The sequence below is a fragment of the Bufo gargarizans genome, chromosome 3, assembly GCF_014858855.1.
Source record: "Bufo gargarizans isolate SCDJY-AF-19 chromosome 3, ASM1485885v1, whole genome shotgun sequence".
NCBI classification, from domain to species: domain Eukaryota; kingdom Metazoa; phylum Chordata; class Amphibia; order Anura; family Bufonidae; genus Bufo; species Bufo gargarizans.
The window spans coordinates 294,345,548-294,489,726 of NC_058082.1; the positions used below are offsets into that span (position 1 = coordinate 294,345,548).

General features: G+C 44.0%; 3 protein-coding genes across 6 annotated transcripts; 1 reads left to right on the top strand and 2 right to left on the bottom strand.

Annotated features, from left to right (window-relative positions):
* Positions 1–15,330: 15,330 nt before the first annotated feature.
* ZBTB8OS (zinc finger and BTB domain containing 8 opposite strand) lies at positions 15,331–31,848 on the top strand. Its single transcript, XM_044286677.1, has 7 exons — positions 15,331–15,470; positions 15,558–15,582; positions 17,149–17,270; positions 18,280–18,362; positions 18,439–18,491; positions 20,334–20,370; positions 31,287–31,848. The coding sequence occupies exons 1-7, from the start codon at positions 15,389–15,391 to the stop codon at positions 31,371–31,373; spliced, it is 489 nt and encodes a 162-aa protein (XP_044142612.1). The 5' UTR covers positions 15,331–15,388; the 3' UTR covers positions 31,374–31,848.
* Positions 31,849–33,485: 1,637 nt separating this feature from the next.
* ZBTB8A (zinc finger and BTB domain containing 8A) lies at positions 33,486–67,470 on the bottom strand. Of its 4 annotated transcripts, none has more exons than XM_044286672.1 (5): positions 67,294–67,470; positions 57,646–57,767; positions 53,436–54,370; positions 41,398–41,567; positions 33,486–34,397 (listed from the first exon to the last, which is right to left on the bottom strand). In XM_044286672.1, exons 2-5 carry the CDS (start codon positions 57,705–57,707, stop codon positions 34,080–34,082), a joined length of 1,485 nt encoding a protein of 494 aa, XP_044142607.1. In that variant the 5' UTR covers positions 57,708–57,767; positions 67,294–67,470; the 3' UTR covers positions 33,486–34,079. The 4 variants fall into 4 exon arrangements, with proteins under 4 accessions (XP_044142607.1, XP_044142608.1, XP_044142609.1 ...); XM_044286673.1 differs by lacking the exon at positions 67,294–67,470 and adding an exon at positions 67,235–67,263; XM_044286674.1 differs by lacking the exon at positions 57,646–57,767.
* Positions 67,471–95,172: 27,702 nt separating this feature from the next.
* On the bottom strand, positions 95,173–122,073 carry ZBTB8B (zinc finger and BTB domain containing 8B). The gene is made up of 5 exons (XM_044287006.1): positions 122,043–122,073; positions 111,783–111,919; positions 100,478–101,413; positions 98,825–99,003; positions 95,173–96,498 (listed from the first exon to the last, which is right to left on the bottom strand). Exons 3-5 carry the CDS (start codon positions 101,379–101,381, stop codon positions 96,208–96,210), a joined length of 1,374 nt encoding a protein of 457 aa, XP_044142941.1. The 5' UTR covers positions 101,382–101,413; positions 111,783–111,919; positions 122,043–122,073; the 3' UTR covers positions 95,173–96,207.
* Positions 122,074–144,179: the final 22,106 nt, after the last annotated feature.

The window sequence follows — 144,179 nt, forward strand, 5'->3', positions numbered from 1 at the left end:
AACTGGGCTTCAGAAATATGTGTCAAGGGTAGGACATGCATGTATGTAATATGTATGTCACTATAGTACTATTGCAACAATGTCCCCAATCTCGGACAACTCCTTTAATAGACGATAGAAACCCAGTTCCTCCCTCTCCGTTGCCTGGAGTGTCTTTATACAACTTAGCTTAATATTCCCCCAGGATTTTGTTTATTATCTTGAGGTTTGTTTAGGTGACTCCTTAGTCATCCTTTAATGACGCAATGTTGTGGGGGTCAATCTACCTTTAGCTAAATTTGCTAGCATGCGGCCAGATTTGTTTCCATAACGGAAAAGGTCCTCCTGGAATGCCGTTCTGTACATAGCTTCCCTCCTATCCGCCGACCACTCGTAATCACTCCTAGCCTTAAGCCAGGCTTCTCTATGAGGTTGCGTCAGGGTCTACCATTTCGGGGATGGAGTTTAGCACTTCTTCTTCCGTCCCGGGTGTACAAATGTAGAGGTGTCCCGATTAGCATGATAAACCTTGAGAAGGGCCGGATAAAGAAGCCGGAAACTAATATTTTTGCTATACAGCTTAGTGCAAATAGGGCTGAATTCTTTGCACTTCCTTGCTATGTTGCCAGAGTAGTCCTTGTAGATCATGACCTTATAGCCCCTAATGGAGATCGGGCGTTGTTTTCTACAAAAGTTGCGTAGCATGGCTACTTTGTCATTAAAGTCCAGTAGCTTAAATATTATATGGCGAGGCCTCCCTCTGCAGGTGGGGGAGGATACAGTGGTATTGGGATTGCGCTGAAGTGAGGGATCTGGGCCTATTTTGTGAGCCCATTCTACTTGACAATAAAAATTTAGGCCCAGTGCTTCCGGTAGTTCCCGCTCGCAGAGGTCTAGATGGTCTGATGGTTTCCATTAGGCCTACCACCCGTAAGTTATTGCGGCGGGACCTGTTCTCCAGGTCTTCGACCTTGTTGTGCAGTTGTTCAAGGGCTCGCTGTTGGGCCTGTATGGTAGCTTCCATTGTCCTTTAGTGGGACTGGAGGGAGTTCACCTCTTGTTCCAACTTGCCCACTTTTAAACTGGTTTGGCCTACCTCCTCCTGTAGCGTATTGAGAGAAGACTGTATAGTTGTCTCAGGGTTCTCTGCATGTCCAGAGTGATGCGTAGCGCCACTTCAATGGCAAGTCTCTTTTAGTCGATTTAGTCCAGCCCCCCCACCGAGGGTGGGAGTTCCTGGGAGTTGTCTTCATGAAGCGGCAGCAGTGAGTGGTGGCTAGCCTGGAAGAGGGGGATGTGGCAGAGCCCTGAGATCTCGTAGATTTATGTCCACTCCATAGCAGGTAGCGGTCCATGTAACGAGGGGGTAGTCTCCAAGTGTTTTTTCCCCATAGCAAAGGAGGAATTAGCTGTTTATTCGCTCTTTAATGGCGCTAGTGATGTCGGTGCTGCAGGGGAGCTCTGCTTGCTGCGTCCTCACATGTATCTTTTGACTGGCAAGTTATTGTTTCCGTTTAAACAGGATCTGCTGACGAACGATCGCTCGGAGATGATTGTTACATGGAAATGCCTCAGTTGACCATAAGGCAATGATTGGGAATGTTTGGCTTGTTCCGTATAATTGCCCGAAGAAGTGTTCTTTGTAAAAAGACCCTTAACCTAGGGCAGTGATGGCGAAACTTTTAGAGACCAGTGCCCAAACTGCAACCCAAAACCCACTTATTTATCGCGAAGTGCCAACATGGCAATTTAACCTGAATACCAATATAGTATATCTTCCATGTACTTTATCATTTAGCTATAATAGCCTGCCTACATTCATTGGGCTGCCGGTGCCGTTCATAGTGTGCCCTACGCTGATGAAGGGCAGGGAAAGTCTAAGACATACTGGTACACCATAGACTTTTTCCAGGGCGCGGGTGCCCGAGTCAGCACACAGAGCCCTCTCTGTGGGCCCCTGCGCCCTGGAAAAAGTCTATGGTGTACCAATATGCCTTAGACTTTCCCTGCCCTTCATCAGCGTAGGCAACACTATGAACGGCATAGGTTCACCACCATAGAAACATAGAATGTGTCGGCAGATAAGAACCATTTGGCCCATCTAGTCTGCCCAATATACTGAATACTATGAATAGCCCTTGGCCCTATCTTATATGAAGGATGGCCTTATGCCTATCCCATGCATGCTTAAACTCCTTCACTGTATTTGCACCTACCACTTCTGCAGGAAGGCTATTCCATGCATCCACTACTCTCTCAGTAAAGTAATACTTCCTGATATTACTTTTAAACCTTTGCCCCTCTAATTTAAAACTCCTCTTGTAGCAGTTTTTCTTCTTTTAAATATTCTCTCCTCTTTTACCTTGTTGATTCCCTTTATGTATTTAAAAGTTTCTATCATATCCCCTCTGTCTCGTCTTTCTTTAAAGCTATACATGTTAAGGTCCTTTAATCTTTCCTGGTAAGTTTTATCCTGCAATCCATGTACTAGTTTAGTAGCTCTTCTCTGTACTCTCTCCAAAGTATCAATATCCTTCTGGAGATATGGTCTCCAGTACTGAGCACAATACTCCAAATGAGGTCTCACTAGTGCTCTGTAGAGCGGCATGAGCACCTCCCTCTTTCTACTGGTTATGCCTCTCCCTATACACCCAAGCATTCTGCTAGCATTTCCTGCTGCTCTATGACATTGTCTGCCTACCATTAAGTCTTCTAAAATAATGACCCCTAAATCCCTTTCCTAAGATACTGAGGTTAGGACTGTATCACTGATTTTATATTCTGTACTTGGGTTTTTACGCCCCAGGTGCATTATCTTGCACTTATCAACATAAAATTTTAGTTGCCAGATTTTTGACCATTCCTCTAGTTTTCCTAAATCCTTTTCCATTTGGTGTATCCCTCCAGGAACATCAACCCTGTTGCAAATCTTTGTGTCATCAGCAAAAAGACACACCTTACCATCGAGGCCTTCTGCAATTTCGCTGATAAAGATATTAAACAATATGGGTCCCAAAACAGATCCCTGAGGTACCCCACTGGTAACAAGACCATGGTCTGAATATACTCCATTGACTACAACCCTCTTTTGTCTGTCCATCAGCCACTGCCTAAGCCATTCAACAATATGGGAGTCCAAGCCCAAAGACTCTAATTTATTGATTAGCCTTCTATGTGGGACAGTATCAAAAGCCTTACTAAATGCCACCACTGACCTAGGGCCACGCAACATTAAAAGGATCGTCTAAGATTTTGATATGGATGGCCTATTTCTCATGATGGGTCATCAATATCAGATCGGTGGGAGGCTGACTCCTGGGACCTCCACTGGTCAGCTGTTTGAAAAGGCTGCGGCCTCTTCCTAGGCCAGTAACATCACGTTCATTGGTCATCAATATCAGATCGGTGGGAGGCTGACTCCTGGGACCTCCACTGGTCAGCTGTTTGAAAAGGCTGCGGCCTCTTCCTAGGCCAGTAACATCACGTTCATTGGTCACATGGCCTGTGTGCAATTCAGTCACTTCCAGGATGGGCAAGCATAATTTTTCTTTTTTCTGGACATCCTCTCCCAAAATCATGGACAACCAGCATTATTTTACGGACAAATTGGAAAACCATAATGAATGATAAAGATAATAAATAATACATGTCTATAGCTCAGTATACTGATAAGAACTCATTACTATCATTTACTGTGAGCTGTATGATAATTACCAACATATAATCTAGTCAAGCACCACCAGCCTCAAAAAAATCACCAACACATCTATGTTTTTTTAACGGACACAGGGGAGAAGTCACCTATTTTAACAGGGGTGCTGGCTGTCGGACCCTCACCGATCAGATACTGATGACCTATTTTGGAAAACCCCTCTATGATCCCAATGTCGCACCACTTATATCACAACTATAGATAATGAATATGGTCTTGTTAAAATCCAGTCTGTGAGGTTTGCATTTCTGATGCCTTAACACAAATGCATTAACCAACTTTTAGGATGTTCAAACAGGGACACTTAAAGCTAATTTTGTAAAAGTTCCAAACACTGGCTGAGGGAAGTTATTGCTGCAGCCAGTGAGGTACAGTGAGGACCTGGCGCAGTCAGAACTGCAGTAGATGGGAATTAGCTAGGTCGGTATAAGTTCTTTTATTTATTTACAGCATGTGCAGGCCCGAAAACATATATTTTTCTTACACATCAATATCCCTTTAAATATTAGCATATAAATCATCTTAATAGAGACTTTTAGGTCCAAATTGCACCAAATAATGAAGTTATGGTCTAATACAGGTACAGGTGGTTTAGTAAGGAGCAATTTAGTAATTTTATTAATGCACATTTATTTCCATGGTCAAAAAGGGGGACTGTCCCTCCAAAATGGGGACACTTGTGAGTAGGGTTGCCACCCAACAAGGCCAGTATTTTAGTGGCCCTGCCAGTGCCGGTAATTTTTTTTCTACCGGCAAAAATAATAAACAGTATTTTTCTACAAGGCCTGTGTTGTGGCAGACCAAGGGTCATTCACATGATGATCAAGCCACGTGTTCCAGGTGAATGACGTTGACGGAGGAAAATGACAGAAGCCAGCACACAAGTTAAAACTCTGCCATTGGGAGTGTCCTAGGCCCTTTATTTATACCCATTCCAAGGGTCTAACCTCTTAAAGTATTGACATGATTGGTACACAAAATAATACTTCTAATTGGTGAGAACTAAATCCATCTATTGATTGGTTAGTATTCTATAAGCTTTCTATATTCTACTAACGGGTTAATTGCTGAAACCAGCAAGAAATGCATATTGGCTACTTAGCACATACAAACCTTATCTCAACACACGTGGCTAAATTTTACAGTTTTTAGCTTACACATAATTTTCATCTTCTTATGGTGCACACAGAAATTTAAACACAAATGTCTCTCAAAAGCCCCTCTGTAAAATGGAATCTCAGAAAAGCTGGGTATCTCCCCAATATTTCCCTCCTCTTGTTTCAATTTCTGAGGGCGCTGAAGAGTCTCTTCACATGGTAGATGTTGTCTCTGAAGGCTTCTGTCACCGCCAGACATCTGAGAAGCTCTGACAGACGTTCTTCAGAACCTCCTGCTTCAGGTTCTTTTGTTTTGCTTTTGTTTTGTCATCTCGTTTCCCTCTCTCAGCTGTCATCTAGTTGCACTGATTGCATCCCTTTAAATCCCCTCCCATACTGCATCACTTTGCGGTTTATACAACTTCCTGGTGTGTGTACGTGCAGGATGCTACAACTGATGCTTCTACAGATAAGTCTGTTCATTGATTTGTGTTTTCCTGTTTGCTTGATCCTAGGTGACCCTGACTCCCTCCGTATTAAGTGTAGGGAGCCGGTTGTCGTGTCCCCTCACTATTATAGGGTGTTCAGGTGTCATACAGTCGGTCGAGGCACGAGGGCATGCAATTTTTTATCATAGAGATCTTTGCATGGGCTGAGAAGACAGGGAGAGTTTCAGGGCTTAAATAGGGGTCACCCTTTTGTTCCTTAGTTTCGGATCAAGCCAGTCGAATCCTTATTTGTAACTTCTTGTTTTCTGTTACACCATCCGTGACAGCTTCATTGTATCATTTGTGTATCTAACTACTAACCTACCTAAGCAAACAAATGACACCTTTGACAGCCCGTATATCACAGAGTATACAGGTAAGCTGCATAGACCATGTGATGCAAGCATCGATTTCGGTCTGTCTAGTAGTTGTCCTTAGTTTCCTAAGCAATCATACATTTTATTTAAATCACACAAGGAACACAAGCATACACTATCTAAATGGATGATACCAGCATTGTTGTCCCATGCATCATTGTCCATAGTTCTGGATAGAACGAAAAAGAGTCCTGCTTCGGCGCTTTAACCCCACTTCAGCCAGTCTTTTCAATAAAAGTGCTTCTTTATTTCATAGTTCTAGATACACCTTCTTCTGCTCCTATGTTGGAATCTCTAGGAGCCGGTAGGTCAGCTATACCGCTAGGACCATCAGCAGTAAGCCAAAAAGAATCTGCGTAGCTGTGGTCCTCGGTTGTAGAACGTTGCTGTCCCTTGGTTGGAAAGTGCTGTCAATCATGGCATATACCAATATGGTGCTGCCTGGAAGTGTAGCTACTTGAAATAGGCCTGGAATTGCCCGGAAGGTCCACCTCTGGCCACCACTACGAACACTTCGGTAATGGGAGGCCTGGCACGAATACTGCCTTCCTGCCAAAGATGCGCCTCCATCCGAAATTCTACTTAGGCCCAGGAGCTACTTAATACAGAACAGAAAGTGATAAACACAGTAACAGTGCCACCTGGGTGATTCCATCTGGGACCACCATTATAGTGTCTCCATACTGTTAACAGTCAGTAGCATTCAGCTGCTTGGCAGTCTGCTGATGTAGTTGCCAGATGGAATTCGTACGCTTCCCTCCTTTCATCTGTGCACAAAAACATAAAATACAAAGAAACAGGCAAAGCGGTACATGCATTGTGGTAGTCTGCTAATCCAAGTTACTCTCACAACTGGTTGGATTTGTAACAGTAGGACTGCTTTTCTGTTCGTGACTGTCTGTCTTCAGAACCTTTTTGCAGTGGCTTGCATGGACCCAGACTGATCTCCCGTTCAGCTTGACGGCGGTGGGTGTGGTCAGTTGCACCTGATATGGACCATCAAACCTTGGCTACAAGGTCTTTCTCACATGCCTCTTCAGAACTACCCAATCTTCAGGAACCAGAGCGTGTGTACCTTCGAGAGAATTAGGATCTGGTATAGAAAAGAAAACCCGTGAATGCACCTTTGACAGATGTTCATGCAACTGTACCAAGTATGAAGTCAGGGTAGAGTAGTCTACTTGTAACTGTTGGGGAAAATATAACCCTATCCTTGCCGCAGAACCAAATAAAATTTCAAAAGGACTATGTTTTTTTTGTCCAGTAGGAGTAGTGTGGATGGCATATAACACCACCGGCAAAGCTTCTATCCAGTTCATAGAACCGTGTGAATCTAAATACTTTTGCAATTTTAATTTGATTGTCCTGTTAAGTCTTTCCACTTTTCCGCTGCTTTCCAGGTGATGGATAGTGTGCAGGGCTTGTGTGATCCCTAGGGTCTTCAGTATGTGACCCATTATCTCCCCAGTGAAGCGAGTACGTCTGTCTGACTATATCACCTCTGGAATCCCATATCTGCAGACTACTTCTGACAATATTTTCTGAGCATTGTTTTTGGCCGTAGCTGTAGTTACTGGCCAGGCTTCTGGCCAACCTGAGAATACATCAATGGCTACAAGGACATACTCCTATGTGCCCACCTCAGGTAGCTATATGTAATCCGCCTGCACTCTTTCAAATGGGTACAAAGGTTTGGGAGTGTGTTTCTTTACAAACCTCCCAGTATTATGTCTGGCACATGTAAGACAACCCTGAACAAACTTTTCAAAGAGGGTATGAATTCCAGGGACAAACTAATGTTCTAACACTAGTGCGCTCATAGCTCCTTTTGACAAATGAGTAGGGCCATGTGCAAAATTGGCCATCATTGGATACAAATTCCGAGGCAAACATGTTCTGCCATTTACCTGCCAGAGCTCTACTGCCTTTGTGGCCCCTGCCTCCATCCATACCTTTTTGTCTCGAGGCGTTATCTGAGCCTATAGTTCTTGCAAGAGTGATAAGTCTGGCGTAGTTGGCAAAGACATTTTCAGGAGTGGCAGACTGGCTGCTTAAGCGTTTCCCACGGCTAGCGGATCATCTTTCTTCACGTAGGCTGGTACTTTAATAATGGCTACCTCTATGAGGCTCTGTAGTGCTTCTGAATTCTTAATTGGTTTGCCCGATGAAGTCAGAAACCCACTAGTTTCACAGATAACACCAAAGTCATGTGCTACCCCGAAAGCATACCTGGAATCTGTGTAACAATTTATTATCAGTCCCTTACCCAATGTACATGCATCAGTGAGTGCCTTCAATTCCTCCTCCTGTGCAGAAGCACAGGATGGGAGTTGTTTTTGTATAAAAACCTTAACATCTTGGATTACCGCATACCCGGTGACAAAGTGTTCATCATTCCACCATCTGGAGCCATCTACAAAATACTCAGCATCAGGGTTAGTTAATGGTGTTTCAGTAACATTTGGTAACCCTTTTGTTTCTGCAATCATCAATTGATGACAGTTATGATTTGCAATTGGATCAGACATTTCTACTACTCCCACTTCCCCCTCCTCTTCTAAATCCATTGGCAACAAAATAGTTGGATTTAGATTGCTGTAAGGTAATGTGGGGACTGAGTAGTGTCATCTCATATTTTGTGATGTAGCATCTATAGGTATTTGGTTTAACAGCGTGTGTGGATTGGGCACTTGTGGTGTATTTATGACAGTTACAGCATTTACTGCCCTTAAATAGAGATGGCCTTGCTGTTCGCCCGGCGGTCGATTCGCGGCGCCATATTCTTTTGCATTGCGCCGAACTTTGACCCATGACACATCCATCAGGTGGGACAGGACAGCCAATTGAGACGTTTCAGCACATGGACACACCCCCACCCTATCACTGAAACCGATCTGGCAGCCATTTTACAGTCTGTGTTTCTCCAGTGTAGGGAGAGGTTGCTTTGTGTTGCAGGGACAGGCTGTTAGGGACACCAAACGCTAGCTAATAGGGCCACAAAAGTCCTTTTAAGGACTGGTATAGGTGTGCTATCGATAGGTGTGATATACTGAGGTGTGTAATATACTTATAATATACTTTCTAACATAGAAAAAATATTATAGTGCATTTGTATTGTGCAGCAGTTGTGTGCGGTTCTGCTGCGATATCGCAGCTATACAGAGGGACAAACGCTTTTGGAACAACTAATTGCAATGGGTGTGATATACCTGTTGCCCCCCAAAAAACTGATTGAGGGTTGTGATATACCTATAATATATGGAAAATTTCAGCCCGCACAACCCCTAGCAGGTGCAGATTGCTATGGCGAAATAGAGATACATATGTAAAAACACAAAATGCAATCGCACACTGCAACCAGCACTCTGCCCTGCCTTTATGCTGGATGTTGAATAAGGCATTGGTGTACATTTTGGCCAAAGCGTAATAAGCCACTCACCGCGTCAAGGTTGCCTTCATGAGTGGTCCCTAACACTAGTTCCTACCTTTTATGGGCCATGACAGCCACATAAAGTCCAGGGAGCGCAGGTACAGCATGCATGCCAAGCACACTCTGCTTTTAACCCCGTCCGGTGCCATTACAGCTTTCATCGGATCCAGGGATGCAAGTACTCACATGCATGCTGAGCCCACTTTATACTTCTCCTGGAGCCTAATGGCCTGGTAGGTGCTATATAAGCAGACTCAGTTTTATACTGACTTTAAAACCAGCCTCCAGGGGGCAGATTAACTGGACAGGTGTGCTTGACTGCTTGGAGATCGCCACGCCTCCAATACGTACTACAAAGAGAAAAATATGGAAAATTTCAGCCCGCACAACCCCTAGCAGGTGCAGATTGCTATTGGAGGCGTGGCGATCTCCAAGCAGTCAAGCACACCTGTCCAGTTAATCTGCCCCCTGGAGGCTGGTTTTAAAGTCAGTATAAAACTGAGTCTGCTTATATAGCACCTACCAGGCCATTAGGCTCCAGGAGAAGTATAAAGTGGGCTCAGCATGCATGTGAGTACTTGCATCCCTGGATCCGATGAAAGCTGTAATGGCACCGGACGGGGTTAAAAGCAGAGTGTGCTTGGCATGCATGCTGTACCTGCGCTCCCTGGACTTTATGTGGCTGTCATGGCCCATAAAAGGTAGGAACTAGTGTTAGGGACCACTCATGAAGGCAACCTTGACGCGGTGAGTGGCTTATTACGCTTTGGCCAAAATGTACACCAATGCCTTATTCAACATCCAGCATAAAGGCAGGGCAGAGTGCTGGTTGCAGTGTGCGATTGCATTTTGTGTTTTTACATACCTATAATATACTTTCTAACATAGAAAGTATATAGTGCATTTGTATTGTGCAGCAGTTGTGTGCGGTTCTGTAATTGCAACGGGTGTGATATACCTGTTGCCCCCCAAAAAACGTATTGAGGGGTGTGATATACCTATAATATACTTTGAAACATAGAAAGTATATACTGTAGTGCATTTGTATTGTGCGCAGTTGTGTGCAGTTCTGCTGCGATACCGCAGCTATATAGAGGGACAAGAGCTATTGGAACAACTATTTGCAACGTGTTTGATATACCTGTTGCCCCCCAAAAAACTGATTGAGGTGTGTGATATATATTCTTCCACAAAATACTGATTAAATGCTGAGATATACCTGTTGCCCCAAATAAACAGGGTGGTGTGATATAACAGGTATCGCAAAAAAAAAATAATTGAGGGGTGTGATATACCTGCTTCCACATAATACTGATTAAGGGGATTGATATGCCTGCTTCCACAAAATACTGATTAAGGGGACTGATATACCTGCTTCCACAAAATACTGATTAAGGGGATTGATATACCTGCTTCCATCAAATGTTGATTGAGGCCTGCAAGATACTTGCTTTCACAAAATACTGATTAAGGGGTTTGATATACCTGCTTCCACAAAATATTGATTGAGGCCTGCGATATACCTGCTTCCACAAAATACTGATTTAGTGGATTGATATACCTGCTTCCACAAAATACTGATTAAGGGGATTGATATACCTGCTTCCACCAAATATTGATTAAGGCCTGCGAGATACCTGCTTCCACAAAATACTAAATAAGGATTTTGATATACCTGCTTCCACAAAATATCGATTGAGGCCTTGCGATAACCCTGCTTCCACAAAATACTGATTAAGGGGATTGATATAGCTGCTTCCACAAAATACTGATTGAGGGCTGCGATATACCTGCTTCCACCAAATACTGATTAAGGGAATTGATATACCTGCTTCCATCAAATATTAATTGAGGCCTGCGAGATACCTGCTTCCACAAAATACTGATTGAGTGCTGCGATATATAGCTGCTTCCACAAAATGCTGATTAAGGGGTTCCATATACCTGTTTCCACAAAATATTGATTGAGGCCTGTGATATACCTGCTTTCACAAAATACTGATTTAAGGGGATTGATACACCTGTTTCTACCAAATATTGATTGAGGCCTGCGATATACCTGCTTCCACAAAATACTGATTATGGGGATTGATATGCAGTGGGGAAAAAAAGTATTTAGTCAGCCACCAATTGTGCAAGTTCTCCCACTTAAAAATATGAGAGAGGCCTGTAATTCTCATCATAGGTATACCTCAACTATGAGAGACATAATGAGAAAAAAAATGTAAGAATTTATTTGCAAATTATGGTGGAAATTAAGTATCTGGTCAATAACAAAAATTAATCTCAATACTTTGTTATATACCCTTTGTTGGCAATGACATAGGTCAAACGTTTTCTGTAAGTCTTCACAAGGTTTTCACACACTGTTTCTGGTATTTTGGCCCATTCCTCCATGCAGATCTCCTCTAGAGCAATGATGTTTTGGGGCTGTCGCAGGGGAAAACTGATTTTTAACTCCCTCCAAAGGTTTTCTATGGTGTTGAGATCTGGAGACTGGCTAGGCCACTGCAGGACCTTAAAATGCTTCTTACGAAGCCACTCCTTTGTTGTCCGGGCGGTGTGTTTGGGATTATTGTCATGCTAAAGGACCCAGCCATGTTTCATCTTCAATGCCCTTGCTGATGGAAGGAGGTTTTCACTCAAAATCTCACGATACATGGACCCATTCATTCTTTCCTTTACACGGATCAGTCGACCTGGTCCCATTGCAGAAAAACAGCCCCAAAGCATGATGTTTCCACCCCCATGGTGTTCTTTGAATGCAACTCAGCATTCTTTCTCCTCCAAACACAACGAGTTGAGTTTTGCATGCAGGCCTGCTTCTTCTTCTCCTCCTCCTACTACATCTCCTCCTCGGCTAACTCCTCCTTTTTCACTGCTACCACCTCTTCCGCTGCGCCCCCCAAAACCTATTCGACGTGCCAGGTGAGACTTTGCCATGCTGTGCTGCTGCTGTTGTGCCTGAAAGCCAAGAGCTTCATTGGTCCTGCACTGCTTTCAGCTCTGTGGTCACAGGCCGATCAGTGGCTAACCCCGCTTAATTTGACTGTTGGTAAAGTGGTGTGCAACCCCGGGGTCCAGGATCTCTTGCAGCAGGCCAGGAAAATCTCTGGCCATTTTAGAAAATCTTTCACGGCCATGGCTCGCCTTGCTGATGTTCGTCGGCGACACCACCTGCCCGTCAGACGTCTGATTTGTGACAGCCCGACTCACTGGAACACCAACTTGTATATGCTTGATAGGCTGCTTCAGCAGCAACGTGCTGTTAACGACTACCTGTACGAACTCTGCAGCAGGACAGGTTCTGGGGAGCTTGGTTTCTTTTCACTGCGCCAGTGGCTGCTCATGTACGACGCATGCAGACTTCTGCGGCCATTTGATGAGATCACCAAACTGGTCAGTCGCAGCCAGGGCACCATCAGTGACATCGTACCTTACGCCTTCTTTCTGGAGCGTGCATTGCGTCGTGTCATTGATCAAGCCGTTGAGAAGCAGGAGCAGGAAAATGAGGAAGTTGCAATGCTGAATGAGTTCCCAAGGGGGCTACTCCATCTGAGAATAGTCAGCAGGGAAGGAGGAGGAGGAACAAGAAGAGCAGGCTTTGAGGGGGACTTTAAACTTTTCATGGATCCCTGGTGTTGTCCGTGGCTGGGGGGAGGAGACCAAGGATGACATTCTCCTTGGCGATGAACAGGAGCCAGGGCGCTCCACCTTTTCCAATTTAGTGCAAATGGGGGCCTTTATGCGCCAGCGTTTGAAGAGGGAACTCAGTATAAAAAGCATAAAGGGCAAGGGCCAATACTGGGTGTCAACGTACTTAGACCCCCGGTACAAACACAAAATGGCAGACATGTTAAGAGCATCACAGAGGGCTGGCAGAATGCAGCATTTCCAGGCCTTGCTGCTGAGAGATGCTGCATTCTCCTGTTGCGGGCGCTGGCAGAGGAATTTCCAACCACAGCAAAACAGGTGTGGGTACCAATCCTACCGAGCCTGCAAGAAGAGGGCGGTTTGAAGATGTGTTGGTCACTTCGGATATGAGATCATTCTTTTAGCCAACCCATCGACAGCCGCCCTCCGAATCCAACCTCAGTGAACGCCTAGACTGACAGGTGCCCAACTACATCGGTTTAACGGCTGATGTGGATGTCTGAGAAGCGAGTGTCACATACACAGGGGGTGGGGTAGTGACCACTGAACTCACCCTCAGCCCTGTCCCTGCCTACTTGCCTCACAAGTCTTAGCGACAAGGGACAACTGGTAGACAAACCCTTAGCTAGGATAGTGCCGCGTCAAAACCAAGAGAGCATGCGCAGAAGCTGAAAGCGAGTCCGATACCCATAGCTTTCTATTGGGCATGCGCCGGATCTCGGAAGGTCAGGGACAGCAGAAGCCGCCCAGCGAAGTGAATATTGATGAGCTGGGCGGCGCTTCAAAACGGCGGTTGGGCTTATGCTGGCTGGGCGCAAGTGGAGCCGAAACCCCGCCACTTGGGTAGAAAGAAAAGCGTTTACTTCAGGTTATAAGCCATGAGTTTACTGTATTCATAATGTGGACAGGGGTTATACTTATATGTTTTTAATGCACATTAGAAGACCTGTGCATGCATATGTACAGCTAATTATGGTAATTGGGCCTGTCAGTGTCCCTTAATGTACCTCCAGCCACATCATCACAAATTCTTTTCTGTCAGGTGAATGCCTAATTTTTGGGGCCTGTACTGACCTACAGTAAAATTTGTATCCAGTGACCGCCTAATGTACCTCCAGCCACATCATCACAAGTTATTTTCTGTCAGGTGAATGCCAAATTTTTGGGGCCTGTACTCCCAGTGGCCTATGGGCTGTTTAACACTTTACATGCCGCGGGCAATGGCGCCCACCGCATGTAAAGTGCTGACAGAGGGACTCCATCTGTCTCCATCGGCACCCTGCAAATGCGATCACGGGGTGTCAATGTGTGTGAAGGCTGGCTGGGGTCTGATGTAGGCCCCAGACCAGCCTTGAGTAATTTTCAGCAGGCTGCTCCTCTCTGGTGCAGCCTGCTGGTCAATGTCAGAATAGCATTGCCATTAAATGCAATGAACTATAGGGATAGTACATTGCATTTTAAAAGCAATCAAAAAGATGTCTGTTATAGTCCCCTTGTGGGACTATTAAGTGGTAAAAAAAAAATAATCATTACTTTTTTTTCCATTTAAAATACGCTTTTCCCCATATGTTTGGTATTGCCACGTCCGTAATGACTCGGACAAAATAAATATAATGTAAATTATCCCTTACGGTGAACGTTGTAAAAATAAAATAAAAAAAATACAGAATTGCTCATTTATTCTTAGTTGCCACAGAAAAAATGTAATAAACAAGCGATCAAAAACCGCTATTTGCTCCAAAATGATACCAATGAAAAATACAAGTTGTTCCCTAAAAATCAGGCCCTGACACAACTCCATATAAAGAAAAATAAAAAAGTTATGGGTCTTGGGAAGTGGCAATGCAAAAAAAAGGGGGGTTTTATTGCAAAAAAGTAGTAAAACGTAAAAAAAAACCTATGTATTTGGTATCATTGTAATCGTACTGACCCAGAGAATAAAGATATTGTGCTATTTATACCGAAAAATTAACGCCGTAAAATTTATAACGTAAAAACCCAGTGGCAGTATTGCTGTTTTTCCCATCTCCCTCCCAGAAAGAGTTAATAAAGGTTAATCAGAAAGTTATGTGTACTCCAAAATGGCGCCATTAAAAACTACAACTTGACCCGCAAAAAACAAGCACTCATAAAGCTATATAGACGGAAAAATAAAAAAGTTATAGCTCTTGTAACGAGACGATGAAAAAAGGAAGAAATACTCTTGGTAAGTAAGGCCCAAAGCAGGCTGGTCACTAAGGGGTTAACATTGCTAGCAAAAAATAAAAAATCACCTGCATCAGCAGGGCCACTAAATTCTAAATTACCGGCCTTGCTGGCGAGATACTGGCTGGGTGGCAACCCTATTTGTGGTGTGGCTTAACTTGGCCAGTATTTTTTGTTGGGAAAGGTGGCAACCCTACTTGGGAGGCATGCATTCACTTGAACAAACACTTGTTGGCATTTGGTCGGTTATAATTAGATGTGTGTAGCCATAAGCTTCCCTCCTCACTTTTGCCTGTATGACTGGTCTATTATTATTATTATTACCTATCATTCTAGAGAACTGAGCATGTGACCCACTGAACCAATCAGGGGCTGACACGGTCACGTGACGGGAAATGACAACACAACCCGGAAAACTGTGAGAGGTGCTCAACTGTTAATAAGATATGGATGAGCGTTACTACACGGTGACGAAGGAGCAGACTGCCGTGAAAGCCAAGTACCCGGCTGTGGTGAAGAAGCATGAATGTAAGTGGACGTACCGCGGGCGTCTTCTGAGCGTGTGTGAACGTTGCCATGCAGTTCTATGCTAATCTACAACTTCGTGTCTTTCAGATTTGGACCACACTGCTGACGTACAGTATGTTTCCATTTACGGCCAGTAGAAATGCTGGTGTTTGGTGACGGTATTCGATTTCTTTGGTCTGATAAGTGTAATGTAAGCTCTTTCCATAGTCTGGAGGACAGCAGTTATACTCACACCTGATGACTAAGGGCAAGATATACAGAGGGGGCCAGCCATTACTACAAACAATGAATTTGTATGGGCAGGAATGATCATGGTAGGGATCGTTCATCCACATACAGAGGGGATTATTGCTGCATGTCAGTGCAGACCTAGTGCATCTGATCAGGAGTGAACAGTTCATTCCACATCATAAACTTGTGCATCAGCCCAGTAGTAAGGATCCAGTTACACGGGCCAGTGACAAGATGTACAAGGCAGTCAGTCTCTGCTTACACAGGCTGAATCGGGGGTGAATATTGCAATTATCAGTTTTCATACCCCCGTTTACAAAGGGTGATGTTTGGCTGACAAGTGATGTCATGCGATCTCCCAACAAATTGGCTAGTTGTTCCTTTGTACGGTGGTCTGCGGCACCTTTTCACAGGGCAATTATTCGGAATAGGCATTTATAGGAGCATTTGGTCCCAATAATTGTCCTAATCCTATGCCCACATATAGGTCAAACATCTACAAAAGGGCTTGTTCACACGACCGCGTGAAGCCCGTGCTGTGGACCGCAAATTGCGGTCCGCAATGCACGGGTACCGTCCTCGATCCGTCCGAGGCACGGAAGACCAGGAAGCACTCTGTGTAGTGTTCCGTTCCGCTTATCCGGTTTTGCAGACCCATTGAAATGAATGGGTCTGCATCCGTGATGCAGAATGCACACGGAACGGTGCTCGTGTATTGCGGGTCCGCAAATGCGGTCTGCAATACGGCAATGGGCAGCACACATTCGTGTGTACGAGCCCTAAGGCTCTATTCCACCAACACAGGCCAAAATTCAGTCTTTTTGGTCTGTCAGTCCCTGTTGGACCTGGCTGCATCTTATTTCTATGTGTTATTTATTCCTTCACTAGTGAGGAGCAGCAGACTACGATCACTATATGGTACCAGCCACATGTCATCCACTAGGTGCCCAAAGTTAACGATTGACAACAGCTGGACACAGGACCAAGGAAATTAGCTTCTATCACCCAGTGCACCTCTAGGTGGTTGCTGTGGTATGACATTGGCACATTCTGGATTCTATTTCATCGACCAGATATTCCCTTTAATTGGCAGTGTAGCTAGTTTCCAATTCTAATCTTTCAGATTACCTTTTTCATAATTCTTCAGCTTTCCAGGCAGTGACTGAATACCTGGCAACACACTTCATTCTCATAGGTATAGGTGTCATTTTTAGAGATCAGATGGCGCATTAGGAGAAAATACCCACCCCAGTGCTTTGTTTAGATGGATCTATGGATGGTACAGAGCCGTGTGCACAGTACCTGCAAGGTGCAGCCATGTTCTCCCTTGGATACGCAGAGCAGGGGGTATCATGCCATTAAAAATTTCAGTGAGACCTAGCTCTATGCTTATTTGTCTTATTGTGAAAGACTTGATTAATGGGCGTGCATTGTGCTTTTTCTGCAGACTACATGCTTGGGGGGAAACATTGGAGGAAGCATTTGAACAATGTGCCATGGCTATGTTCGGCTACATGACTGATATAGAGACTGTGTCGCCTATAGATACAGTAGAAGTGGAGGCTGAAGGTGAGCATTGTGTTTTATATGCACAATAATAAAGTATTCCTTTATTCCAGTAGGCTTTAATAGAAGGAATAATGTTCTTAAAGGGAACCTGTCACCGGGATTTTGTGTATAGAGCTGAGGACATGGGTTGCTAGATGGTCGCTAGCACATCCGCAATACCCAGTCCCCATAGCTCTGTGTGCTTTTATTGTGTAAAAAAACTGATTTGATACATATGCAAATTAACCTGAGATGAGTCAGGGACAGGACTCATCTCAGGTTAATTTGCATATGTATCAAATAGTTTTTTTTTTACACAATAAAAGCACACAGAGCTATGAGGACTGGGTATTGCGGATGTGCTAGCGGCCATCTAGCAGCCCGTGTCCTCAGCTCTATACACAAAATCCCGGTGACAGGTTCCCTTTAAAGGGGACATTTATGGCATGTCGACTGGGGGTCCAATAGATCCCCCCCTCCGGGTCCTTTATTCACCTCTACGACAGTTCTGATAACAGTTGAATAAACATGCTCTGCTATTTTCAGAGCTCCCACAGAAGTGTATGGAGAGAGCTGTGCATGTTCGACCACCTCTCCATCCCCATGCATATATTGTGGTAGTGCGAATTGCACACCGTGGCAGAAATCTGAGGGTCAGCCTCAGGTTCCACAGCAAAAATGCAAGTTAGATTTTTGAGCATGAAAATGCAAATATGATTTTTTTTTAATTTTTGTAACTGATCCCGACTCCTAATGGATCCTCAGGTTTCCATTATTTTATACGTAAAAGTTCAGATCCTAAGCTCCACTGCAGCCATGCGAGTAATGACTATTATTACTGTCTCAGCTATTCTTTACACATATTTACAGTTTGCTCTCTCCATATGTACTCGCACTGTAAGTAATGGTAGACAGGCAAAGACAAAACAAAAAAAACTAATGGATGCATGGTATATTGTAAGATAATATATTTGTTTAAAAAAAACAACAACAAAAACCCAACCCTGGTTTTCTTTGTGGTTTTCCTCAGGGGGTGATTTGCTCTCTTTACTGTATAACTTCCTAGACGAGTGGCTCTATAAGTTCAGTGCTGATCAGTACTTCATACCTCGGGTAGGTATCTCATGATAATGTAACTTAGCAGCTGCTGTGTAGGTTGTACTAGAGAGTAATCACTTCTCTTATTTAGGAGGTGAAAGTGCTACACATAGACAGAATGAATTTCAAGATCCGTTCGATTGGGTAAGTTGCTTTCTAACCTTCGGGAGACCGATTTTCTAACACGTTTTTGCAGTGAGTTTAAAGGGCTTCTGTCACCCCATTAAACCCGTTTTTTTTTCTTTCTTTACTAATAATCCCTACACTGCGATCTCATCATACATAAGCTAATTAATGATTTTCGTTCAGTAGAATTTGTTAAAAATCGATTTTTGAAATATGTAAATTACCTTGCTACCAGCAAGTAGGGCGGCTACTTGCTGGTAGCAGCCGCATCCTCCGATGGTAATGACGCCCCCTCTGCTTGTTGATTGACAGATCCCGTCCGCTGGCCCTTTCTCTGCTGGCCCTGCCTGTTTTGATTCAATATCTGGCGCCTGCGCCGCGGCCGTACCTCTCTTCAATCTGCGCAGGCGCACTGAGAGGCGGCCACTCGCTCGGCCGCTCCATCCTCAATGCGCCGATGACGTCACATCTACACCCGGCGCAGGCGCATTGAGGAGCGAGCGTCCGAGCGAGCGGCCTGAGGGTGTGCTGCATGACAAAGGGATACAGAAATGCTTAATAAGTCACGTACATTTTCTAACTAGGCATAACACACTGTTTCAGGAATCGTAATCCTTTTGAAGAAATTGTCCAAGACGTAAAAGATTAGGGCGTGGTCTCTAAATAAAAAAGTGACGTGCCACCTATATGCACTACCATTTCACAATCAAATACCTCAGCCCACAGAATAGTGACAAGTGTCTGCTTGGGGAGGGGGGTGGATGGTCTGAATACTGGGAGATAGCCAGTGGTGGTATCTACGGCAGTGCCATACAGTTGAAAGGAGCATGGGCCTCAGCAGTTGGACCCCCACTATTCAGACACTATTCTGTGGATAGAGGATAAGTGTTTGTAACGGAACCAGCCCAGAATTACAATGTAAAACCAAGGCATCCTCATACACTTCTGGTCTTAGGGCTGTATTACACTGTCCAGTTTTTCGGCCAATAACGTCTAACGGGCTCCCTCATGAATGCTCCTTAGCAATCATCTTGCAGTATAATACTGCCACTGATTGCCCAATGAACGGGCAATTCTGATTTAAGCATGCTTAAAAATCAACGGTTACCGGCGGCAGATCATACTGTTTAATAGCAATCTGCCGCTGGCAAACCACTAGACATGGCATAACGATCACTCCTCCCTATGCTGCGATTGCTGGGAGGGAATGATTCTCTCCCTACAATTGCTTTCTCTCTCGGCCACTGAAAATCCTGCCTAGGTGCATTTCGCAAGCACACATTCCTAATGCCGACTTATCTCTGGCGTCATGTTTTTACTGCGCATGTTCCTTACTTACATCAGCACAAGCGCAGAGGCTGTTGGGCACAGCACACAGGTGGAGGATTTCTGTGCTATGAACCCAAAGGAGAACATTCATCAAAGTCAGGAGGTGGAGTTCTGGTGGGAGCAGGAGCGTGGTGACCTCCTAATTTGCATGAATGGCAAGAATAATATACATTCTGATTACTGAGATATATGAAGACATTTGGGGGAAAAAGAGCATCACTAGTTTACACATAACAGAGGCTATTAACAAGGCAAATATCTTAAAGGGGTGTTCCGGTTGTTACAAGTTATCCCCGGCCACTCTTCTTTTTAGAGGGGCTGCATGGGGTATGGGACCCCTGTTGTCGTGATGAGTGAGGGTCCCGGCGGTAAGAAACCCACTGATCCAGTAGTTAACCCCTATCCTGTGGATAGGGGATAATGTGTAACCCCTTTAAGGTGACATATCATTTAACAGTACTAAAATGTTGTTCATTTGAACCTTTTAATTATATTATTTTTTATTATTTTTTGTTTTCTTTTTATATTCAGGTGGGGAGAAGAATTTAGTTTATCTAAGCACCCACAGGTAAGTTCTTATTTAGTCCATGAGAGGGCACATTAGACAATTTTTAATGTGAACTACTTAGCATGTGAACATGGATGTTTGTAAAGCCTCATTTACACGTCCGTGTCCATACTCCAATCCGTGAAAAGGTGGTCAGTGATGACTCCGTGAAGATGTCCGTAACGGATCCGTGTGGCTTTTTTTTCTTTTTTTTTTTTTTTTTGCTGTCCGTGTTTCACTGACACTGTACAGCTGAATATTTTTTTTTTTTTTTTAAGCATCTCTTCCTAATGATCCGTGAAACACGGATGGCATCTGTGTTGAATTTGAGTTTTTTTACGGACCCATAGACTATAATGGTTGAGACTGATCCATGGACAAAACAGAGCGTGCATCCGTGCTAAAAACATGGACCCATGGACCATGGTAAAAAACTGGTGTGTGAATACACACACTAAAATTAATGGGTACGTATGCTGTCCATGGAGACCAAGTCCGTGGAACACTGACGTGTGAATGAGGCTTAATAGTGAACTAAGGAACGCTTTGTTAGGCCCTGTGCACACAGCATTCCAGCTTTCTGTTGGAGCTACACATGCCTAACTTTTACCTCAGAAGACTCGGATGAAAGCTGCTATATAGTCATACAGTGGCTTATGGCACTCAAAGAGTCTCTTTTTAAAAATAAAGTATACCGCATGATATATGGCATATATTTTTGGGGGGCTTTCCTCTGCATAGCAATGTTCAATCTGCTGAACTGTACTATACAGTGGGAAAAAAAAGCTATGCTGACACATACTTACTGAATGGAGGCCAAAGAGACACTCTTGGCCTCTGTCGGGTGAATGGAGCCCTATAGGTACAGTTAATGGTTCTTTTCTCTACGAATGCATGAAATGTAGCTCTCAGACACAATGTGCACTAAGCCTCGAGCAATTTCCAGGCCTTCTGCTTGTTGGTTAAGTATTTTGTATATTTTAAGTTCTTAGCTTTTCAATTACATCAGCTATTACTACTTCAGTTTATGGTCTGATACATGTGATTAAAGGGAACCTGTCACTGGGATTTTTGTGTATAGAGATGAGGGCATGGGTTGCTAGATGGCCGCTAGCACATCCGCAATACCCAGTCCCCATAGCTCTGTGTGCTTTTATTGTGTAAAAAACGATTTGCATATCTATCAAATCGTTTTTTTTACACAATAAAAGCACACAGAGCTATGGGGACTGGGTATTGCGGTTGTGCTAGCGGCCAACCAGCAACCCATGTCCTCAGCTCTATACACAAAATCCCGGTGACAGGTTCCCTTTAAGTAAAAAGCAGCTGAATTACCAGTTAGTATGGCCCTTAGGGAGCTAAACTGCAGTGTAAAGTAGGACAAATAATGTGTCTCTACATCAGTGCATGAAGCTGACAGAGACTCTTATGGCGGTTTTACACTGTCGGTGAATGAGAGGGTGAAGAATCAGGTTCATCCGCAGAGCTGAGAGAGTCGAACTCTGCATCTGACCTGGGGGTTCAGCACTGGAAATAAGGGTTTCGCTTCACACCCAAAACACATATTACTGACAGCACAGTCACTTCTCACGTAAAGCCATAGTTTCCGCAGGAGCCACTCTCATCATCCTCTACACTGTCACTTGCAAGTTGCTTGCAGAGGAATAAAATCCCAACTCCCGTGGCACAGGACAATTAGTTTATCTGCTGGGCACTAGGCAAGCCAGTCAGCAGCAGGCTCTGCAAGCACTGCTAATGCTGATTGGCCAGCCCAGCGCCTATCAGTGAGACAACATAAAGCGCTATTTGGGACTCCAGTGGAGGTACACCACTGACTGTACCTCTTAAGTTGTTGTTGTTATTATTATTGTATTCATTTTATTTTTTTTGTAGAATTTATATAAGGCCTCATGCACACAAACCTATCCGTTTTGCGGTCTACAAATCGGATCTGCAGAAAATATGGATGTGGTCCATGTTACATCCACATTTTTTTTACAGACCTGTTGACTTCAATGGGTATGTGGTCCGGAGATAGTCTCTGTCAATACAAAACTTTCCCCCATCCACAGAATATCTGGGACTACCACTGATCACGAGAATTGGATCCTGTGTCTCCTTATGAATGAAGTGGCAGTTCGAGCGTGCACATAGCTACTCTCTTCACTCTCTATGGGATCGCTGGAGATAGCTGAGCATTGTATTTGGCTATTTCCAGAAGTCCCATAGATATCGAATGAAGCAGAAGGGAACATGGTTGACCTACCATTCCATTTCTTTGGGGACACAGGATCCCTGTGATCATGGGGGACCCAGCAGTTCCCGCCGATCAGATTCTTATCCTGTAAGTAGGGTATGAAAAAATAAGCTGAGCTGTAAAACCAAGAAAAGCCATCGCTATCTGATCAGCAGGGGTGCGACACCCTGCACCACCATCAAGTTGACTATGAAGATTCATAAAGAGGCTCAGACACACCACTCCTTAATAAGAACCAACATGTGCCACAGATATAACAATATGAAATAATGGGGGGGGGGGCTAGACATATAATTTACAACTCCTATCCTGACCACCCCAATAGCCCCCATAAATAATGCAAGAATGTTCACATATAATATGTAGCAAATCTTTATTGATAATAAAAATACATTATATAAACAAGGTGAAGACAAAAAGGAGGAGGAGGTCAAAAGGAGCCCTCACCCCAAATAACCTCTGATAGAGGGGATCACACAATAGCAACACGGGTAGTCAGCTCAATATAGTATTGGTATATATATGATTTGGTGACTGGATACCATTCCGACATGTCACTGATTTCCGCACACCATATGTATACAGTTCTACCTTTGGTGCATGTACAATAATGGTTTCATTATGGGTTGAATGCTCATTATGTATCATTGATCAGTGTTACTTGTAGCCTTAGCATACATACCTTGGCATGCGGACCCATTGACACATCTCTGTGTGTTAATTCCTGACTGGACACCGGTCTGGCTTTTTATTGGTCCCCATTCATTGTCTGTATGCAGCTCTATTTGGACCTCCTTGCACAATGATAGTTGATAATTTATTGTGTATTTTTCTGGTTACATGTACATTTTTACCCATGGGTGTATATACCAATACTATATTGAGCTGACTACCTGTGTTGCTATTGTGTGATCCCCTCTAACAGGGGTTATTTGGGGTGAGGGGTCCTTTTGACCTCCTCCTCCTTTTTGTCTTCACCTTGTTTATATAATTTATTTTTATTATCAATAAAGATTTGCTACATATTATATGTGAACATTCTTGCATTATTTATGGGGGCTATTGGGGTGGTCAGGATAGGAGTTGTACACCACTACTTAACCCCTTAAGGACTCGGCCCTCTTTCACCTTCTGGACTTGGCCATTTTTTGCAAATCTGACCAGTGTCACTTTAAGTGCTGATAACTTTAAAACGCTTTGACTTATCCAGGCCATTCTGAGATTGTTTTTTCGTCACATATTGTACTTCATGACACAGGTAAAATGAAGTAAAAAAACAAAACAAAAGCGCATTTAGCCGAGGTGCCTGCTCAATAATTTGAGCAGACACCTTGTTCCGATCACCGGGCGGCGGTGAACGGAACAACACATGGGTCATGTGGCCTTAAGGACTCGGGAACCATGCCATACCGATACGTCATGGGTACCTAAGGGGTTAATATACACTGACTTCATTATTAACTGCAAGGTATCAAATGTACAGTAGATGTTCTCATTAGAAGTCAGGACACTGGTCTTAAAGGGATTCTGTCGCCAGGATTAACGATATGTAGATATTTATATGTGCCCATTAGTCTCCATGCAGTGTTTACAATGATCCCTCTGTTTATGCTCTGTGTGCCTTATATTCTTATAAAAAGCGATCTTATTGATATGTAAATCACCTCTGTCAGGAGCCCAAGGGGTCGTCCCACGATATGTTGGAGCCAAGCCGCGCCCATCGATCCGGAGCCCAGCACCAGCTACTACTTAATTTACTCACTGCACTATCCAGACGTCAGTTTATCTCTGCTCCGTAGTCTCACGCAGGTGCAGTGGACACTGTAGTCTGCGCCTGTGCGGACTACTGGCACCGGCTTCCACTTGTCCACTGCACATGCGCCGGCTCCCTGCGCACCCCGATCGGACCGGAAAAGACTTTTTCTCTGCGCAAGTCGGTCAAAATTGTCAAAGGAGCGCTTGCTGCCAGAAGATTCCTCCGCCTAGGACCGACTTGCACAGAGAGAGTCTTTTCCGGTCCGATCGGGGTATGTGCAGGGGACAAGTGGAAGCCGGTGCCAGTAGTCCACACAGGCGAAGACTACAGTGTCCACTGCGCCTGCGCGAGACTACGGAGCAGAGATGAACTGACGTCAGGATAGTGCAGTGAATAAATAAAGTAGTAGGCGCGGCTGGGCTCCAACATATCGTGGGACGACCCCTTGGGCTCTTGACAGAGGTGATTTACATATCAATAAGATCGCCTTTTTATAAGAATATAAGGCACACAGAGCATAAACAGAGGGATCATTGTAAACACTGCATGGAGACTAATGGGCACATATGTAGATATTTATATCGTTTAATCCTGGTGACAGAATCCCTTTAAATGTGGACCTGTTGATGCTGGGCCTTTGACTCATGAAGAGTCGGGCCTTCAGCACTCGGGAGAGGAAAAAACCCCAGTGGAGGAAACCTCTAGGGAACCATGGCTGAAGGACTGCCCTTCCCCTAGGCTGTGGAGGAAAACAATGGCACAGTAGTTTTTCCTTGAATAAATGGTGAATGTCAAGGGCGTTGACTTCTGCAGAGACCAAGCCTGGAATCTGCCTTTTGATGCAGCAGGAAACTAATTTCTTCGGTGAATACATCTGACTGCGGAAAGTCCGGTGAATGACCAGGGAGAAGGTTGTTTTTTTGTTTCTCCCGGACTGTGATGCTCTACGCTGCGATTGGGCAGCGCTACAGCCCTCTCCTACCGGGAGAAGGAACGCCCAGGAAGAAAAACTGATGTCTCCTCCCTGGTGTTCCAATTCTAATGATTAGCATAGAGAGTGGGTCCACAGCAGCGCAAAGGAGCGCCGGACAGAAATAGTAAGTCCCGGGACAACCCTGCATTAACCCCTACATGTTCTGCTACTTAGTTTATTATGTTTGGACCCATGAAAGGTCCTTTCATTGGTGGCGCAGTGCGCCCGCCCCTCCTCCTCCCGTCTCTCCTCATTGGCAACGTGGCACAGGGGGAGGGAGAGAGTGACTCCTTCTCCCCTGTGCTGCTGAGGGAACATGAGTGTGCTGACAGCAGTGCACTCACTCATGTTCTGTGATAGCGCGCTGGATGCATTATCGGCAAGGTTAGATGCCAATACCGATAACTTTGACAATCCTGAATATTTGCCAATAATATCGGTAACTCTGATAATCGGTCGATCCCTAGCAAATGCTATGGCAAACACCCCACAGTCATGGGTGTTTTTCTGCTGATCCACGTTGAGAATTTTTAGATGTTTCAGGGGCTCATTGACCACTACACTGTAGATGTTCTTAATCTGCTTGCAAACAGAGGCAAATTGCTGGTCTTGATGCTGTTGGCCACTAGGATGTCGCAATTTTTGAAGCAGGTGGTCAGCCAGTGCACCCTGTCCTGGTTGTAGTGGATTTGTAAGGCCTTCTTTAGCACACTGTACCCTGGAGAGAGCAGCGGCGGACTGTAGGCCATCAAAGTCCCCAAACTAATTCTGCAGGAGATCCTGGGCCTTGTTAATGATGTCATCGTCCAGCATGCCGTCCTGGCTGCTGCTCTTCAGGATGGTGGCGCAGTGCGCCCACCCCTCCTCCTCCTGTCTCTCCTCATTGGCAACGTGGCACAGGGTGAGGGAGAGAGTGACTGGATACAAGTTGGCCTATACCTGGAGAGCACAGAACATCTCCACTTGTGGTGTTCCCAGCTCCGGGCTTCCTTCATCTTTGGTTGATGGAGCAGATGTGTTATCTGCCGCAGCTCTTTTAGCTGGTGGAAATGTACCGGACTGACTGTCATTGGAGGTTGGTGCTTTTCCTTTTTAAAACTGGCTTTGGAAGCTTCATGAGATGCCTTCAAAAGGTCTTCAGCAGACTAAGGGCTCTTTCACATCTGCGTTCTTTTCTTCCGGCATAGAGTTCCGTCGTCGGGGCTCTATGCCGGAAGAATACTGATCAGGATTATCCGAATGCATTCTGAATGGACAGTCCGTCCTTCAGGATGTCTTCCGTTCCGGAACGGAACGTTTTTTGGCCGCAGCAAATAGCGCAGCATGCTGCGCTTTTTGCTCCGGCCAAAAATCCGGAACACTTGCCGCAAGGCCGGATCCGGAATGAATGCCCATTGAAAGGCATTGATCCGTATCCGGCCTTAAGCTAAACGTCGTTTCGGCGCATTGCCGGATGCGACGTTTAGCTTTTTCTCAATGGTTACCATGGCTGCTGGGACGCTAAAGTCCTGGCAGCCATGGTAAAGTGTAGTGGGGAGCGGGGGAGCAGCATACTTACCGTCCGTGCGGCTCCCGGGGCGCTCCAGAGTGACGTCAGGGCGCCCCAAGCGCATGGATGACGTGATCGCATGGATCACATGATCCATGCGCATGGGGCGCTCTGACGTCATTCTGGAGCGCCCCGGGAGCCGCACGGACTGTAAGTATACCGCTCCCCACTACTATTATGGCAACCAGGACTTTAATAGCGTCCTGGGTGCCATAGTAACACTGAAAGCATTTTGAAGACTGATCCATCTTCAAATGCTTTTAGTACACTTGCGTTTTTCCGGATCCGGCGTGTAATTCCGGCAAGTGGAGTACACGCCGGATCCGGACAACGCAAGTGTGAAAGAGGCCTTAGCCATTTTCTTGTCCAATGTTTTAAGGGTCTCAAGATTTAAAGAGACATTATTCGTCACTGCTATGTCTTCTTTTTGACAAGTCTTTCTATTACATCGTCGCTTATAGCTCTTTGGTGTTCTTTTAGCAGGTGGTGCTTTGTGGACAAGGAATGGCTCCACAGCATCAGCATCCCGGGGTCTTTTTTGTGGGGGTTCCCCACTTTCTGGTTTTTCTACCAGGTACATATCTTGTGGTATTAGGAGCCCCTCATGTGTAACTTTTGGATCAGCAATAAAATTGTTGGCGTCTTCTCAGCTGTATCATGGTGGATGATGTGTTTTTTACGTCTTAAGGCAACTGACCTGAAGAAGCTCCTGGCCTGTATCATGATGGTTGATTTCTTGGCCAGGAAGCTGGAGTTCCTCATCAGAGTTCTCCATTTTTTATTCAATTGTCTGAATCTGGTCAGAAGGAATGAGCCTATCGACATGCAGGATGAGAGAGTTGACCAGCAGCCGCTGATCAACCTAGAGCCGATGCCTATGAATCCTCATGATGGCGTTCAAGCTTCTTTCTGAAGTTGTGTGCATCCAACATGGAGTCACACCTTCAAATTCATCGTTGTGATGTCATCCAGTGACCTCACAGCTATAGGCCCAGTTGTAGAACATTCTATGCAAATGTGGTGACATCACAATACTCTGCCAGGATGAAGGCCTCAGGAGGAAGAGTCAAGAGTTTACTAATCAAGGGCTGATGAAAGCACCTCCCCAGGCCCTTCCCCCCCCCTTATTAATGCCCCTCCATCTACATGCAGCAGCTTCCTGATAGTCCTCTTCTCTTTGAGGGTTTGGATCCCTGTAGTTTATTATCTTCTGTTCTTACTGTAACTTTATCATCTCTCCAAGTGCTGACCTCCCACTTACACACCGCAGATAAATTGAACAGGCAGTGTAAAGCATGAGGGAGCAAACTAAGTTTATATGGAGACAAGACCTCCTATACACAGTGCAGCTAAGCTGCAGTCACTGATCATAGTCCGGCTCGGACTGGCCCACAGGGGTGCAGGCGAATCTCCATGTGGGCCCCTGAGCAAGGTGTGCCCCTATTCTCCCATTCTCTGCACAAGTGGCACATAACACAGTAGACTTACTGCATTACATGCATACTCACCTAAAGAATTATTAGGAACACCATACTAATACGGTGCCTTCAGAACTGCCTTAATTCTACGTGGCATTGATTCAACAAGGTGCTGATGGCATTCTTTAGAAATGTTGGCCCATATTGATAGGATAGCATCTTGCAGTTGATGGAGATTTGAGGGATGCACATCCAGGGCACGAAGCTCCTGTTCCACCACATCCCAAAGATGCTCTATTGGGTTGAGATCTGGTGACTGTGGGGGGCATTTTAGTACAGTGAACTCATTGTCATGTTCTGGAAACCATTTTTCCAGTCTTCAACAGTCCAATTTTGGTGAGCTCGTGCAAATTGTAGCCTCTTTTTCCTATTTGTAGTGGAGATGAGTGGTACCCGGTGGGGTCTTCTGCTGTTGTAGCCCATCCGCCTCAAGGTTGTGCGTGTTGTGGCTTCACAAATGCTTTGCTGCATACCTCGGTTGTAACGAGTGGTTATTTCCGTCAACGTTGTTCTTCTAGCAGCTTGAATCAGTCGGACCATTCTCCTCTGACCTCTAGCATCAACTAGGCATTTTCGCCCACAGGACTGCCGCATACTGGATGTTTTTCCCTTTTCACACCATTCTTTGTAAACCCTCGAAATGGTTGTGTGTGAAAATCCCAGTAACTGAGCAGATTGTGAAATACTCAGACCGGTCCGTCTGGCACCAACAACCATGCCACGCTCAAAATTGCTTAAATCACCTTTCTTTCCCATTCTGACATTCAGTTTGGAGTTCAGGAGATTGTCTTGACCAGGACCACAACCCTACATGCATTGAAGCAACTGCCATGTGATTTGGTTGACTAGATAATCGCATTAATGGGAAATAGAACAGGTGTTCCTAATAATTCTTTAGGTGAGTGTATATTCAATGTATCAAAATGTAGTATAGTCCGAGCACTCACATACGGGCATAAGGAACGAATATCATTAGTATGAATAAAAACATTTAGTAAACATCACAATACAATACAATATAAAAACTGAAAACAAAAAACTTTTTATTTTTGTTTTTCGTTTTTATATTGTATTCTGATGTTTTATTAAATGTTTTTATTCATACTAATGATATTCGTTCCTTATGCCCGTATGTGAGTGCTCGGACTATACCACATTTTGATATTTTTTCCTTGTCTAAAAAAACGTGATAGATTATTAAAGAAACTCCCCAGTTTATTATTATAGACCTGATCAAAGCTGAGATGACTTCTAGGTATAGAGGAAAGCTAGCCAGGAGGTAATCCATACCTCTGTCACTGCTTTTAATCCAAGCGGTGATGGAAAAACAAAATTTGATTACTATAGGTGGGCCTGCAGACGGCAGTGCTTCTGGCTCAGTGTATGAGCAGTTCCAGAACTGTTTTCTAAAGCAAACAGGAAAAACTGCCTGAACTAGAACATGCATCAGATAAAAATATGCAGTATGATTTTTAAAGTGAACCTGTCTCATGGGAAATTTAGTCCAATCTGCAGGCAGCAGGTTATAGAGCAGCAGGAGGAGGTAAAAGCAGACTGATACATAGTTTTGTGGCAATAGATACAGTAAACCTTGTATTTAATTCATCTAAATCTTTGCTCTGCTATGCTTTGGGAGGTTTTAAAGATGGTATAGAACTGAATAGCAGTTATATAAAGCTATGACAGCTCCCCCTAGTGGTGGCCGCAGGCAGCCGGAACGCTGTGCTGTAGCAGTGTTTTACCATTAACCAGTGGCATATTGCTAGGGTGTAACATAACTCCAGTATAGGATTTGATAAAGAATAAAATGAAAGGACAACTGTGACTAGCCCCCTCGCTATTGGTTGATACACGAGAGGCCTCCTTTTCTTCCATAGTAGCCTTTTGATATATACATACTTAGCTTCTTAAAGAAACCCAGGAAAGCATAGAGGAGGAGGTTGGGGTGGTCTGCCTAAAAGTGACTGCTTACTGCTAGGAAGATGTTTGTAGGTAAGATGCTGAACTAGCACCCATTTTGCAAGACACTTTAGGGATTGTTAATAAAGCACCAGAAGGCAGAACAGTTGAAGATTAGGCCTCATGCACATGACCATATCCATTTTGTGATCCAAAAAAGAAAAAAAAAAAATACAGATCTGGTCCATGTGGTGTTTACATAGTTTTTTTTTTTTTTTTGCCGACTTATTGACTTCAATGAGTCTGTTATCTGCATTTGGTGGACATATTCTATCTTTTATTGTGGAACAGACATACGGATGCTTAAAGGACATGGAAAATCGTTGTGCTTTCCGCATCCGTACGTCTATTCCGCATAAAGATAGAACATGCCTTATACTTGGCTGCAAAATGTAAATCACTGAACCATTTAAGTCAGGCATCCTCAAACTGTGGCCCTCCAGCTGTTGTAAAACTACAACTCCCACAATGCCCTGCTGTAGGCTGTTTGGGCATGCTGGGAGTTGTAGTTTTGCGACAGCTGGAGGGCCGCAGCTTGAGGATGCCTGATTTTAAGTCAATGGGGTCGATTTATGAAAATTTGTGTAAGGGGAAAACAGGCTTAGTTGTCCATAGAAACAAATCAGATTCCACCTTTCATTTTTCACAGCTCCTTTGGAAAATGAAAGGTGGAATCTGGTTGGTTGCAATGGGCAACTTAACCAGTTCTACGATACACCAGTTCCGATGCATCTCCCTCAACAGGTCTGCAGAAAATGTGGATGCAACATGGACAGTATCCGTATTTTGCAGATCACCAAACACGCATATGGTCATGAGGCCTTATCCAGATACTTGTATTTATATTTTTTTTTCAGATGCAGCAATATCCCTGCTTTCAAGTTTGATAAGATGTGGCACAGAGGTGCCTGTTTGGAGATGAATATGAATTAACTTTGTATCAAGCTGTCTTTTCTTTTTGGCAGGGCACAGAAGTGAAAGCCATTACATATTCAGCCATGCAGATCTGTGAAGAAGAGAAGCCTGAGGTTTTCGTCATTATAGATATTTGAAGTTTACTAGAATTCTCCTCGATCATTAGAGACAGCAGAGATTCCTCGGAACAACCATGGAGATGGATGCCTTACCTTCTGCACTGGACACTTTTATACCATGATTTAGGAAACTATATGGTGTTTGCATGGTGGTGGAAATTAATCTGTACTAGTAAGGGCAGGTTCTCACCAGCACTAGGAATTCTGTTTTGCTCCGTCCTAATACATGTCTACGGGCACAAATAATGGTTCCATTATATATATATATTTTCCTCTTCCTCCCCCCCCATCATCATGTATAACGTAACTGTTATTTGTGCCTGTAGACCTGTATTAGGATGGAGCAAAACGGAATTCCTCTTAAAGGGTTCCGTTATAATGGAATTTCTAGCGCTGGTGCGAATCTGTCCTAAGAGGACTATATTTGAGGCAGGTGTCCACGTTCAGGTTTTCTGATGCAGCTACGAGTGAATAAATGATTTAGGCTTTCTTTTACAGACGTGGACAAAATTGTTGGTACCCTTTGGTCAATGAAAGAAAAAGTCACAATGGTCACAGAAATAACTTTAATCTGACAAAAGTAATAATAAATTAAAATTCTATAAATGTTAACCAATGAAAGTCAGACATTGTTTTTCAACCATGCTTCAACAGAATTATGTAAAAAAATAAACTCATGAAACAGGCATGGACAAAAATGATGGTACCCCTAACTTAATATTTTGTTGCGCAACCTTTTGAGGCAATCACTGCAATCAAACGCTTCCTGTAACTGTCAATGAGACATCTGCACCTCTCAGCAGGTATTTTGGCCCACTCCTCATGAGCAAACTGCTCCAGTTGTGTCCGGTTTGAAGGGTGCCTTTTCCAGACTGCATGTTTCAGCTCCTTCCAAAGATGCTCAATAGGATTGAGGTCAGGGCTCATAGAAGGCCACTTTAGAATAGTCCAATTTTTTCCTCTTAGCCATTCTTGGGTGTTTTTAGCGGTGTGTTTTGGGTCATTGTCCTGTTGCAAGACCCATGACCTGCGACTGAGACCAAGCTTTCTGACACTGGCTAGTACATTTCTCTCTAGAATTCCTTGATAGTCTTGAGATTTCATTGTACCCTGCACAGATTCAAGACACCCTGTGCCAGACGCAGCAAAGCAGCCCCAGAACATAACAGAGCCTCCTCCATGTTTCACAGTAGGGACAGTGTTCTTTTCTTGATATGCTTCATTTTTTCGTCTGTGAACATACAGCTGATGTGCCTTGGCAAAAACTTCGATTTTTGTCTCATCTGTCCACAGGACATTCTCCCAGAAGCTTTGTGGCTTGTCAACATGTAGTTTGGCATATTCCAGTCTTGCTTTTTTATGATTCGTTTTCAACAATGGTGTCCTCCTTGGTCGTCTCCCATGTAGTCCACTTTGGCTCAAACAACGACGGATGGTGCGATCTGACACTGATGTTCCTTGAGCATGAAGTTCACCTTGAATCTCTTTAGAAGTCTTTCTAGGCTCTTTTGTTACCATTCGGATTATCCGTCTCTTAGATTTGTCATCAATTTTCCTCCTGCGGCCACGTCCAGGGAGGTTGGCTACAGTCCCATGGATCTTAAACTTATGAATAATATGTGCAACTGTACTCACAGGAACATCTAGTTGCTTGGAGATGGTCTTATAGCCTTTACCTTTAACATGCTTGTCTATAATTTTCTTTCTGATCTCTTGAGACAGCTCTTTCCTTTGCTTCCTCTGGTCCATGTCGAGTGTGGTACACACCATATCACCAAACAACACAGTGATTACCTGGAGCCATATATATAGGCCCAATGGCTGATTACAAGGTTGTAGACACCTGTGATGCTAATTAGTGGACACACCTTGAATTAACATGTCCCTTTGGTCACATTATGTTCTGTGTTTTCTAGGGGTACCATCATTTTTGTCCATGCCTGTTTCATGAGTTTATTTTTTTACATAATTCTGTTGAAGCATGGTTGAAAAACAATGTCTGACTTTCATTGGTTAACATTTATAGAATTTTAATTTATTATTACTTTTGTCAGATTAAAGTTATTTCTGTGACCATTGTGACTTTTTCTTTCATTGACCAAAGGGTACCAACAATTTTGTCCACGTCTGTATGTGTCCTTTTCGAAGAGATCCCATCCTGGTTTTACCACTGAAACTGCATGAAAAAACCTGAATGTGGAAATCCAGCCTTATAGCAAGGCGTTAAAGCCACTTGCTGTTTGCACTGAAGACTGGAAATAAATCTATTTTTAATAAATACTGTAGGCAGCTATTATTTTTGTGGCAGTGTTCATATTACTATACTTGGGTGTGGAACGGTTGTGTTGTAGCGAGGAAGCAATACTAGTAACATTTGTAAAAATAATAGTTCATTACAGTGAAACTTTCAGGAACACTCATAACATACAGAGCAATATTTAACAGGGGGAGGGGGGTGTTACAGCCGGATATTTACACGAAAGGAAATGTTTAATGGCAGTTACCACCAAACTGTAACATCCATGAGGGAAAACTGGCATTCAGTCACAGTGATGGGGTAATATGATACAGTTGCCACTAAAAATTGTGCACAATGACTAATAAAAACAACCATGGACACATATTAAATTACAGCACGAAATAGGTGTTACCATCAGAACATCCCAGTTTCATGAGAGGAGAACACTAAAGTCCTTTGGAGATAATTTTTACTCCTGTGAAAATTTACTTTATTCGGGACTTTGAATCTTCCTCCTCACTGTCCTCTACCTCTTGAATAACAAGTTCTGATTCTGGGCGATCCCGACTGTTCTCTTCTTTAGCATCGTCCTTGAAGTTCCATCTCTGCTCCCGCTCATTTTCAGGTGGTAGCACCAGGGGCTGGTCATCCCCAAAATCAAAGTTGACATTATCCAAACCAGCTTCTGATAGACATGGATGACACAGACGGTATCTTCTTGTCCCATCTTGAATTACTCGACCTGTGACCTCTGTGACTGATAATTTGCACCGTCTGCAGATGAGCTTGCCAGCTTCATGGATCTAGGTTTAGGGCATAGGAAAATGCTGATTTACTGAGTCCTGCATACATATAATTTATACATAGCATAGACAGGTTCTGGCAAAGGCTTCAATCGCACCTATTTGAATGGTTTGTAGGAGAATCCTTATATTTTGTGTGCCAAAAATGGGATAAAAACATTTCAAAGAATAAAAACCACCCAAAAAACCTTTTCTCTGTCAGAACTTAAAGAGGACATTTCATCAGTTTTGACATGGGCTAATTATGGTATTACCTTGTAGGGCGGCCCCCACTGATGCCATGTGGCCCTCCTGATGATTTTGCACGCTGTATTATAATTGCAATGGGGAGGAGACGCAATCATCTTCTGTGGGCGTCTTCTCCCTGGCTGCGGTCTGCTCTGATTGGATCGCGCTCACAGCCAGGGAAAAGGAGACTCCCACAGTCGAAGACTGCGTCTCCTCCCCATTGCATTATACTGCTCATTATAATACAGCGCGCCAAATCATCGGGAGGAGGGCTTTTTTAAAAAAAACAAACAAAAAAAAACACCATGACATCAGTGGGGGCCGCCCTACAAGGTAATACCATAATTAGCATATGTCAAAACTGATGAAAGGTCCTCTTTAACCGCCTAACGCAGATGTGCGGTCCAGAGGCGGCAGCGCTGCGCACAGTCACGCATATACGCGAGATGACGCGCATGCGCAGTTCGGGCCGGCATTTCGTCGAGGAGTATTTCGTCATCAGCTTGCCAGCCAATGATCGCGGCTGGCAAGCTGATGATTTTTAAAAATCCAATCAGAGTGCCAGATAGCAGATCATATTAGTAAATATGATCTGTTATATGGCTGCCTGCTCCTCTGCTGGTTCTTTTCGTCGGTTTGATCCAGCAGAGGAGCAGGCTTCACAGTGAGTACACCAAACACTACACTTTAGCCCCAGATCACCCCCCCTGAACCCCAATTAACCCTTTGATCACCCCTGTCAATCACTAGTGAAAGGAAAAAAAGTGATCAGTGTAAACTGTCACTTTTTTTCCCCACTGGTATTGACCGTTAGGTTTTAGGGATAGTTTAGGCCCCTTGGTTAGGTAGTTTAGGGATCAGTTAGCGCCCAGCCCCACCGCAGTCACTGATTCGCTGATTAGCGTTTCGCTAATCAGCATTTGTACTTTTATAGTATCTGGAAGTGATCAAAACCGATCACGGTCAGATCTATAATTGTATTAGTGTCACTTTAGTTCGCCCTCCACCCAAAACGCAGCTCGTTCAGGCCTGATCGGTCGCCCACACCCGCCCCACCGCAGTGACAACCCTCATCTGATGAATCTAGCGGGTCAGAATACAAACCTGTAGAAAGCAGTGGCTCTCTGACCCAAAGTTCGAACGAGGAGGCTGAGGTCCATGATAGCAGCAGGCGTACCCGGCCCCGTGTCGCTAGACCGCAGGATTCGCTTCAAGAGCGGCAGAGTGGGGCTGCTGCTGTCGGATTACGTGGTGAGGCATACACCAGCAGCGCAGCCCTCCCTGGACCTAGTACCAGCACTGCCGTAGAACATGGTGAAGTAGCGAGCACCAGAAGGGCAGTTGAAGCTGGTACGGTGGCACGAGCAGTAGTGACCCCGTCGCAGCCACCGCAAAGACGTGCCCGTAGAGCCCCTAGAATCCCTGAGGTGCTGGCAAACCCTGATTGGCAGTCCCCAACTTCAGCCGCACCTGTAGTTTTCCCTTTCACTGCCCAGTCTGGAGTTCGGGTTGAGACAGCTCAGATCGGTTCGGCCCTGGGATTTTTTGAGCTGTTCTTGACTGCGGAGCTCTTAGACATAGTTGTGGCCGAAACAAACCGGTATGCCACACAACTTATAACCGCTAACCCGGGAAGCTTTTATGCCCAGCCTTTCCGGTGGAAACCAGTCCAAGTTTCCGAAATTAAAACTTTTCTGGGCCTTCTCCTCAATATGGGTCTAACTAAAAAGCATGAATTGTGGTCATATTGCTCCACGAACCCAATTCATCACATGCCCATGTTCTCTGCTGCTATGTCCAGGGCACGTTTTGAGGCCATCCTGCGTTTCCTGCACTTTAGCGACAACACCGCCTCCCGTCCCAGAGGCCACCCTGCTTTTGACCGGCTCCACAAAATTCGGCCCCTCAGACCATTTCAACCTGAAATTTGCAGATTTGTATACCCCAGAGCAAAACATCTGCGTAGACGAGTCCCTGATACATTTTACCGGGCGCCTTGGCTTCAAACAATACATCCCAAGCAAGCGCGCCCGGTATGGGGGTCAAATTGTATAAGCTCTGTGAAAGGGCCACAGGCTATACCCACAAATTTCGGATCTATGAGGGAAAAGATCAGACCCTGGAGCCGGTCGGTTGCCCTGACTACCTGGGGAGCAGTGGGATCACAGTTTGGGACTTGGTGTCACCCTTATTCGGCAAGGGGTACCATCTTTATGTGGACAATTTTTACACAAGTGTGGCCCTCTTTAGGCATTTGTTTCTAGAACGGATTGGCGCCTGTGGCACCGCGCGAACTTCCCCCAACAGCTCGTTACCACCCGTCTTGCAAGGGGGCAGAGGGCCGCACTGTGTAACGAAGAACTGCTCGCGGTGAAATGGAGAGACAAGCGTGACGTTTACATGCTCTCCTCCATTCACGCAGACACGACAATACAAATTGAGCGAGCAACCCGTGTCATTGAAAAGCCCCTCTCAGTCCACGACTATAATTTGCTCATGCGAGGGGTGGACTTCAATGACCAGATGTTGTCTCCGTATTTAGTTTCCCGCAGAACCAGACGCTGGTATAAGAAGGTGTCTGTATATTTAATTCAATTGGCTCTGTATAATAGTTTTGTTCTCTACAGTAAGGCTGGGAGAACTGGATCCTTCCTCAAAATTTCAGGAAAAGATCATCGAGAACCTCCTGTACCCAGGAGGTTCCGTGGCCCCATCCACCAGTGTAGTTAGCTGTCTACACGAGCGACATTTCCCCAATGTCGTTGCCGGTACCTCAACCCACCCGTCACCCCGAAAAAGATGTCGTGTCTGTAGCAGGAGTGGAATAAGGCGTGACACCCGCCATTTCTGTCCTGACCACCCTGCCCTATGCTTAGGGGAGTGTTTCCGGAAGTACCACACACAGGTACACCTAGCATAGGGATCACATCTCACCAGGACAGGCACACAGGGCTATTAGGGCCCATTCACTCACACAGCTGCTGCAAACCTCTCCTTTCACCTGGGACAAAGTGCATAACGCACTTCGCCACATCTTTGGGCGATTTGCGCTTTGCACATTGACCCATGGGGAAGGAGAGGTTTGTTCTATAAAGGTAAAAAACAAAACAAAAAAAAACACCAGTAAGCAAAAAGGTTAATGTTTAGTTCAAAAAGTTAAAGTTTATATATTCTGTTCCAAAGTTAATAAAATTATTGCGTTACGGCCTGTTACGATACGAGCTAAGTGGGTATGGATGTTGGGCGGAGCTCCTATGTCCTGGCAGACGCCTTTCCCCTCCTTTTTTTTTTTTTTTTGGCAGAGATTTTTTCATCCACATTGATCGATGTGAATGAAAAAATCTGTGCCGTTCATTTTTTTCTTTCAGCCCAGAGGCTGAACGGGAAAAAAAATCTCATTACCTGTATGCTCAATATAAGGAGAATAGCAGAAACTCCTAATGCTGGCCATACATGTAATGATTGCGGAGACCCTCAAATGCCAGGGCAGTACAAACACCCCACAACTGACCCCATTTTGGAAAGAAGACACCCCAAGGTATTTGCTGAGGGGCATATTGAGTCCATGAAAGATTTAAATTTTTGTCCTAAGTTAGCGGAAAGTGAGACTTTGTGAGAAAAAAAAAAAAAAGAAAAAAAAAAAAATCAATTTCCTGCTAACTTATGCCAAAAAAAAAAAATTCTATGAACTTGCCAGGCCCCTCATTGGATACCTTGGGGTGTCTTCTTTCCAAAGTGGGGTCACATGTGGGGTATTTATACTGCCCTGGCTTTTTAGGTGCCCTAAAGCGTGAGAAGAAGTCTGGGATCCAAATGTCTAAAAATGCCCTCCTAAAAGGAATTTGGGCACCTTTGCGCATCTAGGCTTCAAAAAAGTGTCACACATCTGGTATCGCCGTACTCAGGAGAAGTTGGGGAATGTGTTTTGGGGTGTCATTTTAAATATCTTGGTCAAATGCCAACTTTGTATAAAAAAAAAAAAATGGGAAAAGTTGTCTTTTGCCAAGATATTTCTCTCACCCAGCATGGGTATATGTAAAATGACACCCCAAAACACATTCCCCAACTTCTCCTGAGTACGGCGATACCAGATGTGTGACACTTTTTTGCAGCCAAGGTGGGCAAAGGGGCACATATTCCAAAGTGCACCTTTCGGATTTCGCAGGCCATTTTTTACACATTTTGATTGCAAAGTACTTCTCACACATTTGGGCCCCTAAATTGCCAGGGCAGTATAACTACGCCACAACTGACCCCATTTTGGAAAGAAGACACTCCAAGGTATTCTGTGAGGGGCATGGCGAGTTCCTAGAATTTTTTATTTTTTGTCGCAAGTTAGTGGAATATGAGACTTTGTAAGAAACAAAAAAAAGAAAAAAAAAAATCATCATTTTCCGCTAACTTGTGACAAAAAATAAAAAGTTCTATGAACTCACTATGCCCATCAGCGAATACCTTAGGGTGTCTACTTTCCGAAATGGGGTCATTTGTGGGGTTTTTCTACTGTTTGGGCATTGTAGAACCTCAGGAATCATGACACGTGCTCAGAAAGTCAGCTGTTTCAAAAAGCGGAAATTCACATTTTTGTACCATAGTGTGTAAACGCTATAACTTTTACCCAAACCATTTATTTTTTTTGCCCAAACATATTTTTTTTTATCAAAGACATGTAGAACAATAAATTTGGCAAAAAATGTATATATGGATGTCATTTTTTTTGCAAAATTTTACAGCTGAAAGTGAAAAATTTCATTTTTTTGCAAAAAATCGTTACATTTTGATTAATAACAAAAAAAGTAAAAATGTCAGCAGCAATGAAATACCACCAAATGAAAGCTCTATTAGTGAGAAGAAAAGGAGGTAAAATTCATTTGGGTGGTAAGTTGCATGACCGAGCGATAAACGGTGAAAGTAGTGTAGTGCAGAAGTGTAAAAAGTGGCCTGGTCATGAAGGGGGTTTCAGCTAGCGGGGTTGAAGTGGTTAAAGGGGTTGTCCAAGAGAGGAAATGTGAAAGTACATTACTTACCGGTTTATTGACTCACTGTTCCATTGCTGCAGCTCTGGTCCTCCATGCTATGTTTATTTAATTGGTTGCACCAACGACATGGACGTATGCTCAAATGACCACTGTAACCAGTCACTGAACTTAGTGGGCTTCTGCCATATACTGCAGAGGTCAGTAACTGGCTGCAGTGGTTACAGATGTGTATGGGCTCCTTACAGACCATATTTTATTTAATGCTTTTATTATTTTATCACATTTCCCATATTGGACATTTTTAGCAGAAAATATAGTTGTTAAAGCACAGGTGTGAATGAAGCTTAACTTTTTCTCTAAACTAAATAGAATGGTTCACCGAACAAAAGTAATTTTGTCAGTATAATTTAGTTTCTATGTAATAATACTTCATGCCCTGCACTTTAGAAGGCCACTGTACAGCAGAGCTAGAGATAATAGTAAAAGTGTTTAGACCGCGCTCACACATCACTGATTTGTTTCACATTCCTATTCGGAACTGGCTCTCCCACCCACACAGATTATACCTAAAAATATTATAGCTTCCTTTGCACTTTGCTCAGATTGTGCTACGGATTCATAGCACATTTCACCCAGTACATTCAAAGGGTAAAATCCCCAGTGAGTTAAAAAAAAAAACTGCAGCATGCTCATATCACAGTCTGGAATTTTTCTGCTCGATGTAACTGGGATTTTGAAAACCTTTAGGCTACATGCACTCGACCATATTTGTTTTGCGGATCCGCCAAAAATAAAAAATAAAAAAAAAAAAAAAAAATGTAATTTGTTTTTTTGGGGGGGGGAAGGGGGGGGGGGTCTATTGTAACAATGCAAAAAATGGACAAGAATAAGACATGTTCTATTTTTTTTGCGGGGCTACGGAACGGACATACTGATGCATTTTTTGTGGACCCGTTGAAATGAATGTGTCCGCATCCTATCTGCAAAAAAAACGGAACTGACATGGAAACAAAAAACGTTTGTGTGCATAAAGCCTCATTCACACGTATTGCACTGTACATTGCCGCAGATTTGTACTGCAGATGGGTACCACAAATCTGCCCCCTCTAAACATAGCCCATGAATTAAAGTATTATCATCTGCACATTTTTGGTATATCTACAGGATATGTCAAAAAATGTCAAGTAGGCCCAGGTCCCCAGTGGTGGAATCTGCACCTCTCTTGAAAATGGGATTCCCTGCACCACTACTTCTGTGAATGGAGAGGTGGACGCTTATACAGGAATTAAAAAAATATCTGAGCATGCTTATGTGGCTATTTTAGGAACTCCCATACAAGTGACAGAAGAGCACCTTCTCATACATGGCCACATCTCCATTCACAGGAATCGTGAGACAGGGGTCAAGGCAGCAAAAGGGTTAAAGTGGGTGTCCAAATAAATAATATTGAAAGTCCTTCCATAGGATAGGCCATTTGTATTTGATTGGAAGGGGCTATGGCACTCCTGCAAGTACCAAATCCCCCTCATTGTTTACACAGGAACAGATCTACCTACCTTTGTGACCGTTCCTTGTATGGCAGCTCAGTCCTATTCACTACAGTGGGAGCGATCTTAAGTGCCAACTGATCATCTGGATGAGCTGTTGTGCCAGTGTGAACAATGAAGAGGCTGGCAGAGGTGCCAGTGATCAGACCCCAACGATCACATATTGATGGCCTATACTAACAAGACTATTGTAGACCGTGTATTGCAGGAGCATGTAGTATAATTGCAGCAATTTTCATTACATACTGTTTGAAAATGGTTCCTGAGATGCTCCAAACGTGTGAACCTCTTCCCACAAGCCTCACAGGGATATGGCCGCTCTCCAGTGTGACATCGCAGATGACGCTTCAGATCAGCTTTGCGCTTGACAGTGTGGGTACAAAACGGACATTTAAATCTCACGGGACTCAGGTCATCTAGAAACAGAGAAGTCAAATAATGAGAATACAAGGAAAATAACATCCTACTGTGTCCATTAGAGCAACTCAAGAAACATTTAGTACTTAAGACTAGGGATCGACCAATATGGATTTTTTTAGAGCGATACTAATAACCTGTGAACTTTCAAGCCAATAGCCGATAAGTTATACTGATATTCTGTGCATTTTCATTTTATGTAAAATTGGGAAAGGGGATGATTTATACTTTACTTAATATTTTGGTGTTTTGTTTTTTTTTACTTTTTATTTAATAACTAACCATTTCCCCCCTTAGGGGCTAGAACCTGGGATCTTTTAATCTTGATAGAGCTCTATTAGGGTGAATAGGACCTCACACTGTCCCTGCTTCCCTGTGCAGAGTACACACAGCAGCAGGGAGCTCACCATGGCAGCCAGGGCTTCAGTAGCATCCTGGCTGCCATGGTAACTGATCGGAGCCCAGGATTACACTGCCTGGGCTCCGATCAGATGCTGCAACTGCACCACCAATGAAGAGGATGGGAGGGGACCCTTTGGCCACTGCCACTAATGACTTTAATACTGGGGGGGCACTGCGCCACCAATGATTTTAATACTGGGGGGGGGGGGGGGGCGCAGTGCACCACCAATGATAATTAACATTTAATAAAGGAGGCGGGTGTGTCAGCGCAGAATCACATAGCCAGCACCCTGCATCTGACAGGGAGCTGCAATCAGCGGCAGCAGTTAACCTCTCAGGTGCGGCACCTGAGGGGTTAACTGCCGCTGATCACAGCTTCCTGTCATGTAGGCTGGGCACCACCTCCTGTATTTGTATTAGACGTTAATTATCATTGGTGGCGCAGTGCGCCTGCCCCTCCTCCTCCCGTCTCTCCGCATTGGCAGCGAGGCACAGGGGGGAGGGAGAGAGTGACTCCTTCTCCCCTGTGCTGCTGAGGGAACATAGAGCGCTGACAACAGCGCGCTCATGTTCTGTGATAGCGCGCTGGACGCATTATCGGCAAGGTTAGATGCCGATAACTTAAAAGATCCTGAATATCGGCCGATAATATCGGTAACTCCGATAATCAGTCGATCCCTATTCCCTACTTAGGATATAGTAAAGATTTAATATATAGTCTAATGCATTACATTTAAAAGAAAAAAAAATTGCTCCTGCTGCTGAAAATGATTATTATGTACAAACCGAAGCCTATATACAAATTTATCTTTGCCCAGAATGTATGTATTCCCCAAAAGCCCCTACACTTTACTCACGTGCCCACTGTTTTCTCAAACCATGGTGCCAGGCTGTGTAACTGTGTGCTGCTCTCCATAGCACTCAGGATGGCTGACTTACCATCTTTCTGCCACTAGGAGGAGCCCTTTACATAAATGAATTTCTGAGAAGAGCAGGAACATTTGCTCCTTCCTTCCACCCCTTAGGCTCCATTCACACGTCCGCGGAAAGGGTGCGGACCCATTCATTCTCTATGGGGACGGAATGTGCTGTCCGCATCCACATTTGCGGATCCGCACTTCCGCATCCGTGCTTCCGTTTCCGCAAAAAAATAGAACATGTCCTATTCTTGTCCGCAATTGCGGACAAGAACAGGCATATTCTATTATGTCAGCAATGTGCGGTCCGCAAAATGCGGAACGCACATTGCCGCTTTCCGTGTTTTGCGGATCCGTGTCTCCGCAAAACACATTGCGGACGTGTGAATGGAGCCTTAGGGTCCATTCACACATCGGCAATAAACAGCAGCAATGTGCATTCCGCATTTTGCAGACCGCACATTGCCAGCACTAATAGAATATGCCCATTCTTGTCCGCAATTGCGGACAAGAATAGGATATGTTCTATTTTTTTCGGGAACGGAATTGTGGACCCGAAAGTGCGGGTACGCAATTCCGTATCCGGGCAGCACATCGTGCTGCCCCATAGAAATGAATAGGTCCGCAATTTCGTTCCCCAAAATGCGGAACAAAATTGCGGACGTGTGAATGGGGCCTTAGGCTACTTTCACATCTGCGCTTTTTCTTTCTGGTATTGTGATCCATCATAGGATCTCAATACCGGGAGGAAAAAGGTTCAGTTTTGTCCCCATTCATTGGCAATTGTGCGTCATAGGATGCGGACACAAAAGAAAGCGGATCTAGCACTCATTGGCTTACAATGGTTTTAGTGCCGGATCCGTCATGGCTATTATATGTATTATCCTGACGGAAGTGTTTTTGCTGATCTATGACGGATCTAGCAAAAATGCAGACATGAAAGCCTTTAGGCTAGACAACACGAGCAATTTCGTAAGGTCCTGTTCTGACCTCTGCTCCTCTGACAGGATCGCACCGCATTGTAATGATTTATAATATTTTTTGACCCTGAGAGTCCTGGAATCTATTGTAATACACTGACAGCAATCATAATGCTGTGCGATCCTGTCAAAGGAGAAGAGGTCAGAATGGGACCTTACACTGACACACACGAGTTCCTTGCATTGAACCCCTAGGGTTGTGTAGTGGCTTCATCTTTGCATCATTGGGCCTTTCTGAGTTATCTGGATAGGAGCATTAAACTGAATCATGTTACACAGCCCAACATGTTGCTTGGAGAAAATGGTAGCTGTAAGAACAGTGAACATGAACCTTGGATGAAGTGCATACATTCAGGGCATTCATATGTACCAACAACCTGAAAGGGAACCTGTCACCGGGATTTTGTGTATAGAGCTGAGGACATGGGCTGCTAGATGGCCGCTAGCACATCCGCAATACCCAGTCCCCATAGCTCTGTGTGCTTTTATTGTGTAAAAAACGATTTGATACATATGCAAATTAACCTGAGATGAGTCCTGTATGTGAGATGAGTCAGACAGGACTCATCTCAGATTAATTTGCATATCTATCAAATAGGTTTTTTTACCCAATAAAAGCACACAGAGCTATAGGGACTGGGTATTGCGGATGTGCTAGCGGCCATCTAGCAACCCATGTCCTCAGCTCTATACACAAAATCCCGGTGACAGGTTCCCTTTAATGACTTCCATCAGCTTTCCTGATCAGTCAAGGAAGATAAAGGGGACCAATCATGTTTCACGCTGCCTGAACCATGGGCATATACACTCACCTAAAGAATTATTAGGAACACCTGTTCTATTTCTCATTAATGCGATTATCTAGTCAACCAATCACATGGCAGTTGCTTCAATGCATGTAGGGTTGTGGTCCTGGTCAAGACAATCTCCTGAACTCCAAACTGAATGTCAGAATGGGAAAGAAAGGTGGGCTACAACAGCAGTAGACCCCACCGGGTACCACTCATCTCCCCTACAAATAGGAAAAAGAGGCTACAATTTGCACAAGCTCACCAAAATTGGACTGTTGAAGACTGGAAAAATGTTGCCTGGTCTGATGAGTCTCGATTTCTGTTGAGACATTCAAATGGTAGAGTCCGAATTTGGCGTAAACAGAATGAGAACATGTATCCATCATGCCTTGTTACCACTGTGCAGGCTGGTGGTGGTGGTGTAATGGTGTGGGGGATGTTTTCTGGGCACACTTTAGGCCCCTTAGTGCCAACTGGCCATCGTTTAAATGCCACGGGCTACCTGAGCATTGTTTCTGACCATGTCTATCCCTTCATGACCACCATGTACCCATCCTCTGATGGCTACTTCCAGCAGGATAATGGACCATGCCACAAAGCTCGAATCATTTCAAATTGGTTTCTTGAACATGACAATGAGTTCACTGTACTAAAATGGCCCCCACAGTCACCAGATCTCAACCCAATAGAGCATCTTTGGGATGTGGTGGAACGGGAGCTTCGTGCCCTGGATGTGCATCCCTCAAATCTCCATCAACTGCAAGATGCTATCCTATCAATATGGGCCAACATTTCTAAAGAATGCTATCAGCACCTTGTTGAATCAATGCCACGTAGCATTAAGGCAGTTCTGCAGGCAAAAGGGGGTCCAACACCGTATTAGTATGGTGTTCCTAATAATTCTTTAGGTGAGTGTATATCGTGACATGACAGGCTCCCTCATTACTGAGAGCTATGTTTTATTCTGAAACGCTTTGATATTTACAAGAATACATAGAGGGATCTGCATAGAGAACTCTCTACTAAAAATTGAGACTGGCACAAACTTCTATGAAGCCCGTCTCATGCAGCAAGGGGAGAGAACATGCTATGCGTGTCATTCTCTCCCCTCATTCTGGGGTTGAGTGGGAGTCTCAGTGCTCAGATTCCCACCGATTTAAACGTTTGATATGCCTCTATGACCTATAGAAAGTTTTTTGAAAAGTTAGTGACCCTGTAAATACTTATATAATTAATTAAAAAGGCTTACTGTGTGCAGTGCCCGTTATATCTCTCTCCAGGATATGGCACTAATATCCTATGTTTGGGAGGAAGGCTGGGTTCACATGTCTTACGTTTAAAGTATATGTTACACGGATGCAGGGCCGTCTTTAATATTGATTGGACCCTGGGCAAGTGCCGCTGCCACATTCATGGGTCCATACTTTATTAACTAAGTAGCAGGACATGTAGTGCATACATGGGCGATCTCCCTGCACTTACTATTGTTTCTGGGCGCCGCTGTGGCCCCCTTTACATTCTCCCGTGCTGTATGCTAAGTAACAGCATCGGAACACCAGGGAGGAGACATCAGCTTTTCTCCCTGGGCGTTGCTTCTCCCTGTCCAATCGCAGCGCAGAACGTCACAGCCAGGGAGGAAAAAAAAACCTCACCTGGCGCTACAGCCAGGGAGAAGGAATGCCCAGGGAGAAAAGCTGGTGTTCCAATGCTGTTACTTAGCATACAGCGCGGGAGAATGTAACAGGGGCCACAGCGGCGCCCAGAAATAATGGTAAGTGCAGGGACATTCCCCATGTATGCCTGTGGGGCTCAAGAGGCAGCTGCCTTGGGCCCACCAGGAGCAACTGGGCCCGGGGCAGCTGCCCCTTTTGCCCTGCATTAAAGACTGCTCTGCACAGATGCCATACAGTGGTATCGGTCACCATTGAGATCCATTGTAAAAAAAAATATATATATATATATATATATATATATATATATATATATATATATATATATATATATATATATATATATATATATATACACAAAGGAAAAATGGCGGCACTGGTACGCAGTCTAGTAGAAGTAGGGTGCACGTCTCCAGGGGAATAGGCTTCTTACCCCAATGTATAGTCCAGAAAAATGGGCGGCACTCCAAGGAAAAGTACAAGTGAACTTTATTCACCCAGGTGGTGCAACGTTTCGGTTCTGCACTAGAACCTTTTTCAAGCAAAGTTACAACTCAAATCACAGCATTATATACAGGTGAAACAATTAGCTAGCTCAACATGTGATCACACTCCCCCCAGTGGGTGTGTTACAAGTCTAGATCATCCAATAAAAACAGTGTATACATCAAAGAATAAACACAATATAGATGCAATGAGGCATACATGTGACAAAATATACAAGTGACATATATATGTTTACACATAGTGTATCAATGACCACATACTGTATCGATCATTTATAAAATCGATCTGCCCGATCGGTGCACTGTGATGTGATATGTTTTATAAAAACGAGAATAGCAGAGAGGGGGGAGGGCGATCAGAGAAGCATACCAGAGGGACGAGAAGGAACCTGTCATGCCGTTGCTCAGCGTTGTTTGTCGTTCACTGCGCAGACGCAGCGCCGCACCACTCTGGGATGTGCCGGCCGAAGACCTCTGATGTCATCAAATCGGGCTGCAGCGTCATCTTCCCGAGTCTCACCCCATGCGCATGCTCAGTAGATAGAGACTATTCCCAGCGCCATCTTGCTTAGTGGAAAACAGATCGCTACGCCAATACACTAAGTGTAATACATCCAAGCCACTTATTCAAGGGTATCGGCACCTCAGAAAGAAAGGGACAATCTAGAAACCAGAATGTCTCCCCTCATATCCACGTGAAGCCATGCTGCGGCCACGGAATCCGCGGTCCCTGCAAAGGCGACCCTATGGTTACTGAGTGCCCTCATACCCGGGAGGGATCTCCTCTTCTGGGCATAAAGATGTCACAGAGTGTAGACAATAGCTGGGTGTCTTATCGCTCAGGTTTCCCATGGTGCTTATCAAAATAGGCATACGGCACTTTAAAAATTATAATACAGGTATCTGAAAAACAATAAAATCAATCATGTGGGGCAAAAAATGTCCCACATAACCCTCTTGTATATGGTATGTCGTGATCAGCCCAACCGCCTCTGCCAATCTTCCAGTAGTGAAGTGTGAATGATCTGTGTAAAGAAAAAGAAAAATAAACTAATGGGGCAAGAAAAATATTAATTGAGTTAATTAACTCCCTTAGTGTACACATGAGGGGCCTAATAGCACCCGACCTGACATAAGCGGCAAACCACCCTACAAAACGTCCCCAAAGTTATAGTCTACATTTAAGCCATGAGGCTTCAGGCTGCCTAACCTGTGAATCCAGCTAAGCTCTCTGTGTCTCAATACCCTAGATCTATCCCCACCTCGCCTAGGTTGGGGAATCTGATCCACTATCCAACATCTCAGGTCGCCTTCCCTATGCTTGGCTTCTGTGAAATGTTTGGATACCGGTAAGTCTATCCTCTTTTTTCTAATACTCAAGCGATGGTTATTGAGGCGAGTCTTAAGCTCTGTGGTCGTCTCCCCTACATATAGTAAATTGCATGGACAAGATAGTATATAGATAACGTAGCTGGAGTCACAGGTTAGGTGAAATAAAATTTTGAAAGATTCACCAGTCCCAGGATGTATAAAACTCTTCCCCTTGCGAATATACTTACAGTTGACGCAGTTAAGGCAGGGATAACAACCCAAACCCAACTGCGCCAACGTGGTCTGTTTCAAGGATCCCTTTGAGCCTATATCCGCCTTTACCAACTGATCCTTCAAATTCCTGGATCTACGGTAGGAGAGAAGAGGAGGACGCTGGAATTCAGAGATCTCACTAAAACATGTGCCTAATAGGCCCCAATGCTTTTTCAGGATCTTATTGACGGAAGGACTATGTTCACCATACACCGAGATGAATGGAATCCTGGCCGTCTTACGGATAGCCTTCCGTGGTGTTAATAGGTCAGCCCTATCCAAATTCTGTACTTTACTAATATGTTCATTTAGCAATCGTTTGGGATAACCCCTATCCTGAAATTTCAGGGACATCGAGCTCAAGGTCTCATTAGACACTATACGCTTGGCTCTGAGAAACTGGGAGAAGGGCAATGACTGTATCATTTTCCTCGGATGGGAACTGTTAAAACAAGCGGGGTGTGGCAATGGGGTCCCACGTGGCCCCCACCTACGCAAATATTTTTATGAGGTGCTATGAGGAGGATGTCATCTATTTATCCCACCACTTCAGACATGTGCTGAGGTGGTGGAGATACATTGACGACATCTTCCTCATATGGACAGGTTCTGAGGCAGAATTGGTCGACTTTCATGGCTTCCTCAACGATCCGGATTTGCAATTTACTCTCATTCACTCCATGACTGAGATCCAGTTTTTAGACACCAAAGTGGTGCTTAATGAGGGAGTGATATATACCGAATTGTACACGAAACCTACTGATGTGAATACGTTGCTTTGTTTTAACAGTTCCCATCCGAGGAAAATGATACAGTCATTGCCCTTCTCCCAGTTTCTCAGAGCCAAGCGTATAGTGTCTAATGAGACCAAATTAGAAGAGACCTTAAGCTCGATGTCCCTGAAATTTCAGGATAGGGGTTATCCCAAACGATTGCTAAATGAACATATTAGTAAAGTACAGAATTTGGATAGGGCTGACCTATTAACACCACGGAAGGCTATCCGTAAGACGGCCAGGATTCCATTCATCTCGGTGTATGGTGAACATAGTCCTTCCGTCAATAAGATCCTGAAAAAGCATTGGGGCCTATTAGGCACATGTTTTAGTGAGATCTCTGAATTCCAGCGTCCTCCTCTTCTCTCCTACCGTAGATCCAGGAATTTGAAGGATCAGTTGGTAAAGGCGGATATAGGCTCAAAGGGATCCTTGAAACAGACCACGTTGGCGCAGTTGGGTTTGGGTTGTTATCCCTGCCTTAACTGCGTCAACTGTAAGTATATTCGCAAGGGGAAGAGTTTTATACACCCTGGGACTGGTGAATCTTTAAAAATTTTATTTCACCTAACCTGTGACTCCAGCTACGTTATCTATATACTATCTTGTCCATGCAATTTACTATATGTAGGGGAGACGACCACAGAGCTTAAGACTCGCCTCAATAACCATCGCTTGAGTATTAGAAAAAAGAGGATAGACTTACCGGTATCCAAACATTTCACGGAAGCCAAGCATAGGGAAGGCGACCTGAGATGTTGGATAGTGGATCAGATTCCCCAACCTAGGCGAGGTGGGGATAGATCTAGGGTATTGAGACACAGAGAGCTTAGCTGGATTCACAGGTTAGGCAGCCTGAAGCCTCATGGCTTAAATGTAGACTATAACTTTGGGGACGTTTTGTAGGGTGGTTTGCCGCTTATGTCAGGTCGGGTGCTATTAGGCCCCTCATGTGTACACTAAGGGAGTTAATTAACTCAATTAATATTTTTCTTGCCCCATTAATTTATTTTTCTTTTTCTTTACACAGATCATTCACACTTCACTACTGGAAGATTGGCAGAGGCGGTTGGGCTGATCACGACATACCATATACAAGAGGGTTATGTGGGACGTTTTTTGCCCCACATGATTGATTTTATTGTTTTTCAGATACCTGTATTATAATTTTTAAAGTGCCGTATGCCTATTTTGATAAGCACCATGGGAAACCTGAGCGATAAGACACCCAGCTATTGTCTACACTCTGTGACATCTTTATGCCCAGAAGAGGAGATCCCTCCCGGGTATGAGGGCACTCAGTAACCATAGGGTCGCCTTTGCAGGGACCGCGGATTCCGTGGCCGCAGCATGGCTCCACGTGGATATGAGGGGAGACATTCTGGTTTCTAGATTGTCCCTTTCTTTCTGAGGTGCCGATACCCTTGAATAAGTGGCTTGGATGTATTACACTTAGTGTATTGGCGTAGCGATCTGTTTTCCACTAAGCAAGATGGCGCTGGGAATAGTCTCTATCTACTGAGCATGCGCATGGGGTGAGACTCGGGAAGATGACGCTGCAGCCCGATTTGATGACATCAGAGGTCTTCGGCCGGCACATCCCAGAGTGGTGCGGCGCTGCGTCTGCGCAGTGAACGACAAACAACGCTGAGCAACGGCATGACAGGTTCCTTCTCGTCCCTCTGGTATGCTTCTCTGATCGCCCTCCCCCCTCTCTGCTATTCTCGTTTTTATAAAACATATCACATCACAGTGCACCGATAGGGCAGATCGATTTTATAAATGATCGATACAGTATGTGGTCATTGATACACTATGTGTAAACATATATATGTCACTTGTATATTTTGTCACATGTATGCCTCATTGCATCTATATTGTGTTTATTCTTTGATGTATACACTGTTTTTATTGGATGATCTAGACTTGTAACACACCCACTGGGGGGAGTGTGATCACATGTTGAGCTAGCTAATTGTTTCACCTGTATATAATGCTGTGATTTGAGTTGTAACTTTGCTTGAAAAAGGTTCTAGTGCAGAACCGAAACGTTGCACCACCTGGGTGAATAAAGTTCACTTGTACTTTTCCTTGGAGTGCCGCCCATTTTTCTGGACTATATATATATATATATATATATATATAATTAATGTATACATTTTTCTGTACTCTGCAGGATGGAAAAGCGTAGTGCAAACACATCATGTGCACCCAGCCTAAGGGCTCACACACAAGCCAAACTGCAGATCCGCAAAACACAGATAATATCGGCCGTGTGCATTCTGCATTTTGCAGAACAGAATGTCCTGGCCTCTATAAAACAGTCCTATCCTTGTCTGTAAAACAGACAAGAATAGGACATGTAATGTTTTTTGCGGGACCGGGGAATGGACATACGCATAAGCATCTTTTGTGTCCCCATTAAAGTGAATGGCTCGGCAGCCAACCTGCCAAAAATGTATCGGATGCGGATAAAAAACACGGTCGTGTGCATGAGCCCTAACTCTGGCAACGGAACTAGGTGCAGGAACTTGACAATCATCCTTTTCTACATGAATGGGAACTGAGCTACAGTAATCCAGCATGACCACTACACAATGCATAGAGCCTTCTGCTTCCAGTTCCAGCCATTGATTCTGGCTCCGCCAGCTGCTACAAACAGCTTATTGTTGGGGGTGCCGGCTTTCGGACCCCAACTGATGTGATATTGATGACTAAATATGAAAACTGACACCAAAATAAATGATTAAAATGTGCTCATTTTTTGTCGGTTGTTTTGGTATATAATATACAGTATGTATAGTTTTGCATGAAGGGTCGACTATAGTGATGTTTCGGCTAGCATATTTTTTTTTTTTTTATATAGTTTAGGCAGATAATATGGCTCTGAAGTGGTCAATGAAAAACTTTGGAGGTCATTTATTAACCATAAATACGCCTATATATTAGGCACATTTCTGGTGCAATCTGTGACTTCACCCTGCTCATGCCAGGTCTAAAAAAAAGTGGGCAGGAAAGGACTGGTAGGCCCATCTCAATCATCATTTTCTAGGCCTTTTTTTTTTTTTTTTGGGCGTAGAACATGGTCTGAGGGGTCATGCACATGAACGTGTGGCGGCCGTGCCCATATTGTGGCCCCCAAACAGAGGGTCCACAATACACGAGTACCGGCGGTGTCCACCCCGCATCACAGATGCGGACCCATTCACTTGAATGGGTCCGCAATCCGGAAGGTCGGTGCGGAACGGATGGAGTGCTTCCATGGGGTTTCTGTCCGTGCCTCCGCACCGCAAAAAAGTAGTACATGCACTACTTTCTTGCGGTGTGGACCGTCAGATGCGAATCGCAGACCCCATTCGGGCCCGTCTGGCACACGTTTGTGTGCATGACCTCTTAATGTAAGGCAGCTAGCTTATATTTAAAAGGGGCAGTGGATACACCGACGTTATGTAGAGGTCGGCGCCTCTTCATAACGTCAGCGGATCCACCACCACCACAGGGCCTTATTAAGACCGGCGTCTAAAACACCAATCTTAATAAATGTGTGTTTTATTTGCACTTTTCCATGGAAGTCCAAAAAGCCACAGTTTAAAGGGGAAAACAGCCTCCTGTGGGGCATTGTACACATGCAGAGCTGCAACTCTGCTCGGCCTCTGAAGACCCGGTGATCATTTGATCATCGCTTCCTCTATTCATTGCATAGTGCTATACACCAAGGAAAGGAGAAAGCAGAAGCCATAATAAAGCGTTTATGTCTTATCCTCGGGGGCCTTGGCCTGATGCTGCTGAAGTGCAGGTGTAGGGCCTTACTCCCGTGCCATAGATGTACAGCGTCCTGGATATAAGGTGCTGTTTTTTTTTATAGTACACCAAGCACATTGTATAGTGGTTGTGCTTGGTATTGCAGCTCAATCCCATTAACCTGAAGCTGCAGAAAGTCCATGTGAGCGATGTACTTCCCATCACAGGCTGAGGTAGAGGCCGCAGTGCTCAGCTGAGTGCAGTGGCCCCTTCTAACAGCTGATTGTTGGGGGTGCCGGAAGTCAGCCCCCAAATGATCTGATATTGATGACCCATAATAAAGATAGCAAAGAAAACCCTGCACGTTCCTAGTTCACGTTTCTGACATACCAGTTATGTTTGCATTGGTATAATACTGTAACCAGGAATGGTCACTAGTTAATAAAATATAGACTTCTACTCATGACCAGCAATAATGTATTAAGATATATAACGCTCACCTTCGCTCCAACCAGACATAACACCTAAGATGGTAGGCATCGCTTTGTACAGCTCATCAGCCTTGGAGACACGTGTAGCCATATCCTGGTCCCCAGAATCTACAAGTTGTGGTGACTCTGGCCAGCTTTGAGCAGTGTCACCTTCTTCGTCCTCTTCAAGCTTTGGGCACACCAATTCTTCATGCGATTGTGGTTCTTCATCCTGCATTGTATTCTCTTCATCATGGACTATACATTCTGCAGAACCACCGACAAGGTCACCTAAGGGTACTGAGGTAACGCGTGAAGAGTTCAGAGGCTCGTGCATTAACCGCCTACGGTGCTTACGGACATGCTCTGGTTTACGGGAATGTTTGGAGAAAGGGCGCTGCAACCGTGATGTCATAGGAGGGGGGTAATTGTATCCGGCGATGAAACCGCTGTGCTCTGCTGCTTCATGGGTGTGTGTTGGGCTATTTTCAGTCCTCCACCCAGCTGCATACAGTCCAGTGCCGTTGGTGCCATTGTCTTTGTCAGATAAGCTAAAGAAGCCATCCCTATCCTTTTCATTGATATCCAGGGAGGATTTGATGAACATTTTGCATACACTGATGACATCAGTCATTTGCAAATAACTAGCTGCCGACATAACTTCAATGACATTCTGCCCAGACAGGGGTAATTTACCGGAATACACAAAATCTAGGATGGCAGTGAACGTGTCAGCGGAGAAAACATCAAAGGTGGCCGTTGTGGGCTTGCTCATGTCCTTGCAACTTTGGGACAACAGCATTTTGAAGTACCCGCTGCTCGCAAACAGGACATTTCTATGAGCCTTGAACATCTGGCCTTCTACCATGATGTGACAGTCACAAAACAGGTCTTTCCTTCTCTGCTCATCCAACTGCTGCAGGAGTCGAATATGATGAGAGGAGAAATCCATCCTTCCCAGTACACTGTGTAGCAGAGTAAAAGTCTGGTGAGCTCAAAATAACGGATGGAGGAAATGAAGACTTTAGGCTACATTCACACGACTGTATCCGTTTTGTGGTCCACAAAATGTGGATACTGGCCATATGCATCCCGCGTTTTTCATGGGCGCCATTGTAAAAATGCAGATCGGGCACAAACCAAAAACACGTACATGTCGTATGAATGAGGCCTTATGAATTAATAAGACCACCTAAGAAAGAAAGCCATTCCTCTCAACCCCACCATAAACATGCACACTCTGTTGAGCACCCATATTTTGTTTGCAGTGGGGAGAGGAGAAAAGGCCAAAGCCAGAATGGGGCATGATGAAAGAGTAAGTTGGGGGGAGCCTCATATGCATTTTCTAATTCAATATTTACCATCTATCCTGTGGATAAGGCTACTTTCACACTAGCGTTCATCAGTCCGCTCGTGAGCTCCGTTTGAAGGAGCTCACGAGCAGAGCAGAACGCTTCCGTCCAGCCCTGATGCAGTCTGAATGGAGCGGATCCGCTCAGACTGCATCAGTCTGGCGGCGTTCAGCCTCCGCTCGCCTCCGCACGGCCAGGCGGACAGCTGAACGCTGCTTGCAGCGTTCAGCTGTCCGCCTGGCCGTGCGGAGGCGAGCAGATCCGTTCAGACTTACAATGTAAGTCAATGGGAACGGATCCGCTTGAAGATTACACCATATGGCTCAATCTTCAAGCGGATCCGTCCCCCATTGACTTTACATTGAAAGTTTGAACGGATCCGTTCAGGCTACTTTCGCACTTAGAAATTTTTCTAAGTTATTAATGCAGACGGATCCGTACTGAACGGAGCCTCCGTCTGCATTAATATGATCGGATCCGTTCAGAACGGATCCGATCAAACGCAAGTGTGAAAGTAGCCTTAGTAATACATTATTTTTGTGGGATTTAATTATTAATAAATTCTAACTATTACAAAAAAACACAACTCATGATCACCCTTTAAGCAGCGGCCCTGGTTTATCACAGTGACTTAAAAATAGAGGAAACTGATTTTTTTCCTTTTCCCGGTGCATTGCTTATATCGTGTCATTGCCGACTAGTAAGTCAGTTTATGCAGTCCAGCTGTTTCGCAGGCATGGCATCAGAAGTGATTTTCCACCTTATCAAATGCGCCATTTATAAAGCAAATTTCAGACGAGTGTGTCCACCGCAGGAAACACGATCCCCAAGACCATATGGTATAAGGCTACTTTCACCCGAGCGTTTTTTTCTGGATCCAGCAGGGCTCAGCAAAAACTCTTCCGTTACTGATAATACAACCGCCTGCATCCATTATGAATGGATCCGGTTGTATTATCTTTAACATAGCCAATTTAACCTATTGTGTCAGAGAAAACAGATCCGTGCCCATTGACTTGCATTGTGGGTCATGCCATCATGCTGTTTTGCTCCGCATCCCATGACAGAAAGAAAATCGCAAGTTGCTGTGGTTCGCTCTCTGGTATGAGCAAAGCAACCAAACGGAATGCATTTTGGAGCATTCCATTCTGTTCAGTTACGTTTTGTCCCCAATGACACAGAATAGGGACAAAACGGAAGCGTTTTTCTCCGGTATTGAGATCCTATGACGGCTCTCAATACCGGAAAAGCGAAACGCTAGTGTGAAAATAGCCTTATACTGACATAATGCCAATAGTACAATGCATTAGATCCAAGGTCAGGCAAGGACACACAGCATTATAAATAATTGTAAGGGCTCATGCACGCGAACATATTTTTGGTACACATCTGATCCACATTCTTTGTGGGTCTGATGTGGACCCATTCACTTCAACGGGCCGCATTTACTTCCATTCTGTTCCAGCCGCAAAATTATAGAACAGGTTATATTCCTGTCCGCATTACGGAGAAGGATAGGCCTGTTGTACTAGGAGCTGGTCGTTATTGTGCGCATGAGCCCTAATTGCTGTGTGTGGTCCTGTCACAGAGCGAGTTTCCTGCAGGGGACATGCTCATCTGAAATTAGCCTAAAAGTTGCAAAAGTTTTGCATCAGGTGACTGAACGCCTGGCCTGATGTAGCTGTGGTGAGGGGGTGGAAGGGGGACTACGTCAGAATGCAATTGTGCATCGGCATTTCCTAATTGCCAAATACCACTAACCTAATTAAAGGGGTTGGCTGGCTTCCTATGCTGACCTATCCAATATCAGATCGGTGGGGGTCTGATGCCCGCCACCCCCGCCGATCAGCTGTTTGAAGAGAACACAGCACTCCTGTGAGAGCTGCATTCTCTTTGCCGTCGACATTGTAGCAGCAAGCAGGTGTAATTACAGCTCCTCTATCCCATTCACTTCAGTGGGAAGGAGCACTGGAGTAAGGCAAGGGCTACACGACAACACATAAGGCACAACTACACTGCAACATGTGTCGTGTGACATTGATGTTGCGCAACAATTTTATAATAATAGTCTATGGTGTCGCACTGCAACATGCTGCGGCTGCGACAGTCGCAGAAAAATCCATCTTGGATAGATTTTTTTGCTACTGTCGTGTCGCAGTCACAGCATGTCACAGTGCGACACCGTAGAATATCATTTTATAAAAATTGTCGTGCAACATTGGTGCGACACATGTCGTCGTGTAGCACTAGCCTAGGTGGGATGGAGGAGCTGTAATTACACCTGCTCCCTTCTGTGATAGCGAGCAGGTAAACAGTGAGAAGAACACAGTGCTCACTCAAGCACTGTGTTCTCTACAAATAGCTGATTGGCGGGGGCGCACAGAGTCGGACCCTTGTCAATCTGATTTTGATGGCCTAGTCTGAGGATGTCGCCAATAGGAAACTTTCCAACCCTTTTAAGGATCCGGTTGTATTTTGTCTTCTATAGACAGATCCACCATGAACACCATTGAAAGTCAATGGGGGACGGATCAGTTTTCTATTGTGTCTTGTTCCACAGCACATCGCGGACAGAAAAACACTGCTTGCAGCATTTTTCTGTCCGCTATGGGGACGCAACCAAACGGAACGAAATGCATTTTAGTGCATTCAGTTTCGTTCAGTTCAGTTTTGTCCCCATTGACAATGAATGGGGACAAAACTGAAGTGTTTTCTTCCGCTATTGAGATCCGTCGCGGAATTGAAAACGCTAATGTGAAATAGCCTAAGCTCCATTCTACACTTTTATAAATTACTTTCCACAAGTGCACTAATTTTAACACACACTTTTAAGGGCCAGGTCACAGGGCCAATTTTTTTCTGTGTAATTTTGACGCAGACAGCCGTACCGAAATTCTGCCGGCGGCCACTTGCTTTCTCCGTGTGCTGTCCGCATGCATTCCTGCCCCATAGAGAATGAATTCCGCAATTTGCAGAATGCGGACCCATTCTACGGACGTGTGAATGGAGCCTGAGAAGAGGAAAATATGTATTAGGCCTCTTTCACACAAACGTATCTTTTTCTGTTTCTGTTCCGTTTTTGCGGAACCATTCATTTCAATGGTTCCGGAAAAAAACGGAATGTACTCCGTGTGCTTTCCGTATTTCCGTTCCGCTAAAGTATAGAACTTGTCCTATTATTGTCTGCAAATAACGTTCCGTCGCTCCATTCAAGTCAATGGGGCTGCAAAAAAATATGGAATGCATATTGAACACATCCGTATGTCATCCGTATTTTGCGGATCCATGCCCACTTTGCCCATGTGTTTACCGTTTACAAACATTACAGTAATGATTACAAATTTTATGTCTCCGTTTGCGATCCGCAAACAGCGGATCGCATACGGAAACCATACGGAGATGTTTTTGCGGAAATAGGGAACGGAAACACAACGGAAACAAAAAAAGGAACAACGGATCTGTGAAAAACAGACCGCAAAATACAGAAAAATACATACAGTCGTGTGCAAGAGGCCTTAAAGGGATTTTCTGAATAAAAAAAAAGGTAAAGGGCGAGGAAAGTACTATAATAATCATCAAGTAATCATCACATCACTCTGCTCCAGAGGTACTATGACTGCCGTGGTGACATACCAATAGCTGGCCTCACAGGCCTTGTACTGTATATCGCCAGGACTGGCGGCAAGGACGTCATCACTGCCGCCAAGAACATTACATCATGAGATCGGAGCTGCTGCTCTGGAGTGAAGGGGGTTCAAAATGGTGGGTATAACTTATTTCCATCTTTTTATTTTTTTTAACAGTGCTCCTTCTTTTTTTCGGACAACCTCTTTAACATACGTCCACCACAGAAATTCAGCAGTGGGCTTCGGTAAAGTCTGCTGCCGCAAAAAAAGACCTGAAATAGGTTTTTGCATTGCAAAGGTTGACAGCTATGGGTAAAATCTGCGGGATAAACTGACATGCTACAGAATAAGGCCTCCTGCACACGACCGTTTTTTTCCCCCCCGTTTACGGGACCTTTTTTTTGCGTTACGTATACGATACCATTCATTTCAATGGTTCCGCCAAAAAATGGAATGTACTCCGTAGGCATTCCGTATTTCCGTTCTGTTGAAAGATAGAACATGTCCTATTATTGCCCGCAAACACGTTCCGTGGCTCCATTCAAGTCAATGGGCCGCAAAAAAAGAAACGGAACACATACCGTACTCCGTATGTCTTCCGTATCTGTTCCGTTTTTGCGGAACCATCTATTGAATGTTATAATGTTATGCCCAGCCCAATTTTTTCAATGTAATTACTGTATACTGTATATGCCATACGGAAAAATGGAACGGAAACACAGCCGAAACAAAAAAACGGAACAACCGATCCGTGAAAAACGGACCGCAAAACACTAAAGAAGCCATACGGTCGTGTGCACTGTGCAGGAGGCCTAAGTGCCTGCAGAACAAGTCCGTTCCGGGTTTTCTCTGTAGCATGTGGATGAGATTTCTGAAAGTCTTATCCACCTTCATTCATGTCTGCACCTGTTTTTAGGTGTAAAAAATGCCGTTTTAGAATGTCTTATTTTTTTTGTTGCATTTACTACTGAAAATGCGCCTGTTTTGGAGGCATTTGCACTCTGTTTGTCTATTTTGATATTATTTATTTTTTTACCGATTCAGAAGTTTTCTAACTTTTGCACCTATTTTCCAACCTATTTATGTAGGTGTGCCTTTTTTTGCGCCTGATTTAGTCACAAAAACTTAAAAAGTTGCATTTTCATGGGGAAGTGCACCTGTTTTCAGCTCACTGGCACATTTTCTAGCGCAAACTAGAACCCTGCTTAGGAGTATAAATATAGGAGACAATGCCTTTTATATTATATTATATATACAGTCAGGTCCATAAATATTGGGACATGGACACAATTCTATTATTTTTGGCTCTATACACCACCACAATGGATTTGAAATGAAACAAACAAGATGTGCTTTACCTGCAGACTGTCAGCTTTAATTTGAGGGTATTTACATCCAAATCAGGTGAACGGTGTAGGAATTACAACAGTTTGCATATGTGCCTCCCACTTGTGAAGGGACCAAAAGTAATGGGACAGAATAATAATCATAAATCAAACTTTCACTTTTTAATACTTGGTTGCAAATCCTTTGCAGTCAATTACAGCCTGAAGTCTGGAACGCATAGACATCACCAGACGTTGGGTTTTATCCCTGGTGATGCTCTGCCAGGCCTCTACTGCAACGGTCTTCAGTTCCTGCTTGTTCTTGGGGCATTTTCTCTTCAGTTTTGTCTTCAGCAAGTGAAATGCATGCTCAATTGGATTCAGGTCAGGGGATTGACTTGGCCATTGCATAACATTCCACTTCTTTCCCTTAAAAAACTCTTTGGTTGCTTTTGCAGTATGCTTTGGGTCATTGTCCATCTGCACTGTGATGTGCCGTCCAATGAGTTCTGAAGCATTTGGCTGAATATGAGCAGATAATATTGCCCGAAACACTTCAGAATTCATCCTGCTGCTTTTGTCAGCAGTCACATCATCAATAAAACAAGAGAACCAGTTCTATTGGCAGCCATACATGCCCACGCCATGACACTACCACCACCATGCTTCACTGATGAGGTGGTATGCTTGGGACCATGAGCAGTTCCTTTCCTTCTCCATACTCTTCTCTTCCCATCACTCTGGTACAAGTTGATCTTGGTCTCATCTGTCCATAGGATGTTGTTCCAGAACTGTGAAGGCTTTTTTAGATGTCGTTTGGCAAACTCTAATCTGGCCTTCCTGTTTTTGAGGCTCACCAATGGCCATCTTGTGGTGAACCCTCTGTATTCACTCACTCTGGTGAAGACTTCTCTTGATTGTTGACTTTGACACACATACACCTACCTCCTGGAGAGTGTTCTTGATCTGGCCAACTGTTGTGAAGGGTGTTTTCTTCACCAGGGAAAGAATTCTTCGGTCAGCCACCACAGTTGTTTTCCGTGCTCTTCCGGGTCTTTTGATGTTGCTGAGATCACCGGTGCGTCAAGTTTGCCATGCAAATGATAGGAAAAAAAACAGACGCGGATGACAATCTTGTGTGCCTCCGCGTTTTTTCACGGTCCCATTGACTTGAATAAGTCTGTGAACCATTTTCCGTGAAAAAAATAGGACAGGTTATATTTTTTTGACGTACTGGAACCACGGATCATGGACAAGGATGACAAACGGTGCATTAGACGAGTTTTCAACTGACCCATTGAAAGTCAATGGGTCCACAGAAAATCACGAAAAACGGAACAACGAACACGGAATGAAACAACGGTCGTGTGCATGAGGCCAAATGATGGCTTGCTTCACTGATAGTGACAGCTCTTTAGATCTCATCTTGAGAGTTGACAGCAACATATTCCAAATGCAAATAGCACACTTGAAATGAACTCTGGACCTTTTGGCCTCTTTCACACGGGCGTCAGTTTTTTTTGCCCGGGTGCGTTGCGGGAAAATGCGCGATTTTCCCGCGCGAGTGCAAAACATTGTCATGCGTTGCACTCGCGTGAGAAAAATCGCGCATGTTTGGTACCCAAACCCGAACTTCTTCACAGAAGTTCGGGCTTGGGATTGATGTTCTGAAGATTGTATTATTTTCCCTTATAACATGGTTATAAGGGAAAATAATAGCATTCTGAATACAGAATGCATAGTAAACCAGCGCTAGAGGGGTTAAAAAATAAAAATAAAAAATTTAACTCACCTTGATCCACTTGATCGCGAAGCTGGCATCTCCTTGTGTCTCCTCTGCGCTGAGCGGCTGAAAAGGACCTGGGATGAGCTGCTCCATTAAATACAGGTTAAGGACCTTCGATGACGTCACTCCGGTCATCACATGGTACGTCACATGATCTTTTACCATGGTGATTCACCATGGTAAAAGACCATGTGATGACCGGAGTGACGTCATCGAAGGTCCTTAACCGATATTTAATGGAGCAGCTCACCCCAGGTCCTGTTCATCAGCAGAGGAGACACAAGGAGATGCCGGGCTTCGCGATCAAGTGGACTAAGGTGAGTTAAATTATTTTTTATTTTTTTTTAACCCCTCTAGCGCTGGTTTACTATGCATTCTGTATTCAGAATGCTATTATTTTCCCTTATAACCATGTTATAAGGGAAAATAATAATGATCGGGTCCCCATCCCGATCGTCTCCTAGCAACCGTGCGTGCAAATCGCACGGCATCCGTACTTGCTTGCGGATGCCATCCGATTTTCACACACCCCATTCATTTCTATGGGGCCTGCGTCACGTCGAAATCGGACAATATAGAGCATGCTGCGATTTCAACTGAACGCACAAGTGATGCGTTAAAAACAACGCTCATGTGCACAGCCCCATAGAAATGAATGGGTCAGGATTTAGTGCGGGTGCCATACGTTCGCCGCACGGATCGCACCCGCACGGAAAACTCGCCCGTGTGAAAGGGGCCTTTATCTGCTCATTGTAATTGGGATAATGAGGGAATAACACACACCTGGCCATGGAACAGCTGAGAAGCCAATTGTCCCATTACTTTTGGTCCCGTAACAAGTGGGAGGCACATATGCAAACTGTTCTAATCCCTACACCGTTCACCTGATTTAGATGTAAATACCCTCAAATTAAAGCTGACGGTCTGCAGGTAAAGCACACCTTGTTCGTTTCATTTCAAATCCATTGTGGTGGTGTATAGAGTCTTTTTATATAGTGTATGTAAACTTCTGGTTTCAACTGTATATAACCTATATACTCGATTTATAACCAGATTAGACATTGGGGTTATCTCTGTCAGCCCCTTGGACTATTCCATTTTCTCATATCCCATTTTTCCCACTTGTATCTCACCATTTAAGGGCTTCTGTCACCCCCCAAACAGCAATTTTCAGTTTTGGACTTAATATATTTGCCAATGTACGTAGATTCTATATATACCCCTCTTACCTCTGGCTGTGCTGTAATTTCAGTAAAAATCATACTTTTGTGATATGCAAATTTCTTCACTACCAGCAAGTTGGGTGGACTTGCTGGTAGCTGCCGCATCCTCGGTCTGAAAAAACGCCCCCTCCTCCACTTGATTGACCAGGTCAGCGAGCGCTCTCATCCTCCAGCTGGCCCTGCCTGCAGCTCAAATCCCGCGCCTGCGCCGTAATGGTCCTCATTCGGCACAGGCACTCTGAGATAAGGACACTCGCTTGGCTGCTCCTTCCTCAGGGCGCCTGTGCTGATAACGTCAGCCCTACACCTGGAGGATGAGAGCGCTCGCTGGCCCTGTCAATCAAGTGGAGGAGGGGGCGTTTTTTCAGACCGAGGATGCGGCGGCTACCAGCAAGTCCACCCAACTTGCTGGTAGTGAAGAAATTTGCATATCACAAAAGTACGATTTTTACTGAAATTACAGCACAGCCAGAGGTAAGAGGGGTATATATGGAATCTGCGTACATTAGCAAATATATTAAGTCCAAAACTGAAAATTGCTGTTTGGGGGGTGACAGAAGCCCTTTAACCACTTCAGCCCCCCTAGCTTAAACCCCCTTAATGACCAGACCACTTTTTACACTTCTGCACTACACTACTTTCACCGTTTATTGCTCGGTCATGCAACTTACCACCCAAATGAATGTTGCCTCCTTTTCTCCTCACTAATAGAGCTTTCATTTGGTGGTATCTCATTGCTGCTGACATTTTTACTTTTTTTTTTATATTAATCGAAATTTTTTGCAAAAAAAAAAGACATTTTTCACTTTCTGTTGTAAAATTTTTCAATTAAAATTACATTTCTATATACATTTTACTCTAAATTTATTGTTCTACATGTCTTTGATAAAAAAAATGCAATAAGTGTATATTTATTGGTGTTTCCTGAGGTTCTACAATGCCCAGACAGTGGAAACACCCCACAAATGACCCCATTTCAGAAAGTAGACACCCTAAGGTATTCGCTGATGGGCATAGTGAGTTCATGGAGGTTTTATTTCTGTCACAAGTTAGCGGAAAATGTTTTTTTGTTATTTTTTTCTTACAAAGACTCATATTCCACTAACTTGTGACAAAAAATAAAAAGTTACATGAACTTACCATACCCCTCACGGAATACCTTGGGGGTGTCTTCTTTCCAAAATGGGGTCACTTGTGGGGTATTTATACTGCCCGGGCATTTTAGGGGACCTAAAGCGTGAGAAGTAGTTTGGAATCCAAATGCGTAAAAAATGCCCTGTGAAATCCTAAAGGTGCTCTTTAGAATTTGGGCCCCTTTGTGCACCTAGGCTGCAAAAAAGTGTCACACATGTGGTATCGCCGTACTCAGAAGAAGTAGGGCAATGTGTTTTGGGGTGTATTTTTACATATACCCATGCTGGGTGAGATAAATATTTCTGTAAAATGACAACTTTGTATAAAAAAAATGGGAAAAGTTGTCTTTTACAGAGATATTTATCTCGCCCAGCATGGGTATATGTAAAAATACAACCCAAAACACATTGCCCTACTTCTCCTGAGTACGGCGATACCACATGTGTGACACTTTTTTGCAGCCTAGGTGCGCAAAGGGGCCCAAATTCCAATGAGTATCTGTTAGGGGGGCATTTTTAGGCATTTGGATTCTCACACTTTAGGGCCCCTAAAATGCCAGGGCAGTATAAATACCCCACATGTGACCCCATTTTGGAAAGAAAACACCCCAAGGTATTCCATGAGGGGTATGGCGAGTTCCTAGAATATATATTTTTTTGGCACAAGTTAGTGGAAAATGATTTTGTAAGAGAAAAAAAAAAAACATTTTCCGCTAACTTGTGCCCAAAAATAAAAATATTCTAGGAACTCGCCATGCCCCTCACGGAATACCTTGGGGTGTCTTCTTTCCAAAATGGGGTCCCTTATGGGGTATTTATACTGCCCTGCCATTTTAGGGGCCCTAAAGCATGAGAAGAAGTCTGGAATATAAATGTCTAAAAATTTTTACGCATTTGGATTCCGTGAGGGGTATGGTGAGTTCATGTTAGATTTTATTTTTTGTCACAAGTTAGTGGAATATGAGACTTTGTAAGAAAAAAAATAATAATAATTCCGCTAACTTGTGCCAAAAAAAAAAAAAAAATCTTGTATGAACTCGCCATGCCCCTCAAAAGTGATCTTTTTATAGCGCCGCAGCGATTTTACGGTATTTTTGCAGTGATCAGAAAAAAATACAATTCTGTCACTGCGGTGGGGCGGACTGAACGCAAGTGTGTGCACAAGATCAGGCCTGATCGGGCGAACACTGCGTTTTTTGTAGAGCCTATAGAACTTGTCCTTTTCTTGTCTGCAATTGCGGACAAGAAAAGGCATTTTCTATATAGTTCTGGCAAAATGCGGAAAGCACATTGCCGGTGTCCGTGTTTTGCAGATCCGTGGTGTCTGTGTTTTACGGATCCGCAAAACTCATACGGACGTCTGAATGGAGCCTTACGGGGGGGGGGGGGGGGTGTAGTGTGGTGCTTGGTGCTACTTATTACAGAGCTGCCTGTGTCCTCTGGTGGTCGATCCAAGCAAAAGGGACCACCAGAGGACCAGCTAGCAGGTATATTAGACGCTGTTATCAAAACAGCGTCTGATATACCTTTCATGGGTTAAAAAAAAACAACGCATCTACAGCCTGCCAGCGAATGATCGCCGCTGGCAGGCTGTAGATCCACTGGTTTACCGTCCGATCCTGTGAATGCGCACTCCTGTGTCCGCGCGTTCATAGGAAATCTCGCCTCTCGCGAGAGGACGCATCAGAGCGTCCAGGAGGAACAACAGGGCCGCTGCCAGGACGCAATCCTGCGTTCGGCGGTCCTGAGCTGGTTAAGCACTACGGTACTTTTCTTCTAAGTATCACAAACCCACCTATAGTGGTTTGGCGCCTACATGTTGGTCTAAAAATGTTTTTGGCTGATTTGAGGTGGTACTGAGCCCTGTCCGTCAGGACTAAGTTACCAATCTTTTTTTTTGCCAGAACACCTTTTTCTTGTACTGAAAAAGAACCACCAGAGGTCAGACTAAGGGCTCGTTAGCACAAACGCATTTGGCGTTCCGTATACGGGCCGTTTTCTGCGTTCTGCATATGGTCCGTATACGGAACCATTCATTTCAATGGGTCTGCAAAAGACAACATTTATTTCAATGGGTCTTGCGGACAAGAATAGGCATTTCTATAATAGGCCTCCTGTTCCGTTCTGCAAATTGCGGAAGACACACGGGCGCCATCCATGTTTTGCGGATTGCAAAAAACAGCACGGTCGTGTGAACGAGGCCTAAGGGCTCATGCACGCGAACGTATTTTCTTTTCATGACTTTTTTTGCGGCCCATATGCGGAACAATTCATTTTAATGGGTCCGCAAAAAAACTAAGTTATTCCGTGTGCATTCCGTTTCCGTATGTCCGTTCCGCAAAATAATAGAACATGTCCTATTATTGACCGCATTACAGACAAGCATAGGACTGTTCTATTAGGGGCCAGCTGTTCCATTCCGCAAAATACGGAATGCACTCGGACGTCATCCACAGATCCGCAAAACACGGACACGGCAATGTGCGTTCCGCACATCGCCGGCACTAATAGAATATGCCTATTCTTGTCTGCGGACAAGAATAGGACATGTTCTATTTTTTTCCGGAGCTGGGCCGCACATTAATTATATTCAACCCTTACTCCAACCAGCACTGTTCTCTGCAACATGATTAGCTGCAGCAGTGACGTTCCGTACACCTGCACTTCACAGTGTCAATGGCGTCCAATTATTTAGCACTTGACTACTGCAGCCAACCACTGTCCTCAGTGACTGGCTGCACCATATACAGGCACATTACCGCTGCAGTTTGTAAACAGGACCTTTACACCACCCCGGGCACAGGGTATAACGGGTATTGATACTCCTGGTATAATGTGGCTCTTCCCATCCAGTCATCTCCTTCCTCCAATAAACACCACTGACACTTTACAATAGCTGTCACACACGCAATATGAAGCCTCTCGAAACAGGTCACTGATAGGCGGAGTAACATGTCAATCAAACCAACACTCAGCTTCTAACTCCAGCTCCTATTGGCTAATAGCTACGCCGGTAAAGGCGGGATCAAGAATGTGCATAGCGATTCGCTCCGCTATCTGTCACTCAAGGAGAGGCGGGACGTCAGCACCGTAGAAACGTAATAGGTAGCCGGTGCTGTCTATTTTATGCCACACCCTTACCGGGAGATCGGTGCCGGTATAGTTCTACTTCTATTTCCCGCCTTACTTTGCGTGCTGTATCTAATATTCATCCGTCATCTTTCATCCATCTGCCAGCCCATTTTTAGCGACCAGTGACCCGAAAAGCCAGTCACCCGTGCGGGTCTGCGGTCTATTACGCCCAAGCCTGCCTCCGATGTCCCTGTGATAGTCCTGCCTTGAATTCTGCTAAAAATTCACACACCCCGCCCGGACCCGGGTCACCTGAGTCGGTGCACTGTTCTGCTGGCTGCAGTGTTCCGACATCATGCAGATATACATACCGAAGACGCCACCCCCTTTCGGGCGTCTTTGTCTCTTCCGTTTTCCTTCTCACCCGCTTTTGATTTCGCCGGTGTTGTTTCCGTCGCCCGAATGTTCGGACAAAGACCCGTCACGTGACGACGCCCGAGGGCTGAGACTGTCTTAAAGGGGCCGCGCCTAAGGGGGGGTGTGCAAGACACCCGGAGGAGTGGCATGCCTCTGGTGACCCGAGGGGTGTGATGATGAAGCACGGAACGTTTTCTGCTCCAGTGTATCTGTACCTCTGCACCTGGTCCTGGACCAGACATCCCACACTGGCATGATGGGTAAAGCCAGTGCCACTCCAGCTGCTTAGAAGCTGCCAGTGCACTCTGGCATGCTAGGAGTTGTAGTCTCCTCTCCTCTGGATCCACACAGTAGGATCATAGGTTGGACCTGTGTAATAACTGGAGTCACTGGTTTCTGACCCGTGCCAATTTATGTGCATTTTTTGCTGCATATCCTCAATGTCTGATTGCGGTTCTTGGTGCCAATTTCACGTGGTTTGGCCGCAGATCTCATCTTTCCATTGAAAAGGCTGAAATCCGCAGCTAAAACCGCAAATGTTATTGACGTGCTGTGGATTCTAAAATCCACACCGCAGGTCAATTTCCACACGGAAAACATCTGCAACGTGTACAAGAGATTATAATACACTAAAACCTGCACGTATTCTGCGCCGTGGGCAGGTGGTCATAGACTTTGTGCTAAAGGCGAGTGACACGCAACTGACACACTTAAAGGGGCTCTCTACCAAGAGGAGCTATGACCTCTGTGTACAGCAGTATGGACAGAGCTGGTTCCCCCTTGAAGCAATGCGATGGCCACGTGGACCTGCTCAGGGTTTGGCCCCTTTCACACGAGCGGGTGCGATGCGTGACGTGAACGCATAGCGCCCGTGCTGAATCCTGACCCATTCATTTCCATGGGTCTGTGTACATGAGCGTTTTTTTCTTTTCACGCATCAGTTCTGTGTTGCGTGAGAATCGCAGCATGTTCTGAATTCTACGTTTTTCCCGCGGCCCTGGCCCCATAGAAGTGAATGGGGCTTCATTGAAAAACGCATTGCATCCGGAAGCAAGTGCGGATGCAATGCGTTTTTCACTGATGGTTGCTAGGAGATGTTTTTTGTAAACCTTCAGGTTTTTTTTTATCACGCGCGTGAAAAACCGAACCCAATCGCAGACAAAACTGACTGAACTTGCTTGCAAAATGGTGCGAGTTTCACTGAACGCACCCGGAGCCAGTCCGTCACGCTCGTGTGAAATAGGCCTTACATAGAGTTGTTTGATGATCTTAATCCTTATCTGCTGGAAATCAGTGTTTTTTTGTTTTTTAAAGTACAAACCAGGATCGTGGGCTCCTTACCTTTGCACGGTCTGACTGAGGCCATCTGTTCTGAAGACACTAGATGGAGCTTCTCCCTGCACAGTCTGGAGGACTTGGTGCAGCTACGTCCAGTATTACAGGTCCTTCTAAAAAAATTAGCATATTGTGATAAAGTTCATTATCTTCTGTAATGTACTGATAAACATTAGACTTTCATATATTTTAGATTCATTACACACCAACTGAAGTAGTTCAAGCCTTTTATTGCTTTAATATTGATGATTTTGGCATACAGCTCATGAAAACCCAAAATTCCTATTAAAAAAAATTAGCATATTTCATCTGACTAATAAAAGAAAAGTGTTTTTAATACAAAAAAAGTCAACCTTCAAATAATTATGTTCAGTTCTGCACTCAATACTTGGTCGGGAATCCTTTTGCAGAAATGACTGCTTCAATGCGGCGTGGCATGGAGGCAATCAGCCTGTGGCACTGCTGAGGTGTTATGGAGGCCCAGGATGCTTCGATAGCGGCCTTAAGCTCATCCAGAGTGTTGGGTCTTGCGTCTCTCAACTTTCTCTTCTCTATGGGGTTCAGGTCAGGAGAGTTGGCAGGCCAATTAAGCACAGTAATACCATGGTCAGTAAACCATTTACCAGTGATTTTGGCACTGTGAGCAGGTGCCAGGTCGTGCTGAAAAATGAAATCTTCATCTCCATAAAGCTTTTCAGCAGATGGAAGCATGAAGTGCTCCAAAATCTCCTGATAGCTAGCTGCATTGACCCTGCCCTTGATAAAACACAGTGGACCAACACCAGCAGCTGACATGGCACCCCAGACCATCACTGACTGTGGGTACTTGACACTGGACTTCAGGCATTTTGGCATTTCCCTCTCCCCAGTCTTCCTCCAGACTCTGGCACCTTGATTTCCGAATGACATGCAACAGTCCAGTGCTGCTTCTCTGTAGCCCAGGTCAGGCGCTTCTGCTGCTGTTTCTGGTTCAAAAGTGGCTTGACCTGGGGAATGCGGCACCTGTAGCCCATTTCCTGCACACGCCTGTGGATGTTTCTACTCCAGACTCAGTCCACTGCTTCCGCAGGTCCCCCAAGGTCTGGAATCGGTCCTTCTCCACAATCTTCCTCAGGGTCCGGTCACCTCTTCTCGTTGTGCAGCGTTTTCTGCCACACTTTTTCCTTCCCACTGAGGTGCCTTGATACAGCACTCTGGGAACAGCCTATTCGTTCAGAAATTTCTTTCTGTGTCTTACCCTCTTGCTTGAGGGCGTCAATGATGGCCTTCTGGACAGCAGTCAGGTCGGCAGTCTTACCCATGATTGCGGTTTGGAGTAATGAACCAGGCTGGGAGTTTTTAAAGAGAACCTTTTCATGATATGCTAATTTTTTTAGATAGGAAATTTGGGTTTTCATGAGCTGTATGCCAAAATCATCAATATTAAAACAATAAAAGGCTTGAACTACTTCAGTTGTGTGTAATGAATCTAAAATATATGAAAGTCTAATGTTTATCAGTACATTACAGAAGATAATGAACTTTATCACAATATGCTAATTTTTTTAGAAGGACCTGTATATAGTTAAATGCGGGCACTTTCTGCTATGGATTGTGAGGGGAGTTGCATCAGCCCGACCCCTGGTTATCAGCTAATTGCTGGGGGGATAGGCTGCCTCAGTAAACAGTGGTGTCCATACTGGAGAGGATATCCCACTCAGGAGGCCTCTCTAAATACTGTAATTACACTGGTGCTGTCCTAACTGGATAAGGCCACATTCACACTTTGTTTTCCGTTCTTCCGATTCATTAGAGGAACAGAAAAAAAAAAAATGGATCCTTTCTTTTGACCATCCGTTGTCCTCATTTTGCATCTGTTTTTGTCAGTTCCATCAGATATCTGGTATTTTAGAAAAAGTACTGCATGGAAAACCTTTTCTCCTGTTTAGGCCTCGCGGAACAGCAGGTCTGGCTTTAAGTAGTCCTAGCCTTGTCCGTGATGTGGACAAAAATGACATGTTCTATTTATTTTTTTGCGGGGCCGCAGAACATGTCCCCGCATCTTTTGCGGCCTCGTTGAAGTGAATGGGTCTGCATCCCAGCTGCGGACCCAAACAACATTTGTGTGCATGAGGCGTGAAGTAATGCATCTCTGACTGAACTGAGAAAAATCAATGCAAAATGAGCACAACAGATGCTCAAAATGAAGGATTTGTTTTTTTGTTGTTTTTTTTTCTGTTCTTCTGATGGATCATAAGAACGGAAAACAAAATGGTAATGGGAACATGGCCTAAAAGGGGTTTTCCCGTTAGGTAAACTTATTTCTAAAAACTGTAGCAATGTAGTATTACATGATATCTATGCCACAATGGGAACAATTCGTCATAGCCCATTTTCACCCTAGCCACTAGAGGCTGGGTCCTTGGTGGGGAGACCCCGACCACCCCCCCCCACCACACACACATTTATGACCTTCATATGCCCTAGAAGAGAATAAAAAAAAGGATTGTCTGGCCATGTAGAGACAGAGGTTCTAAGCACCAAATAACCCATACCCACTCAAACTAAGAAGGGCATCTTGGATTTTTACATATATTTTTATTTAAAAATAATAATTATGTTATTGTCCAAGGTCAATAGTGTGTCACGGACTAAGTGCTTTTCAGAATGGGGCTATTGATTTAACACCTTAAGGACCCGGCCATTTTTTGCAAATCTGACATGTATCACTTAATATGCTGATAAATTTAAAACGCTTTTACTTATCCAGGGCATTCTGAGACTGTTTTCTCGTCACGTATTGTACTTCATGACAGTGGTAAAATGGAGTAAAAAAAATTTAATTAGTACATTTTCAAATTTCAAAGCAAGGGTTAACAGCCAAACTAAACTCAATATTTATGGCCCTGATTTACAGAAACACCCCATATGTGGTCGTAAACTACTGTATGGCCACAGGGCATTGCGCAGAAGGAAAGGAACGCCATACGGTTTTTGGAAGGCAGATTTTGCTGGACTGTTTTTTTTTGACACCATGTCCCATTTGAAGCCCCCCCTGATGTACCCCTAGAGTAGAAACTCCAAAAAAGTGACTACACCCCTCAAGGTATACAAAACTGATTTCACAAGCTTTGTTTACCCTTTAGGTGTTCCACAAGAATTAATGAAAAATAGAGCTACAATTTCACTTTTTTGGCAGATTTTCCATTTTAACCACTTCAACCCCCCTAGCTGAAACACCCTTAATGACCAGGCCACTTTTTACACTTCTGCCCTACACTACTTTCACCGTTTATTGCTCAGTCATGCAACTTACCACCCAAATGAATTTTACCTCCTTTTCTTCTCACTAATAGAGCTTTAATTTGGTGGTATTTCATTGCTGCTGACATTTTTACTTTTTTTGTTATTAATCAAAATTTAACGAAATTTTTCAGTTATAAAATTTTTCCCCAAAAAATGACATCTATATATAAATTTTTCCCTAAATGTATTGTTTTACATGTCTTCGATACTAAAAAAATGGTTTGGGTAAGGCTGAGTTCACACGGGCGAGATTTCCGCGCGGGTGCAATGCAGTAGGTGAACGCATTGCACCTGCACTGAATCCTGACCCATTCATTTCAATGGGTCTGTGTACATGAGCGTTGTTTTTCATGCATCACTTCTGCAATGCTTTAAAATCGCAGCATGTTCTATATTCTGCGTTTTTCACGCAGCCCTGGCTCCATAGAAGTGAATGGGGCTGCGTTAATAACGCATTGCATCTGCAAGCAAGTGCGGATGCAATGCGTTTTTCACTGATGGTTGCTAGGAGATGTTGTTTGTAAACCTTCAGTTTTTTATCACGCGCGTGAAAAAAGCATCAAAACGCATTGCACCCGCGCGGAAAAAACTGAACAACTAAACGCAATTGCAGCCAAAACTGACTGAACTTGCTTGCAAAATGGTGCGAGTTTAACTGAACGCACCCTGAACGCATCCGGACCAAATCTGTCACGCTCGTGTGAACTCAGCCTAAGGCTACTTTCACACCTGCGTTTAGGTGCGGATCCGTCTGGTATCTGCACAGACGGATCCGCACCTATAATGCAAACGCTTAGATCCGTTCAGAACGGATCAGTTTGCATTACCATGAACCAAAAAAAATATATATATATTTTTTTTTTTCATGATAGTGCAAACGGATCCGTTTTGACTTTACATTGAAAGTCAATGGGGGACGGATCAGTTTGAAAATTGAGCCATACTGTGTCAACTTCAAACGGATCCATCCCCATTGACTTACATTGTAAGTCTGGACGGATCCGTTTGCCTCCGCACGGCCAGGCGGACATCCGAACGCTGCAAGCAGCGTTCGGGTGTCCGTCTGCTGAGCGGAGGACAAACGGTGCCAGACTGATGCATTCTGAGCGGATCCGCATCCACTCAGAATGCATTAGGGCTGGACGGATCCGTTCGGGGACGCTTGTGAGAGCCTTCAAACGGAATTCACAAGCGGAGCCCCGAACGCAAGTGTGAAAGTAGCCTTAAAGTTATAGCGTTTACAAACTATGGTACAAAAATGTGAATTTCCGCAAATTGAAGCAACTCTGACTTTCTGAGCACCTGTCATGTTTCCTGAGGTTCTACAATGCCCAGACAGTAGAAAACCCCCACAAATGACCCCATTTCGGAAAGTAGACACCCTAAGGTATTCGCTGATGGGCATAGTGAGTTCATAGAACTTTTTATTTTTTGCCACAAGTTAGCGGAAAATGATGAATTTTTTTTATTTCCTTACAAAGTCTCATATTCCACTAACTTGTGACAAAAAATAAAAACTTCCATGAACTCACTATGCCCATCATGAAATACCTTGGGGTGTCTTCTTTCCAAAATGGGGTCACTTGTGGGGTAGTTATACTGCCCTGGCATTTTAGGGGCCCAAATGCGTGCAAAGTAGTTTGAAATAAAAATCTGTAAAAAATGGCCGGTGAAATCCGAAAGCTGCTCTTTGGAATGTGGGCCCCTTTGCCCACCTAGGCTGCAAAAAAGTGTCACACATGTGGTATCGCCGTACTCAGGAGAAGTTGGGGAATGTGTTTTGCGGTGTCATTTTACATATACCCATGCTGGGTGAGATAAATATCTTGGTCAAATGCCAACTTTGTATAAAAAAATGGGAAAAGTTGTCTTTTGCCGAGATATTTATCTCACCCAGCATGGGTATATGTAAAATGACACCCCAAAACACATTCCCCAACTTCTCCTGAGTACGGCGATACCACATGTGTGATACTTTTTTGCAGCCTAGATGCGCAAAGGGGCCCAAATTCCTTTTAGGAGGGCATTTTTAGACATTTGGATCCCAGCCTTCTTCTCACGCTTTCGGGCCCCTAAAATGCCAGGGCAGTATAAATACCCCACATGTGACCCCATTTTGGAAAGAAGACACCCCAAGGTATTCAATGAGGGGCATAGCGAGTTCATAGAAATTATTTTTGTTTGGCACAAGTTAGCGGAAATTGTTTTTTTTTTTAAAATTTTCTCACAAAGTCTCCCTTTCCGCTAACTTGGGACAAAAATGTCAATCTTTCATGGACTCAATATGCCTCTCACGGAATACCTTGGGGTGTCTTCTTTCCGAAATGGGGTCACATGTGGGGTATTTATACTTCCCTGGCATTTTAGGGGCCCTAAAGCGTGAGAAGAAGTCTGGAATATAAATGTCTAAAAAATTTTACGCATTTGGATTCCGTGAGGGGTATGGTGAGTTCATGTGAGATTTTTTTTTTTGACACAAGTTAGTGGAATATGAGACTTTGTAAGAAAAAACTAAAAAAATATAAAATCAATTTCCGCTAACTTGTGCCAAAAAAATGGAGGCATCCATGGATCGGATCCGCAAAACACATACGGACGTCTGAATGGAGCCTTACAGGGGGGTGATCAATGACAGGGGGGTGATCAGGGAGTCTATATGGGGTGATCACCCCCCTGTAAGGCTCCATTCAGACGTCCGTATGTGTTTTGCGGATCCGATCCATGGATGTGTGGATCCGTAAAACACATACGGGCGTCTGAATGGAGCCTGACAGGGGGTGATCAATGACAGGGGGGTGATCAGGGAGTCTATATGGGGTGATCAGGGGTTCATAAGGGGTTAATAAGTGACAAAGGGGGGGTGTAGTGTAGTGGTGGTTGGTGCTACTTTACAGAGCTACCTGTGTCCTCTGGTGGTCGATCCAAACAAAAGGGACCACCAGAGGACCAGGTAGCAGGTATACTAGACGCTGTTATCAAAACAGCGTCTTAATATATCTGTTAGGGGTTAAAAAAAAAAATAAAAAAATCGCATCTACAGCCTGCCAGCGAACGATCGCCGCTGGCAGGCTGTAGATCCTGTCTCTTACCGGCCGATCGTGTGAACGCGCACGCTCACAGGAAGTCACGCGTCTCGCGAGATGACACGCGACTCTGCCTGGGACAGCCGCCTCCGGACCGCGATCCTGCATTAGGCGGTCCGTAGGCAGTTAATCAATTTTTTCCAGTTACAAAGCAAGGGTTAACCAGCCAAACTAAACTCAATATTTATGGCCCCGATTCTGTAGTTTACAGAAAGACCCCATATGTGGTCGTAAACTGCTGTACGGGCACACGGCAGGAATGCCATACGGTTTTTGGAAGGCAGATTTTGCTGGACTGGTTTTTTGGCACCATGTCCCATTTGAAGCCCCTCTGGAGTAGAAACTCCAAAAAAGTGACCTCATTTTGGAAACTACGGGATAAGGTGGCAGTTTTGTTGGTACTAGTTTAGGGTACATATGATTTTTGGTTGCTTTATATTACACTTTTTGTGAGGCAAGGTAACAAGAAATAGCTGTTTTGGCACAGTTTAAATTTTTTGTTATTTACAACATTCATCTGACAGGTTAGATCATGTGGTATTTTTATAGAGCAGGTTGTCATGGACGCGACAATACCAAATATTGGATGTTTGTTTCAGTTTTACATAAAGCATTTTTGAAAAAAAATAAAATTGTGTCTTCATATTCTGAAAGCCGTAGTTTTATTTATTTTTTGGGCAACTAAGAGTCGCCCAAAAAATAAATAAAACTACGGCTTTCAGAATGAAGGGGCCCATTTTTTTCGGGATGAGATGACGGTTTGATTGGTACTATTATAGGGTGCATATGACTTTTCGATCACTTGCTATTACACATTTTTTACACTTTTTTTTTTTTAGAAACTCCCCCAAAAAAAGTTACCCCATTTTGGAAACTACAGGATAAGGTGGCAGTTTTGTTGGTACTATTTTAGGGTACATATGATTTTTGGTTGCTCTATATTACACTTATGTAACAAGAAATAGCTGTTTTGGCACCGTTTTTATTTTTGTTATTTACAACATTCATCTGTACTATTATGGGGCGCATATGACTTTTTGATCGCTTGCCATTACACTTTTTGTGATGTAAGGTGACAAAAAAAAAATGGCTTTTTTATTTTTTTACACAGTCTTTATTAAAAATTTTTACGGTGTTCACCTGAGGGCTTAGATCATGTGATATTTTTATAGAGCAGGTTATTATGGACGTGGTGATACCTAATATGTCTACTTTTTTTATTTACTTAAGTTTTACACAATAACAGCATTTACAATGCAAAACAAAAAAAACACGATGTTTTATCGGCTCCATATTCTGAGCCATAGTTTTTTTTATTTTTTAGGCGATTGTGTTAGGTAGGGGCTCATTTTTTGCGGGATGAGGTGACGGTTAGATTGGTACTATTTTGGCGGGCATACGCCTTTTTGATCGCTTGGTGTTGTACTTTTAGTGATGTAAGGTGACAACATTTCTTTTATTTAACAGTTTTTATTTTTTATAGCGTTCATCTGAGGGTTTAAGTCATGTGATCTGTTTATAGAGCCGATCGATACGGACGCGGAGATACCCAATACGTCTACTTTTCTTTTTTTCCTTATTTAAAAAAAAATGTTTTTTTGTACTTTATTTGTGGAAAATAACTTTTTTTTTTTCTTGAAACTTTTAAATTTGTTGGGGGGAAAACTTTATATTTCCAACTTTTTTTTTCACTTTTTTTTGTCCCACTTTGGGACTTCAATTTTTGGGTGTCTGATCCCCTTTACAATCCATTACAATACTTCTGTATTGGAATGCATTGGCTGTATGTGTAATACAGTGTGCATTACTCATACAGCTTCCTGCCTGTGAGATCCAGGGGGCTGGATCTTATAGGCTCTCCACCGGAAGGCAGCCCCGATGTCTAAGGAAGGCCTTGCGCTGCCTTCCATGCCATCGGGTCCCCATCACAGCAGCACGGGGACCCAATGGCAACACCGATCCCCGCCCGACATTGCACGTGTTGCGGTCAGCGGCACATGAAGGGTTAATTCGCTGGCATCAGTGATTTCACCGATGCCAGTGCATGCACTAGGGGTCCGCTTATCAGCTCCTGCACCCGCCTGATCCCCATGAAGTACATGTAAGTCATGGGTCCTTAACCCCTTAAGGACTCGGCCCTATTTCACCTTATGGACTTGGCAATTTTTTGCAAATCTAACCAGTGTCACTTTAAGTGCTGATAACTTTAAAATGCTTTGACTTATCCAGGCCATTCTGAGATTGTTTTTTCGTCACATATTGTACTTCATGACACTAGTAAAATGACGTAAAAAAAAATGCATTTTTATTTATAAATAGTTATTACTTTACATTCCCCATATGTCTACTTCATGTTTGGATCATTTTGGGAATGATATTTAAATTTTTGGGGGATGTTACAAGGCTTAGAAGTTTATAAGTAAATCTTGAAATTTTCAAAAACCCAATTTTTAGGGACCAGTTCAGGTCTGAAGTCACTTTGCGAGGCTTACATAATAGAAACCATGATGCCATTCTATAAACTACACCCCGCAAGGTATTCAAAACAGATTTTACAAATGTGGTTAACCCTTTAGGTGTTCCACAAGAGTTATTGGCAAATGGAGATGAAATTTTAGAATTACATTTTTTGGGCAAATTTTCCATTTTAATCCATTTTTCCCAGTAACAAAGCAAGGGGTTAACAGCCAAACAAAACTCAATATTTATGGCCCTGATTCTGTAGTTTACAGAAACACCCCATATGTGGTCGTAAACAGCTGTACCGGCACTTGGCAGGGCGCAGAAGGAAAGGAATGCCATACGGATTTTGCTGGACAGTTTTTTTTTTTTTACACCATGTCCCATTTGATGCACTTCCTAGAGTAGAAACTCCATAAAAGTGACCCCATTTTAGAAACTACGGGATAGGGTGGCATTATTGTTGGTACTAGTTTAGGGTACATATGATTTTTGGTTGATCTCTATTAGGGCTGCACGATAAATCTAAAAAATAATCGAATCGCTATAATCGGCAAATGCGATTTGGCCGACCTGAAAATGCCGCGATTATATATAAAGGGGCCCTGCGCACATAACTGCCTTTTGCGTGTAAAGTGTTTTACTAGTGTGTGTGTGTGGGTGAAACAATCTCTCTCCTAACAGGTCCGGCCTCTGTACTCACTATGAATGCAATGCACTGCAGCGAGCTGGCCGGCCAGCGTGCGACTGACGTCACTTAGTAACGCTCCTGCTTCCTGAAGTGGGAGGAGCGTTACTAAGTGACGTCAGTCACGCGCCGGCCGGCCAGCTCGCTGCAGTGCATTGCATTCATAGTGAGTACAGAGGCCGGACCTGTTAGAAGAGAGATTGTTTCACCCACACACACACACTAGTAAAACACTTTACACGCAAAAGGCAGTTATGTGCCCAGTTTAGGACACATAAGGGGGACCAGCATAAGATGCTATATGTCTTAAGCTGGCCCCCCTCATGGCCCTATGTGTCCTCCACAGATCCCCCACATAACAGCATCCTCCACAGATCCCCCACATAACAGCATCCTCCACAGATCCCCCACATAACAGCGTCCTCCACAGATCCCCCACATAACAGCGTCCTCCACAGATCCCCCACATAACAGCGTCCTCCACAGATACCCCATAACCATGTCATACCCAGCCGCGTCAGCGGCTCATTTGGGAAAATCCAAGCAAATAGACCTCTAGCACAATTCCTTTAAAATATCGCATCGCATATCATTATCGAAATTTTTAGGGCCCTAATCGCAATCGCACAAAATTCCCATATCGTGCAGCCCTAATCTCTATATTACACTTTTTGTGAGGCAAGGTAACAAGAAATAACTGTTTTGGCACAGTTTTTTTTGTTTTTGTTATTTACAACATGCGTCTGACAGGTTAGATCATGTGATATTTTTATAGACCAGGTTGTCACGGATGCGGCGATACCCAATATGTATACTTTTTTTATTTATGTAAGTTTTACACAATGATTTCTTTTTTGAAGCAAAAAAAATAAATCATGTTTTAGTGTTTCCATAGTCTGAGAGCCATAATATTTTTTAAGTTTTTGGGCGATTACCTTGGGTAGGGTATGATTTTTGCGGGATGAGATGACTGTTTTATTGGCACTATTTTGGGGTGTGTGTGACTTTTTGATCGCTTGCTACTACACTGTTTGTAATGCAAGGTGATAAATGGTTTATTTAGCAATTTTTTATGGTGTTCATCTGAGTGGTTAGGTCATGTGATATTTTTATAGAGCCGGTCGATGCGGCGATACATAAATAAAAAAAAGTATACATAAAACGGTATTGCCGTGGTCGTATCGACCGGCTCTATAAAAATATCACATGATCTAACCCCTCAGATGAACACCGTAAAAAAAATAAAAATGTGCTTTTTTTGTCACCTTACATCACAAAAAGTGTAATAGCAAGCGACAAGTCATGCACCCCAAAACAGTGCCAAACAGTCATCTCATCCTGCAAAAAAATTAGACCCTAACTGACACAATCGCCCAAAAAAAAAAAAAAAATTAAAAATATGGCTCTCAGAATATGGAGACACTAAAACATGATTTTTTTCCCCAAAAATATTATTGTGTAAAACTTAGCTAATATGTATACTTTTTTTTATTTATGTAAGTTTTACATAAAACAAAAAAATAAATCATGTTTTAGTGTCTCCATATTCTGAGAGCCATAGTTTTGTTTTAGTTTTTGGGCGATTGTCTCAGGTAGGGTCTCATTTTTTGCGGGATGAGATGACTGTTTGATTGGCACTATTTTGGGGTGCATAACTTTTTGATCGCTTGCTATTACACTTTAAGGTGACAAAAAATGGTTTATTTAGCACAGTTTTTATTTTTTTACGGTGTTCATCTGAGGGGTTAGATCATGTGATATTTTTATAGAGCCGGTCGATACGACCGCGGCAATACCAATTATGTATACTTTTTTTTAATTTATGTATCGCCGCGTCCGTATCGACCGGCTCTATAAAAAGATCACATGACCTAACCACTCAGATGAACCCCGTGCATTTAGCCAAGGTGCCTGCTCAACGATTTCAGCAGGCACCGGGTTCCGATCACCGCCCGCCGGTGATCGGAACTATACATGACGTACCGGTACATCATGGGTCCTTAACCGCTTTAAGTCCGCCCATAGCATATAAACGTCCTATGGGTGGACCTCTATTTCTGAAAGCACGTTTTAAAACGTCCTTTCAGAAATAGCAGCTGCACGCTAATCGTGCAGCTGCTGATAGGGTTGCCCGCTGTCAGTGACAGCAGGGCAACCCAGAGATAAGGCAGGGACAGTTCCCAGGTGTCCCTGCCTTCTAGATCGCTGCAGACACAGCGCTCACCGAGCGCTGTGTCTGCAGAGTAGGAAGCCGGGACCGGAGCGTGCAGGAGCTGTGTGAGGTCTCTCACAGACCTCGATCAGCCCTGCTCTGAGGCTATACAGCGCCGAATCACGCTGTACAGCCTCTCTGGGGGGTGCATTTCCACTGTAACTGGGGCTACTATGTCAGCCCCAGTTACAGGAGAAATCAACAGTGAAAAAAAAAAAGAAAAAGTGAAGCAAATGTCCCCCAGAGGTCTTGTATGACCTTATGGGGGACGAAAAGTGTAAAAAAAAAAAAAAAAAAATAAAGGGTTGAAAAAAAAAAATAAATAAAAAAAGTTTCACATGTAAAAAAAAAGTAAGTCCCCAAGTAAGGAATAAAAAAAAAAAATAGAAAAAATAAAATAAAATAGACATATTTGGTATTGCCACGTCCGTAAAAACCAGCTCTATAAAAATATCACATGAGCTAACCCCTCGGGTGAACACCGTAAAAAAAACCCCAAAAAACGGTGTCAAAACAAGCAATTTTTGTCACCTTGCATCACAAAAGGTGCAACACTAAGTGATCAAAAATGCGTATGTCCCACAAAATGGTACCAATAAAACAGTCACCTCATCCCGCAAAAAATGAGCCCCTACATAAGAAAATCTCTCAAAAAATAAAAAAACTATAGCTCTTAGAACATGGAGACACTAAAACATCATTTTTTGGTTTCAAAAATGCTATTATTGTGTTAATGTGAAACAAATAAAAAAAAGTATACATATTAGGTATTGCCGCGTCCGTAAAAACCAGCTCTATAAAAATATCACATGAGTTAACCCCTCAGATGAACACCGTAAAAAAAAAAAAAAATGTGTCAAAACAAGCAATTTTTGTCACCTTGCATCACAAAAGGTGAAACACCAAGTGATCAAAAACGTGTATGTCCCACAAAATGGTACCAATAAAACAGTCACCTCATCCCGCAAAAAATGAGTCCCTACATAAGAAAATCTCTCAAAAAATAAAAAAAACTATAGCTATCAGAACATGGACACCGTAAAACATTTTTTTTGTTTCAAAAATGCTATTATTGTGTAAAACTTTAATAAATGAGAAAAAGTATACATATTAGGTATCGCCACGTCCGTAACAATCTGCTCTATAAAAATGTCACTTGACTGAACCCCTCAGGTGAACGCTGTAAAAATAAATAAATAGAAACTGTGCTAAAACAACCAATTTTTTGGTCACCTTGCCCCATAAAGTGTCATAATGAATGATCAAAAAATCATATGTACCCCAAAATAGTACTAATAAAACTGGCACCTTATCCCCTAATTTCCAAAATGGGGTCACTTCTTGGGAGTTTCTACTGTAAGGGTGCATCAGGGGGCTTCAAATGGGACATGGCATCTAAAAACCATGTGGAGTTCCTTTTCTTCTGCGCCCTGCCGTGTGCCCATACAGCAGTTTACGACCACATGTGGGGTGTTTTCTGCAAACCGCAGAATCTGGGTAATAAATATTGAGTTTTGTTTGGCTGTTAACCATCGATGTGTTAAAGAAAAAATTGGATTAAAATGGAAAATCTGCCCAAAAAGTGAAATTTAAAAATTTGATCTCCATTTTCCTTTAATTCTTGTGGAACGCATAAAGGTTAACAAAGTTTGTAAAATCAGTTTTGAGTAACTTGAGGGGTGTAGTTTCTACACTGGGGTCATTTATGGGGGTATCCACTATGTAGGCCCCACAAAGTGACTTCAGACCTGAACTGGTCCTTATAAAGTGGGTTTTGGCAATTTTCTTAAAAATTTGAAGAATTTCTTCTAAACTTCTAAGCCTTCTAACGTCCTAAAAAAATAAAATGACATTTCCAAAATGATGCCAACAAGTAGACATATGGGGAATGTTAAATAATAAATATTTTATGAGGTATCACTTTCTGTTTTAAAAGCAGAGAAATTGAAATTTAGAAAATTGCGAATTTTTCTCATTTTTGGGTAAATTTGGGATGTTTTCATAAATAAAGGTGAAATATTTTGACTCAAATTTATGACGATCATGAAGTACAATGTGTCATGAGAAAACAATCTCTGAATGACTTGGATAAATAAAGGCGTTCCAAAGTTATTACCACATGAAGTGAGATATGTCAGTTTTGCAAAATTAGGCCTGGTCAGGAAGGGGGCAAATGGCCCAGATGGGAAGTGGTTAAGGACTCGGGAACTATGCTGTACCTGTACGTCATGGGTCCCTAACTTTTCAAACAGCTTTGCATAAATCAATAGTGCAGACGAATATAAGAAACTTTGTAATACATCTTATCAGATAAAAATGCATTCCACTAAAAAAAGCAGGACAGAGTGGTGGAAACCCAATGGACCCCAGTGAAATGTGGTATACTGGTTTTGGCTTGCTGCTGGAGGTGGTTTGTGATGATATATCTAGCCCAGGCATGCTCAACCTGCAGCCCTCCAGCTGTTGCAAAACTACAACTCCCACCATTTCGGACAGCCTACAGCTATCAGCTTACAGAAGGGTATGGTGGGAGTTTTACAACAGCTGGAGGGCCGCAGGTTGAGCATCCCTGATCTAGCCTGTAGGCTGACCAGCGGCTCCATCCCTGTGACTTCTTACCGGTCATTAGAATACAGAGAATTCCAATTTCAAAGTAAACCCGTTCTTAAAGGCAACCTGTCACCAGGATTTTGGGTATAGAGCTGAGGACATGGGTTGCTAGATGGCCACTAGCACATCCGCAATATCCAGTCTCCATAGCTCTGTGTGCTTTTATTGTGTAAAAAACCCTGATTTGATACATATGCAAATTAACTTGTGTGACCAGAGAAGAGTCATATTTTCAAGTTCTGACTCATCTCAGGTTAATTTGCATATGTATCAAATCGGTTTTTATACATAATAAAAGCACACAAAGCTATGGGGACTGGGTATTGCGGATGTGCTAGCGGCCATCTAGCAACCCATGTCCTCATTACTTTTGTAATTGCATGTGATTCAAATTTTAGTATAGCCACTGAGTTATTCAATAAAATGTATCTGTATAGCGCCACCTGCTGTCAGTTTTTTTTCTTATTTCCTTGTCCTGCTCACTGAGAAGGTCGCACATGCTCAGTTTCATCCTTCAACTGCCCCCTGAGCTGTGATAGGAAGAGAATGTACACGCCCCCTGAGCTGTGATAGGGGGAGCATGGACACGCCCCTTGAGCTGCAGCAGAAAAGACCCTCCCCTTGAGCTGTCAGCTTGATATAAATCTAGCAGAGCAATGAATGGGGAGATCTCTGGATCCATGTGAGGTACTGGGCTGGTACATTGTCATGTACTATATGATGTCAGATTTTAATTTTTTACACTAGTCCTGGGATAACCCCTTTTTAATTACGCGTAAATCAGCAAGAATAGAAAAGGACATCCCCGTCAGTTTGTTACCATTCTGGATAATACGTTGGTGGCGGTTTGGGGGCCTAAGACCTTTTGTCAGGCTCCCTTTAACCCCATTATTAAATCATTGAAAAGACTAGTGTTTGCAGTATAAGACATTAGTGAAAATGACTATAGAAAAGCAAACACCCACAGATCTGAATACCTAGAAGCTATGGCCATTTAAACAATTCAGGCTTAGGCATCTTGCACACGAATGTGTCACCATTGTGGCATTTTCCCCAAAGATGTAAACTGAAAGCTTTTTTTGGCATCTTAATTTCAGATTACACCACAGAAAATGACAGTTTTACGAAACAGAACCCACAGTGCATTTTATCCGCGTGAAGCTAGCCTTAAGGAGCTATTCACACGACCATGTCTGTTTTCCAGACCATGCAACGCTGAGTCTGCGTGGCTCCGCCAACAAAAGATAAAGACATGTCCCATCTTTGCCCACAATATGCAGATCGTGGGCCCACTGAAGTGAATGCGGTAATCATGGAAACAAGCAGTGTTTAATGTGCCAGCCAGCAGAGGGAGCAATATGGACAATCACAATATATTAGTAAGTGGCTTGCATTACCTTTCTCTACATGATAAATTTGCTGAAGTGACAAAACCTCTTTAATACAAGGCACTTACTAATGTATTGTGACTGTCCATATTGGACCCTTTGAAATATAGCTTTTATTAATTCTAATTAAAGAGAGAGTAAATCACCCTGTCGCCCAGCTACCACCGTGAATTGGCGAGTTTGATGCCGTATGGATAGTACAGATTCCATAAGGGCACTTAGGGGAAGGCTAGGGCACTTGAATAGGTGCTGGGGATGACTCTCTCCCTGTACCAGCCCTAGGTAAGCCTTTCCCCAGGGATAATCCCTAATGGTGGTATTTCCTTGTCCCTTTACCTGCCCTGTAAAACCCTAAATACTGCGAATGATGTCAATAGTATTTTTTAACCCCGATGCGTTTCCCCTCTAGGGTTTATCAGGAGGTTGGTTAGAAATAGATAATTCATATAAATAACATCTTAAATAAAAACAAGATAAAAGGATAAAGACTGTACTATGTCCTGGATGAGACAATGAGGCAGACCATGCTCGGGGCTGGATGTATCACACAGGCTCTCCTGTTAGAGAGAGATGTCACTGGTGATGCGCCCCATCGATGTCTGGACTGCCCCCTGCCAAGTTGTGTCCTTTTATCTTGTTTTGATTTAAGATGTTATTTACATGAATTATCTATTTCTAACTGACCCCCTGATGAACCCTAGAGGGGAAACGGGTCAGGGTTAAAAATACTATTGACATCATTCCCAATCTATAGGGTATTACAGGGACGAGGACAGGGAAATCCCACCATTAGGGATTATCCCTGGGCAAAGGCTAACCTAGGGCTGGTACAGGGAGAGCGTTATCCCCAGAACCTATTCAAGTGCCCTAGCCTTCCCCTAATTTATACCCATCGCCAACGTCATAAGTGCCCTTGTGGAATCTGTACTATCTATACTGCATCAAACTCGCCAATTCACGGTGGTAGCTGGGCAACATCCTGTCCTTATATATTTGAGGTCACCCAGATATCACAGGGTGATTTCCTCTCCTTTTAATTAGAATTAATAAAAGCTATAACTTAAAGGGTCCAATACTCTAAGATAATACTCACTCTGCGGACACCTATACGACTGTTCTATATCTAAATTTCTCTGGGATTTATGACTGTCCATATTGCCTCCGTTGCTGGAATAGTTTTTAGGCTACGGCTACACTGGTCATGTAAAAGGTGTCGTGTCCAGGATCGCAGAGTAGTGGTGATCCCATAGAAATAACTGGGATTGCCGCACCAATGCTGGATTTCTTGCGACTAACACTGTGATCCCTTGCATTTCTATGGGATTACTGCTACTCAGTAAACCTGGCCGCGACCGCTATTTGGCGACCAGTGTGGCTGTGTAGCCGTACCCTTACTCCAGGCGCACAGACTGCCTTAGGAGCGCCTAATTTATGACTAGGCACACGCCTCGTCATCAATAAGGCAAATCCTCCAGCAGTGCAGGGGGGAAATGACCCCCATTGTCTATAAATTGCTGCGGAATATGTCAGTGCTATAGAAGGGAGTAAAATAAAAAATATATACCCTAAACAGGATTACTACATTTTGTCCTCTCACTAAAATTGCCTCCACAGATGAAAATGAATATTACTACAGCAATGAGAAATTTTTTATTGCAGACTTCTAACTGTAAAAAACAAAGTAAAGCCGTAATTCATACATAGGTGAGTGTGCTTTAGCATAAGAGAGACTGGCAAGTAATGGGTTTATTGGCCACTGTGTGCTAAAGTATAAGAAATATCAATGATGTCCTACATTTGTATCATTCACCCTAAATGACATCATCAAATGATAAGATACTGTGTACTCAATATATAAAGGAGCTTTGGAAGATAGGTCCTTTTCACCTGGCAGAAGCTGAAATAAAAAATACATCGCTCCAAATTTCATAGAAGACACCGACATTTGGTCCGTTGGTCAGCTGTAAAAGTGGATTCGGTTCTCTTTAATGACATTACAGTTCTACCTTAACATGCATTGAAGTGCCATCAAAAACACTCCCTTTACTTAAAGCCATATTTACAATGAAACGTACATTTAATGTGTATCCCCTTCAGTCCTCACAGAGATAGTAACACATCACAATCTTACACACATATAAAAGCGTCCGTATAAAAAGGATTCTGGAAGATATATTCAGGACAAAGTAAAATATTTCTTATGGTCAAAATAATAGTTGATACAGAAGGATTTCTGTCAGAAATACATGCTCCACAAAACAGTATCAAGGCTGTTATTACATAAAAAATACAGTTGTAATAAAATATTAATATAAAAAGAGCCCCTGAATGCACGTGATGTGGAAACTAGGCTCTGAGTCCCCCAATTACATTTGGTACCACATTTAGGCAAAGCAGCCATTATTCTATTTAAAGGGGGTTTTCCTTAAAAACAGGTTTCCTACGCTACCCTATTTGAGGGCAGCAGATAGTAAAGGGGGAGATGCTGAGCTCAGGAATACATAATATTCAGTAATTTCAAGAAAAAAAACTGTTTAAATGTTGCCACAACTACTAGAGAAGTCCTGTTAGTGGTTTGCCCAGGACTTGAAGGGGTTGTCAAGCCTTTACTAAGTGATGGGCTATGTGTAAATGAGAAATATAGCAGGCGGTACTTTCAGTTTCCGTTCAGGGCTCTCACAAGCAGTCCAAAACGGATCAGTTTTGCCCTAATGCATTCTGAATGGAAAAGGATGAGCTCAGAATGCATCAGTTGGCATTCCGCTCTGGAGGCAGACACCATAACGCTGCGTTTTGGTGTTTGACGAAACTGAACCAAACGGATCACACCATTGACTTACACAATGTAAGTCAATGGGGACGGATCCGTTTTCTATGACACAATCTGGCACAATAGAAAACGGATCCATCCCCCATAGACTTTTGAGTGGTGTTCAAGACGGATCCGTCTGGGCTATGTTAAAGATAATACAAACTGATCCGTTCTGAACTGATGCAGACGGTTGTATTATCTGAACGGATCAGTCTGTGCAGATTCGCACCAAACGCGAGAGTGAAAGTAATCTAATGCAAGGCCGGGCAGGACAGCTTACACACATGCACATTAGTTGTTCAGATAAAGCTCCATCGCTGGAACGACATAGCACCATCAACCTTATCGTGAACAGAGCTTGTTACTACAGTGCTGTTCTCATTGACTTTAATAGGAGCAGTGCTGTAGTAACATGCTCCCTTCACTGCAGTACCGCTGCAAACTTCAGCTGATGGAACTATACCCAAATAGCTTATGGGGGGAGGGGGTATGAAAAACAGGCTATCACTTAGTAAAGGCTGGACAAATCCTTTAGGCCCGATTCATACGACCATCCACGGCTCCCCCTGACCCAAAGTGACTGCGCCATAGTGATTTATGATTCAGTCAGTTTCGGTCTATTGTACTGTACTCACCTGATCATGATGGACATGAAAATACTGGCTAAAATTATCGAAACTGAAAACTGTTACTTCCAATCTCGGCATCTCCTCCAGACAGAGTTGCTTCTTTTATAGCCTGTCCACTGGAGAAGCCAGAAAGTCCAAATAGTGGTTTTCTAAAAGCTAGGAACCCAATGACCACGGTGACGCATGCATGATCACTCGCCATTAAAGTTCTATGAGAATAAGGGCTCATGCACAGGACCGTATGCCCTCCGAGACATACGGTCCTGTGAGTGGGCCATATGTCCCGGAGCGGCATACATTGATGCTGTGCACATCGGGCCACCCGTGGGGCCATTGTCCCGCACTCATATCATAATATCATAGCAACCCATGATGCTGTGCGCTCCCGTGCACGCGATGCATGCCACTTCGGGACATATGACCCGCTCTCAGAGGGTATACGGTCGTGTGCATGGGCCCTAAGGCTTCTTTCACACTGGCGTTAGGATTGTCCAGCAGGGGAACAGCCTGCCAGATCCGTACTAACGTTTGCACACGTGTGCTACCGGAAGTCCGCTCAGGCCCCATTCACTATAATTCACACTTTTTGACCGCCCGCCTCTCGGCATGTTTGCCGTGCTGCATCCGCATCTCCGACCCATCCCCATTATAATTATTGGGGCCGAAGCGGACTTCCGGCAGCACACGTGTGCAAGCGTTAGTACGGATGCGGCAGGCTGTTCCCCTGCCGGAACAGCCTGCTTGCAATCCGAACAACAGTGTGAAAGAAGTTTAACAGAAAAGGCTGACTGTTCTCCTGTGGATGTGCCCAAAAAGTCTGTGGTAGGTATACCCCTATAAAAGAACACTCAACATAGAAAATACACAAAAAAAAAAAATTAAAAAGCAGCCCAGCATATCCTCTGTTAGTAGTGTTGAAAAAAATACATGACCATGAAGCTCAAACAAGGGATGAGGTATAGCTAAACTTTACAAAACAGTTTCCCTTAAAGGAGTTGTCTCACAAAAAGTATTTCTACGCAATGAATAGAGCATTTCAAATGAAATATTACAGCAACATACTTGCAAAAAATCTTGTTCGGTCCATCACTAAGGATTGGCTGCAGTAGTCACATGCCTTATCCAGGCACGCCACCGTTGTGTAAACATACAAGTACAGGAGATCCGGACCAGCGCCACAGTGAACTGTGCTGCTTAAAGGGCTTTAAAGAGAACCTGTCACCATGAAAATGCAGTGCAATCTGAAGGCTGCAGATTGATATATAGTTTTATAGGAAAAGATTCAGCATAATTTGTAATTTATTCATGAAAATTCCTGCTCATTCTGGGCCTTGAAGTCAAGGAGGTCGGCCCTATCAGTAATTGACAGCTATCTGTATACACAGTCCTAGAGGGAAGCTTGTCAATCACTGATAGGACCAACTCTGACTTCAAAACCCAGAATGAGCAGGAATTTCCATGAATAAATTACAAGTTTTACTGAATCTTTTCCCATAAAACCATATATCAATCTGCTCAGCTCCTCCTGCTCTATGACATGCTGCCTTCAGCTCAGAGACCATGTTCAATGTGACAGGTTCCCTGTAATTTTAGGGCTTGTTGGAGGTTTTTAATGATTTTGGACAAAATAAACCCCCTCTTACAGTTGTGTTCAAAATAATAGCAGTCAGACATCACTAACCTGATCAATCACAGTTTTTGGTAGAAATGGTATTTCTACATGGCAAATAATTTACTAGCAGGTGTAGTAGAGTAATAGAAATCCAACAGTGATGACATGCATGCTGCTGATTCTCTGTAATTCAACTATTTATTAAAAGGGGCATGTTCAAAATAATAGCAGTGTGGAGTTCAATGAGTGAGGTCATTCATTCTTTGAAAAACAGGTATCAATTATTGTCCTTATTTAAGGAAGGAAGGCAGCAATGTTGTACATGCTGGTTACAGTGCATTTCTCTCTGAAATTCTGATGAAAATGGGTTGTTCCAGACATTGTTCAGAAGAACAGCGTACTTTGGGGAAAACATATAAAGAAGTGCAGAAAATGATAGGCTGCTCAGCTAAAATGATCACAAATGCTTTAAAAGGGCAACCAAAACCGGAAACGCGTGGAAGAAAGCGAAAAACTACCATTTGAATGGATAGAAGAATAGCCAAAATGGCAAGGACTCCGCAAACAATCTAAAGTTACCTGTGAGTACTGTTACAATTAGAAGAGGCCTATGTGAAGCCAAGCTATCTGCAAAAAGTCCCCGCAAAGTCCCATTGTTGAAAAAACAAACAAAAAAAAAACCGACATGTGCTGAAGAGGTTACAATTTGCCAAAAAGCACATTGACTGGCCTAAAGAGAAATGGCGCAACATTTTGTGGACTGACGAAAGTAAGATTGTTCTTTTTGGGTCTAGTGTCCGGAGACAGTTTGTCAGACGACCCCCAAAGACTGAATTCAAGCCACAGTACACTGTGAAGACAGTGAAGCATGGTGGCGCAAGCATCATGATATGGCGATGTTTCTCATACTACGGTGTTGGGCCTATTTATCGCAGACCAGGGATCATGGATCAGTTTGAATACATCAGAATACTTGAAGAGGTCATGCTGCCTTATGCTGAAGAGGAAATGCCCTTGAAATGGGTGTTCCAACAAGACAACGACCCCAAACACACTAGTAAAGGTGAAACATCTTGGTTCCAGACCAACAAGATTGAAGTTATGGAGTGACGAGCCCAATCCCCGGATCTTAATCCAATAGAAAACTTGTGGGGTGACATCAAAAATGCAGTTTGAGGCAAAACCAAGAATTAGAGAAGAGCTGTGGAATGTAGTCCAATCATCCTGGGCTGGAGTACCTGTTCACAGGTGCCAGAAGTTGGTTGACTCCATGCAGCACAGATGTAACAGCAGTTCTCAGAAACAGTGGTTATACAACTAAATATTAGTTAAGTGATTCAAAAGGAAAGCAAAATCTTCAAACATTTTTCAGTTTATATAGTGAATGTTTGAGTTTGTAAAAAAGAATAAAAAAACACTGCTATTTTTTTGAACAGTCTAATATTCATTTTTCTTTAAAAAAAATGAGCGGAACATATTTAATATATTTTTCTTCACGTTTTGATTTGGAATAGAATGTGTAGTGTTCCCAATGCATTTGTGTGTATGCAAATAGAAGCTATTAGAAGGATTTTGAGCTTTATACACTTTTTTAAACACACTGCTATTATTTTGAACACAACTGTATGTATCTCAGAAGCTCAGCCATGTCCCTCTTCCTCCTCACTATCCCATGTCTGCCTGTAAAACAGCTGGCTGCAGAAGGTGACTTCTCCACTGCTATGTCTGCAATAGGACACAAAGATGATTAAGCTCTGCCATTTTTCGGACAAAAAAGGGATTTCTGAGATTTTAATACTGATTACAGGTCATCAGTATCTGATTTTGGTGTGTCCGACACCCGGGACCCCCGCCAATCAGCTGTTTGAGAAGGCACTGGTGCTCCTGTGAGTGCCGCGGCTTTCTCCGTGCTCACCAAGCACAGCACTGTACATAGTATAGCAGCTGTGCTTGGTATCCCGCACAGCCCCATTCACTTCTATGAGGCTGAGCTGCTCCTAGGCCACATGACCCATGAATGTGTCATCACTGGCCTAGCAAGAGCTGAGAGAAGGCCGCGGCTCTCCTATGAGCGCCAGTGTCTTCTCAAACAGCTGATCAGCGGGGTCCCGGTTGTCAGATCCCCACCGATCAGTATTAAAATCTTGGAAAACACCTTTAATAGATCATCAGAAAATTAACTCCTTTGAAATCTGCAGGATTTGGACACTAAGGCTCCATTCACACGTCCGCAAATGGGTCCGCAATTTTGTGGAACGGGTGCGGACCCATTCATTTTATATGGGGACGGAATGGATGTGGACAGCACACAGTGTGCTGTCCGCATTTGCGGAGCGCGGCCCCAATCTTCGGGTCCGCAGTACCGCAAAAGATAAAACATGTCCTATTCTTGTCCGCAGCTTGCAGACAAGAATAGGCATTTCTATAGGGGTGCCGGGCAGGTGTGACACACCACGGACGTGTGAATGGACCCTTAAGGGAAACTTTATCTCCGGTTTACTTTGATTATTTATTTCTAGGTTTAGTGTTCCTTTAACAAAATACTTGTTTTCTGTTACTACTTGTCACCAATCAAGACAAGTAATGAAAATGTTCACAGCTTGTATTCTATATGTGCAAGACTTTTAAAGAGCATCTGTCACTAATGTGACAGCTTTAAAAAGGTTCTCCGGATTTTAATATAGATGGTCTATCCTCAGGATGGGTCTTCAATATGACATCAGCAGGGGTTAGACACCAAGAATCCCGGCCGATCAGCTGTTTGAGGAAGCCGCAGCAGCCTCCTCTCAGCTTACCAAGCACAGTCTGTACATTGTATAGGGGCTGTACTTGGTATTGCTGCTCCGCCTCATTCACATGATTGGGACTGAGCTGCGCCTAGGCCGTGTGACCGATGTATGTGAGGTCACATGGCCGAGGAACCGGCCTAAGCACTCACAGAGCACCATGGCCACTTCATAAGTTGATTGGCGGATGTGCCAGTAGTTGGACCCCCACCGATCAGATACTGATGACCTCTCCCAAGAATAGGCCATTAACCTCCCTGGCGGTATGATTATGTTCAGGAATTTTGTTCCAAAAGCGGTACCATTTTTTTCCACTGTATCACCTAACTTTATGTGTGTGTTTGACTTTTATACAATGTATCTTTTTTGAATCTCCCGCCCAGTTCCGCCTCTGTGAGGCGCTGCGGCTCACAGAGACGGAACCAGGAAGAGAGATGAGACATCCGCCGGGGCTCTCACCGGCGATCACAGCGGGGAACATCGCTGGATCGCCGGGATTAGGTAAGGACACCCGCTGCTCCCTCTGCAATGTACCCCGAGCGTGACTCGGGGTTACCGCTTCTGGCAGCGAAAATTAACCCCGAGTCACGCTCGGGGATACCGCTAGGCAGGTTAACATCAAAATCCTGGAGAACCCCTTTAAACCTACATACCACCATAAACTGGTGCTACTTCTTTCAGCCCTTCATGGCCTTTATTCTTTCTGTAGCCCCTCCTGGAGTTATTGGGCCTGTTAGTTTGGGTGCCCAATATGCTAAGGAGGCAATGGTCAGCCATCAGCACTACTCTTTGCACTGATCAGACACTTCCCCTTAGGAAATGAGGACAGCAGTGCATACTTTGTATGGGCACTGAATCAGCAGGTGTATTTTAAGGTGAGGTCACATAAATGGAAAAGCCGCAGTGGATCTTGCAATAACAGTGCTAGAGGAATCGCAGCAGATCTTCAGCTGCCCGGGCCCCTCATATAGATTATACTTAGGCTACTTTCACACCAGCTTTTTCTCGTTCTGTCATGGATCAGCAAAAACGCTTCCGTCATAATAATACAACCGCCTGCATCTGTTCTGAACGGATCCGGTTGTATTATCTTTAAAATAGCCAAGACGGATCCATCATGAACACCATTGAAAGTCAATGGGGGACGGATCTGGTTTCTAATGTGTCAGAGAAAATGGATCTGTTCCCATTGACTTACATTGTGTGTCAGGACGGATCCATCTTGCTCGGCACCACATCGCGGACAGAAAAACTGTCCGTAATGGGTGTGCAACCAAATGGAACAGAATGCATTCTGTTGCATTCCATTTCGTTTAGTTCAGTTTTGTCCCCATTGACAATGGATGCGGACAAAACTGAAGCGTCTTCCCCCACTATTGAGATCCTATGACGGATCTCAATAGCGGAAAGGGAAAGAGCAAGTGTGAAAGTAGCCTTACCCAGCTCCCCGGCGTCCACGTTGCTCCTGATCCCCGTACAGCTGACGCCTGCATCTCCCCATTGTGCGGATCAAAAGATCTGGCAATGGGACGGAGCAGCCAATAGCAGGCCGCAATGGGGACGAGCCTCCCTGCTTGAGATGCAGCAACCTGTGAGGGAATCAGGAGCGACGCAGGTGTAGGGGAGAGTGGGGTAAGTATAATCTATATGAGTTGCCGGGGCATTATATGGGTTGGATATCCCCTTTAAGTGCTGCAGATTTTCTGCACAAAATTCCACTGCAGAGAACCTGCAGCATGCACGCAGTGTGGCTGGGCCCCAAGATGTCAGAGTTACAATGTAATATCCTTTACATTTTATACAACTGCAAGTTTGGCTCTACAATTTTCCAGCTTTACAAGGCTAGTGTATAGTTAAGGATCCTGCTCCTTAGGGCTCATGCACACTGCCATAAGCATTTAGTGGTCTGCTAAACAGATCCTGGCCGTATGCCGTATTTTCTGTAGAAAAGTCCTATCCTTGTGCACAAAACAGACAAGAATAGGACATGTTCTTTTTTTTGAGGGGCCACAGAATGGACGCCCATTGAACTGAATGGGTCCGCATCCGATTTTTGCGAAATTGCAGATCGAATGCAGACCGAAACTACGGCCATGTGAATGAGCCCTCAAAGTATCTAATTCTTTTGCAGTTCGAGCTTACTACCTGCTCCTATGGATATCCAGAGATCTTAGTCTTTCCTCAGCTTCATGAAGTCTTATTCTTATGTCATCACACAAGTGAACAACGCAACCATCCCCACATTTATCTGCAAAAACACATCCTGGATATTTGCTGCTACAGTGAATTTCCCTATGATAGGATTTGCTGGGGAAAAAATAAAATGAAAAAAATAAAAATTCCATCAGAGTGAACAATTTTGTTGACGGCTGGGTTTGCATGCTGCGGTTTTGGTTCCAATAAAAAAAGAAAAGCAAAAATCACATGGTAAAAAATAGTTTCTACCACTATGGTTTTGTGAGGCGGAAATTTCCTGCAATTATTTTACAGGTGAAATATATATTTAAAATACTTTAGATATAAAAACTGTGGCACAATTTCTGCATCACAAAGCCATGGCAAAGAAATGCGGTTTATGAGGATTTTGTTCCTTTTTTTTTTTTTTTACAGAAACAAAACATGCCAAGCTGCCTCACTCTGCCTACTCTAAGGCCTCTTTCACACGACCATTTTTTTTTTCTTCCGTTTACGGGCCATTTTATACTCCATATGCATTCCCTTCCCGTATTTCTGTTCCGTTGAAAGATAGAACATGTCCTATTATTGCCCACAAATCACGTTCCGTGGCTCCATTCAAGTAAACTGGTCCGAAAAAAAAAAAAAAAAATCTAAAAACCACAAATACAGCCCAATTTTTCCTATGCAATTACTGTATACGCCATACGGAAAACGGAATGTAAACAAAAAAATAATAATATCGAACAATGGATCTGTGAAAAACGGACCGCAAAACACTGAAAAAGCCTTACGGTCATGTGAAAGAGGCCTTAAAGAGATAGTCCAGGATTTTAATATTGGTGGCCATCAGTATCTGATGGGTGGGGGGGTCCAACACTCTGCACCCCTGCTGTAGCTCCGTCCACTCTGTAGTGGAGGGAGTTGGTTACTGCAGCACTGCTCTGTCCTACCCTTAGTTTACGCCATCAATATTAAAATCCTGGAATACACCCTGTAAATAGGTTTTCCAAGTTATAGATCTATCCATAAGGTAGATCACCAATATCAGATCAGTGTAGTGGACTGATCAGCCGTTTGCAGCAGCCGCCAGCGCTAAAACTAACACAGCAAATGGAACTGGAATCAGATAGCTCCGCCATGTCCCTCCTAGCACCATGTAGTGGCCGCGCCGGGTTATGCAGCTCATCGCCCACTGAACTGATAGTTTATCAGTATCCATAACCCATAGAATCCATTTAATTATAGAAACATTAAATCCATGATGTATACAGATACCATTCCAACAGAGGCACAAATGTTTTTCTTACTTGATCAATGAAAAGTTCATTTTGTAAGACAGAGTTGTTTAACCCAGCTGTAGTTATCACATCCAGTTCAGGCTGAAATCCTTAGAAGTATTAGGAAACTGAGGAGGACGTCACTTGAATGATCATTTCTGTGGAATCACAGAATAGAGGCTGGGGTTGGTCACGTCTACGTTCACCAGTTTGGTCATCGTTCTGTCTGCAGGCAATGGCAGAGCATTTCTGGAGATGCAGCGTAAAACTAAAAGCTCAAATGACGCTGGATAATAAAAAAGAGTTTAGTGCACAGCACCAACATAAACACGTGGAAAATAGAAAATGTTCTGCTGCCTCTGAACTAGCAGCACTGTGCATAACCAAGAAGGCCTGGAACCCACTGACCACCAAGATGCTGAATAGTGGCAGAAAAAGGACGGCATAAGTTTTCTGGCATGATGCTACTTAGACGGCCCAGGTAAAGAGGAGACAGCGCATTCTGCCGATCCATCACATGAGTACCTCCCTGTGTATTTGTTCTTTATCCTCAACATCATCATCATCTGCCACTTCATTCTCATCACCAGACTCAATGTAAATTGGCCAGTCTCCATCCCCGTCATCCTTGTCCATGCTCTCTGATGCACCTTCTGTGTGGCTTGGATGTTGAGAGTCATCATTTGTAGTCGTGACACATGTGCAACTGTCACACAAGCCAAAACGTCTCAAGCCAGGAGAAAGGCTGCTGGTAAATGTACGGCGACAACCTTTACAGATGATGGGACGGTTGGAGCGATGAACCTGGAAGAGCACAGTCGCAATACAATCAGTTCAGTAGAAGAGACAAATACGATGAGTCTCTTCTCTAGAAGCCCGTCCTATTAACCCTGGACTTCCACATCTTAGACCAGGGCTACATGAAGATCCCAATTTTGAATAACGACATTGCATCTAATGATTGTAAGTTGAGTCGCGTTGCAACACGTGACCTCCCACGACACGAGTATTGCATAAAATCCAACACCGTTGGAGTTTTGGTTGCAGGTTGCATTTTGTTTGTGACTTTACCATTACAGACCACAATACATGAGGTGGCAACTTACCTGCAGATATTTTTTACATTCAAATTGTAGCCTAACTAAAATAGTCATGCTACATCAAGTTGCAGAAAAGTTACACCAATTCTTTTGGTGTCGTGCAATACATCGTTGTGTAGCCCTAGCCTAATTTGCACAAAAACAAACATTAAAGAAAAATTTTAGGCTAGGGCAACATGGCCACTTTTCCCGCATAAAACGTAGTGTGATCACTGTATTGTTCTGCTACATCGCAATATAATGAATGTTGACTTGCGATGGGCAAGTTGCTGCAAAACTGCAGAAAAACTGTCAGACGGATCTGGATGTGGATCCGTCTGACAAATGCATTGAAATACCGAATCCGTCTCTCCGGTGTCATCCGGAAAAACGGATTCGATATAGAGATAGATAGATAGATATATATATTTTTTTTTTGCATTTTTAAAGGTCTGCGCATGCATTTTGCCAGAACACTTGGGGACGGCTCCGGCATTAATGCATTTCAATGTAAATTAATGCTGGATTCGGCATTCCGGCAAGTGATCAATATTTTTGGCCGGAGAGAAAACTGCAGCATGCTGCAGTATTTTCTCTGGCCAAAAAACATAAGAGGGACTGAACTGATGCATACTGAACGGAATGCTCTCCATTCAGAATGCATTAGGATAAAACTGATCAGTTTTTTTTCCAGTATTGAGCCGATATGACGGAACTCAATGCCGGAAAAGAAAAACGCTAGTGTGAAAGTACCTCTATAGAGTAAACCCATGAGATCTTACTACTAAAAATCTTACAGCTGTGAATAAAGGAGTACTGTTAAAGGGGTGGTCCGCTCTAAATACATTTCAGAAATGCTATACACAGAGATGTAATCCCTCAAACAACGTAGCAGTTTCTTATGCCATGATTAAATGTAACGTGCCAATCAGGGCACTGTTAGGAGGTGCCCATACAGAGTCCGCCTGTCTTCAACCACATCAGATCAGCAGATTCTGCTGAAATCAGAGACTTTGATTTACTTTGCATGGCGAGGTTTAGGAATGTCCTAGTAAGGCCACATGCATACGACCGCATGGATTTTGAAGTCTGCAAAACACGGATCATGTCTATGTGACGTTCGTGTTGCATCTTGCTTTTTTTTTTTTGCGGATCCTTTGACTTAAATCCGATCCATGCTTTATTTAAATCCGATCCATGGTCCGCAATTTGTGGACAAGAATAGGACATGCATCATTTCCTATGTGCTTTCCGCATCTGTATGTCCATTTCGCAAATGATAGAACATGTCCTATTCTTGTCCACAAAATGCGGAACACAGACTCATTTAAGTCAATGCGCCTGGGGGGAAAAAAAACAAATGCAACATGGATATCATATTTTGCGGATCTGCAAAATCCAAATGGTCGTGTGCATGAAGCCTAACGGAGGTAGGAAAGAAATTACCGGTATTTACTGAATTAAAGGCTCATGCACACAGCAGTGGGCGTATTGCGGTCCGCATGCAGGGGGTCTGCAATACACAGGCATCGGCCATGTGCACCCCCCGCACAACAAATCACGGACCCATTCACTTCAATGGGTCCGCAATCACGGAGATGCGGAACGGAGGCACAAATCGGAACCCAACAGAAGCACTATGGAGTGCTTTCGTGGTGTTTCTGGCAGTGCCTCTGCACTGCAAAAAAAGTAGCGCATGCACTACTTATTTGCGGTACGGACTGTCTGATGCGGATCGTGGACCTCATTCAAGTGAATGGGTCCACGATCCGCATGCAGCTGCCCCACGGTCATGCCCGTGCATTGAGGACTGCAATTTGCGGTCTGCAGCACTGGCACGGCCGGCACACGGCCGTGGGCATGAGCTGTTACTTAGAGACTGATAATTGCAGTGACTGTAGATCACTTTGTCATTTTTTGTTTGACCTTAAAGTGTTTTTTATGTTGATAAAAAAAATGCCTAATTCAGTTCAGTGTGATTCAATATTGTTTTTACTAGAAAACATGAAGGGAAGGAGTGAAGAATTACATGTAGCAATGGATATACTTACTGTAAGTGAATGGCTGCGCAGGTGCTCCTGACGGGTAAACCTTTTGCCACAGATTTCACAAGGATACGGTCGCTCTCCTGTATGCGATCGAATGTGGCGTTTCAAAATGCCCTTTTGCTTGGCCGTGTATGGACAGAAAGGGCACTTGTGTAGTTTGATTGGGACCACTAAAACATCCCCTGAAAACAAAAAAAAAAAAAAAAATGCCCACACATTATTTCTGCTTAAAGGGAACCTGTCATCAACTTTTTGCTGACCTCACTGAAGGCAGCATAAACTAGTGACAGAAATGCTGATAGTAAGGAGCTAATAGTAAGTGGTTGCCGAGAACCAGCATCATAATCATTGCAGCCCAGGCCTTGAGAAGAGTCAGATCTACCTGAGAAGAGTCCTGGATATACATAATCTCCTGCCCTCTCACCCATCTGCTGATGATTGGCAGTTCTCTCCTAGAGAGAAAGGGAGAAAACTAGGTAGAAGTCAGTCATCAGCGGGTGGGCAGGAGAGCAGGAGCTCATGTATAACCAGGACTCTTCTCAGGTGGCCGGGACTCTTCTCCAGGCCCAGTCTGCAAGGATTGTGATGTTGGTTCTCGGCAACCACTTACTTTTTACTTATAAATGACCGACCACTGAAATCCACTTACCTGTCTGTACTATACTGCCGTTAGTATGGGCAGCATAAAGGTGATGACAGGTTCCCTTTAAAACAAAGTGGATTTTTATATATTGGCCCTATTTACTCAGGCCAATGATCAGGGCTACTATCAGGAAGGGGTGTTCCACACTCCTGCCCTGTCTAAAGGTGGCAACGATTACCCAAAGAACGAGCGCACACCCATTCATTGTTTCTGGGCAGCAGATTGTGCAGTCTAAACAGTGATCTGCTGCCCATAAACAATGAAGGTGTATTGGGACGAGCGATCACTCTACCCATCGCTTGTCCCCATGCAGCGGAGATCATTCCTGCATGTAAATGCAACTTTCACCTCCTGTAAAAAGCATCACATCATGAACAGTTTGTTTCCAATAATTGCCTGCTGTGTCAGCCCATGTAAAGGGACCTTTAGCATTGTCACAGACAACAGTATTGAACTGACCATTCAATGCAAAATTTACAATGAAAGTCAACTGTACATTTTAAAAGCGGTTGTCCAAGTCCCCCCCAAAAACTTGGGTAGCCCCTGTATATGTGCTAAAATGACAGAAGAACCTATACTTGCCCCTTTTCCTCCCTGCTTCTTCCAGCGATAGACTCTGGTTCTTTGTGCTGGTGTTTGTTTTTCTGTCTGCAGTGGTGATGTTCCACATACACAGGTCACTGCTGCTGCCAAACACTGGCCTCAGCAGTGACGCCCCGCACTGCACAGTGAAATGGGTGTATGGAACATCACCAGGAATATAACATCAGCGGCATGGAGGAACCATGCACATGCTGAAAGTAGCAGGGGAGAAAAGGGGCGTGTATAGATTTTTTTTATTTATTTTTTGTAGCACATTTACAGGGGCTGCCCGAGTTTTGTTTTCAACTTGGACATCCCCTTTAATAGTGCTGACTTTCCTTTAAATTGAACTGCTTATCAAAATGTCAAAAATGTTAAATGTTACTTGAAAGTGAAATTAGACACAAAGATGTTAGAATAAATCTTATTACCTGTGTCCTCACCATACCAATCACCCTGAATATCCATCATGGAGCTCATTGAAACACTTGCTTCCTCTTGCCTGGACTCAAAGTCACGAGGAAAATGATGTGCAGATTCCTCTTTCCTCTGGGAAGAGCTATTACGCAAAAGTGCCTCTAAAAACTGCTTCATGTGATAATTATTACATGATATGTCCATTCCGGGGCCACCTTGAGGACTTTCTTCTCCTTGCTCCAGATCTTGCTGCATCTGATATGGTTGGAGACCTTCCGTTACCTCCACCACATCAGAGTCCAGCTCTTCTTTAGGTTCCAATGCTTTAGGAGGACTCTTTTCTTTTGGAGAGGCTACACTTGTAGGATCCTTTCCCATAATTTCTTCAGAGTTACAGCTACTACAGTCCCCACAGGGGGGATCTTTCTGACAATCATCCCGAGCTGTTTTTTCAGGTACTGACCCAACTGCACCTCTTCCGCAGTTAAGACCATCGCTACCACTATCAGCTTGTCCAAAGGAACTCTCCCTTTCCATTTTCCTGCAGATGTCAAGTGAAGATCGGATGTAAGCCTTACAGAAGTTAACCACGTCAGTCATCTGGAGGTAGCTTGCAGCACTCATAACTTCAATGACATTTTCCCCACACAGGTTTAATTTTCCTGAGTATAGGAAATCCAGGATAGTTGAGAAAGCCTCAGATGTCACAATGTCTAGAGAAGCTGTGCTATGTCTTCCACTGTCTTGGATGTAGTGGACTAACATGGCCCGGAAATAGCCACTGTTGGCAAACAGAACATTTCTATGAGCTTTAAATATTCGACCTTCCACAATGATGCTGCAATCACAGAAGAAATCTCTTTTCCGCTGCTCATTCAGCTCTCCAAGGAGCTTGGAGTAATATGATGGCATCTCCATGGCTCCGAAACAGCTAGTGATTTTTTAAGCACCTGTAAAACAATCATAGTCAGAGAAAAGCTAGGTACCAAGCATTCTACATACAACGCATACAGATGTTTTGAAATGCAATGAAATTAATAAAATGTTAAAAAAATAAAAATCTGTGTATATTTCTGCCATATTTCGTTACATACATCATACGCATATAGGGGGTCATTTATCAAACTGGTGTAAAGTAGAACAGGCTTAGTTGCCTATAGCAACCAATCAGATTCCACCTTTCATTTTTCACAGCTCCTTTGGAAAATGAAAGGCGGAATCTGGTTGGTTGCTATGGGTAACTAAGCCAGTTCTACTTTACACCAGTTTGATAAATGACCCCATAGTTTAAAAATTTTAGTTTGATTTTTTGCCTAGAGCTTAAATTGTGCCTTATTTAGTCTAATGTGTTAAGTGGATATGAATTTCATGTTACAGTCACTGAAACTTAAAAGGGATTCCGTCACCAGGTTTCACCCCTGTCAGCTAAACAGATGCTGATGTTCAGGGCCTCATCAGGATTCCTAATGTGGGCTTCTAACAGCTGGTTCAGACCTGAGCGTTTTACAGCGCGTTCCTACGCGCTGTAAAACGCTCAACAGGCAAGAACCAATGATTCCCTATGGGAATGGTTCTCAACTGAGCGTTTTACAGCGCGTACGATCGCGCTGTAAAACGCCAACGCCCCAAGAAGTACAGAAGCTTCTTTGGGGCGTCTTGTCGCGCGTTCCCGTACATAGACTTCAGCGGGAACGCACGACAATGGGCGTTCGCTTGTCTCTGTATGTGCGATTGCAAACGCCAGTACAATCGCGCATACAGAGCGTACGTTCAGTATGCTCAGGTCTGAACCCAGCCTAAATGTGATCTGTAGCCTTATTTTGCTAAAAAAAAAACTGCTTTTTTACTAACCTGTCACTCAAAGAAATAAGGTGCCCAAGGGGATGTCAAGGGATTCAAGCTGCCGGCCGCCGTGCCCAGCGCCGCCTTTCCAGACTTCTGAGCCGCCTCCTAATCCTCTGTGCCGCCTCTCACTCTCCCTCCCTCCCTCCTCCTGCTGCAAGATCTCGCGCGTGCGCACAGGGCTCTGAGAGGCTGGCGCCAGAGTGCAGATCATACAGGGGTTGAGCGAAGTGCCGGCGCATGCGCACTTCGCTTTCAGAAGCCAAATGGAGAAGTCCGCACGGGCGCATCAGGCAGAGCCCTGTGCGCACGCGCAAGATCTTACAGCAGGAGGAGGGGGGGAGGGAGAGCGAGAGGCGGCACAGAGGATTAGGAGGCGGCGCAGAAGTCTGGAAAGGCGGCGCTGGGCACGAACGGCGGCGGGTGCGGCCGGCAGCTTGCATCCCTTGGGCACCTTATTTCTTTGAGTGACAAGTTAGTAAAAGCTGTTTTTTTTTAGCAAAATAAGGCTACAGATCACATTTAGAAGCCCACATTAGGAATCCTGATAAGGCCCTGAACATCAGCATATGTTTAGCTGACAGGGGTGAAACCTGGTGACAGAATCCCTTTAAGTCATTTTCAAGTGAATTTCCCAAGAAAATACATTTTCACCTATCCAAAAGGATATATTTGGAATTATGGGGGGTCCAACTGCTGGGACCCCCAGTGATCCAGGGAATGGGGGCTCCCCGAGGGCCCTTACTGGATAAAGTGGTTATGCGCATGTTAGTCTAGCACTCCATTCATTTCTATGGGACTGATGTACCACTGTCTAGGTCAGTCCCACAGAAGTGAAAACCAGTCAGCTATCTAATGTGTTAAGAGGTATCTCCGACTCCCCTCCAACAGCAGCTATTTGGTAGAAAGATGGAGCAGGTTTCCACATGCTTGATCCTTTGTTCTCATGAGAGATAAGCTGCTACCAGGAGTCTGAAAGTGGCTTATTCCCCACTTCTCATGTACAGCCTAGCAGGGTTGCATGTGTGCAAGGTAGGGGTGTCAGGACAAATCGCTGTTAGCGATGTACGACCAAGACAATTTTTGCTGATTACAAGTCCACGCTGGTCTCTACTGCTTGGTGCCTGTTGACATACAAGAGATGATTGCTCAGCCAATCACTGGACTTAGAGGACCTTTCACCTGGAAAAACATTGTGAACTAAGTATCATGACATACAGCGGCGCCCAGGGATCTCACTGCACTTACTATTATCCCTGGGTGCCGCTCTGTTCTCCTGCTATACCCTCCGGTATGTTCGGGGACTTTGTTATAGTAGGAGGAGACTGCCCTTGTTCTGCCGGGCGTCTCCTTCTCCCATGCTGTAGTGCTGGCCAAATCGCAGCACAGAGCTCACAGCTGGGAGAAAAAAAACTTCCCAGGCTGTGAGCTGTGCGCTGCGATTGGCCAGTGCTACAGCCTAGAAGGAGACGCCCAGCAGAACAAGGGCAGTCTCCTCCTACTATAACCAAGTCTCCTAAGTCTCCGCCTACTATGACCAAGTGAGCGAAGATACCGGAGGACATCGCAGACGAACAGAGCGGCACCCAGGGATAATAGTAAGTGCAGTGAGATCCCCGGGAGCCGCTGTATATGTCATGATACTTAGTTCACAATGTTTTTCCAGGTGAAAGGTCCTCTTTAAGCCACATTCACACATCAGTGTATTGATCATTGATTTCCATCAGTCATTGTGAGCCAAAACCAGGATGGGAGCCTCCACAGACATGAGGTAGAAGGGAAAGATCTGCTCCTGTTCTGTGTTCAGAGCCGCACCTGGTTTTAGCTCAAAATCACTGATGGAAATCACTGACCGAACACTGACGTGTGAATGAGGCATTAGTGTTTACCCAACTCAGCCTGTGGTTTGGACCAGGAAGTACAAAGCAAAAGAAACCCAGAAAGTGACAGAACGGCTAGTTAGAGAGGTTGGCCACCTTTTGTTTTTTTGGGGGGGCAAACCTCCCTCCTGCAAAAATAGAGAAATGCAGCACCCCTTGGGAGTAAAAAGAAAAAAAGGGTGCACACCCCAATAGGAGCTAGGTCCACTTGTAGCTCCTCATTAAGATCAAACACAGAAAAAAGGAAAGGGAGCACCCGTATTGCAATAGTGAAAGTAAGCTGTGGCCTTTTAATCCCTATCACAGCAATCCAAGTACATGCAACGTTTCCGTTACATTAAGCCTTCATCAAACATGCTTGGGCAGACCTGCAAAAGCGAAGCATACTTGCCTGCTCCCCAGCACTGGGTCTCAGCTTCTTTGCTTCCCAGCCTCGACTGTCTGGCACAGGTTTCCCGCTGTCAACATCCGCCTTCACACCGCTGCAGCCAATCATTGGCCACAACGGTTTCCCAAAACCCCCCAAAAGGTGGCCAACCCCTTTAAGTCAGATCGCATTCTGCTGGTCAAGCTACTTCAATCAGTTGTGCTTTGCATAGTAGCTGGAATTCTGTTCTCTAGAACACCGTTTCTCAACTCCAGTCGTCAGGGCCCACCAAGCGGTCAGGATTTCCTTCGTATTGAGCAGGCGATATAATTGGGGTCCGTGCATCAGAACTTACCACAGGTATTCATTCTGTGGGATATTCTCAAATCATGACCGGCAGGTAGGTCCTGAGGACTGGAGTTGAGGAACACTGGAAAATTGTGCAGTGTCGCAGGAATTTTTTTAATAGTGTGTCTTTTTTCCTATAGTATCAGCATTCTTCCCATTCACCCCAGGTGTTTTTAATTAGCAGGAGACTGCAGAAGCAGAAGGGTTAATAAACTCCTACTAGGTCTGTTTGTAGTTCCTGAGACCACTTGGAAAGGTTTTGACATCTGTTCACATGGTGCAGTGCAGCGTGGTTGCTGTTGTTGTCGCCGTGTCTGTGGGTTGGTGATGCCTAGTGCCAAGGGGGCTTAGTCTGATAACGGGGGTGCTGTTGGACAGCTGGATCGCACCGCCTTCCAGTGTTGTATTGCGGCAGCAGTGGTTGCCATGTGGTGCCGCCCCAATTTAGAGTAGGTACCCACTTGTAGAGGCCACCTTGGTGTGGCGAGTGGGCCTATGCATGTTGATCAAAATGTATACAAATGCCTTGTGTACAGTATGTCGATTAGGGCTTGGTATTTATGCTGAGGAGGGATATGAATTGTGCTGAAAAGCAATAACAGATCAATGAGGATGTGCGATCCAAGTTTTTTGCTCTTTTGTTTGGAATTTCGCAGGCATTTAAAAGGTACTCTGTGAGCCAGATTTTAGCTATAGAGCTTTTCATTTCATCAGCTCAGTCTCCTTTATCTAAATAAAAATATACTACCCCCACCTGTCTGTTCATTTTTGATAAAAATAGTGTTTGTTGTTGTTTTTTTAACTCTTTTATTAACAGATAAGACATAGCAATGATAACATACATTTATGTTGCATGGCATAATATGAACAGATAGAGAGACTTTTGGTCTATTTCAAACATCCACTGCACGGTTGTGAATTCCTTAACTCCTTGAGTGACTTAATGTATAGTATCTTCATGTGACCCCCATCAAACCGACTGAACCATAGATCCTCGAGCTGCTGACAATGCTTGCCGGAGTCTCGAGGTTGAGTACATAGTGTGTGCAGAGCCAACCACAGGCCCCAAACCTTGTAAAAAAATTTTAGGTTTATCGAGGTGTTTAAATACCAATACTATATACAGTAGAATCTGATTTATCTGTAATTTACACATGGATAAGTTCGGTGTATTGGGGTTGTACCATCTCAAAGCAATACATTTACGTGCCATAAATAGTGACTCCTTCAAGAATGTTGTCGTGCAGTGATCCCAGTTATCCTCGTTGAATATTCCCAGCAGGCAAATCTCGGGGGTGCAAGCTACCTGGACCGGCAGCAAGTTGGAAAGAAAAGCCGTCACTTTCCCCATGTAGCAATCGGGCTGCAACTCCACATCATGTGCCAGAAAACCGTCTCCAATTCCCTACACCGTGGACATGCTGTGGATGACGCTCTACCCATTCTATATAACCTATTTGGTGTGAGATATGTATGATGTATAGTTGGATTATTTTATTATTGACTGCTGGTGAGACATGTAAATGTGATTCCAATAGATCTGATATAGATTCTTCTGCAAGTGTGGGTATCCGTCTTTTCCATTCGTCTATGACCATGAGGAGTTTAGCTCTGACCTTTGCTTGTACTAGATGTTAGTAAATTACTGACACTAGTCCTCTGGGTCCCTGGGTTTTAACAATTCCTATTAGTGGGTACCACAGTGTTGGTGTTCGGAAATTTATTCTGCATGGCGGATATAAGTTGTAGATATGAAAAGAAGTGGGTACGAGGGATGTTATATTTCCGGGTTAGTGCCTCAAACGTCATTAACACTCCCTGGTGATATATATCTCCAAGGGTTTTGACCTCTGCCGATTGCCATCTATTTGCCCCCATTACCACCTGCAAATGCGGCAACGATTGGTTATCCCACAGAGGTATGTCGGATACTACCTCTGTAAATTGTGTCAATAATTTAGCCTCTTTCCAGACTGTTTGTGCCAATTTATGCAGCGGCAATTTCTGGAATTTAGGGGGTATCTCCAGGACTGACCATAGTGTATGACAGTTGAGGTAGTATTTTAAGAAATACTCTGATGTGGGCAAGTCTTCAGATGTATACCAGGTATTAATGAGCCTCAGCTGGCCTGCCAGGTAATAAAATAGTCCGATAGAGCCATACCTCCATGTTTTGGGGCATTTTAGCGTATCTAGGCTTAGTTTAGTGCGGGATCTGCTCCATATAATAAGTCTAGTGAGGGAGTCCATTTCTCTAAACACTGATTTAAGTATATGTACCTCTGAGTGTTGAAAGGCATACAGAGCCTTGGGGCGTATAATCATTTTAATTAAGTTTATACGTCCTGCTATTGAAATGGGCAATGTTTTCCAGGTTTGGAGCTTGCTCCTTATATGGTTCATTAAAAGGAGAAAAATTAAGTGACAGGGCCTGAAGGCATTTTTTCGTGATGTTAATTCTGATACTTGAATGTATCCACCACCTTTAGTTGTTCTACATGGGAGGGGCCTGTCCACTCTGCCCTGCATACCGATTTCTCCCAGTTGATTCTGAGGCCCGAGAACAGATTCCAGTGCCATCTCCAAGCGTTTATTATCTTTTTTTTTTTTATATAAGATATACTGGAGTTTAGGGACCCGCGAAGAAATGCCTTTAAAAAAGGTATCCCACACCAGGACTAGATTAGGTTCATCTGCATGTACTTCCAAGAACTCGTTTAGCTGGTAAGAAATCCCATATGCTGAACCTAAAAGATTTAGCCAGAACGGATGTATATTCATTCTATACATTACTGAAAAAGTGCTACATATCAGAGTACCTAGTATCTGTGAATGATACGATATCCCCCTAGGTAAATATAATATAGAGTGAAGATTTAACATCGCAATCTCATTACCTAACATATAGTCTATTCGGGTTAGAGAATTGTGGCCGCCACTGTGGCAGGAATATGTTCTATCCCTGGGATATTTAGCTCTCCATAGATCAATCCAGTAAGAAACCTGTTAAGTCGCGAGGGACTCCCTGTACACCTCGGATTCACCATATCCAGGATGCGATCTAGAGAAGGGTCCAACATCATGTTTAGGTCTCCCATGCAGATTACTCTAGCATGTGGGTAAGTAGCTGCAACGGTAGCTGCCAAGTGTAAAAACTGCATAATATCGTATTTTGTACATTATCAATAAGAGAGTGGACAAACACATATCTGCCTTCTGAATCAGTGACTAGGTCTTTCACCTCCCAGCGTAGTTGTTTATGTATTAACAGGGACACCAGTCAGGAAGAAGAGGTATGATAGGAGTGTGCTGCCCATTGAACCCAAGGTTTCTTCAAAACCCGAGAAGTGCTAGTGGTAAGATGTGTCTTTTGGAGACAGGATCTGTGGGCTAGAGTTTCTGATAAATGCAAGTACCATAGATCTCTTTTGCAGTGTACCCAGTCCCCTGACATTCCACGATAAGATTTTTAACTCTGCCATGGATTCCACGGCAAACGTGTTATCAGGAGCGGAGCATAGGGCAGTGGGTGTATTAGTGTGTAACAGTGCTACATAAATAACTGTAAATACCCAAACAACAAGTTATTATAAAACCAGAAAAACAACCTAGAGTCTCCAACAGTATGCCTTCTGTAAAAATAATGTTAAAGGATAACTGTCACACTTAGACCCTAATTTCAATTTTTATATATGTAGTTACTAATAACATGATATTCCAGAATCAGTTACTATTAGACTGACTTACCCCATATTTAATAAGATTCAGCCCTTAGCAACCAGTCTGTATAAAACTGCAATTTCTCTATTTAGTTAAGATGGCCGCCACTGCCCTCACCCTGAGGCTAATCCCGCCTGCCCTCACTAGCCAGTAACAATAGCCCCCCAAAAGTGTCAGCAACTAGAGCCCTCCCCCCTAAAGGGTTAATCTCCTGCAGCACAAAGGGGTCCTCCTACCACATGTTGCTTTCATTTATACACTGAGCAGGCGGCAGATCTCCCTTCCCTGGTCTGCGCTGCTTCAGCTCTGCATTCTCCAGCTCTGCTGAGTGAGGGAGCGTCTGCCAAGCGCAGGGACAGGGAGAAGTGCACACAGCCCAGGCACTGTTATCAGCTGCTGGGGAGGACCTGGCTCTAATCATTTACTTACAGTCCCTGGCTGTCTGTAATCTGACCTTGCAGGCTGCGTGCTTCTGCGTCCTCCGTCCTTCAACACATAGACGGACCCTGCATAGCAACCCGATTTTAAGCAGGAGGTAAAAGTAGCCAGTACAGGGAACTAAACTGTGGAATTAAGGGGTAATTGAGTACACAGTGAAAAGTTGAAATAGGGCCACCAAGGAGATATTAATCACCACAATCCAATACTCCCAAAAAAAAAGAAAAAGATGACAGTTATACTTTAAGTCTGGAATGACCTCTTACTCCAGACTATAGGCCAGTAAAACCGTAATGCCTCTGCCTGATAATGATTGGCTGCAGCCACAGTATTGGTGTATCTATTTAAATCATTGTATACGGGTATTAAGGCCCTATATCATTAACTAGACTAAGACTAGATGTAATCAAGAAGCTGTAGTGAGATATTTCTGAACATATCAAATTAACCAAACCAGTTTGTTGCCATCATCTAGTAACCAGTTCCTAGATATACCAAGAGTCTCATCATCTTGGAGATCTTTGCCGTAGGGCTAGCCATTCAGAGAATTCTCAAGGGGAGGAAAAGAAGACTGCTCTGTCGTCATCCACCACTCTGAGTTTAGCAGGATAACCCATGGAGTATGGGATGTTGGCTTCTCTCAGGCACCACTTGACCCTGGCATTGTCATATTTAATTTCTTGCCGTCTTCTTGCCAAGGCTAGTATCCTGTTCCCATCTTTGCAGTTGAGAAACCTTGCAAGCATGGGGCGAGGTGGAGCCCCAGGTGAAGGGGGTTTTGCTGGTACTCTGTGGTCTCTTTCTACCGCAAATGCTGAGGAGAAAGCCGCATCCGGAAAAAGTTATTTTATCAATTTTTTCTATAAACTCGTCTGGTGCACGACCTTCAGCTCTTTCAGGCAGACCGAGGATTCTGATATAGTTTCTGCGGAGTCAATTTTCTAGGTCGTCTGCTTTCTGCTTCCAAAGCTCCGTCTTAGTGTTAAGATCAGATATCGATCTTGGAACAGTGGCAGTAGCATCCTCTATGCGTAATATACGCTCTTCAATGTGTTGTACTCTTATGCAGGTCTTGGCGTAGCAATCCCAGATCAATCTTGACTTCATCTAATTTACTGTGAGAGACGTCTTACAGGCGGTGATTGCTTCCAGGACTTGGGCGGTTCCTTGTTTAAGAGTAGGCTGTTCTGGGTCTTCCTCAGAGGAGGTTATAGGGGTCGGTAATTCAGATACTGTAATTGCCCTGGTGTGCACGTTCCGCTGTGGTAGTGGTGACCGCGCACCTTCCTCTGGTTGTCTAGCAAATTCACACAGTTTTTTAGCTGCACTTTGTGTTTTTTGTGGCCCCATTGTTATATCAGGATGATATCCGGTATGCAATAGGAAAAACAAATTCCAGGGCTCTAGGAGATGCAGTGTATTTTGTACAGTAAATCTGCTGGCAAGTTCCGGGTATGTTCCCTGGAGCCGTCTTGTGCTGCTATGTGCCAGATAATGATCTGGTTATATTGTCAGGCAGTGTATACTCACTTCTTCAGCTATTTTATATCTGTGAGACTATGACCGTGTGGCATAGCATAGTACAAGGGTTGCTGCGCTCTCTGTTGAGGCAGGAGCCCGCGTTTGTCTGTGCTCCCTCTCCCCTCTCGGCACCACGGACACGCTGTCAAGATGGCCGACTGGCGGGAAACCGAGTGGCCTGTGTATGTGGCTGGGCCCCGCTCCTACACCTCAGATATCGTGCCTGCTGTCTCCCGATTTTATCCCTCTCTTAGTCACCGGGTCCGGGGTGTCCAGGTGTACCGCAGGTCCACTGTCTTCATCTCCCACATAGTGTGCAGGTCCTGGCTCCTGGCGCGGCTTTCAGAGTGGCACCTTCTGTCTGTTCTGCCAGGTAAGTCTGCACAGTATTGGAGTCTGTAAGCTGCAGGGCTCAGTCAGGAGTCTGGTCCAACTTTAAATGGCTATGTATTAGCCAGGATTTATCCAGATCTGTTCTGCCAGCCTTTTATTTATATGCTAATTGCCTTCGTAAGGAGCCCAAGGGGCTGTCCCTCCGGCCGTTGGAGCCCAGTCGTGCCCCTTATCTTGGAGCGCAGCGCCGCCCCACTGTTAATTATTCACTCCTCTCCTTGGCTTTTTTTTTTCGCAGTGCGCCGTAATCTTGCGCTGCTTCACCTTTATCCTCCGACCAGTGAGCTTGCACCACTCCACTCTCTTTTTCCGGGTCGATCAAAGTGCGCAGAAAGCTGGCACATGCACGATTCCCCTGGATGAGGCTGCTGCCAGGACACCGCACGGGCCCAGACTTGTGCATCAATGGCGTATGCACAATATTACGGTGCACTGCGGGGAAAAAAAAACCTGAGGAAAGGAGTGAATAATCAACAGTGGGGTGGCGCTGGGCTCCAAGATAAGGGGCACAGCTAGGCTCCAATGGCTGGAGGGGCAGCCCCCTTAGGCTCCTTACGAAGGTATTTAGCATAAAAATAAAAGCGATTTTTATTAAAAATGAAAAGACAGGTGGGGGTAAGACTAGTATATTTTTATTTAGATAAAGTAGACTGATATGATATGAAAAGCTCTGTAGCTAAAATCTGGCTGACAGAGTCTCTTTAATATTGTTGCACATTTGGATTTGCAACTAAAAATCATCCATGAATCTTAGGGACAGGTTCAATATAAATAAATCTCGTAAAACACAATTTTCCTTTGGTCACTTACCTTAATGAGTGTTTGGTGTCCAGAGAGGCTTATTAAGCAGATTTTGAACCCTGGCAAAATAATGCAGTACACAGGACTACGCAGCTGCCTCCCCCAGAAGCATAGGTAGTCTTAGAGATCTTGTGTTCTGATGGGGCCTGAAAAATATTATATATATATATTAGAAAGAGCTTGCTGTGCCAAATATCACAAGACTTGTTGTATTTTTTATACTGAATAATGTATTTTTAATTTATTTTAAAGTAAATTAGTTTTACCATTGTATAGTAGACTGTAAAATATACAAAAGTACACACTTTTCTTTCATAACATTAAAAAAATATATACTGTAGGTATTCATTTTAGCTATATTCAGTATAGCTTTTTTTTGTGTGTGTAAAACATAGAAATGCACGCATATTTTTTTCCTTTGTAAAGAAGAAGACCTGTCACCACTCCTGACATGTCAGTTTTAATAGCTTCATGTATTCCCCATGTAATAACAGTTCTGGACCATCTATTCTAATGGCTCTATGATGTACCATCATTCCTCTGTTATTTCTACTAGAAGTTATGAATAAATTGCTATTAGCTTTCAATAAGAGTACAGAGGGGAGGTAACAAGATGGGGGGGGGGGGGTGTACCTGCACAGACTCACTCTATCCAATCAGTGCTGCCAATTTTAGACTGTGTAGGTACACCCCCCCAACTGGTTACCCCCCCCCCCCCCTCTGTACCTTTACTGAAGGCTAATAGCAATTCATTCATAACTTCTAGTAGAAATAATAGAGGAATGGCACAACATACAGACAAAGAATAGATCCTCCAGAACTGTTATTACATGGGGAATGCATGAAGCTATTAAAACAGACATGTCCGGGGTAGTGAAAGGTCCTCTTTAAAATATCCCAATTTCCCCCAAAATGAATACCTTTGGGGTCAATATATAAAAAAGTCACTTTGAAGGAGTTTCTAATGTTTTGGCGCTGTACAGCATCTGCTCTGGCTGTATGGTGCCATAGAACCAGCAATAGAAAAATAAGCCTGTAAAATCCAAAATGTGCTCTATTTTTTTTTTTAAGTTAGGTGGTGGGCCCAGCCAGTAGATAAATTACAAGAGTAGCATCCATTTTCACAGTAAATGCGATACAATAATAGGTTTTAGAAAAGGTTTTGTCTTGAAATCTTTTGTAACAGAAAAAAAATAAAATTCATAGGAATAAAAATATAAATTTTTTTAAATATCATTGGCACAACTGTGTCCTGTGAAAAATTAATACAAAAACATGTAGGTTGGCTCAGAAATTAAATACTAATGCAGTTAGATAGGCCCATTACTAAAACAGATCAAATTACCGGTAAGAGTAATTTTCATCTTTTCCCCTCGCCTCCACAAGGCATTACCTGGAGGAATAACAGAGTAATTATTTAGGGAGGGACAACTGCCGACAAAACCTTCCTACCAAAGGTCAAGTCTCTATTGGATAATATATCCAACTTGTAGTGTTTGAAGAAAGTGGACAGGTTAGACCAGGTGGCTGCCCGGCAAATCTCTTTTAAGGAGGCAGAGGCCCCTTCTGCCCAGGATGTGGAAACCGCCCTGGTGGAATGAGCTTTTAGTTTAAATCGGGGAGAACACTCTTTCCTTATAGCAGAGAATAATGCATGATCCAGCATGCTATAGTGGACTTGTTTTGGCCCAGATACTGAACCGGTAATTGACCCGTCTTCCTAAAGTCTCTTGTTGTCTAAAGAGATTGTAAAACACATCTTCTGACATCCAGGTCCTGGAACTTCCTTTTTCTTACGTCGCCTGAGGACAAAAGGAAGGAAGATAAATTTCCTGTTGGCAATCGAATTTAGAGACTACTTTCGGAAGAAAGGTAGGAGAAGGACGTAGGACTATTCTATCCTCAAAGATCGTAAGGTAAGGTGGGGATATAGAGAAAGCCTGAATCTCCCCCACTCTTATAGCCAGGAGAAAAGCAGTTTTTAAAGGACAATAATCTGAGCGAGATATCCGTAAGGGGTTCAAAGGGAGACTCCATCAGTACTGAAAGGACCAGATTCAAATCCTATGGGGGAACTTTAGATCCGATAGAGGGACAAATTCTACTTGCTCCCTTAAAGAACCTTTTAACCAACTCTAACTCCGCCAATTTGACTCCCATGAAGCCACTTAATGCTGATACTTGTACCTTTTAAAAGGTACTTACTCTGAGGCCTTTGTCAAGTCCCGCTTGAAGAAAGTCCAAGATCACTTTTACGTCCGGAGCCATAGAAGGATTCCAAACTTCAGCCACAGACGGTAGAAAGGATTTTTGACGTCACTTGCTTTCTACTTTGCATCAGTGTATTTATGACCGTATCAGATAACCCCTTATTTCTTAAGACTGTCCATTCAACCTCCAAGCTTTGAGACGGAGTTGGGAATATTTGGATGCATTTCTAGGCCCTGGGATAGGAGATCTGGACTCTGGGGAAGTTGCCAAAAATCCTGATTTGGAAACCAGGCCCCCCTTGGCCAGAAAGGCGCTATTAGGATTAATTGGGCTCTGTCTATCGTTTTCATTAAAACTCTGGGTATCAAAGAGAAAGGTGGAAAAGCATACAGAAGGCCCCGAGGAAACTGACCTGCTAGATAAGCCACCTGTAAGGGCCAATCCAGATGGGATAGGGAGAAGAACTTCCCAACTTTTTGGGGGGTTTTTGACACAAAGATCTCTGGGCACCCCTCCCTCACACAGATGTCCTGGAATATTTTCTGACCGAGACTCCACTCTCCTTTTATTATTTTTCTGTTTAAAAAATCCACCAATTTTGCTTTCCTTTTATATGAACTGCCGAGAGAGACATCAGGTTTCTTTCTGCCAACCTGAAATTGTTTTCCGAGATTACTGACAAAGAATGACTTCTTGTCCCCCCTTGCCTGTTTAAATAGGCAACTGTAGTGGTGTTGTCTGATAAAAACTTTTATAGGTCTTGAATTTAGCACTGGAGAAAAGGCTTTTAGAGCTTGCTACACTGCTGAAAGCTCTCTCATGTTTGAAGATGCTTGCGCCAGATGAGGATGCCACAATCCTTGTTTCACCAGATTTCCTAGGTGAGCAGCCCTGTCTGCTTGCACCTGTTATCAGTATAAGTTGATCTTTCTGATGCCATTCCACACCCAACTTCTTGTATCTTACGAATTTGTTTACATTTTTCAGATTTATTATCAAATCGGAATGACTCGTCTGGTTTCTTTACCAAAAAGATTGGAGAATAGAAACCCCTTTTTTCTTCCTCTGGAGGAACTTGCACTATTGCCTTTTTCTGAAGTAGAAGTGCAACCTGTGACTCTAGAGCTTCTTGTTTCTCCTTTTTAATCTAGCATTTCCCAGGTATCTGTCTGCGGGAACATTTGATAGCTCCAGCCTGTATCCTGATGTTATTACAGACAGCAGCCAAGGTGATGCATGAATTTGTACGGCCTGCTTGAATTTTTTTTAATCTTCCCCCGACTGGACTTCTTGCGCCATGGTGTGGTATTTGGACGGGAGGACTTATCCAAGAAGAGGAATCCCCTATTCTTGTTTTCAATGATTGCCATGAGGATCCCGATTCTTCTTTTTCTAATCAAATGTAGGACGTCTTTGGGGGCAGAAATTACGTCTCTGATGGAAGAATCTCGATTTGGTAGTGAAGCCCTTTTTCCTATCGGAGGCCTTTTCTAGGATATCGTCCAGGGTCTTCCCAAATAAACAATTCCATTCACAAGGGATGGCACAAAGTCTATTTTTTGATGTCACATCTCCATTCCATGATCTTAACCAAATTGCCCTACGGGAGGTGTTTGATAAAGCTGTGGTCTTTGCAGATAATTTCACAACATCTGCTGAAGCATCCACCAGGAAGTTGGAAGCTTGTTTCCGGACCAGGGTGAAAGCTAGAATGTCCTCTCTTGGAGTGTCCGACTAAATGTGCTCTTCTAATAGAGTCAGCCATAATAATATAGAGTTCTTGCAGTATAAGTAGCTGAGATTTCTGGACGTAATTTAGCCATAGAAGATTCCCAAGACTTAAGCAGGGATTCACACTTTTTATCCATCGGATCCTTAAGGATTCCCAAGTATTCAAAGGGTAATGCAGACTTCGGAGAGACTACCACTAGTCTTGCGTCGATAGCTGCTCCAATCTCTTCCTTAATTAAGGATCTCAGAATATCCACAATAGACAGAGATTCCTTAGATACCACTCTTTATACACTTTGGGCAAAGAGATTTTTTTAGTGGCAGCGAATAAAGTTTATTTTGTACTTTTGACATTTTCTCTTCTGTGACAGTTCTCCAGATGATCTTAGACTCTCCCTCCCCTTAAAAAAAACATGAGAGTGGAGAGTCAGAATTTTGGATATCCAAGGAAAAACTTTTTATAGGAGAGCAGTCACCCAGAAGATAAGACATGACACCCTGTGCACATATAGGATGACTTTGTCAATATAAATGTCATCAGGGAGGAGGCTTACTGGGCTGGAGGGCCTGTGGGCATCAGTGGTCTTTTTTGCCAACTCAATTTCTCCAGGGGCAGACATTGTGGTGCAGATGAGAATGCCACTGTATCCTTCTTCTAGCACGCTGCTCACCGGTAGGACGCCGATATTCCACTTTAAATCTGCCGTCTGAAGACTTCCGGGTAGGAGTGATGACGTCACTCTAGCGCTGCGTTCCAACGTTGAAACGCAGCGCACCGTAGCCGGAAGTAGGTTCAGAGCACTCCCAGTCCGGGAACGCCCCCAGCCACCGAATACCCGACACATGGCCCTCTTCTATAGCGGGAGCCCGGGGCTGCCAGCACATGCAGGACTAACACCATAGGGGAAGGAGGAGCAGCATAACAATGTTCCGGGATCCTTCCCCCTGCAGGAGCCCTCTGGGAAAAACAGGATAACTTACCAAAGGCTCTGCGCACCGTTGATCCCCACCTGCCTTTTGATGGACAGGAAAACAACTGGCGAAGGTAGAGGGGAGGGGGCTTTTATACGTTGGTCTCCGTTGTTTTCCTGTCCCTGAGGAGGCGGGTACCCTCCAGGAAGTGCCGTTGTGGAGGCGTGGGGAAAAATGCTGCAAATTTGCAGCAGATTTCGCCCCCCTTCAGTGCCAAGGTAAAATCTGCAGAGGAAATTTGTAACATAAGTCGATAGGCTGCATAGTTAAAATCAAAACTGTCAAGTTATGTGCAGATTTTTCAAATCCCATCCTCCTTGCTGCTACTGTAAACAATCACACATCCTTTAGCTTGGATACAGGGAATCTTCCATCAGAGTTACTATATTTTTTAAATCAAAATTCAAAGAAACCAATTTTTTATATTGTTTGTCTTTTTCATTTTGGCAGTACTATGCCATTGAAAATCAAAGTTGGGTTGGAGGATGGCTATGGCATGGGGCTGATGGCAGTGGCTGGGGGACATGGATGATGGAAGAAAATAATATATTGCGATATACATAGTTATCGCACATAGTTCAAATTATATTGCGATATAGATTTTAGGCCATATCGCCCAGCCCTACTCCTATACCGATTATTAATCTTAATGTCAGTTTACTGTTGCTGTGAGGGAAAGGTGTTATCTTTTAGTATAATAGTAGATTAGAAGAATTAGGATGACAGCATAACACCTCTATTGTTTTCTTGATAGGCATTGATAAAAATGCCCACCGAAGTGTACTGCATTATTGTAATACGTTGTATTGTATTAGTATTTAGTGTAATATGTGACACCCTAACTGAGTCACTCATGTATTTTCCTCTTTGACAGCAGCCTAACAAGGAAAGCCAATGCAAGGCATTTGTGTGCTAAAAGTCCAAACAAAGGAGGAAATTACAGAACCAAAACAGAAAGTAGAATACATGGAGAGAACACAGAATTACATAAAGAAAATCATCCACCAGCTTTTTATAATTAGATTTTTTTCCCCCCACAGATTTTCCATTTTAATCCATTGGTTCCCTTTAACACAGCACTAGTTAACAGCAAAACAAACCTAAATATTTATCACCCTGATGCTGCAGTTTACAGGAACACCACATATGTCGTCATAAACTACTGTATGGGCAGACAGCAGGATTCAAAAAGGAAGGACCACTGTATGGTTTTTGGACGGCAGATTGTTCTGGAATGGTTTTTGGCCCTATTTTCAAGGGGTGTAGTAAGCACTTTGACCCCACAAATGTGTAGTGGATGCTACAATGCCATTTCAGTGCCCAATATGTTGTGCCTGGTTTGTGCCACAGTGAAAATTCTGCTCTCTAATTACTATAAGCAGTAAAGTGTACGGTACTAGCTAAAAATGTACTTTTTTACAGAAAGATCTACACGTGTATATAAAACTCCTATTATTTTTTTTTTAAACAATAATAAACACCGTGCCAGAGCACGGATAAGGAAAAAAAAAACTCCTGTGCCAAAAACTGAGCACAGGTGCTGATCAGTGGCATATGCACTGATCAGCGCTTGGAGGTCATGGTTCGCAGACAGAAAAACTGGTGCAGGGCTGCAAAAAGAAGAAGGAAAAAAAAGGTAAAAAAAATAAATAAAGTCTATACGAATGGCTTGGTGTCTGCAGGAAGAGGACAGGGGGTAGGGGGAGAGGGATAGGGACAGACATTGGGCATTAGGGATCAGAGATCTGGAACTGTTGCAAGTGTACAGTTGCAAGAAAAAGTACGTGAACCCTTTGGAATGATATGGATTTCTGCACAAATTGGTCATAAAATGTGATCTGATCATCTAAGTCACAACAATAGACAATCACAGTCTGCTTAAACTAATAAACACACAAATAGTTAAATGTTACCATGTTTTTATTGAACACACCATGTAAACATTCACAGTGCAGGTGGAAAAAGCATGTAAAGCTCTAGACTAATGGCATCTGCAATGCATAGGCACAGTCCACGTGCACGCCGCTTGCAGATGCAGGCCCATTGACTTGAATGGTCTGCGATCAGCAAGCGACCGTCCTCACCGCAAAAATTGTTTTTTTTTTTGCAGTGCAAAGGCACAGATCGAAATCTACAAAGCACTTCTGTGAGCTTCCAATCCGTGCCTCCGCACCTCTCAATATCTTGAGGATTGCAGCTCCATTCAAGTCAATGGGTTTGCGTCCACAATACGGGCACGGGGCACACATGCTCGTGTGCATAAGGCTCCATTCAGACGTCCGCAAATGGGTCCGCATCCGTTCCGCAATATCGGGAACGGGTGAGGACCCATTCATTCTCAATGGGGCAGAACGGGATGCAGAGAGCACACTATGTGCTCTCCACATCCGCATTTCCAGGGCGCGGCCCCGAACTTCCGGGACGCGGCTCCGCAAAAAAAAAATAGAACATGTCCTATTCTTGTCCGCAATTGCGGACAGAAATAGGCAGTTCTATAGGGGGTGCCAGCCGGGTGTATTGCGGATCCGCAATACACCACAGACATGTGAATGGACCCTAACCCCAAACTATGCAACAGTTCCAGACATTTTTTTTTTTTTTTTTACAGATCGAAGTGGAGCACAAGTCCCAGCAGGCAAACAGAAAGCATAGAGGGGCACAGGAACGCTCAGCATGCCAACTCCAAGTATAATGCTGAGCGTGCTTAGAGGAGCTCAGTATTCTTTCTGCCCTTCTTGTGCTGAGATAGGCAGGAGGTGCCAAGCACTGATGTCCCCGATCTAACCTCTGGTGTGATTGGTGCTGTCCATTTGGAGCCCACCTGCAGCCCCCCACTGGCTTTCATAGTGAGGGAGCTGCGATTGGACAGTGAGCACTGAACGGCCAATTGCAGCAATTAGGGCTCAGGGAGGAGTATTAGGCCAAATGCACACGGCCGTTGTTCACGGCCGTGAGCGGTCCGTGGAACCGCGGATTGGAATCCTGCTGAGTGCAGGAGCGCACGGCGTCATTGGTTTTTATGACGCTGTGCGCTCCCTGCTGCCGCCACAGTACAGTAATACACTGGTATGATCTATATCAGTGTTACTGTACTGCGGCGGCAGCAGGGAGTGCACGGCGTCATAGCAACTCATGACGCCGTGCGCTCCTGCACTCAGCAGGAATCCAGTCCGCGGTTCCACGGACCGCTCACGGCCGTGTGCATTCGGCCTTAGACTACTTCCACACTTGCGGTAAAGCTAATCTGGCAGGCTGTTCCAGCAGAGAACAGCTTGCCAGGGTTTCTTCAGGTCTGGCAAAGCTGGGTAGAGCCATGTGCCCACTGGACCCCATTAATTATAATGGGATCTAGTCGCTCCCCAGCATAAATGCGAGGATTCAACCATACAAAAAGTGCTGCAAACAAGTTTTTGTCTTGATGAATCCCGGCATTCCCGCTAGTTCAGATATAGTCAATGGAGTCTGGCGGTGCGCAGTACTATCCAGCTATGCCAGATCCCCAGAACTTCGGCAGGCTGTTCTTCTGCCGGATAGCTTCACCGCAATTGTAAATTTATTTGTATATGTTTCCCCTCCCGATACTGCATCTGAATACTCCATATCAATGCTCCCTAAAGTTGCTGTGCTGTCTCACAATACTATTTAAACGGGTTGTCTGGTTTCCTCCTGGAATCCACCTTAAATATAGACCAGGTAAGTACTTACCTGACAGATCTAGCGTCGCCACTCCAGTTCTCCTGACCGGGCTCTATTTGCCCAGCTGCAGCGGGGATGTCATGTTGACAACACGTGATCGCTGCAGCCATGCACTAGAAAGAGGCCAGTGACTGGCTGCAAGGGTCACGTGTTGTCCATATGATGTCACCGCTAGGTAAATAGGGCCCGGTCAGGAGAACTGGAGTGGCGACGCTAGATCTGTCAGGTAAATACATACCTGTTCTTTATGTCAGGTGGACCCCAGGGGGGGTTGTACGGTTTTGTAGCCATTACATCTAAAGTCTCAGCTGTCTCTGCAACTGCTGCACCCTCTGCACCTTGATTGATAAGGCCAGGCGCGGTTATGTTCTCAGCGCCTGAACCCGTCAATTAAAGTGCAGAGGGTGCGCCAGTTGTAGAGCCTCTAGGTGTAATGACAACGCCCCTGTTGCTCCTAGAGGCTCATTTGCATATATTAACGCTTCATTTTTCTCAGCAATGCGGACACATATGAACATGGGACCAACATAGCTCTTCCTCTGCCAATAGGTCAGCCAGCTTCTTTCCTACATATCTCTGGGCAGTGGATTGGGGGTCAAGGTCTGATATAATGACCCTCTTTGGACTTTTATCTCTGGGGTCATTTAAAATCCCTTGTGTATGTGGGAAAAATATGCAATATGTCTGACCAGAAATGGCGAATCCTACACCTCTTACACAGAACTGGCAGTGCGACTGTCACATAGAGGGCTCCTGCTCCCTACGTGCATTATATTCCATTTGGACCCATTGAACTGCAGTTTCCATTGTTTGGTCCATTTATCCAGAGACTTGATGGCGATGAAAAGCCTGATGCTACCATGATAATTACAGTAAACGTAGTCTTACATGGGCAGATTTTCTTCCCGATGATCTCTAACAAGCGCTCATATGAATACTGCCGCTGATTGCCCGATGAATGGGCAATCCAGTTCATTCAGCATGCTGTCTAATTACTATCTATCGCCAGAAAACCACTGTAGAGCATGGGGAGGAGCGATGGCATTGGCGATCAATCCTCCCCATACTGTGGAGGAGATCGCTGCATGTATTGGCAGCGGTCTACTCCGCTAAGCAAGATTCCTGACAACCGCCTGCCTGACCAGGGGGGGCTACTACACTCTAAACACATGAGCCATTTGTGAAAGAGGTGGAGCTGGCGTTGTCAGAAGGCTGAGCGCAGGTTGTCACTACTACTAAGGGCCAGAGAAAGGTGACAGAAAAATCTGCGAGGGTGAGAAAGCTGCAGCCATTGGCTGAGAGGATGGTTCCAATCTGTATAGTAAATGCCCCATGCATGGGTGACTACCAGCTCTCCCACAGAATGAAGTGCAGTGACACTGGAAACCCTGCTCTCCATCCCAGGCGTCATTAATGCACGACATCCCTTTTAGTGACTACAACCCTAAGCCAATGCACTATGAGGAGCAGCCCTCAGGACAGGATGCATTCGGTATGCACACCACATATCCTATAGGTTCCTATACGTGTACCTTCTCTCATGCATCCTGCTGGGCTTTATGGGCGCTATTAGCCAGTCAGCACCAGAAGCAGCCCGGTACCCACACCCGCCGCTCCCCTTGCTGGATCATACTGAATATCAAAACCCATTCGCCTCACCTTAGCCAGCTCCTGCACGGCGCAACGGTAGTGACCAGAATGGGGCTGCTCCTGGCAGGTATGATGTCATAGGAAGAGGCGGAGTCTCGCCGTCCACGGGGCGGGGCCTCAGAATGTGCAGGAGTTTATACAGAGCAGGTTGTGGGTCAGAGAGGAGCGGTGGTTGCTCGGAGCTGTCTGGAGGAGAACGAGGATTATTTTTTAACTTGGAGACATTTTTATTTTATTTTTTGCAGAGGATGAAGGGAGGAGTAGTGGTCTTTGTATTGGAGACTGTACGTTAGAGGGGTCTGAAGAGAGGTGGGTGATATTATTTACATGGGACTGTATGCTGGTGATGCTGAAGGCAGTGGGAGTGATGCATTACATGGGACTGTGTACGTTGGAGGGACTGAAAGCAGGGGGAAGTAATGTATTTTACATGGGATTGTATAATGGAAAGGCAGGAGGATTGATGTATTTTACATGGGACTGTATGCTGGAAAGGCTGAAGGCAGGGGGAGTGATGTATCTTACATGGGACTGTATGCTGGTGATTCTGAAGGCAGGGGGAGTGATGTATATTACATGAGACTGTATGCTGGAGGGGCTGAAGGTGGGGGGTGATGTATTTTACATGGCACTGTATGCTGGAGGGACTGAAGGTAGGGGAAATGATGTATTTTACATGGGACTGTATGCTACAGGGACTGAAGGTAGGGGAGTGATGTATTTATGTATGCCGGTGATGCACAAGGCAGGGGGAGTGATGTATTTTACATGGGACTTTATGCTTGAGGGCTGAAGGCAGGGGGAGTGATGTATTTACATGAGGTTGTCACGATCCCTAAATTTTGATACCATAAAAAAAAGTAGGGTGAATAGGATTTTTACACGATCCCTGCTTCCCTGGGAGAGCATTATATATGGGGGCATTACACTAGAGGGGGAGAGCATTATATATGAGGGTATTACACTAGAGGGGGAGAGCATTATATATGGGGGCATTACACTAGAGGGGGAGAGCATTATATATGAGGGCATTACACTAGAGGGGGAGAGCATTATATATGAGGGTATTACACTAGAGAGGGAGAGCATTATATATGAGGGTATTACACTAGAGAGGGAGAGCATTATATATGAGGGTATTACACTAGAGGGGGAGAGCATTATATATGAGGGCATTACACTAGAGGGGGAGAGCATTATATATGGGGGCATTACACTAGAGGGGGAGAGCATTATATATGAGGGCATTACACTAGAGGGGGAGAGCATTATATATGAGGGCATTACACTAGAGGGGGAGAGCATTATATATGAGGGTATTACACTAGAGGGGGAGAGCATTATATATAGGGCATTATATATGGGGGCACTATACTAGAGGGGGAGAGCAGCATTATATATGGGGGCATTATACTAGAGGGGGAGAGCATTATATATAGGGCATTATACTACAGGGGAGAGTATTATATATGGGGGCATTATACTAGAGGGGGAGAGCATTATATATAGGGCATTATACTAGAGGGGGAGCGAATTATATAGGGCATTATACTAGAGGGGGAGAGCATTATATATATATATATATATATATATATATATATATGGGCATTATACTAGAGGGGGAGAGCATTATATATAGTGCATTATACTACAGTGGGAGAGCATTATATATAGGGCATTATACTAGAGGGGGAGCGAATTATATAGGGCATTATACTAGAGGGGGAGAGCATTATATATATATATATATATATATATATATATATATATATATATATATATATATATATATATATATGGGCATTATACTAGAGGGGGAGAGCATTATATATAGTGCATTATACTACAGTGGGAGAGCATTATATATAGGGGCATTATACTAGAGGGGGAGAACATTATATATGGGGGCATTATACTAGAGGGGGAGAGCATTATATATGGGGGCATTATACTAGAGGGGGAGAGCATTATATATGGGGGCATTATACTAGAGGGGGAGAACATTATATATGGGGGCATTATACTAGAGGGGGAGAGCATTATATATGGGGGCATTATACTAGAGGGGGAGAGCATTATATATGGGGGCATTATACTAGAGGGGGAGAGCATTATATATGGGGGCATTACACTAGAGGGGGAGAGCATTATATATCAGGGAGTTATACTACAGCGGGAAGAGAGAATTATATGGGGACACTTTACTTTAGGGGGAGAGCAGTTTATATGGGGGCATTATACTTGAGGGGGAGAGCATTCTATATGGGAGAATATATATTCCACGGCACATCCAAAAAAAGTGAGTTTTATTGACCAGAAATACAGCAACATTTCAATCCGCACAGTAGGATCTTTTTCAAGCAGTGATCATAACAAAATGGTGCTCAAATACAGGTATATATACACACCCACAAGATAATTGATTTAATAAAGATAATTAATATAAAAAATGTGAATATTATCCGGCCAGCATATGACCATCCACAGCCTGTCAAGACTATTCCTTCAGTTCCATTGTTGGCCATTATATAGGTGACATGTTATACTGATATATCTATTGTATGGGGGTATGTCTATGATACTCAATTTTTACTAGTGAATAAATTAAGATTGGGCTAACTGCAGGCATGATATTTTCATTTATGTATTTATTTCCACCTCATCACCACGACAGCCACGAGGAGATTGACCCCTCACCTCTGTAGGGGCAGGAACAGAGAGAGGGTTTAAATCCCCCCTCCCAGCACCAGTGTTTCCTGTCCCTACAGAGGACAGGGGCAGAGAGAGTCTCCCTGCCCAGGGAGATGAAGCTGATGCCATTCCATAACACCTCTGATTACCTGGTGTTCCCCTGCCCTCCTGCGGTCCTCGTACTAATGCTGGGCAGGGGTGATGGGGGAGGCCTCGCTCCGTTACTATACGTGAGCCTGCTCCCTGGTCGCGTTCTCTCGCTGGGCGCGTGCCATTGCGCTTCAGGTATGCGGCAGACGTCACTTCCGGTGGACGGAGGAAGTGACGTCTTTTAGGACGCGTCTCCTTTTAAAAATATCGGCACAGCACATGGAAGTGCCGAGCAACAAGCGTTGTATGTGCCGACATGTCTACCAAACCTCACTCCCCAGGAGACCCTTCCGTGCCGCCTGCCGTAAGTTCCCCTGTGGGGAAAGCGCTTATCTGCCCTGTTAGTGTGTCTACACTGTTTTCAGGTTACCTGCCATTTCATCCTCCTCCACTACTCTGGCTTGGGGCTTATGCGCTTCTACACCTTTGTATGTTCAGCTAGCTGACTGGGGCTATTTCCCCCCAGGTCCCTAAGGAGGCTCAGAAGAAGGTCAGGAAGCCGGCTAAGTGTGTGTCCTGTCTTAAGCGACTTCCGGATGATTATGTCACGGATGGTGTTGCAGAAAACAAGAAGTAACAAATAAAGATCCGACTGACTTGATCCCAAACTAAGGAACAAAAGGGTGAGCCCTATTAAAGCCCTATAGCTCTCCCTGACTGCTCAGCCCATGCAAAAATCTCTGTGATAGAAAGTTGCATGTCCACGTACCTAGACTGAGTGACACCTGAAAACCCTATAATAGTGAGGGGACACGACCACTGGCTCCCTGCACTTAATACGGAGGGAGTCAGGGTCACCTAGAATCAAGAAAACACAAATAAAGGGATAGACTTATCTGAGAAACCAGCAGTAGCAAACTTCTAGCAGTGAGCACAATCCAGGAAGTAGTATAAACCGCAAAGTGAGGCAGTATGGGAGGGGCTATAAAGGGAGGCAATCACTGCTAATAGATGACAGCTGGAAGAGGGAAAAGAGATGTCAAAGCGAAACCAAAACAAAAGAACATCATGCAGGAGGTACTGAAGAACGTCTGTCAGAACTTCTCAGAGATCTGGCGGTGACAGATTACCGCAAGAGATTATGCAAAGACTGTATCTTTAGCATTATACGTGAAGAACAACCTTCTTTTATTGAGGCGTTAAGATCTATGATACACAAGGAAGTAAAATCCTCCTTATCCCAGCTCTCCTCCTTACCCAGGGACCTGCCCCCATCTAAAAGACAGAGGACAGAGTGGACCGTCTTTTTCTTCCTCAGATTCGGAGGAGGTAGCGGAAAACGCTTCATCCTCCAGACCCTGGGAGGACGAGAAGATTTTGTTTTTCCTCAGACGAAATGCCAGACCTACTAAGGGCAGTTCGGGCCACTATGGGGGTAGAAGAAGCCCCAAAAGCTCATTTTGTGCAGGACGAGATGTTCGGGAGACTCTGTGTTTAAAAAAAAAACGGATCTTCCCGATCAACGAAAATATATGCGACATGGTGCTTGATGAGTGGTCAAATCCAGAGAAACGCGTGGGGATGTCCAGGTCCTTCAAGAATCGTCTATTGTTCAATCCTAATGAATGCAAAATTTTCAATGAAACGCCAAAAATTTATGTTCAAGTGGCAAAAGTTAATAAAAAGACTGTCTTGCCCTTTGAGGATGCCTCCCAGTTACACAACCCCATGGATAGGAAGGCGGATAGTCTTAAAAAAATCAAAGGGAAGCCGCTATGTTTAACCTAAAAGCTAATATTGCTGCCACCTCGGTGGCGAGGTCCATGGGGTTGTGGTTGAACAACTTGGAGTTTCACATTAGGGACAGCACCCCTAGAGAAGAAATCTTAAGATCCCTTCCCTTACTAAAGTCCGCTACGGCATTTATGTCAGATGCCTCGGCAGAATCCATCAGATTCGCTGCTAAAGATACCGGTCTCTCCAACGCGGCCCGCTGGCCTCTGTGGATGAAATGCTGGTCAGGAGATAACACCTCAAAGATGAAGTTATGCTCCATCCCGTTCTCGGGGGAGTACGTCTTCGGCCCTGTATTGGACCGTATCTTAGAGAAAGCAGCGGATAAGAAGAAGGGCTTCCTGGAGGAAAGACCCTAGAAAAGAAAATATCCCTTTCGTGCCCCCACCAGCCAGAATAGGTCCTATAGGGATAAAGGGAAGTCGGGACATTGGAGCTATCCGAAAGGTGGCAGGGGGAGAGGTACCCCTCCCTCTTCCCAAAGCAAATCTTCAGACAAACAATGACGCCAAAGTCAGGGGGAGATTGAAGAATTTTCTGGCTCCTTGGGAGTCCATTACTCCGAACCCTTGGGTCCGGGACATCATAAAATTTGGATACCAGATCAAATTTTCTTAATCTCCCCCAGACTGCTTCACCGTTACCAACCCGAGCTCTTTCACCGTACGCAAGAAGATCCTGCAGGGATTTCAGAAACTTCTGGATATGGATGTGGTAATCCAGGTACCATCAACACAGCTAGGACAGGGGTTCTACTTGAATCTCTTCCTGGTAGAAAAGAAAGAAGGTTCATTTTGCAACATCATAAATCTAAAGGCCCTGAACAGGTTTATAGTATATCGGAAATTCAGGATGGAATCCCTGATACCATTAATAGGGAGAGATGCTCTGATTTGTACAGTAGACCTACGGGATGCTTACTATCACGTCCCAATCCATCCGAATTCTCCAAAAATTTTAAGATTCACCATTCAAGATCACAAGGAAGTAACCCTTCACTTCCAGTTTACGGCCCTTCCCTTTGGGATATTATCTGCTCCCAGAGTCTTCACGAAACTGGTGGTCGAAATGGTGGCCTTCCTGAGACGCAAGGGCCTAGTGATCGTACCATACCTGGACGATTTTCTCCTGATTGGAAACTCAGAGAACCAGCTCAAAACAGACCTACTAACCTTCCTGTCTGTCGATCTAGGGTGGTTGGTGAACCAGAAGAAATCAAATCTGCTACCTTCCAGCACAATCCAGTTTCTAGGGGTCATCCTGGATTCCCGGGTTCAACATACTTTTCTCCCACCAGACAAGATCAGAAACCTTCAGTTGAAAATCCGACGGTTTCAGAACAGGAAGTCTCGTCCCATAAGGGAAGCCATGAGCCTTCTGGGTCTCCTCTCATCTTGCATTCCTTCTGTCCCCTGGAGTCAATCGCACTTCCGATTCCTCCAGTCGTGGATTCTCAGAATCTGGAACAGGCAGCAGACTTCTTTAAATCACAAGGTGCTGATCCCTCCAACAATAAACGCCTCCCTACACTGGTGGAAGAGAGCAAACCACCTGTCCTTAGGAGTTCCTTGGGAGAAGACTCCCTACATACAAGTCCTTACAGACGCAAGCGAAAGAGGATGGGGAGCGAAAGTGGGGGGTCATTACTTTCAGGGTTCCTGGCTGTCAACAACTCGCTCTCAATCCTCCAACTTCAGAGAGCTGAAAGCGGTTTGAAAAGCTTTGAAAGTATCAGAGGACCTACTCGAGGGCCTGCATGTGAAGGTCCTTTCCGACAATACTACAACAGTAGCGTACCTCTCTCACCGAGGAGGGACGAGATCAGAAAAGCTGATGATCGTGGCATGGAAGATCTTCAATTGGGCGGATTCTTACATAAGATCCATCTCCGCGATTCACCTGAAGGGAGCACTAAACATGGAAGCAGACTACCTCAGTCGACAACTAATAGACCACACCGAATGGTCTCTAAACCAGGACGTGTTCCAGATACTAATAGACAATGGGCACCCCTCAAGTAGACTTGTTCACCTCAAAGAAGAACACAAAGGTACCAACGTTCTGTTCCTTAAATTCATGAGACAATCCTTGGGCGCACTCACGATACCATGGGATTGGAACCTCTGTTATGCATTTCCACCCCTGCCTCTACTTCCCAAGATAATCCAGAAGCTCAACCAAGAAGATACAACCCTAATATTAATAGTCCCCTATTGGCCGAAGAGTAGCTGGTTCCCTTCCCTAATGAACCTATCAGTAGAGAACCCGTGGCCTCTCCATTCCAGGAGGGATCTGCTTCATCAAGGGCCAATCTTACACCCAAACCCGGGTTTCCTCAAATTATCAGCTTGGATCCTGAGGTCCAGATGTTGAAATCACAGGGTCTTTCTGATCGAGTAATCTCTTCCCTGAAAGCAAGTAGAAAAAAGGTTACCTTCTCGATCTATCTGAAGATTTGAAAGAGGTTTTGCTCCTGGATCGGTAACCCTGCCCCGAACTTAGAGCCTCCTAACTTTCACAAAAATCCTAGCGTTCCTCCAGCAAGGTCTCCAGCTAGGTCTTAGACCCTCCACCTTAAAGGTACAAGTCTCGGCCCTAGCTTGTTTCTTCGATCAAGATCTAGCCAACCACCGCTGGATTAGAAGATTTATGAAAGCAGCTTCTCGGCTCCGCCCTTCTGTAAAATCCCGGATCCCTAACTGGGACCTCAATACAGTGCTCACAGGCCTGACACTCGCCCCTTTCGAGCCCCTGTCAGATTGTTCCACTAAACACCTATCCCTAAAGACCGCTTTTCTTGTTGCCATCTAGTCCGCAAGAAGGCTAGGAGAAATTCAAGCCATATCAATACAAGAACCCTATCTCCGTATCACCGATGATAGAATTATTCTTAGGCTAGATCCCGTTTTTTTTCCTAAAATGGTATCCGATTTCCACTGAAACCAGGAGATAGTTTTGCCTTCCTTTTGTTGTAATCTCTCTAACAGTAGATAATCCAGTTTCCATTCACTAGATGTAAGACGCTCGGTTCTACGGTACCTTGAGGTTACAAAAGAATTCCGTAAAACCAATAATCTGTTTGTCTTATTCTCAGGTAAGAATAAGGGTCTAAAAGCCTCCAGGTCTTCTCTAGCACGATGGCTTAGAGATTCTATTTCTCTCTGTTATGAAATCCAGGGCCTCCCTTGCCCCTCAAACCTAAGAGCCCACTCTACCCGAGCTATGTCCTCCCCCCAGGCCGAGCGGGCTGGAGCTTCTCTAGAAGACATCTGTAAAGCTGCCACATGGTCCAGCATTCACACCTTTACGAAACACTATAGACTTATCTAGTAGCTCAGACTTGTCTTTTGGATGTAAAGTCCTTCAGGCGGTCGCCCCACCTAATTTATAATTTTTTATATCTCCTTGTGGCCGTCGTGGTGATGAGGTGGAAAGCCGGAATTAGACTTGCCGGTAATCCAGTTTCCATGAAATCACCACGACGGCACATATATTCCCTACCCTTAATTTGGTCCTTAGCTGGGAGGTTATGAAGTAATATCCTCTTGACTTATTTTTTTTCTCCCCACCTTTTTTTCTGTCTCTGTAATTTTGGACACACTGGTGCTGGTGGTGGGAGGGATTTAAACCCTCTCTCTGTTCCTGCCCCCTACAGAGGTCAGGGGTCAATCTCCTTGTGGCCGTCGTGGTGATTTTGTGGAAACTGAATTAACGGTAAGTCTAATCCCGGCTTTTTTGTGTATAGGTTCCTTCCACTATTTATGTAGTGCGGACTCCTAGCACTAATCGGGATGGACATCTCTCTTTGTGGCGCCCTTACTATTAAGCAGTGTGGTCTCCTCTTGGTAACCTGATCGGTGACCCTATACCATAAGTGTGGTGTCTACTGATTAATTGATGTTTCTCCCCTCTTTTATTTATTTTTCTATTTTATTCTATACTCTTTATAAATATTGTCGCGGATGACACTTATGTTTATACTCTGACGAGGGTTTGGATGCTGCCGTCTGCAACATTAGGATATGTTGATGCCGTTGACGCAGCACCGATCAATCCTTTTTTTCTCATACTATTACCTCATGCTTGCTCTTCGCTATCCTTTTGTCCCTAGCACCTTCCTGTTATATATATATATACACAGTACAGACCAAAAGTTTGGACACACCTTCTCATTCAAAGAGTTTTCTTTATTTTCATGACTATGAAAATTGTAGATTCACACTGAAGGCATCAAAACTATGAATTAACACATGTGGAATTATATACATAACAAAAAAGTGTGAAACAACTGAAAATATGTAATATTCTAGGTTCTTCAAAGTAGCCACCTTTTGCTTTGATGATTACTGCTTTGCACACTCTTGGCATTCTCTTGAGGGGCTTCAAGAGGTAGTCACCTGAAATGGTTTTCACTTCACAGGTGTGCCCTGTCAGGTTTAATAAGTGGGATTTCTTGCCTTTATAAATGGGGTTGGGACCATCAGTTGCGTTGTGAAGTCAGGTGGATACACAGCTAAACATAGTCCTAAACATAGTCCTACTGAATAGACTGTTAGAATTTGTATTATGGCAAGAAAAAAGCAGCTAAGTAAAGAAAAACGAGTGGCCATCATTACTTTAAGAAATAAAGGTCAGTCAGTCCGAAAAATTGGGAAAACTTTGAAAGTGTCCCCAAATGCAGTCACAAAAACCATCATGCGCTACAAAGAAACTGGCTCATATGCGGACCGCCCCAGGAAAGGAAGACCAAGAGTCACCTGTGCTGCGGAGGATAAGTTCATCCGAGTCACCAGCCTCAGAAATCGCAGGTTAACAGCAGCTCAGATTAGAGACCAGGTCAATGCCACACAGAGTTCTAGCAGCAGACAAATCTCTAGAACAACTGTTAAGAGGAGACTGTGTGAATCAGGCCATCATGGTAGAATATCTGCTAGGAAACCACTGCCAAGGACAGGCAACAAGCAGAAGAGACTTGTTTGGGCTAAAGAACACAAGGAATGGACATTAGACCAGTGCAAATCTGTGCTTTGGTCTGATGAGTCCAAATTTGAGATCTTTGGTTCCAACCACCGTGTCTTTGTGCGACGCAGAAAAGGTGAACGGATGGACTCTACATGCCTGGTTCCCACCGTGAAGCATGGAGGAGGAGGAGGTGTGATGGTGTGGGGGTGCTTTGCTGGTGACACTGTTGGGGATTTATTCAAAATTGAAGGCATACTGAACCAGCATGGCTACCACAGCATCTTGCAGCGGCATGCTATTCCATCCGGTTTGCGTTTAGTTGGACCATCATTTATTTTTCAACAGGACAATGACCTCAAATATACCTCCAGGCTGTGTAAGGGCTATTTGACCATAAAGGAGAGTGATGGGGTGCTGCGCCAGATGACCTGACCTCCACAGTCACCGGACCTGAACCCAATCGAGATGGTTTGGGTTGAGCTGGACAGCAGAGTGAAGGCAAAAGGGCCAACAAGTGCTAAGCATCTCTGGGAACTCCTTCAAGACTGTTGGAAGACCATTTCAGGTGACTACCTCTTGAAGCTCATCAAGAGAATGCCAAGAGTGTGCAAAGCAGTAATCAAAGCAAAAGGTGGCTACTTTGAAGAACCTAGAATATGATATATTTTCAGTTGTTTTCACACTTTTTTGTTATGTACAGTCATGTGAAAAAATTAGGACACCCTTTGAAAGCATGTGGTTTTTTGTAACATTTTTAATAAAAGGTTATTTCATCTCCGTTTCAACAATACAGAGAGATTAAAGTAATCCAACTAAACAAAGAAAACTGAAGAAAAGTCTTTTCAAGATCTTCTGTAAATGTCATTCTACAAAAATGCCTATTCTAACTGAGGAAAAAGATAGGACACCCTCACATGTATTCCCTCTTAAATTGGCTCAGATCTCACACAGGTATATCACACCAGGTGCACATAATTAGTAGATCGTTACTCTGCATGTTGAATGAGGCTTGCCCTATTTAAACCTCAGACATTTAGTTTGGTGTGCTCCTGACTGTTGAAGTGAGAGTGAGCACCATGGTGAGAGCAAAAGAGCTGTCAGAGGACTTCAGAAAAAAGATTGTAGCAGCCTATGAGTCTGGGAAGGGATTTAAAAAGATCTCAAAAGATTTTGAAATCAGCCATTCCACTGTCCGGAAGATAGTCTACAAGTGGAGGGCTTTCAAAACAACTGCCAACATGCCCAGGACTGGTCGCCCCAGCAAGTTCACCCCAAGAGCAGACCGCAAGATGCTAAAAGAGGTCTCCAAAAACCCTAAAGTGTCATCTCGAGAACTACAGCAGGCTCTGGCTACTGTTGATGTAGAAGTACATGCCTCTACAATCAGAAAGAGACTGTACAAGTTTAACTTGCATGGGAGGTGTGCAAGGAGGAAACCTTTGCTTTCCAAGAGAAACATCGAGGCCAGACTGACATTTGCCAGAGATAAAGTTGACAAAGACCAGGACTTCTGGAATAATGTTCTTTGGACAGATGAGTCCAAAATTGAATTATTTGGACACAACAGCAGAGGACATGTTTGGCGTAAACCAAACACAGCATTCCAAGAAAAGAACCTCATACCAACTGTGAAGCATGGAGGTGGAAGTGTCATGGTTTGGGGCTGCTTTGCTGCAGCAGGACCTGGTCAGCTCACCATCATAGAATCCACGATGAATTCTACTGTGTATCAGAAGGTGCTTGAAGAACATGTGAGACCATCAGTTAGAAAATTAAAGCTGAAGCGGAACTGGACCATGCAACATGACAATGACCCAAAACATACTAGTAAATCAACCAAAGATTGGCTGAAAAAGAAGAAATGGAGAGTCCTGGAATGGCCAAGTCAAAGTCCAGATTTGAATCCCATTGAGATGCTGTGGGGTGACTTGAAAAGGGCTGTACGTGCAAGAAACCCCTCAAACATCTCACAGCTGAAAAAGTTCTGCATTGAGGAGTGGGGTAAAATTTCCTCAGACCGATGTCGAAGACTGGTAGATGGCTACAAGAACCGTCTCACTGCAGTTATTTCAGCCAAAGGAGGTAACACTCGCTATTAGGGGCAAGGGTGTCCTATCTTTTTCCTCAGTTAGAATAGGCATTTTTGTAGAATGACATTTACAGAAGATCTTGAAAAGACTTTTCTTCAGTTTTCTTTGTTTAGTTGGATTACTTTAATCTCTCTGTATTGTTGAAACGGAGATGAAATAACCTTTTATTAAAAATGTTACAAAAAACCACATGCTTTCAAAGGGTGTCCTAATTTTTTCACATGACTGTATATAACTCCACATGTGTTAATTCATAGTTTTTGATGCCTTCAGTTTGAATCTACAATTTTCATAGTCATAAAAGTAAAGAAAACTCTTTGAATGAGAAGGTGTGTCCAAACTTTTGGTCTGTACTGTATACATTTATCTTTTTCATTCATACTAGTTATACTAATCGAGTGAATTATCAGGCAACCATCCATTTATATTAATTCATTTTATATCAAGTTTACTCTTTACGAGAGGGCGGAGCTAAGCAAGGCATGTGAGCAGTCGCACGGCTGCTGAGCTCCTCTGCATTATCAGCCAATTCATCCTTAAAGCGGGCAAATATAGCGCTCAAACAGCTCTCAACTCACCTCTGGGCCACTAAAGACCTCTCCGCGGCCATGAAGATGAAAAAAGACATCAAAAGCGGGGAGCGAGAAATCCAAGATGGCGGAGCGGCAACTCCAGGCCGGCAGAGCCGCATGGGGGAGGTGCAGAGAGATACAGCGGCGAGGCTGGAAAAGTATGCCAGGACGCCGATGGCACAAAGCACCGGTATGAATAAAAGACAAGCGCAACTGCCAGAGGAACCGCTGGCAGACGATGTGGCTGAGAGAGATGCAGCTGAAGGGGCGCACATTACTAAATCTAACATACAGTGCCCTGCAGGCAGAAGAAGATGACATTGAAACAGGGGAGCAGGACTCTGACTCTGATGAACCAACCCTGAAAGATGTTATGCATGCTATATCAAAGTGCGGCAAATCACAGAATACCCTCACTGTACAAGTGGGAGCCATAAAAGAGAATGTAACTATAGTTCGCCATGACCTGAAAAAATTGGCAGAACGCACCTCCGCTTTGGAAGAGCGGATGGGAGCAGTTGAGGATGCCATACCACCCATGAAACGAGATGCTAAAGAATACGCGCGGCGTCTAGACATTATTGCGGCTAAACAAGATGACCTAGAGAATCGGTCACGCCGTAACAATATCAGGTTGGTAGGAGTGCCTGAAAAAAACCGAAGGGGCTAATCCTACGGACTTTTTTGAGACCTGGTTAAAAGAAAAATTTAGGGAGGCGGCGCTGACGCCACTATTTGCAGTTGAAAGAGCCCATAGGGTTACAACTCGCCCATTACCTCCAGGCGCACCACCAAGACCAGTATTAATGAAAATACTACACTACAAAGACCGGGACATTCTCCTGAGAAAAGCCAGAGAAATGCCAGATCTTACCATTAACGGGCAGAAGGTGGCGCTGTTTCCAGATTTCTCCCAGGAAGTGCAAAAAAGAAGAGCAAAATTCCTGGACATAAAACGTCGCCTCAGGGCGTTGAATATATCCTACTCTATGATTTATCCAGCCAAGCTGAGAATAGTCGCACTGGGAAATACAACATTTCATGAGGATCCGAAGGAGGCGCTGAGATGGCTGGATCGACATGAACGACAACTGGCGGAAAACAAAAGCTGAAGTCATCCAAGATGATAAAGAACATGCTCATGTGTTGACATAATCTCTGCAAACCGTATGGCGACATGAGTGTATGTGAGCAAGATTGGAGGGTATGAATGCTAAATTGCTACATAACAGTTGTTAAAAGGTTAAAATGTGCACGAGAGAGTTTAGCAGGTTTCAGCAGCCCGCCATTATTACTATGTGAAAAGATGCAGAGGGAGCAAGTAGACCTTTAAAGTAAAGGAAGGTTCTATACCACATAATTAAATAGAGTGTTGATAAATTTTAGGGTTAGCCAACCCAGTTACACTATCTTGTGTTATCAAATATTAATTGCTGATCAGTGCTAGACCTCAGCAGCGGGTGGTGCTTTATCCCACAGGCCAGTCAAACGGTGTTGTAGTGGGGACTTGTTGAGGAGGTTAAAGCACCCAAATTGTCTTTTTGGAGGCAAAACTGTTAAAGGGGAAGTTATAAGTTATTTGTTCAGATACTGCAACCATGATAGTTCAGACTAACTATGATAGAGCTATGTTTGCATACTATGCACCAGAGAAATGTCTTGATGCGTCTCCTATTTATGTGGGGTCCTACACGGTAAACATGTATAAAATGTATAGAGATGGCAGGAACAATTACATATTTTTTTTTTTGAATGTCAGAGGGGTAAAGGATAACAACAAGAGGAAGGTAATATTGGATAGCCTGAAGCAATGCCACCCCATAATATGTTGCTTGCAGGAACCACATTTGTCAAAGGAGCAGACCTCGCTGCTTAGTCCTCGTTGGGCGGGGCATTGCTTCCATGCTACTTATTCCACGTATGCAAGGGGAGTGAGCGTCCTCATACACAGGAGTGTACCATTTGAATGCCAATCCCAAAAAATAGATGCAGAAGGGAGATTTATATGTTTACATTGTACCATATTCAATACACAATGCGTTATAATAGGTATATATGTGCCACCACCGTACTCCCCTACTGTGCTTAGAACTCTTCTGGGTTTTGTAACGGATCTACCAGAGGTCCCATTTTTTTTATTGGGAGACTTCAATACTGTAATACATACTGATATGGACAGGATGAGTGCGAGTTCACAATCCACTGGGGGAGGAGTAACGCCATTTGGTAAATTAATCCAAGAGGTTTCCCTGCTGGATTACTGGAGGATGAAACATCCACAAACAAAACAATACTCATGTTACTCTACAACTTATGGCTCTCTGTCAAGGATAGATATGATACTGGGAAATGTGAGCATGGGGCACTCTCAGATCATTCTCCAGTAATGGCAACGGCTGACTTTCTATCTTTCTAACAAAAGGGCAATAGGATATGGAAATTCAACCCATACTGGTTACATATACTTCCAGATATTGGTGGAATTGGGGAGAAATTAAAGGAATTTTTCATACTTAATAATCCATCAGCCCCCAAATTGATAGTATAGAATACAATGAAAGCTTTCTTGAGGGGGTTATTGATAGCTGACATAAATAAAAAAAATAAAATAAAATGAATCCAGGTTTACCGTACGTAAATTAATAGCAGAGGTAGAAGCAACGGAAGCAGAGTACATTGTTTCTCCGGATGTAACAATGGAAAAGAGATGGCGGGAGGCACAGCAAAAACTGAACGACAATCTATTACTAACTGCTCAAAATAAATGTTTTTTTCAGAAACAATCCTACTATGAGGAAGAAGAAAAGGCAGGCAGATTGTTAGCGATAATATCTAAAGCCCAACAACCTACATAGCGGCCCCTAGAGATATGTACTCAGAATCATGCACTCATTTTACTCTTCTTTATATGAGGCCAAGATGTGTGCATCAGATGAGGATTTGCAGGGGTTCCTACACCCGTTACATTTGAATACCCTCTCTGTAGAACAAAGGAACATGCTTGATGGGCCTATAACAATAAAAGAAATGGAATTAGCTCTAAGTGACTTGTCCAACAATAAAGCTCCAGGCAAAGATGGGTTACCGGTAGAAATATATAAATCTTATGCTTCAACACTTTTGCCTCAGTTGTTGGGAGTATGTGAGGAGGCTAAAGATTCAGGCAGACTACCGCCATCCATGAATGAGGCCATAATTATATTGCTACCAAAACCGGGTAAAGACATTTTAGAAGCCGACTCTTATAGACCTATATCTTTGCTTCCAGTAGACATAAAGATATTAGCAAAAGTTCTGACGAATCGCCTAAATACGGTAATTGCGTCTCTCGTACATACTGACCAAGCTGGCTTTATGCCAAATATGTCCACAGCTGTGAATATTAGGCGCCAGTATTTAAATATCCAAGCGGGCCAGGTTCACAACCTCGAATGCGGCGGTCGCATCTCTTGATGCGGCAAAAGCATTTGACAGTGTGGAATGGCTGTATTTGTGGTCTGTACTACTGAAAATGGGCTTCGGCCCTGAGTTCATAAAATTGATACCATTATTATATGCTAGTCCCAGAGCGTCAGTAAGAGTGAATGGTAATCTATCGGACCCATTCCACATTTATAGGGGGACTAGACAAGGGTGCCCTTTGTCACCATTACTATTTGCGGTGGCAATAGAGCCACTAGATGAAGCTCTTAGAACAGTGGGCCTAGTAAAAGGCTTTCAATATGGGAATCTTACGGAAAAAGTTGCACTGTATGCGGACGACTTAATGTTATTTTTGGAGGATTGGGAAACATCCCTTCCGGAAGCCATTAAGGTTATAAATGATTTTGGCCAGCTATCTGGATTAACCATAAATTGGTAGAAATCCGTCATAATGCCCTTGTCTAAAAAAGAGAATCCGTCTCCGCTAGTGGCACCAGAACTCAAAGTCGTTACATCTTTTAAATACTTGGGGGTGAAAATATCTACTGATACTCGAGAATATGGAGATCTAAATTTGGTACCTCTACTTAAAAAGTTCAGAAGTAAAATGCAAGCGTGGGCTAAGTTGCCTCTTACGCTGATTGGTAGAGCCAACCTTATTAAAATGATTCTCATGCCCCAATTGTTATAACATGGATCCCACTCCGAATCTTCCACAAGGTTAATACAATCTTTAGAGATCTTATATGGAAACGGGGTGTCCCACGCATAAAATTAAGTACACTACAGAGGCCTAAAACGCATGGGGGAATATCTATACCAGACCCATGGGTATATTATGTCACGGCCCAACTGCAACATATCAGGGGTTGGGGAGATAGTGAAAACCTAAACAAGACGGGGAAAATAGTGAAACACCTTATAGGAAAACAATGTCTGCTATCAGCCTTAGAGGATGGTACTTTCTATGATAGAGGCACGCAATATCAGATATTAGGAGTGATACACAAAATATGGTGGAAAGCCAGGTCTATGGCTAAAATAACAGGATATACAACATATACACCAATATGGCCAAACTATATGTATAAGGAAATAGGTAAAGTGTCAGAAACAAAGATGTGGGAGAGGTACGGTCTTAATAGGATGGCTCAGTTATTCTCTAATAATACCCTAAAAGAATTTGCACAACTACAACAAGAATTTAATATACTGCATAACTCTTTATCTACAGCTCAGATATGCAATACAATCGCAAGTAAAACAAGAAAGTATTGTTCAGGCACCAAAGCATAGTACTATAGACCTCACCACAACGCAGGGGAGCACAAATGGGGTAATATCTCTTCATTACATGACCCTGATGGAAATGCAACATAAAAATAGGCCATTAGTATTGTATGGGAAATGGAAGTCTGACATTGGGGATCTGACTGAGGATTTATGGGATGGAGTAATGCAGAACTTTCAAATAATAGCAGTGAGCGAAGCACAACGGGTATCACAATTGTACTTGATGCACAGGGTATACAGAACCCCGGTTCTGTTAAAAAAGATGGGATACAGAACAGATGACTGGTGCCCAAGATGTAATCGGCATAACGCAGACCTAATCCATTTAATGTGGAATTGCCCAAAACTTAGGAGATATTGGATGGATGTTGTGGAATTGATAAATACTGTGTTCCAAACAAATATAGATGTTACACCACTAGCATGTGTTTTAGGATGTGTTAAAGTACAGCCAGGAATGGCAAAGAAAAAAACGGCCATTTTGCGTATTTTATATCAAGCCAGAAAAAGTATTGCACAGCACTGGATAGATCCACAACCGCCAACACTGCAAGAGCTAGTAAACAGGGTACATACCTTGGTAAAGTTAGAAAGATATGTCTATCAGAAGAGAGGAGCGGTCCAAAAATTTGAGATAGTATGGTTCTCGTGGTTAAGATATTACAACACTATTTAACAGTATATTGGGTAGAATGCGGCCATAATATTGTATGCTAGATTAATCATTGCCTGTTGGGAAGTATGGATGCCATTTACATGTTTGATGGGTGAAATGTGATTATGAGGTCTGTTGATGATGGAGTGAAGACTGGTAGTCACATGAGACATATAGAAGAGGGCATGTTAATGATGTATGGTATTACAAAGAATATCACGGAGATGATTCTGGACTTTAACTGGTTGCAGGACTGAAAAAGGGGTGGGAGGGAGGAAATGGGAGGGTGGGTGAAAGGGGTTGTTATTGTAATAATATATTGTTTTTTACAAAACCTTAATAAAAATTTCTGATTCAAAAGTTTACTCTTTACATGTCACTACAATAAAGCCCATCGAACTGCTATATTGCAGTTTGTTTATACTTTGTAGCATTTATCTAGTCTTCAATGCGCTTCAGCAACAGTTGATCATGTGACTCTTTGATTTAGTCACATGTTTATGCGTGTCTCCAGGATCCGTTGATGTTTTCTGGTGAGGTTACACCATTACTTCAAGGACCTTTTGGAGGCGTGCTCTTCTTGCTTCCATTCGATCATGTGACCTATACCTGCTGTTGTCGGGTGGTCACATGATCAGACTCTTTTGCTGACATGCGCAATTTGAATGTGAAGATGCTCAGGCTATGCAGATATTCCCACGCTGGTCAGTATTCATAATTTGTCCTTATCATCCAAAGCTGTTTTTAATTTACAACACATGGGTTTACACACAAGCTTGTAATTATCACATTTTCTGATGGATCTTAGTTTTAACATTATATTATGATATTTGATCACTGCCTTTTTTATATATATGATTCCATCATGTTGAAATGCACTAATATTTAAAGGGAACCTGTCACCTGGATTTTGTGTATAGAGCTGAGGACATGGGCTGTTAGATCGCCGCTAGCACATCCACAATACCCAGTCCCCATAGCTCTGTGTGCTTTTATTGTGTCAAAAAAAGATTAAGGATATGTAAATGAGGCTACTAACATCTCCAGAGCCCAGCCATGCCCACTGTGAAGGAGCCCAGCACCATCCCGAATGCTCCGAATAGCCTCCTTGCTCCCCGACGTCACAAAGCTAGAGTGCCGTAATCTCGGGATGCGCGAGCTAGCACATGCGCAGTTCGTTCCCTGAGGCTGATGCCAGCACAGGGAAGGAACACTCTGCAGACACTGCGCATGCGCTAGCTCGCACATCGCAAGATTACGGCGCTCTAGCTGGGCTCCTTCACAGTGGGCATGGCTGGGCTCAGAGTCAGAACACTGGACTCATCTCTGAAGCATTTTTGTTGACACAATAAAATCACACAGAGCTATGGGGACTGGGTATTGCGGATGTGCTAGCGGCCATCTAGCAGCCCATATCCTCAGCTCTATGCACAAGGTGACAGGTTCCCTTTTAAACTTTGTATCTTTACTGATGTAATTTTAGCACTGTTATTCAAATTTTGTATATTAGTTATCTTTATTAATAAATTATCTTGTGGGTGCGTATATATACCTGTATTTGAGCACCATTCTTTGATCAATGCTTGAGAAAGATCCCACTTGGATTGAAACGTTGCTGTATTTATGGTGAATAAAACTCATGTTTTTTGGATGTGCCGTGGAATTTATCATTTTATGTAAATAAGGTGGGTGGATCGCCTCCCACAGCCACTGGCACTTAGCCACAGGGCGTAACCACTGGACTTGGAGATAAGCAAGGGGCGGTAAGCATCTATACCATGTGACCTCCCCTGCTATCATGTGATGTATGACGCCGCTGGTGGGTGTGATCTTCCTAGGTGCACACCTCCTCGCTCATTGGACAATGGGCTGTGAGGGGGTGGTGCTAGAGGAATAAAAAGAAGGCATTAGTCAAGATACGCTGCCACTGCCTCTAACAAACAAATGTAGCGCTGCAAAGCACTAAGAATTTCTTTCCCTGATGAGCCACTAAATCTGGCGAAACACTTCGGATGACTCCTTCAATGCTTGTTTAGTTTGGTAGGAGAAGCAGGGTATTTTAGATCAGACCCGAGGTTCCAGCGGCTGGGGGTCGCCCTTGCAAGGGCGAGTGCTCCGACTACAGCCTGTCAGCAATTCCACTATCTAGAGTAGTACAGTAGAGCCAGTACCTCAGTGGCATCCCATATTTTGCAATACCATGGAGGCAATACCAACTGTCTCAGATTTATAAGAATACAACATGTCCCCAAACCAAAGAGAGGTGGTGACTGGGACAAGATGATCCTGCGAGCCGAAACCAAATGGACATAAAGATTAAATTCCGTGACACCGAAGGGCCTAAATGAATATATCTCATATAAGCCATTCTTGTAATAATCCCACTATATATCTGACCAAAAATATGGCACTTTGCTAGTTGCTCTGGTTGGATATCTATAAATACTCTATAGCCTTGATATACATGGGAGGAATGATGCACAGATGTAGGTGCAAAGTCCTTGAATATAGCCTGCCCCGTGGGAATGAACTTTATGCCTGCCAGGGAGGCTGTATAACATCAGCGTACACCTGACAATTTACTTTATTCTTTAAGTATCATCGATCACTATATATTCGTTAAGGAGTATAAAAACAAAAGGAACCTGTGCCCTGCAAGGACCTGCATATATCTGTGTATAAACATCTTTAACCTAATGTACTCGTTATAGAATACATCGTATACGAGTCTGCCATAAAATACATGCGCACACCTAGCAGACTCTAAATATTTAAATATATGATCGCCGATCATTTATATTTGCTTCCGTGGATGCATGTACTCAACTTGTTTACCCTGCAAGGACCTGCCGGGGACGCGTTGCTAGATCCCCATAACAACCAACACGCCTACCACTGATGTCACTTCCGGTTGCGAGCGAGGCACTGCTGACTGGGCAGGACTGAGGATAGTGGCCCAATGATCGCGCGCCTTCGTTCTGGATGATATGACAAGTGAGTGGGAGGGGTTCAAAGAGCGCTCACTCTGCAACCATAGGTTAATTAACCAGGTGGGCAGGGTTGAAGAGCTATAAAAAATTGACACTTAGACACAGTTAGTTGCCACTGCCTTTATATACATGCGGTAGCGCTGCCACTGCACCAGACGCCCCGATGATATACCTTTTTTCCCTGAAGAACCATAATTCTTTGTGGTGAAACGCATCGGACATTTGCACTTTAGGAAGGGCTAGCTGTCAGGGCTTGACAGAAATAGACCCAAAGTTCCAGCAGTTGTGGGTCGCCCCCTTTTAAGGGCGGGTGCCCGGAATACAGCCTGTTAGGGTTCTCCCGGCTCTCCTGAACTAGCTTATATAGGGAAAGAACCTAGGCCGAGCAACCCGCAGCAATACATTGTCTAAGCGACCCCTCTGGCAAACTACCGCTTGACTTATATGGGACTAGAGCTGCCAGCCATACCTGACACCCCTCCAACAAAGCAGTGCATCAACAGCATTGTTTTAAATTAGTGTCACAATATCTTAAAAATTATATGAAATAAATGTTATGTTTTAAATAACTACAACAAGGTACACTCAGCTCAACAGTGATATATACTGTATTGGATAACAAAATGCGTTTCCCTGTTTCCAGACCTCCAAAAAGACAGCAGTTTTTTCACGGGAACAAAAAATCTTACAATACAGACAGAAGGCAGATTTTTCGACAAGAAAACAAAAATAGAAGAAATAAAGGATTCCTCTTTAACGCATTCTACCTCTAGACGCAAGGACAGTCAGCAATGACAGTTTCTGTCCAGTGGGGGAAAGACTTTCTCTATTCTTTCGGGCATGGAAAGAAATATCGTTAAGCCCATGGATTTTGGGCATCATAAAAGATGGGTTTCGTCTGGAGTTTGCCTCCCCCACACCGGAAAGATTAAGAATTACAAATCTCGCTCACAATTCTGCAAGAAACCTGGCTTTAAGACAAGAAAGAGTCCTGGTTCCTGTTCCAGATTTGGAAAGGGGCAGGGGTTTTTATTCATCCTTTATAATGGTACCCAAACTGGATGGGTCATGCAGGATGATCATAAATCTAAGGGATCTAAATAATTTCCTGAAATACAAAAAATTCAGAATAGAGTCTGTCCAGTTCACAATAAAGCATCTCTACAAAGACTGCGTCATGGCCACTTTAGACATAAAATTCATGCAGATTTCCAAAAATATCTCAGTGACGGTATCCATGGAAGGCTAAGTCCATCACTTCCAATACAGAGAGCTTCCGTTTGGAATATCTCAGGCCCCCAGACTGTTTACAAAATGAATGGCCGAGGTTATGGCCCACAAAAGAGAAAGAGACATCCTGGTAATCCCTTATTTGGACGACCTCCTGTTAGTGGCAGGATCCGAATATCTCCTAACCGCTCATATTCTGGAAGTAATAAGAATCTTAAAACTAGGATGGCGGATAAACTGGGAGAAATCAAATCTGATACCTTCCCAAAGATGTGTGTTTCTAGGTCTAATCCAAAGTATCACGAATAAGAGAAGACGTGTGGTCCCTTGTAACCTCAAAAAATCAAATCATCAGA

Coding starts and splice junctions, on each gene's coding strand:
- ZBTB8OS (XM_044286677.1), top strand. CDS start 15,389: ATGGATGAGCGTTACTACACGGTGACGAAGGAGCAGACTGCCGTGAAA. Junction 15,471..15,557: donor TGTGGTGAAGAAGCATGAAT/GTAAGTGGACGT, acceptor CGTGTCTTTCAG/ATTTGGACCACACTGCTGAC. Junction 17,271..18,279: donor AGTAGAAGTGGAGGCTGAAG/GTGAGCATTGTG, acceptor GGTTTTCCTCAG/GGGGTGATTTGCTCTCTTTA.
- ZBTB8A (XM_044286672.1), bottom strand. CDS start 57,707: ATGGGGCAGGAATGCATGCGGACAGCACACGGAGAAAGCAAGTGGCCG. Junction 54,371..57,645: donor TGGCCGCCGGCAGAATTTCG/GTACGGCTGTCT, acceptor TCTGCTACACAG/TGTACTGGGAAGGATGGATT. Junction 34,398..41,397: donor TCAGGAACCATTTTCAAACA/GTATGTAATGAA, acceptor CCCTAAACCTAG/ATCCATGAAGCTGGCAAGCT.
- ZBTB8B (XM_044287006.1), bottom strand. CDS start 101,381: ATGGAGATGCCATCATATTACTCCAAGCTCCTTGGAGAGCTGAATGAG. Junction 99,004..100,477: donor TTGGTATGGTGAGGACACAG/GTAATAAGATTT, acceptor TTTTGTTTTCAG/GGGATGTTTTAGTGGTCCCA. Junction 96,499..98,824: donor TGCGCAGCCATTCACTTACA/GTAAGTATATCC, acceptor GTGCTCTTCCAG/GTTCATCGCTCCAACCGTCC.